Below are 132435 nucleotides of genomic sequence, written 5' to 3' on the forward strand. Positions count from 1 at the left end.
ATAGAAATAAGAGTGATGAAAAATCAACTATTAACAAATCAACTTTTTTAATTTTTTCTTCAAGTTGTGTATTTTTCTCTAGTAGTAAAGATGACTACTGATAAAAATATTTTGTATCAAAGTAAAATTTTAAGTGTTTTGTCTGATAATATTAATTGTGTCTTTTGTAACACTAAAATTGCTTTTAAATTATGAGAAGCACTTGAATATAAATATGGTATATAAAAAATATATGTTAAAAGGTATTCAGTTGAAAAATGGTTTGATTTTCAAATGGTTGATGGAAAAATGTATTTTTGATAAAATCCATAAGTTTGAAATTGAAAATATTATTTATGAACAAAGTGAAGGGAATGAACTTAATCAAATGATTCTTGTTTCTTCTTTTATTAAAAAAAATATTATATATACCATATTCTTTGTTTGATTTTGCTTAGAGGTTTAAAATAAAAACATGGAAACTTTTTTTTTTTTTGATAAATTGCTTGTTGCTTTAAGAATTGAAGAAAAACATCGTGCCTCGTAACAATAAAAAACATGATCTTCAAGCTAAGGCATATGTTGTTAATAGTTCTTTCAAACCAATGACTAAGAATTTTAATAAAAAAAAAGGTCTGATAAAGTTCAACAACAACAATAATATTATTAATAAGCCTAAAAGTAATAATACGAGTCATAAAAAAGGTGTGCAATGTAGGGTTTGTGGCAAATACAATCATGTTGCTAAGAATTGCAACAATTAACTTGGTCAAGTATCTATAGCTTAAGTATCTCAAGAGTCTTTTAAACCACAAGCTAATATAATAACCGTAAAGGTTAGGTTTTCTTCCTCAAATCACAAATACTTTATTTCTAGCCTCGATATAACTTTTAACTCAAATGATTGGTGGTTGGATCCTGGGGTTAATATTCATATATGTGTTGATAAAAGATTATTTTTATCTTATTATCAGGTATCAAGTACACGAACTGTGAGTATAGAGAATGAGAGTGTAGTTTCAAGTCCTAAGAGAAGGTCAAGTCTAGTAAAGTTCTTACTTTGGATTAAGTTTTTCATGTTCCTAACGTTAGAAAAAAATTAGTTGGCTTGTTTTTGTTGGATCAAAATGGTTTTACTCTTGTTCCAGGATTTAATAAAATAGTTGTTATTGTATTTAAATTTTACGTTGGAAAATATTATTTGTTGAATGATCTTTATAAATTAAGTATAATGCCTTCTTCTAATGCTACTTTGCATTTTTCATCTTTATTTAATGCAAATGTTGAATGTTGCTAGGGTATGTTAACTTTAATACTATTAAAAAAATAATAGATTCAAATTTAATTCCCAAGTCACATATTAATAATAAAAAAATAAAAATATGAAATATGTGTACAAGCTAAATAGCCTAGAAATGTTTTTAATCCAGTAGAGAAGAAAAAGAATACGTTGGAGTTAATACATAATGATTTTTGTGATAGCAATAATGTTTTGACTTGTAATAGTAAGAGATACTTTATAACTTTTATTGATGACTTTTCAATATATTCTTACATTTATTTGAAAAACTCTAAAAATGAATTGTTTGATAAGTTTCAAATTTCTAAAGGACAAATAGAAAATCAATTAAAAAAAATAAAATTTTTATGATATGATAGAGATGGTGGGTATACTTCTAATGAAATGAATGAATTTTTAGAATTACACAGTATTATACATCATGTAACACCTCCTTATTCACCACAATATAGAGGTGGTGAGTATACTTCTAATCTAAAACTTTACTATAAATTTCACAAAAACTTGATGGTTCAATGCAAAAACTTCCATCAAGTACACAAACCATGATGACAGCAATTCATTCCTTCTTCATCCCATTTTCTTTATTTTAACTGTTAAAGACCTTTAATGATCAAACAAATTAGGAAGCTTGATGACTTCATTACAAGAACCCATTTTTTTTCACTAAAAGTAACAGCCAAAATAGGAAGAAAAAGCCAGCCATTGACTCAGCTTGACTTTAACATCTCAATTCAACAAAACAGAAAAACAATATAAAATTACAACTTCCCGTTTTAATCACTGGCAAAGCAATCAGCCGATACAAAATAAGAAGAAGAAGAAGAAGAAAAGGTCAACGAAAAGGAAAAAATACAGCATGAAGCATATATAGAAAACATATCTGTGTCATAAAACGAAAACATAACCATAATAAGACGAAGAAAAACAAAAACAAAAAGGAAGTGAAAGGAGAAAGAAACCTGAATGAGCTCCATGAGAAAGTGAACATCTTTGGCGTAAAGCTCAGCGGAGAGATACTTGACAGCCTGATCAAGCATGGGAGCCAAGGGGTTCTTTTCTCTTCCTATTGAGAATATTGTTTCTCTTATGTGCTCTATGTGTTCTTTCGGAGTTTCCATGTTTGCTCTTGAAAACAGAAAGAAAAAACGAGAAGCTGAGTAGTTACAGAGGGAAGAAAGTGGAGGTTTTGAAGGAAACAAAAGGAAAGAGAGGTTTGCTAGTAGTGGTTGTAGTGACTTAGTGAAGTGAAGAGAGGAAGACTAAAAAGAATCCTTCATGGTTTTGAAGGATGACTAAAAGGACTTGTAGTAGTGACTGGTGAAGTGAAGTGAAGTTGAGTAGTTACAGAGGGAAGAAAGTAGAGGTTTTGAAGGAAACAAAAGGAAAGAGTTTGCTTGTAGTGGTAGTAGTGACCAGTGAAGTGAAGAGATGAAGGCTATAAAAAAAGACTCCTTCGCGGGGAAGGCACTTGTTTAGAAAATTAAAAACAAAACGAAAAAAGAGAGAAAAGAGAGAGTGAAAACCGACCCGGTTTTTAAATCGTTCAAGTGTTGATTTAATTAATTCATTTTGTTTTTAAAAATAAAATTTTTAAAACAGCGTTGTTTTTTTTGAAAACAAATATCAAGATTTTTCATTGATTCCATATTAAACTCTATAGCAGTTATCTTAATATAATATGATATAATTAATTTGATAAATATATCAATAACAATATAATTAGATTTTAAAAAAATAGGATAATATATTTTATTTTATTTTTAATATTAAAATAAATATTTTAGATTGATTCAGGTTTTATAAATTAATTTATTAAATTTATGAGTCAAGTTATAAATTCTACTAGATTTAATAATTTTATTTTTTAAATTATTTTTTACCAAATTATTCTAGGCTTCATTTAAAAAAAAAATAAAAAATTAAAATGTAAAATATATTTTTTATTGCAAGTAAATTTTTTATTATGAACATTTAATATATATGAAGTGATTTTTCTTAAATATCGAGAAAAAAATATCTTTAATCAATTTTAGGCCCCTCCACGCTAACACATGTCAAACAGGCAACTATATCATGGACCTGAATAGACTTTATAACATCATCCTTCTAAAAAACCATTTTATTTAATAATAAAATAAAACCAAATCTAAAGATTGAGGACCAACCATCATGCCAATTACCTCCATATTTCATTACTAGTGAACCAAATTTAACTAGTGTTTTGTCTATATATATATATATATATATATGAAATAACTTGATATTCTTTGTTTTATGTTTTGAAGGTACTTTTGGATGAAAGATGCAAAAAGGAGTAAATTGGAGGTAATTGGCAGATTTGACGTTCAGTTGATGTTTTGTGTAGAGCGTGAGTTCTAGAGGTCGAAATGAAGTGATTCCAGTGGCACTAAAAAGCTAACATCCATACCTTTCTGTAAATTTAATGCAAGAAAAATAAAAAGAGAAAGATCATGAAAATCATATCCTTCAAAGTCAAATCTCGCAGTTTGTTAATGTTGACCTTTGCCCATTCACCATTTAATATCTGGAGCTGCAGAAGTCCAATTATGCAAACTCAATTTTTTTGGATTCCTGACTTAAAGACCTATAAAAAATTCAAATTTTAGAAAAAAAATATGTCATATGAGAGAGATATTAATTTTCAAAGATGACATCTGAATTCTGCCAGCAAACAGGTTTCATGAAGGAGCATGTCCAAATTATATTTTGAAGCATCTAAACCGGTGTCCAAGTTGTTATTTTAGCAATTTAGCTCCTCTAAGTCAAAGCTTGAAGATTTAATGCAAATGTATTTCTCTTTTTTAGAAAAATAGTTATTGAATTACTTAAATGTAAATTGTCAACTTAAGGGAGGGATATTTTGTAAAATAGGGACTAGAGTTTTTTAGCATATAAAAAGAAAGAGAGAAGGGGAAAATGGTAGAAAAGGGGTAGCAGCTAGAAGTGAAGAAACACAAACTCTCCTCTCTACAAACAAAAAATAATGCTTTCTTCTATCTTTAGGGATAGTTGTTACATAGATATGCAAGGCTAAGCTCGTTTTCTTGGTTACAAGGACACAATAAACCTTCGGATTTCAAAAATCATTAGATTTATTCTTCCTTTTATTTTCAGTTTATATTATGAATGAGTATGATTATTTTTCTATGCATATTTTCTATGATTGTTGTTGATAATTGCTAAAGTGAACTTTAAGTTATTATTGTGAACAATCTATTGCTAAGTTTGATATCAAAACCGGAGTTGTGATATATGAACTTGTGAAGCAACTAAGCTTGATAATTATGGCTGAACTATGTTATTAAAATTAGGGAGAACACTCAAACAAACGAACATAAGTTGCGGACAACTTGGTTGTCAAGTGATCAATCAATTTATCTAGTTTTTAGGGCTGCCATTAAACTAAATTATTAATGCGAACATTGTGATTGTTGTTGGTCAAGGTTAATTATATGAAAGATCTGTTAATTAACCAATGTTAAGAAAAGATAAAAATTCAGAATATAAATTGAAGTTTTGTTTCAAGGATCGATTCTAATTTCAATTGGTGGATGTGTGTTTGTGACTAAGGTTTGTTTTCTTGATAAATTTCAGTTTCAATTGATTTTATTTGCTAGTTTAATTTCTTTCATAGTTTAGATCATCACAAATCAAAACCCCCCAATTGAATAACGTATAACATAAAAATCTAAACTAAATCTTCCTCGTGGGATCGATCCCTTGCTTGCTTTATACTATCTTGTGTGTTGTGTTTTAAGCCAGGGTAATTAATTTGTGCGATCGCGACATCGCAACACATGGCTTTAAGGAGAGATTTAGGATTCAATCTATGATTTATGGCTCTTATTTGATCATACAGAGAACCAGATTTGTTGCATAAATGCTGAAGAAAAAAATGAGTAGTAATGTAGTAATAATTACTATTCTACCACACTTGCATAATAAATTTTATGAAGGGTGAAAATTAGTTTAGTGGACTTATAGCCGACATAATTTTTAGATTTATCGACATAATTTATTGTTGGTATTTATACTTATAGTCCATCGACAAGAAACTTACTAGCGAGCTCATAGACAAAAATAACACATCGAAAAAACTCTCATTGGTAATTTATGATTTATTAGTGATAATTTTACAGATAGATTTGCTAACAGACAAAGCACATAAAAAAAAAATTTACCCACTTCATTTCGTCGATATTTTCATCGCTAAATATAACTTATTATTGACAGAAAGCTATATGCCATGCCATTGATGAATTTAACATATAATTTTCAGACAAATCATTTGTTATTCTATCTGTGAGTGAAACAATGGAGGTGAAATTTGCTGTAATTTTTTTTTTCAACTCTCTGAAATATATCGGTGGACTGTGTCCAGCGGTAAACCTTGTTAGTAATAATTTAAAAATATATATTTTTAAAAAATCTATTAAAAAAAAACAATTAAAAAATTAAATTAATATAAAATTAAAATATTTATTAAAACTCTAAACATTTATACGTTCATATACAATAAATATATAATATAGGCGTTAGAGGAGAAGGAGGTGGGTCTTCACTTAGATCGTGCGGCGAATAAAAGGTAGCACATGTACCACCTATCTATGACCTCTGTTCCATTATCAATCAGCAAAGTTCGACCGTCTTGGCATTGAGTCTTTCATAATCAACATCGAGATGAGATGTACGATCTTTAGCTCGTTGAGCTAAAATTGCCTCGAACTTTGAAGTTTGAGTGTTTGGAATCGATTGCAAGCATCTAACGATTGAAACACTACGGGTCATCCGCAAGTTCTTGGCCATAGTGTTAGAGAGACTGTATACCTGATTTCTATTAGGTCTACCAAATGATCATACCTCCAACTACTAATCCTGATCGAGATCCAGATGGGTCAAATGATCATTACTGTATCTCTCCTTCAAGTGAGTGCTATATGTATATTGGAAAAAAAGTTAGCAAATTCAAAAATAATAATAACTTAAGAAAAAATAGTTGAAAACAACATACAACAAAGTGCTTAGCTTTGCTATTCACTAGCTATTGCATTCTTTTTTGGCAGTCATCAATCTGCATGCATGTTTTAACAAAAGGCTCCATCAGGCTTGGTTCACGTCCAATAACTGTAGCCTGCAAGAAAAAAATGTTGTTAGCTATATATATATATTATATATATATATATATATATATAAAAGGATGTAATTAAAAAAGAATCTTATCATCCACTTTGCATGCAAAATGAATGGAATAGAGCCGTTAGTGTACGTGATAATGGAACCGTGAACACGTTGGTTCCGGTTCTTCACATCGGAGTGTGATCATCGCACAAAATGACCGGACATCTCGTGCTGAATATATTCCACCCATATGGCCTCCAAGATGTATTGAGGTCTAAAATCCTTCCAAACAACCACCTTAGTCCAATCTGGAAGATCTCTTTCTTACGCATATTGTTTAGCTTTCTTTTGCACTTCGTACAAAAAAATCACGTAGTCTATATGGTACAAATGAGTTATCTGTTAGTAAATGAATAATAAAATTGAATAAAAGGATTATAAAATTTATCTTGATTTCAATCTTACCTAGTTATAGCGTGATTCTCTCAAACCCTTACTGCAATAACATTGTTAGCTTTATCCCATTCAAAATTTTCCTTCCAGTTAATTTTTCTTACAAGAAAAATTTCATTAATGTTAATAAACTAATTGCATTAGCATAATAATAAAATAATTAAACTAATACTAACCTTAAACCCTTCGAACCATGTATCAACCATCGATTTCTATTTAGGATGTTTACAAACCTGACTCCATTGAAGCAATGAAATTTACATTGATGATTTCATTGTAGATGTTATGATTCTAGTAGCCTTAGTATTTATAAACCTAAAATTGATGATGTTGCTTGAAATGATTTTTTCAAAAATTATTAATATATCGATATGAAGGGAAAACAAACTTATATTGAAACGTCATTCTTCTACTGAGCCTGGTACTTCCGGGTAAATGGATCCCGCTGTGAAGGGAACCCTCTTTGATGTGGCGACATTGCACTTAATGAACCCGCATCAAGCTTGGCTGTCAGTGTCTCAAGTGCATGTTCTTGGTTGGAACCTAATGAACCCGCATCAAGCTTGGCTGTCAGTGTCTCAAGTGCATGTTCTTGGTTGGAACCTAACAACTCATGGTCATTAGAAGCGCTACTAGAAGAACTAGCAACAATCATATTCGTATGGCGTGCTATTAACTTTTCCCTAGGTATCTATATAAATTAAATTATTAAGATACTGTAAACCATTCCATTTAAAAAAAATTCAGCAACACCTTCTCTATATGGAGGATTACCTAAAATTTTAAAACCTACAAATACACAACAATTTAAATTGAATTGCTACAAATCAATTGATTTTATTTCAATCTATATCAATGAATAATTTCAATTATGTTAATTTAATCAGATTTTCAATTAACTTTGCAATAACCATTTGCTAAATGATTATAAGAGGTTAATATAAAACACATTAAAGAATTTATGGTATCAACATTTAATTTTAAAAACTATTCATTTATGGTAACTATTATTATCTCATCTCTTCTTATCACAATAAAATAATTCATAATTAAATAATTTAATATAGTTAATCCTACAATATAGCCCAAGAAAGCAACGTCAACACAACAATCATATTGGGACAAAAAATGTTCTAAGGCCGAAAGGAAAATGAATTTTAAAATTCATAATGGTTATGATAAAAAAAAAACCCAGCAACAACAAATAAATATACATAAAAAAATGAAACGGAAATTAGGAGAAATAACATAATATCTTATACCTATTTTAAAAATATCGATGTATATTTAGTCATATTAATTAAATGGATAACTTATATTCTTAGAAATGAAATGTTATGATAAAAATAACAACATTTATACATATACGAGATGACATGCCCGCGCGCTACTGCAGGCTCATAAAAAAAATATACTTGATAATGTTATAATTATGAAGCAATGCTAGATAAGTAATAGAAACTAAAGATATGAAGGAGCCAATATTTCATGAAGGAAAACAAAGTTGTGTTAATGATAAAAAAAAGCTTAAAGAATGAACAAAATAATTTGTAGGAATCCACAATGTTTTATGAAGAAAGATATAGTTCTTTCGTCATATGATTTAGCTTTTTTGGTAATAAAAAGCAAAAAAAATTAAAAAGCTAAATTCTCCACCAATTAATGTTAAAAACAATAGACAAAGATAATTTTTGGAAGGAAAAGAACCCATAAGAAAAAACGTTGTAGCAATTGACAATATTTTGTGAGGAAAACTACAGTGTTTTCCCTAATACAATCAACAACAATAATTTTAGAAAGAATTATAAAAAAAAAAACGATTTAGAGAAATACTGTAACAATCTAAAAATGTTTTGTGAGGAAAATAATAATTTTTTCCTTATATGATTTAGTTTTATTGTAATTATAATTTCTAACTAATTCAATATTAAAAAAAATTAATAAAGATAATTTTGGAAAAAATCATAAAAAAAATCAATGTGGGAAAACACTGCAGCAATTCACAATGTTTTAAAGAAAAACATTACAAAGAAAAATTCTTAATTAGCTCAATGTTAAAAAAAAATAAAATTGACAGAGCTAATTTTTTTTTTATAAAAAAAAAATAGAGATAAAAAAACCATACTGGAAACACTGTAGTAATTCATAAAAAAAAAAATAGTAAATTCTAATAGTGAAAGGTACAGTACTTCCCCACATAATTTATCCTTATTTATAATGACTTATAATAGTAATTCTCAATCAGCTTAATATTAAAAAAATAAAATTGACAAAGATAATTAAAAAAAATCATAAGAAAATAAATTATGTGCAGAGACACTGTAGCAATCCTCAGTGTTTTGTGAGAAAAGCTACAATGCTTTCCCCACATGATTAAGCTTTATTACAAAGTTAAATTCTAACTAGCTCAATATTAAAAAAATAACATCGACAAAGATAATTTAAAAAAATATAAAAAAAAACACAAAAGAAACTAGAAAAAAACCCTGTGAGGAAAAACTGTATCAATCCATACAATGTTGTTAAACTCGCGAGTTGACTCGTAAAATCGTACAATTTTATAAGTCAACTTATGTATAACGTGTAAACTCGGGTTAAAAACTCGAAACTTAGCAAACTCGGTTTAAATCGGTCAAACTCGGACCGAGTTTACGAGTTTGATGAAATTTACAAAATTTATTAACTCATAGTCCCGACTTTGCTTTTTGCCCAAACCTTACATTCTCAAGTTTCAACCTTAGCACCGCTAGCATCAGCAACACTAATTTGGGTCTGGGATTTTTGTTAGGGACTATAGACAGGGCAGGTGAGAGAAGGGGGGGGGGGGGGAGGAAGAGGGGAGCACCAGCTACGCTAATTGGGGTATGGGATTTTGTCGAGGATGTAGACAGGCAGGCGAGAGAGGGGGAGGAGAGAAAGAGGGGGATTTGAGAGACATAATTTTAGGGCGATGAAAATGAAAGCCATGGAAGGAGGAGTAAAGTAAAGAAAGGCAAGAGAGGAGGAGAAGGACGGTGTGGTTTTTGAAAGGAGGTTGGTGCAGTCACAGTGGTAAGAAGAATTTTATGTGGTGCATAGTTGAGGTGAATATTTTATTTGTGTGGTCCACAATTGATGTGAATAATTTATTTATAGTTTAATTAAATTGTTTTGGTTTTAATTTACTTTTATATAATTTAATATTTTAAAAATAAATTGACATATTTTTACAACTTGTGAAGCTAAAGCAGCAAATTGGGTTATAATTTTTTTATTTTTTTTATTTTTATAATTTCAATACCCAGAAAGGATTTTATTGATGTACTTGAAATATTGCATGCAAATAACTTGTACATTGAAAAAAAAACAAAATGAACAAAAAAAATGTTCTTAAAATGATGGCTAATCTTGAAATATTTGTATTGTTTAAAATATTTTAATTGCGATTTTACGATTTTAGTTAAAATATTTTACCTCCGATTTTATGATTTTTAGTTTAAAATTTTTTACTTCCGATTTTTATGATTCGAGTTTACGAGTCGAGTTTAAATTGTATGTTCCGTGTCGTGTCAAAAAAGCGTTTTTTGACAACCTTGAATCCATAGTGTTTTTGTGAGGAAAGTTATAATATTTTCCTCACATGATTTAGCCTTACTTGTATGTATTTGTAATTGTAATTCTTGATCAACTTAATATTAAAAGTAAAATTGACAAAGATAGTTTTAGAAAAAAAAACAGATAAAAAAACTTTGGAAAAAAACATTATAGCAATCCACAATAATTTACGAGGAAATCTATAGTGCTTCCCTCACATATTGTAACTATAATTCTCAATATTAAAAAATAAAATAAAAAAGGATAATTTTGAAGGAAAAAAAAATATAGAGAAACACTATAACAATCAATAATGTTTTAAAGAAAAAAAATTATAAAACTAAATTCTCAATCAACTCAATATTAAAAAAATAAAATTGATAAATATAATTTTAAAAAATAAAATAAAAAACTATGTGAAAAAATATTGTATCAATCTACAATATTTTAAAGAAAAACAATTACAAAGTGAACTTTTTAAGTAGCTCAATATTAAAAAAAATAAAATTAATAATAAATATAATTTTGAGAAAAAAAAATCAATAAAAAAAAAAGTGAAAAAATAAAAAAACATTAAAAAAATAAATAGAAATGCATTGTGCATTACTATTTCGTAGTACATTGGGTGTGGGTGATATATATATATATATATATTTGGGGGACAATTATGTCATTTGCTCATAAAGGAAACCCACCTGATTCGTTTGGAAGTCTTGGACGGGCAGAGAACGACGTCGTTTATCACAGAGGCGATCAAAACGAACTAGAGAGAATCAATCTCATTGATCAAGAACAGGACCAGAGAGAGAGAGAGAGAGAGAGAGGGTTTTGCGAAAATAGGAAGGTCTTTGTGTGTGTGGGAAAAAAGTTGGTGGTTAAATCTGTGTGTTAGAGATGGTGTTGGTATTGGCGCTGGGGGATCTACACATACCCCACAGAGCACCTGATCTCCCTGCAAAGTTCAAGTCCATGCTTGTTCCTGGCAAGATCCAGCACATCATTTGCACTGGCAATCTTTCTATCAAAGTATCTCTACTTTTTCATTTAATTAACCTTGTTTAATTCTACTATTTTATTATAAATAATGAGTTTCCTTCGCCTCTATCTCAGTTTACTTCTAATTGGATTCTTATTATTTGGTCAAATCAAAACCTCTTTTTTTTTTCTTTTTTTCTTTTTATAATCACTGTATCCTTGCATCATTGAGTTTGCAAACATTAATGCTCATGGCCTTTTCACTTGGACTAAGCCTCTGTAGGATATTTCTCATTTGGCAAACTTTCTAGGAGCTGGGTTTAACCTAACAGCTTGATGTTTGACTAGAGTAATTTTGGTTCCTAATGTATTAAAATACTATCCTGCTCTCATGTTAGGCTCTTAGATGCATCTCAATGGTCAACCTTGTGATTGCAGAGATGCCCATGTTGACTCTTCAGCATTGTCTCTGGTTTTTGAATCCCAGGAGCCTTGGTTTTTATAGTCCAAGTGTTCTTTCGGAAATTAAAAGAACCCCATCAACTTGTGTGCCGATAGCAGTTTGAATGTCTTTTGAGATAGTGCATATCCACAAGAAACATTTAAGCACCAGTTCTGTTCAACTCTTTTTTTACTTGTGAGATTTTCAGGAAGTTCATGACTACTTGAAGACTCTTTGCCCTGACTTACATATCACTCGAGGTGAATATGATGAAGATACTCGATATCCAGAGACCAAAACATTAACTATTGGTCAATTCAAGTTGGGACTGTGCCATGGTCATCAGGTTTGATTTCCTATTTCTCCTACTTTATTTTTAGTTCTTTTTTTCCTAAACATAGTTCATTTGTCTATTTTACTAGCATACGATGCCTGTTGCATCATTCCCAGCATAAACAGGATGTTAAACTAGATCCTCATGCTATTCTAAATTTGTGGCCTTTTGTACAACACTCGAATATAACAACCTCTTTTGCAGTTGTTGTGGTTCATTAGAAATATGTAATTTTTTCCGCGGTGCAATTTTTCTTTCCATGTCAGCTAAGATGTCTCTTCGTCAAACCTTATTCTTGTTTTCATTTGTCCTTGATTTGTCAAACTTTCTTCGATAAAATTAACATGATTTTTTAATTAGTGCTGCCGCTATCGTCATATTCATATAATTTGCCATTGGTTCATTGCTCATAGCTTCAGGACTTCAACTGATATTTTTTGGGAATACCTCACCTTTCATTGTTAAGCATTTATTACCTTTTTGGTGTGAAACTTTCTTGAGTAGACATCAAGTGTGATGTATGTCCATTTCCCCTAGTTACTACTTCCTCTGTTTGTTTGATTTGTCATTTTATGAAGTAAGAAAGAACAAAGATAGTTGCAAAGATGAGATGAAGTCCTCTCCATTCTTTCCTGTGTTCTTGTAAATCCCATTGACACCCATCTTACTTATTCTTGATCGGAACATCCGCTAGCCTTGTGGTCAATAATTTGTATTCTTGAAAAACCATATTGTGCTGGCAAAGGCCAAAGCTTTTGTAGATTAAAGTTAATGATTTGTTTGTCATGAGTGCTGTGCAGATTTTGTGATGAGTTTCATCCTGTAATTACTAGTTTTGTTTTGATGTTTTAAAGGTTGTTCCGTGGGGGGATTTGGACTCACTAGCAATGCTCCAGAGGCAGCTGGATGTGGACATACTTGTGACCGGTCATACCCATCAATTCACAGCTTACAAACACGAGGGAGGTGTTGTTATAAACCCAGGGTCTGCCACCGGTGCCTACAGCAACATTACCTATGATGTGAACCCAAGCTTTGTCCTCATGGACATTGATGGCCTACGTGTTGTGGTGTATGTTTACGAGCTCATTGATGGCGAGGTTAAAGTCGACAAGATTGATTTTAAGAAGACGACTGCCGCCACTCACTCCGCTCATTGAATCTGCAGCCTGCAGGTTTTTTTTTTTTTTTTTTGTTCCTTTTCTTTTCCCGGTATTGTATTTGGATTCCTTGAAATGAAATGTGATCCACTATTTGTGCATATTTGAGTGGAGAAAGCCTTTGGTTCATTTATGAGTTATGACAATTTAGAACCATCAATGAAACTTATAGTTTATGAATAATGATTTATTGAGAAAGAAGAAAGCTGATGACCAGCCATGGTCCTGCATTTGAATTCAACACTATTTTTCTCAGTCAAGTTGTCATGGTCTCTTCTGGTTAATTTGCAATGTATGTCGTGTAATATTCCTTTGGTTTCTTGTGTGCTGCAAAGCCTACACTGGCAAGAATTCCTAATCGATCTCGCTGCGTCTTCCATTATTTAGTTCGTCCATGTAAGCTTGTACCTGCGAACTTTCTAAGAAATATGATAAGCAAGAGCCGGCACGGATATTGATGGGATGGAATAAAAACAAACCGATCGAGTTTGTGGGAGAGAGGAGGCGGTTTTTAATTATTTTTTTTGTTTAAATGTATTAATATAATATTTTTTTATATGATTTTTAAAAATAATTTTTGATATTAGTGTATCAAAACAATTAAAAAAATAAAAGAAAAAACCTAATTTTAAAAAAATAATTTAAATTTTAAAAAACGTGAAGTGGGCAATGATTTTCTAACCAATAATCCTCCAACAATATAATCTTATATCTATAAAGCATGATAATATAATTTAATCAAACATTATTTAGCTATTTTTAAACATTTATAAGCAAAATACATTAACCTTTCAAATAACACCATCCAACACATCAATAGCAAACATGCCCAAATTCATTAAATTGCCTTATTCAAATCTTCTACCATGATATATATATATAATTTAAAATTTTAAAAAAAACGTGAAGTGGGCAATGATTTTCTAACCAATAATCCTCCAACAATATAATCTTATATCTATAAAGCATGATAATATAATTTAATCAAACATTATTTAGCTATTTTTAAACATTTATAAGCAAAATACATTAACCTTTCAAATAACACCATCCAACACATCAATAGCAAACATGCCCAAATTCATTAAATTGCCTTATTCAAATCTTCTACCATGATATATATATATAATTTAAAATTTTAAAAAACGTGAAGTGGGCAATGATTTTCTAACCAATAATCCTCCAACAATATAATCTTATATCTATAAAGCATGATAATATAATTTAATCAAACATTATTTAGCTATTTTTAAACATTTATAAGCAAAATACATTAACCTTTCAAATAACACCATCCAACACATCAATAGCAAACATGCCCAAATTCATTAAATTGCCTTATTCAAATCTTCTACCATGATATATATATATATGTCTGATTCTGCTTGCTTCGGTGTTGGATCACTTGAAAAAAATATGATATTTTTTTTAATGGTTCTTGATAGATGTATGGATCTCAATTTAGTAAAATTAGGTTTTGATTTATTAGAACCCTAAGGGGTTAGCTGGGTGGTAAGAAAATAAAAATATATTTTTTCATTTTTTATGTTTGGATCTTGGGGCCAGCATCTAAACAAAATTTATTAAATTTCTTTGAATGCTTGAGGTGCACTTTTAAGATCATGTATAAAAGAGATTTAACTAGCGAGTAAGTTGGTCTGAAAATATCCCTGATAAAAAAAAAAAAAAACGATTTATTGCTGCTCAAATTGCTTCATTAATGGAGGCAAATTGTAAATTAGAACAATTAATTGAATGTTGCATAGATCTCAATTTGCAACTTTTATACACCGTTTAGAAATATAGTTAAAATCATATTATTCAAAAATTAAAAAAAATATTTATTTATTTATTTATGTTTTTGGTTCGTTTTAATATGCTAATATAAAAAATAATATTTTTAAAAATAAAAAATATATATTATTTTGATATATTTTCAAATAAAAATACTTAAAAAAATAACTGTTATCAAACTCTAAAATATCCAATTAACAATTAAAATATTATGTACGATATCTAGATCTAAACATTGTACCAACATTTGAATTTTCTTTATTAAATTCTTTTTAGTGTAAGGCGTGTTCATAAGATTACTCAAAGAATGATTTAGTTTCAATTGATATAAAAACAACAATAAGGTATCTAATTTAGTCTTGAAGTAAATAAATATTAAAAAAAATTATTAATACCAACTAAAATCTTAGTCTTGATAAACATACTAAAAATAAGATACCTAATTTTTTTTGTGCTCTGGTTAGCCTTTGAATATTTTATTTAATTATACAATAGTAATTTATTTTATATAAAGAGTAATAGTTTAAATTTTATTGAATCAAACTAATTTACTACCAAAGTTCTTTCTTTCTTTAATAATATTTTTAATTTCATAAAAAAAAATCTAACTTTTTGTTATATATGCCATTCATCTAATAAAAATAAAAAGTAATCAAAACCCATACTAAAAAAAAAAATTAGACCACTTATCGTAATTAAAAAAAAAACAAGTTTTAATTAAAAAATAAAAAGTAATCAAATATGATTAAAATTACTTTGTGGTCTCATTAACATGCTAAATTATCTTGAAAATTTTTCACTATATATATATATATATATATATTTTAAGAACATCTTATCGTAATTAAAAAAAAAAACAAGTTTTAATTAAAAAATAATATTACAATAATTTTGACACAAATGTATTAAAAAACATAAAAGTAACACAACATCTAGATGTTATTGTGGGGAACTCTTAGGCAAAAGTTATTAAACCCTTCTTGACATGTAAATCTGAAGACCTCTCAATTCAATATCTTGCCTCGTTAATTCAGGTTTCAAATTAAACCTTGTAGGGGTTAATCATATTTGATTTTGTCAAAGAACTATCTCAACCTAATAACTTAAATTTTTAGGTAAGATCTCAATTTTGGACTTAAAACTTGCACATATCTATATTACATTGTACTTAATTTTTATTAAATAAATGGGGATAGTGAGATTCGAACTCGTAACCGCTATTAGTCATCAAGACTCTGATATCATGTCAAGGAATTATCTCAACCCAATAACTTAAGCTTTTTGATGAGATCTCAAAATATGATTTATATTATTCATTAACAAATCTGATTAACTCGACTAGCCCAAAGATGACTTGCACAACTCAATCAAAACTCTAATTGACTTTAAAAAGAATTTCAAGACACAAATATTTTTGTTTTTTAAATATTAAAACAACAAAATCTTAATTAGGTTGACCAGATCAAGTAACTAATTACACATCCCAAGTCACCTTAAATTGGTCATCAAATTTTATTTTTTAATCCATGTCATTTTTTTCTTGTAATTGCAATTCCAATTTAATAAAAACCATTCAATTCAAAACTTACAATTTCTATAATCCAATTCCTCAATTATGAATTCAAGATTGTTACAAATATTGAGTAAAAAATTTTAGAAAATGAAAATAATTGCACCTTTAATTATTTTAATAAATTTAATTTTCATGGAAAAAAAAAACAAGAAGATAGAATTCACATTCCCACTTGCTCCTAATTTCTTGTGTGCAAGAAGTCAATGCAGTCTCCAGTTAGCCAAACCAATACAGGTTAGGAGTGACGTAAGAAATTTATTTTGTATTATTTAAAGTTCTATATAATGTATAATATACACTAGATAGGGGGGTTAGTACGCTGCTGTATTCGACCTAAATGTTTTTCAATGAGGAAAAAAAATGTTAATGGGATGCAAGCATTCCTAAAAATAACGAAAAAAAAATCCAGCACTCATACTGTTACTGATGCAATTGAATTTAATAAGATTATCTAATTTAAATAATTTAAATAAAAAATACAACAATAATAAAAAAATTAATAAAAAAATTATTTTTTTTTTAAAAAAACCCTGAAAACTAACTGTTAGATCTGTGATCTTATCAACGACTTCATATATCTATTAGCTTACATGCATGCACGTACGTAATCTTATTCTGATTTTAGTTTTCGTCTGCTAACAGCCAGTAGTAATTTTCTTCATTATTTTTGGAGCATTCTAACACCGATCTCTCTCCAATATCTATTCAAATTGTTCGTATACCATCTGAGGATAGATGACCTGTTAGGAAGCCTGTCGACAGCAACAGCATAATTTACCTGAAGAAGAGCTTCGGTCATGTGTAATGATCACACAGCAAAATATAATCATTTGTAAAGAGAAAATCTGAAGACTAAATTTGATTGAGATTACAAGGAAATATTGAGAAGCACTGAATTTGAAAATGAATTCCTGCAAACAAAACCTACTTTCATGACAAAGAAGCCCTCTACAAGAAACAACTTAGCTGAAAATTGACATCTAGAAAGAAGAAAAAAAACCCTAATCTCCTTCTCCTAGGAGAAACATCAACCTGCTAGTGGTTGAAGCTCACTCTGACGAAAAACAAAAGGCCACCATATCCCACCGTGATTTTATGCACATCAGATGGAAAAACCTTGTAACCTGTAGTATCTACAATTGCCAGGCTCTTGCAAGCATTAAAAGAAAATCTCACCTTGTTGCTCTTGCCTGCTGCCGCAAACACCCTCTCAAATCCAATGACTTGCTTGGCATGAGCCCCGCTAACACCATCTGGAGGTTTTGAGTAAACCATGACCACTTCGCTGCCGTCCTTATCCCCTACGTTTTGGACTGTCACCTCATAAATCATCAACAAAAACAGCAGGACAACTTTGGCTGTAGCCTTCGCTGGTGTGGTTCAAGTCATGGCATTGCTGATGCTTGTTCAATTTGATTTCAAGATAGGCTTCAGCTGGGGATGCTAGCTCGTTCCCGAACTCTGTGTAGCTGAGTCCATATCCAAATGGATAAACTGCTGCGCCATTGTAGAATTTATACGTTCTTCCAGGATAACTGAAGCTGTCAACAGGTCGCAGTGGCATTGATGTCATAGGTAACATATCAACATAGCTACTCTCATACCATGTGAGTGGCAGTCTCCCTTCTATAATAATAGAAAAATAGAATTTCGGTTAATTAATTACTCGCAGGATATTAACAGATTAATATAGAATGCTTACTGGGATTATATTTTCCAAAAACAACATCGGCAATGCCTCGACCTCCTTCTTGTCCAGGATGTCCAACCCATCAGATAGCTTGAATCTTATCATTATCCCATGCAAAAGAGATATCAACCCCACCTGCTGACATGATTATCAGAATCACTGGACCTCTATAGACTTGAGCAACTTGGTTTATCAATTGAGTCTGGTATCCTGGGAGAAGGAGATCCTCCCTATCCAAACTCTCAGCCTCAATCGATAAATCCAAGCCAACCAATAACAAAGTGGCATCAGCTTTCTTCGCAGCTTCCATGGCAGGAAAGAACAAACTATCATTCCTGCATGCCATTTCACCGCATCCCATTTCATATATCACTTCTCCAAATGAAGAGATGCCATCAAGTGGCGTAACATATCGGCAAGGGACACCTGTATAAAATTCGCAGTGTGAATTAAATTTCTAAACAAAAGTGCCAGCCATAAATTGATGCTGTACTGAGTTGTAAATTTAGTTAAAAACCTGCACAATTTCCAACCATGGCTGCTGTAGAATTGGCATGTGGTCCAATCACTGCAATGTTTTTAAACTTGGCAGAGTCCAAAGGCAAACTTTCATTGATATTTTTAAGAAGAACAGCCCCTTCTCTCGCTGCTTCAGCTGCTAATTCAAATATGTTCATCGGAGCAAACATGATCCTTGCCAAGTGATTTGAAAGGAGGACTCCCATCAAAGAATCCAAGTCTCATTAGCACAACATATAGGTATTTTAGTGACTTGTCGATCTCTGTCTCAGCTACTTCTCCTTGCATCACTGCATTTTGGAGAGAGTCGGGATAATAGGCTCCACAATCAAGATCCAAGCCTGCATTTACATTGACCAAAAAACAAAAAGTTATACAAATTATTCTAACCAAATATACACTCCCAAATATTAAAAAAGCTAGCATGCATTTCAAGATCTCAGCTTTAAGTTACGCGTATATATCTAAATAAAGGTTCTTTCTGACTTGTAAGAGCTTCAAAAAGTTACGCATATCTATCTCAGAGACAGATAGTGCAACAGTAACATGCTTTATGACATAAAAATCAACAGAGATATCCTCATAACATTAACAAAAATGCCTGCATTACACGTATGGTATGCTTGCCTGCCTTTAAAACTTGGGCAACAACATCCTCCTTTGTGTCACCAAGCCATTTGTGGTTGTCTACCATCACCTGAATGGAGTCACAATCCGAAACAATGTATCTGTAAAAGAGACAAATACATATAAATTAGTGATTAGAATTCAAACTAAGATTCATTAACTAACTGGGTAATTGATGTAACATATATATACCCATGTAGATCCCATTCTCCTCTGATGGTGCCTTTTAGGAGTCTTGGATCAGCACAAGTAGCTAGGAATGCCATTAACACGGTTGTAGGAGCACATAACACTACTAACATCACCATCTTTAAAACACATTTCAAAGGGAACTTGAAAAGTCTCCAACATAGATATCTTGCTCAGTCATCTTGAGAACATTAAAAATTGAAACTCCTTAGAATTAGAATTAAATGATGTAAGAAATTGAAGGTTTTATACATACAATGAAGTCACGTACCCTTGCATCATAATGGTATCGGTCGATTCCCAACCATGCATCAACATCGTAAGCAGTATAATGCTTACAGCATGCAGAAACCTTGAGAGGTCTAGAATCCAAATCTTTGGTCTCTCCGGCTCCTTCAACATCTTGCAATCCTCTTACACCACAAAAGGGTCTTCTCCTGGTGTCTCTGCAATCTTCCCCGCCTAGGATCTCTAACCACGTTTATGTTAGGGCTCCAATATGTTAACCCTGCTCGCCCTAAATTGTACATTGCCCTTGCTTCAGTTGAAACAGCCCAGACATAACAGAAATAAAATCATTTATAAGCACATAGTATTCAAACATATATAAATAGCTATGAAAATTCTATTTATATAGATATATACATACCTGACCAATGGTTTTCCATAGTGACTTGTTGAAGGATGCAGTTGTATGGATGACAGTGGGGAAACTTGTTGTGCCAGGTATCAATTCATCAAAGAAGATACCAGGACCGACATTGGAGACACAATGTAGTGCCTCGTAAAGATTTTTAAAGAAACTGTTGATGATATAAAATCGCTCATACTATTTGTCACGACCCGAATCCCGGATCCATGACCGGCACATAGGCAAGGTTCCCCTCCAAGGTTCCAAACCTATGCGAACCCAAACTTACATACAAACTTATCCTTCAAAACTCAATCAGAGTTGTTCAACGCAGCATAAACAACAAACTAACTTCATAATATAATTAATTGTCTGAATACAAGAGTTAATATAATTTCATAGTTTTGGAGCACTAACTTGACATAAAAAGAAAGATACAAATTACAACCAAAAGCAGGTTCGGAAGGTTCAACAAAAGTAACCCGCTATCAAGCTATAAGCCTGAAAAGAATAAATAATGAGAGGGTGAGTTCAACAACTCAGTGAGTAGATAACGTTCAATATACACACACGAGGTAATATAGTAATGAGAAATATATATACAAATATGGCTTTAGTTCTTATACGAAGGTTTATCAAATAGGCCATAACAAGAATATCATATGGTAGAACTCGTCAGAAAATCAAAATGCAATGAGCATGAGGCTCCGTACTGTTGGATGATCAGTCCACACAGGTTGGTGTCTCCCCCGACCAACTAGGGTTCAGATACGATGTGCACAAAGACTAACACTACCCTGTTAGCATGGGTATTCTGACTGACATACCATAGGTTCATAATCATAATCAAACAAACATATTCATATCTCAAAGCTCAACTCATGACATCAATCAAATGAGGAGCATCAATTCAGAATTCACTTCAAAATACATACTGGTTCATATCAAGAATTCAGATTCAATAATTGATCATGCTTTATCATAACAAGGATAATAATCAATATATATTATCAAGAAGCATGATCCAATTCATATTAACAAATCAAATATTTATAGTATTTCTCATGCATATGGAAAATTATCCACTCACCTGACTCAAAAGCAAACAACACTCACAAGCTGAAACTGAAGGAAATTCTACTGACGTCCTGCCGGTAGAATATCAGGATTATCTGAATACAAAGGAGACATATTCAAAAACGACTCGAAAGAACATTTAATCTATTTAATACACTTAACTAAGGGTGTGTTCCGTAACCCTATATATTATAGTCAATTTTCTTAAAAACCCAAAATCTAACGGTTTTTCCCAAAATCTAATCCATAATAAAAACAACTAATAAAATTGATAATAATTCACTAAGTAACCCTTAATTATTCATCAAACTAATCTGCAAAAGCTAATATTACAGCTAGGGTCTAATTTGGAATTTTTCCATAGTTTAAGGCCAAATTGTAACTTTTATCAAATGGAGGACCAAACTGAAATTTGTCATAAATCCATGAATATACTGAAATTCTGACCTTAATTAATCCTCAATTCTGTCCAGGATGTATCATTATGCTTCAGGGATCATTCTGGAATTTTACTAAATTTTTAGGGTCAAATCGTACTTTTTGTTAAATTGGAGGACTAAATTGAAAGTGTTAAATTATCTTATCTACACAGTAATTCTGTCCATAATTCATATGTTATTCTGTTCAGAATCTCGGAATATGCTCCAGGGACCAATTTGTAATTTTCCAAAGTTCGGGGACTAAACTGTAATTTTCGGAAATTGAGGGACCAAATTGAATTTTCGTCATCTTCAACCTCCAGTCCAGATTTTAACAGAAACCCCACTGTTCTCCCCTGATTTCTAACTCAAATTTCACCATTTACACAATTCTATAACTCAAAATCATCATAATCTTCCATAATCAACTAAATCATCAATTAAACACAACAATCAACCCTTAACCTTCAATTTAATTCATCAATTTAAACCAAAACACAAATTCTCAAAACCCTAACATTCATCAAAACTGAAATTAAAGCTTAATTAACATATTATACATATTAAACAACCTAAATCTTACCTTTTCCACTTATTTCCTCCAAATCTCTTCCTTTTTCCCTTATTTTCCCTTCTTTTCTCTTCTTCTTCTTTCTCTCTTCTCTCTCACGGTTCTGCTCTCTAATTTCAGATCACTTTCCCTTCTTTTTTTTTTCTTTTTTTTTTTTTTACTTCCTATTTATATTTATCAACTATTGGTCAATTACCACACTACCCTTCAATCATTTATACCCTCTCTTTAAGCCTCCAAGGGCTTTGTTGTAATATCCTATCTTATAAATTTCAAAACATTACACTATTCATTTACATTTTGCATGTATATATACAGAATTGAGGAGCTTATTAAGCCTGAAGGTTTGCTATTCTATAACTGATTACAAGCTGTCCATAATTCAAATTCAAACATGAGGATTTGGTGAGTGAGGATTTTGTGGAAGAGTGATTAATTTCCTTATATGCCCCCGCAAGATGGAGGTACCATCAGTAACGCCAATCTTGGATCTTAAGGTTTGAAAGCGTTGACGGGGAAGAGGTTTTGTAAGCAAGTCTGCAAGTTGATCTAAGGTGTGAACATGGTTGACAACAATGCAACCTTTCTGGACAAGATCACGAACAAAGAGAAGATCAATGTCGATGTGTTTCATACGAGTGTGTTGCACTGGATTGAGGCTGAAATGAGTTGCATCAATGTTATCATAGAAAACCTGACGAGGGTTTGTAAGATGTAAACCAAGTTCCTTGATTAAGGAGTGAAGCCAAACTGTTTCAGAGGTTGCAGCTGCTAATGCTTGAAATTCAGCCTCTGTAGAAGACCGTGAGACAGCTCATTGTTTGCGTGCAGACCAAGAAATAGGATTAGAGCCTAGAAAAGTGATGAAAGCAGTGGTAGAGATTCGTGTATCAGTGTTGGCAGCCCAGTCTGCATCAACAAAAGTGTGGAGATTGAAGGGACTGCTATGTTGAATAAGAATTCCATGAAACATTGTTTGCTTGAGATACCAGAGAATTCATTTGGCTGCAGTCCAGTGGCATGCTGTTGGTTTGTGCATGAACTGGGAAAGTCGATTTACTGCAAATGCAATGTCAAGTCTAGTTAGACCAAGATATTGCAGTCCCCCAATAACTTTGCGATATTCTGTGTTGTCTGTAGGAGCTGAGCCATCCGATAAGGTTAATGGAGTGCTGGTGGACAGTGGAGTGTGAACGTCTTTTACCATGTCCATTGATGTCTTAGAGAGTAAATCACTGATGTATTTGTGCCGCGACAGGAAAAGCCCCTTTGCTGTAGAAATGACCTCAATGCCAAGAAAGAAATGAAGATGTCCCATGTCTTTTATAGAGAACGATTGACTGAGTTTGGCGATAATAACATCTACAAATGTGGAGACGTTTCCTGTGACAATAATGTCATCAACATATACAAGACAATAGCAGAGAACACTGTTAGAGACATATATGAATAGAGATGTGTCCGTAGTTGAGTGAACAAAACCAAATTGCAGAAGAGCATCCCGAAGAGCTTTGTACTACTGGTGAGGTGCCTGTTTCAGGCCATAAATACTTTTTTTAATCTGCAAACATAGTCAGGTTTAGAAGCATCCCTAAAGTCAGGAGGTTGATGCAAAACACTGTTTCTTTAAGATTGCCATGAAGAAAGGCATTATTTATGTCAAGCTGCCTAAGAGACCAACCATTAGTGACAGCAAGGGAGAGAATCAAGCGAATGGTAGCTGGTTTGACAACTGGACTAAATGTCTGGGAATAATCAATGCCTGGCCGTTGGTGGAAGCCTTTAGCAACCAGGCGAGCTTTGTACCTGTTGATGGTGCCATCAGGATTGCGTTTTGTTCTGAAAATAAATTTGCATCCGATAAGATTCTGATTAGCTGTAGGAGGAACAAGATCCCAGGTGGCATAATTAAGTAATGCAGTAATTTCTTCTGACATGGCATTGCGCCAAAGTGGATTTTTAAGTGCTTGATTAACACACGTGGGCTTAGGGGAGTCAGGTAATAGGTGTGTTGTGGTGTTGTGAAGCTGTTTTGGTACAAAGATGTTATTCATAGACCGAGTGGTCATATTATGGCGTCTTTGAGAATTAACAGGAGCCTGAGGATTTACCTGAACTATGGAGATGGTAGTGTTTAAATTTGATGTAGGGGGGGAGGTTTTCTTGAAGGACAGTAGAGACTGATGCAGGGAGGGCTTGGCTGGTTAGAGGAATAAGCTGCAGCAGAGGAGCAGAGACAAGAGGAGCAACAGGCGTAGAGGTGGATGGTATTCTATAGGGGAAATGTTTTTTCATCAAAAGTAACATGCCGTGAGATATATAATCATTGAGTAGGCAAATGAAGGCAAAGATATGCACTTTGTGTATTAGAGTAGCCAAGGAACAGACAGGGAACAAACTTGGGTTGAAGTTTGTTTGGGTGATATGGTTTCAGCCAAGGAAAACATAAGCAACCAAACGTTCTGAGTTTGAGATAATTGGGAGTGGTCGCGAACAAGGTTTGAAAGGGAGATTTGTGATGAAGGATAGGAGAGGGTAATCGATTGATTAGGTAGGTGGCTGCTGCAAAGGCATAGGACAAAAAATGAGAAGGAAGATGTGCATGACTAAGAAGCATGGTGCCTGTTCGACAATGTGGCGATGACGACGCTCTGAGACTCCATTTTGCTGAGTGTGTGGGGTTGTGGTGTAATGATTGATGTCGTGGAGGGTAAGAAATGGCTGTAGAGAAACAAATTCTCCACCATTGTCAGAGTAGAGTCCCTTGATATTAGCATTGAACCGATTATGTATCATTTTATGAAACTGAGGAAAAATGATTTTAACATCAGATTTGTTACGAAGGGGAAAGAACCAGACATATTTTGTGAAGTGATCAATGAAGATCACATAGTATTTATGACCTTGAATGCTGATATGTGGTGGTGGTCCCCAAACATCTGTATATATTAAATCAAAAGGAGCTGAGCTAGTGAGACCATGTTTATGAAAAGGCAGGCGATGAGATTTATTGATAGAACAGGAATCACAAAAATGAGACTTAGAAGAAGTGCTGGAAACAGGAAGAGAGAAGGAGGAGATCATTCGGTCTACAACTTTTGAGGAAGGGTGACTTAGACGTTGATGCCAACCAGGAATGGATGTGCGTTCATGAACCAGTGCAATGAGAGTGGAGGCGTGGGGATGAGGCAGAGGATAAACACCATTCTCACAGGGTCCTTGAAGAAGAGTTTCTCTCGTTTGGGGATCCTTGACAAAAAAACAAGAAGGATGAAATTCAAGGAACACATTGTTGTGTTTAGTAAAATGATGGACTGAAATCAAATTTTGATTTATGGTGGGAACACAAAGAGTGTCTTGAATTTGGAATGTTCGGTTAGGAAATGGAAGAGAAAGAGAACTTGAGTGAGTGATTTTCAAACCTGAGCCGTCTCCAATAAGCACTTCATCTGTGACATCATATTCAGAGTGCAAGTGCAGATTAGATACTTGAGAGGTGATGTTATGTGATGCAGCAGAATCAATGAGCCAACGTTGATCTGGACTTTGAGAAGCAGTTGTCTGTAGGTTTTCTGGTATGTAACTTAGGACATTGTTTGGCAACATGGCCAAATTGATCACAGTACTGGCATTTGGGAGTATACCTTTGCTGCCTGAAATAACGAGATTGAGGCTTGGAGTCATATCTGTGTGGGGCTGCATGAGAAGACCACGGTTGTTTTTGTGAAAAATTGTGATGCCTGCGCTGAGTATTATGTGCTGTAACAACCAGGGAGGGAGAAGTGATGTCCAGGCGTTTGAGGTAAGACTTATGGCCAATGAGAAGATCATGAAGTTCTTCAAATGAGAGGGCAGATTCTCGTGTACAAATAGGAGCTACCATTTCTCTATATTCAGGCCCTAAGCCATTGAGAGCATAAAGAGTAATATCATCAGCAGAGAGAGGAGCATCAATGAGTGCAAGCTCATCGGCAATAGATTTAATAGAATAGAGAAAGTCTGTGACAGTGTGTGTGCCACGCTGAATGAGTGTAAGATCCTCTTTGAGTTGCATGACTCGTGTTCTGGAATGACTGGCATAAAGCTTGGTCAGTTTGTTCCAGGCTTGAGAAGATGTTTTGGAAGCTGCTATGAAGGGTATCACAGAATTAGACACTGAAGTGAGTATAGCATTCAAAATGAGTTTGTCCTGTCGAAACCAAAAAATGGAGGCAGCAGTAGGTGCTACATCAGGACTCGTGGATGAAGGACATGGGAGTGTGTCATCAATATAACCAAACAGGTTATAACCAAGAAGGAGGGACTCAAACTGTGCATGCCAAGAGGGATAATTTGTTGGGGTGAGTTTGGTTGTAATTTGTTGGATGACATTGATAGCAACAGGAGAAGGGACTGAGGAAGCCATTGCAGAATCGAAGGAGAAAAAAAAAGAAAGGATCAGAATAGAACTCGTTGGAGAAGATGCTATGATACCATAAAGATTTTTAAAGAAACTGTTGATGAAATAAAATCGCTCATACTATTCATTTACATTTTGCATGTATATATACAGAATTGAGGAGCTTATTAAACCTGAAGGTTTGCTATTCTATAACTGATTACAAGCTATCCATAATTCAAATTCAAACGTGAGGATTTGATGCTGGTGAGTGAGGATTTTGTGGAAGAGTGATTGCTTTCCTTATACCTCGGACCACCACTCATAATGAGGCAGGCCTATTCTTGGCACACCAATGGCTTTGTTTCCCAGCTGCTGCACCATCTCATCTAGTGTCATTCGATCCACCAGATCTTTTGCCCTATCCTCAAAGGATAGAGAGGAGTCACAGTGGCCAAATTCTTTCATTTCCAAACCTTGGTTTGCAAACCGTGTAGGCTCACAAACATGAGTGTAGTTCTTAGGACATCAGCAAGGCTAGGAGTAGCTAGTACTTAATAGGGATCTGTGGTGGTTAAGCATAGAGAGTAAAGGAACATCCCTAGCTGTGCAAACAGCTAAGAAAGCAAGAACAAGAAGGAGAATGGCTTTAGCCATTGCATGTGTTTGTTTTTTTTCTCTCTCAAGTAAAGGCACGGTGGATTAAAAAGAAATCTTCACTCCATGCATATTGATATGCATGTATTTCAAACGGTGTATGAGAAAGAGACAGGATAGGATAAAATCAAGTCAAACACAGATTCGAGGGATTTCATGCATTTTTAGAAATTGCAATATCTAAACTGTTTAAAATCTTTACTGTTATATGGTGGTTAGAATTCTTAATTGAAAATCTTAGTCTAAGCTTGTTTTCCTATCTGTTAACTAGAAAGCCATAAAATCTTACGGTAAAATCTTATGATTTCTTTGTTTTTATAGTTAAATTTAATTTATTGGTTAGTTTTTTATTATAAAATCTGATGAGGGTTTTTTTTTTTGTTAATATTTTGGAATTATATGAATGTTTATTAAATTTGGTCATAAGCTCGCTGCTAGAAAGCCATTTTGGTCTTTGGAGCAATAGTACATCTGTTTGCTTGACAGTGAACGTTAATCAAGCCTACAGCAGCTACCAAAGAGTATTTTTCAATTCATCGAATTCATCCCAAGCTTGACACTTGATGATAGCCGCAACAGGAACTTGCCAGAATGGATATTTAAACAAATCTGGAATGTGCTAAAAGCATGAAAACTAAGAAGAAAACATGATTGCTAGCAATTCCTCAAACACATAATCTTATCTCTGTACGAAGTGAATTGTATTGATTTTAATTTCTCTCCTCCACAATTCCTCAAGCAACTGAGATTGCAACCACAACCAAAACACTACCATTTGATTAATTTCTAGTAGATTTTCCTGACAGCTAAAACAACAGAGAAAAAACAGACCACACCCATTCCTATTGCCCAGTATCCATCTCCTCGACTTTCATTTGAGCTTTGCCCTTGCATTTCCAAGGAAAAACAATGCAGTTGTTGCAGCAGCCACATTTCTAAAACACAGCACAAACCCCAATTGCCTCCTTTCTTCTCCATCTTCCTTAATTTCCTCCATCTTGCAACATCCTAAAAAAATAAATAGAAAAGGGCTACATTATCCTTTGATGAGTAATTGTAGGTGACAATGGTTGATTGGCAATTGAGACATTTCACACAATTTGGCGTGTGTGTGTGTGTATTTTTTTAAAAAATAGAAATAATAAATAAAATAATTTAATTAATTAGGTTTTCTATTATGCCCTTTATATATATATATATATTATGATCATGGCATGGTCATAAAATTACTAAAACCATTTATGAACAGTGCAATTATGTACTTCAATCAATACAAAGGAAGAGAAAAAAATCGATTACTTGTCCAGAAAACTTCCAGTGCCACAATTAATTACCTGTCACTTGCGAGAGCTGATGAGCCGCAAACAATCATATGGATGAGCGTTAACCTTCATGAAACTACCATTATGTTAAAATCAAAGTCTCATGCTTTGACAGCTCCTCCAGCAAACTACTCCTCGGGTAGACAAGCTTGTTAGCCATGACAGATGCAATACAGCTTTGTGCCTATCTGGATTAACCTGCTCTGTTTCCATCAAGGCTTCAGTTTCACTGCCTTTTACCTATCAACAAGTCCCACCGTCATATTATGAGCTTTATCAAAGCTTCCAAAAACATCCTCTTACCGTCCCATGTTATCCACAAAACAATTTATTCACACATCTCCTTCCAGACATGGTTGTAGCTTTTCCTTTTCTTCACTGGGTCAAAAAGGTTGTTATCACTGCAATACCCAGAAATGATACTAACATCAAGTTGAGACGATTCTTTGGTTGTTTCTGTCCAATGGATGCCAGGAACTCAGACAAAGGTTTTGATCCCCAACCTACAAACTCCTTAGCTTTGACTTACCTTTATTCTCATCATGTATTGTTTTTTATTGTTTCTCTTCCTTCCTTTCATTAGTCCATGTTCTTTCATTCATTCAAATTATCAGACATGAGAAGTTTATCTGCAAAATCACAAATCCCTCGTCCTTCTTCAGAATCATCATTTAAGCCACAGCCATAGTTCTATTCAAACTCAAAATTTATCTGCATAATTCTATTCTCTTCTTCTTCAAAATATTTGTTTTGGTCATCATAAAGATGCTTTAATGTGCCTGTAGGCATCCCAAATCAGCACTTTGATCCAGCAGATTTAACAAGGAAAAAACCCTAATAGTGCTACCAATAATCACTGCAAGAACAAATGCCATTCTTGAAGTGGTGAAAGCGGCCAGAATCTCTAACAACAATCTTGCGTCCTACAATCTTTGAAATAAGCTTAATAACAGAGTGACAATCCCCACATACACGAAGATTCTTCATGACTGTTATTGTGCTACCCTCCACGGTGCTAACTAGCCCAAACGCAATGGCAAGCCTCTCACTGTGAAAAGACAACATCTCTTCCTTCTGCTCATCCTCGACATCATGTAGAGCAAATTTTTTATCAGGAACATGACCAAATTCCTTCAACTTTTTTCCCAACCAGTCCAGCTTTTCATATATTCTCTCACTTAGAGGATGGGATCTGTCTGCAGAAAGAAACTCATGTTTCTTTCCCCTCAAAACTACCCAACTGGATCCTGGTTGTTTCACAAGTCCTCCCTGTTTCATCTTCACTCTCATTCTAGAGACATCAGCCCATTTACCAGCAGATGCATATATATTAGACAACAAGACATAGGCAGAACTACAATTTGGCTCTAGATCAAGAATGTGTTTTGCAGCTCTTTCAGCAACCTCCAAATTAGAATGCACCCTACAAGCACTTAGCAAAGCAAGCCATATCATTGAATTCGCTTTCACAGGCATATATCTAACTAAGTCCTCTGCTTCATCCAACTTCCCACATCTTCCCAAGATGTCCACCATACAAGCATAGTGCTGGACCCTCAATACATTGGATTTATATCGACTGATATACTCAAAAAAGCACCTCCCCTTCAGTAACATCCCAGAACGGCTACAAGCAGAAAGCAAACCAGTGAATGTGATCTCATCTGGATCTACCCCTCTACGTATCATTTGGTTAAAGAAAATCAACGCCCACAGGCCAAAACCATGTTGTGCGCTTCCAACAATAATTGAGTTCCACGAGACAATATCCTTCTCATTAATGTTCCTAAAGACAGCAACAGCAGAATTTACATTTCCACACTCTGTGTACATGACTACAAGAGAATTACCAACGAAGACATCAGTTTCCAACCCTAGTTTAATAGCCATAGTGTGGATCTCTTTACCCTTATCAAGAGCCTCTAATCCACAACATGCATTCAAAGTAATAGAGAAAGTAGATTGATTTGGAAGAACACCCATCTTAGTCATGTCACCAAAAACCCTCAATGCATCCCGATGCTTATTATTCCATACATATCCCGTCAAAAGCGCCGTCCATTTTACAACATTTTTAATCAGTGTCTCATTAAAAATCTTGTGAGCATGCTCTATTTTCATGCAATTTGCATAAAACGTTATAAGTGATACTGATATAAACTCATGAAAAAAACATCCTAACTTAACAACATGACCATGAACTTGAACACCCAAATTAAACTCCGCTGAATGGGCACAAGCTGACAAAACACAAGCAAACGTGCTCCAAGTTGGCTCAACACCAGAACGCAACATCTTCTTAAAAACAAACAAGGCTTCTTCACTCTTCCCATTTAGGTCAAGCCCTCCAATCATCGAAGTCCATGAAATGACATCTCTAACAGGCATTTCTTCAAACAACCTGACACCCTCTTCAACTCTCCCATTCTCAAAATACCCATGAACCATAGCATTCCACGCCGCAACATCCTTCACTTGCATATCCAGAAACAACCTCTGGGCAAGCTCGACTCTCCCAAACTTCAAGTAGCCATGTACCATCGTCGTCCAAGAGATAACATTCTTCTCAGGCATTTCATCAAATAACCTTGTAGCCATACCTAAATTCCCACAATCTAAACACCCTTTTATCATCGAATTCCAAGAAACCACATCTCTAACAGACATCCTATCAAACAGTTTCAAAGCATCACATAGCCTGTCATTTCTCGTATACCCAGCAATCATCTTGGTGTACAGATGAAGACCTGGAGATGGGATTTTATCAAAAATGAGGCGAGCTTGGTCCAGTCTCTGGTTCTTAAGGTGATTAGCGAGCGAGGCAGTGTGAGAGAGAGTGATTGTTCTAGTGTAACGCGTAACATGAGCCATGAAAATGAAGAAGGGTTTGCACTTCGCAGGCTTTGGTGTGAATAATGGGAAGTATAAGGAGTGAAGTTGAAAATCGGAAAAGCTGGGGTGAGGATTTGAAGTTTTGAAATATGGCGCCAGTCTGGAAGACGAAGGCCAACTGTCATTAATAATCAACACAGCAGGAAAACAAAGCCATACCAGGAAACCTCGAGATAACGAATTTATAAGGTTAACAGTGGCTTAATTAAATAGAAAGAAGCAGGAAAACATGAAACGGAGCGTTTTTTAATTAGTTGTTCATTTACATAGCCGAAAGGCAGTGTCCAAACTAATAAAAGGTAAATATATTTAAATAAAAAAATAATCGTCAATAACAAATAATAAAATTATATTTTTAAAAAAATTTAAGAGACATAAAAGGCTTTAAACAAGAAAAAAAATAATAGCATGGATGTTATGAAGGTTAACCAGTTAAATATGTGACCTACTAATAAACTCAATTGGATTTAATAATTTATTTTATAATTTTTTTAAAAAATCAAATATAATATAGTAAAATACAAAACAAAAAAACAAAACCAACTCTTTTTTTTTTTTTAAAAAAAGAAAGATAATAGACAGCATGTTGTCTGCTTTTTGCAGAATTCAACAACTAGAGGTTGCTAAAAAATAAAATAAAAATTAGTTTTTTCAATTAAAAACTTGTTTTTAAACATATTTTTACTCAAAGCATCTAGAATGTGCCCTGAAAATCTTGATAAACCTATACATGGTCTAAAAAACAAAAAAATAACTCAAAAAACCCAAAATCTACTCACCTGAAATTCTTTCCACAATCAAATATGTCTCTCAAGCAAGTTGAAAGGGAAAAGACATCTAGATAGAATTTCCCTTATAAAATAAAATTTATTGACACCAATATTTACTATTTTTGAGGCTCAAATAGTAAAAAAACAACTACTTTATCTTTTCACGTTAGAATCCGGCAAGCTTTTCTCATCTTGTAATATAAAGACTTAAAAAAAAAAAATTTAGTATTAAAATTGAATTTGAAACAACTAAAAAACCGACCATCCAAAAAAAATTAAAAGTGATCATTTACTTTATCCGTCCTTTTCACTTTAATTTTCAATCATTCAATTCAATCCTTTTCTAAAAAAGTAGAAAATTGGGCTCAATTGAAAAAAAAAATTGGGGAATTGGCGGAGGATGAACAGTGAAAATGCTATAAGGGTTTAACTTCTGTTAATTAATTTGCCTTTGTAAAAGAAATATGTAAATCTCTAATTAACCTTCCCATCCCACCCTTACGGGGCACACAAATTAATTGATATTTGCTTAAAAAGATATTTGACTTTTATTCATATGAGTAATTCATACAAACAAAACAGAGCGAGGTGTAGAGGTAATTGGACACACCAGCTCCTCACCAACTGGCACAGAATATCACTTTTCCTCCCAGGATCAACTAAAGCCTGATGGAGGAATGTCCCTTCCGCAAACAACTAGAAAACAAGAATCAAAAAAAAAAAAAAAGGAAAAAAAAAAGAGTAAGAATCATGTATTTTGGAGGATTGCCTTGAAGATGAAGCATGCATGCCCTTTACAACCCTACATGATAATAATAACAATGCCATGCATCATCTTTCGGATCAATTAAGCAGCCTTGACGACGACAAGCAAGGAACCTAAACCCTCCCTCCGTTCACTGCCATTTATATAAGACTCCATCTTCTTGCACAAAACACATGTACTTGTGAACTAGTGTTGCCTGCATTGAGCTGTTAGAGTCCTCGAAATATTAACTCCAAAATCCTTCCATCCTTCTACAAATCTTAGTTTACTGCGCAACAATGGCCTCGCAGCAGATTATAAAACATGTTGCCTCGCTACTTCTGGTCTTAAACTTCTGCATGTATGTCATTGTTTTGGGGATTGGAGGTTGGGCTATGAATAGAGCCATTGATCATGGCTTCATCATTGGTAAATCACCCTCTCTCTCGCCTTCTTTACTCTCTTTTTCTTTATTACCTCTGATGCACTACTTGTCTTCGGCTAGCATGGTCTGTGTTCTGATTATGTTATCTGCAAGTTAATTTCAGGACCTGGGTTTGACCTTCCAGCACATTTCTCACCTATTTACTTCCCTATGGGAAACGCTGCCACTGGATTCTTTGTGATGTTTGCTTTGATCGCCGGAGTTGTTGGTGTTGCCTCGGCAATTGCTGGTCTTAATCACATCCGGACTTGGACGGGCGACAGCTTGCCATCTGCAGCCTCCGCTGCTGCCGTTTCTTGGACCCTCACTCTTCTAGCCACGGGGTAAGCAACCACCATCCACCACCTTTCGCCCTAGCTCTCTCTCAGCAACTCTTTAAGCAATCAACTATAAGTATTAGACAAGGTTCCATGTTTGGGGTAAAAGAAAAGTGATTTTCGATCTCAAGCCAGGTTAAAATGCTCAATTTACGTTCAAAAACAAAACAAAAGAAAGAAACTGAGAGATACATATGCTTCTTTCGTGCAGCTTCGCCTGCAAAGAAATCGAGCTCTCTATCAGGAACGCCCGTCTGGTAAGAATAACCAGAGATTCTTCACTTGTCATGTATAATTCAATGGCCAAGATTTCAACCTTGCGCAAAACCATGCACCAGAAACTGATCACAAGTATTTTTCTTTCTGCAGAGAACCATGGAGGCGTTTCTGATAATCCTTTCTGCTACACAGCTTCTATACATGGCAGCCATCCACGGTGCCTCCTCGTTTAGGAGACCTTAAGAGAGAGTTCCTTTACGTATGCTTGGCGTGTTTTCATTTTCATTTTCCGGCTCTCTCTGGAGCATGAAATTAACTAGGAGATTGATGTTTTTTCTGTGTGATTGGTGTGGATCTGTATGAACAGGTAATTAACAAGGAAATGGTGTGAGCATCATTTATAATTTCATTATGAGGTCTCTTGCTTCTCTGAGACATCAATTGTTTATTCTTACAGAATAAATAAATTAGACTGTATTAATCAATTACTATTGCTTATTTAATGCACGTTGTTTTGGATCATCATTTGAATAAATTGGAATTCTATTTTTATTATTTGTTCTTGGGGTAACCCCTAAACTAGATAATGGCATATATATATATAATGGATGTGGGTTTAATTATAATTTCAACAATAAAATGTATATTAAAATATATGATCTTGTTACATAAATTTTTTTTTTAATTTTTTAATTTAATTACACAACAATAAAATTATTTCTTGTAAAAAAAAGTAATTATTTTGAACTTCATTGAAAAAAAAAAATTATAGCAGGGTTCTTAATACACAAAAATGTGTATTAATACATTCACATGAAAACAAATAATAATAAAATCATTGAGGAAATTTATTTATTTTTCAAAACTTTCTTCTATGATTCATGTAATGCTCTCTTTTAAAAAAAAAAACAATTATAAAAATCATAATTCATTCCCAAAATGGATCCTCTTAAATATTTCACATTTTCTATTAAAATAAATTAAAAGAAAAATAGTTGGATCTTAAATTTATTTTTATAAAATATTCATGACAACAAACATAAAAAATATGCATAATAGGTTCACATTAAATAATTAACGAAATGATTACAACAACAATAGGAGTCATTTGAGAATATATATTAAATTGCTTAATATCTAATGAAATAATATCTCAAATATAATATTATTTTTTTAATTGTAATTAATTTTGATTATATTCTAAGAAAAAAACATGAAGGGTATAAAAAAAATAAACCTGATAATACCATAAAAAAATCATTATCTCATCCAAAAATAATTTTAGTTATTTTATATTTACATAAAAGTTAAGCAGAAATTGTTTTTTTTTAAAAAAAAAAAAAACAAGGGTTTTCAAAGAGAGCTCAAGAGTCTTATATATAGAAAACGACATGTTATTTACATTCTTTTTTTATTATTATTAAGATTGAAGGATGATACATCGTAAACCTAACTTTTTTATATATAGAAAACGACATGTTATTTTCACTGATAATGTATTTTTCAGCAGTAAGAAAAAAATTTTAATCATTAACTAAAAACCCGGCTTAGCTGATGAATCTTGAAACCTCCAACTTAAATTATTTCCTAACTTGGATTTCATATTAAGCAAGTCAGGGGTTGATATAACACGGTAGATGATATTTAAAAAAAATAATATTAAAACAATAATATATTTAATTAATGAGATCGAGTTACCAAACTTATTAGTTTGATCTTAGTTTCAAGTGAATTTAATAAGTTTGGTTTTTTAAACTAGTTATTATTTAATTACATAGGGGAAATAAGTAATCACAGTTAAATAACCAAATAAAATAAAATAAAAAATGATTATAATGGATTGCATTAAAAGTAAGTTTGTTAATATTACAAAAATATTTATATTATCTCACTCAAGAATAAAGAGAAAATTAAGGCTCCGTTTGTTTGCAGGAAAGTGAATTCCTTTTGGAAAATGAATTCCGGAAAAATATTTTCCGATGTTTGGTAGTGTTATGGAAAATGAACTGGAAAACACTTTCCAGTGTTTGGTTATGTCATGGAAAATGAGCTGGAAAATAACTTATTAATATTTTATTTTTCTCAAGTTTATTAAAATAATGAGGAACAAATCTAACAAATTAAAAATTTGAATGAGAATGAAATTGAAAAAAAATATATAATTTCATAAATTATCTCAAATAAAACAAATAATAATCAAAATAATAGGGATCAAATCTAAAATTAAAAAAAAATGAAAAATGAAGAAATTAAAATAATAATAATCAACATTTCATAAAATTATTTCAAATAAAATAAGTAACAATCAAAAGAATGAGGATCAAATTGATAAATAAAAAATTTCAATAAAAAATGATAAGAAAAAAACAAATAGCAATTATAAAAATAAGGACCAAAGTTAATATAAAAATAAAATTTTAAGAGATGAAATTGAAAAATAAATATTCAAAACAAAATATATATAGCAATCAAAAGTTTGAGGATCAAATTTGATATAATCAGCAAATAATGACATTTCTAAATTTTTCACAACTTACAGAAAGTATTTTCCCCTCAAATTTTTCAGAAAAACACTTTCCTGAAAACCAAGCCAAATTTTCCTTTTACTGGAAAGTGTTTTCCATTGATCAACTTTTCTACTGGCAAACAAACACAAGAAAGTTTGGAAAGTGCTTTCCCGGAAATCACTTTCCGGAAAACAAACACAGCTAAAAGGAAAACACTTTCCTGAAAATCAAGTCAATTTTTTTTTTTTGACTAAAATTGACTGGAAAGTGTTTTCCATTGACCGGAAAGTGTTTTCCGCTGACCGGAAATTGTTCTCCGTTGACCAACTTTCCTAATAATAAACAAACACAAGAAAGTTTGGAAAATGATTTCCCGGAAACTACTTTGGAAACAAACAATGCCTAAATGGAATTTGATAAGATAATATCTAAAAAATATATTTTAATTAATTTAATATTTTTCTATATATATATATATATATATATATAGACACTTTAAATTAATTAATTCTTAAGAAGGTAAATTAATTTTTTTAATAAAAAAAATCAGACATGGAGGTCTGAACAACTCACCATGTTTGGGCCATGTAAACGAACCCTAGGCCTAGACATGTAGTTCACTCAATGTTTTTAATAAAAGTAAAAAACAACGCCTTGTAGGCAAACCTAGTTTCCTATTGAATGAAAAATTAAGCTGGTTTTTTTAAACAAAAAAAAAAAACTCATTTTTAACATATTTTTATCTAAAACAACTTTTATAACCTATATAAAAAAAAATTCTCAACTAAAAAACTCAAAATTAATTTAAAACACAATTAAATGAGAAAAATACTTCTCAACCCCAATAATCTAATTTTTTTCCAACAAATCTCCATTGACTATTTTTTTTTCTCTCATCAAAATCATACCAACTAACATTGTTCTCTCTCATCCATCATTTTTCAATAATTATCTCTTATTTTTTGCTAAATCATTAATAAATGAGTTTTTTAACTAAATCAAATCATTAATTGCAAAACTAAATCCTAAGCTAAAAAGACAAGGAAAATTAAGCAACTGACATCATTTTTTTTGTTTATTTAGCTTTTTCTTTGTCATAATTTTGATATTCATTTTTTATATTTTTCAAACAATAAAATCAAAATCTTTTTCATAAAATAAAACACCAGCCAAATGTCGAGTGACTTTTTCAAAATCAAGATAACTATATAAAAACTAGATTAAAATAAATGATCAACCCTAAATTCAAATGACACAACATTGAAATATAAAATTAAAAATAATAAAAATATCAATAAAATAAAGCAAAAAAAAAAAAATAGAGTTGACACCGGAGCTTTCTAGAAACAAAAGGGATATCATTTTTTTTTTATTTCAATTTTAATCCTTTCATTTTCAATTTGCCAATAATATTTTTTATGATATTAAACACCAACCCGACATCTAAATATTTTTTAAAAAATCATCATGATAATAATAAAATTAAAAAGAAAAATTTGATGATCAAAGCAAAATAAGTACCAAAAAAATAAAGAAAAAAAAAGAAAAGAAAACACTACTATAATCCATAATGTTGTGAGGACGAAAGCAGTGTTTTCTTCGCAACCTTTAATGCTTTTTTATTTTATTAATTTTAATTTTAATTTTAGACCTCGAATGCCCATTATAAAACTACAAAACGAAAAGCAGTCATATGGCATCCATTCATACCAAAGTGCACAATTGAAGCAGAATCTAATAGAAGGTAAATTAACTAAATTACAAAAAGAAAAGGAAAATTACTACATCAATAATCCAGCTAGTAGCAATAATAGGAGAAGAAAGGGGAGGAGAAATGATGGGAACACCGAACCGGAAACATTATTTATGCACGCGTACGATCATAGACGATGGAGGATAGTCCAAACCATTGAGAAATAACTTATGTTTTTTGGTTTAATTTATATGGACTTTCAGTTGAGTTTTATTAATTTGGCTTTATTTGTTGGGCTTGATTTAATTAATGTTGGATATTTTATTTAATGGGCCATAAGCCCAATTGCTTATTCAAGTTAGGGTTTTAGTATAAATACCCTACTTCTCTAAATGTTAAGGACTTTTGATGATTAATGAAAATTTGCAAGTTTTGCATCCCTCCAAAGCTTCTTTCTTTCTCTCAAGCTTCTTTCTTTTCTTGCTTTAATTCTTTTTACGTGTTGTCCCGCGTCAAGAAAACACCAATCTGCCCATGCTAATCAAAAATGGAAGGAAAAAAACACATACAACATGCGGTCTCTACTAACACCATAAAAAATCAACAAGGAAATCAGGCTCAGGCTTGGTCAGCTAAGCTAGGCACCATTGATGAAACTCAATAATTGCCAAGTTTATATAGTTGTTTTATCTATATAGGTTTTCTGCCATTTATTGTTTTGGAAAATTTTCTAAGAGATTCTAACTCTCGTATCTCAAACTTGTACAAACCAGATCCTTCTCAGATTCCCCATCCACGATAGCTTCCTCGCGCTAACTTCTGCAACAGATGTATGGGGTATCACAAAACAAAACGACAAGACAACAGCCATATGAAATGTGCAGAAATCTCATCTTTAGAGGGTAGTTGAACAAAGCAAGAAAACCAAAATATCATCTCCACTTAAACCATAGTTGAACCAAATCAAGATAATAAGAAACAAGACCCCAGTAAAAAGAATCTGCAGATGGTGCCAATCTGAAAAACTTTAAAAATGGAAACCACCTCACAATTGGTTTTTTGAGTCAAGAATCTCTCCAGATTTATTTTCTCAAAAAACAAAAAGAAAAGGTGAGGGTACAACTCAAAATGAGGAAGCACCAAAGAATACGTGAGCAAAACTAGCAAACTGGACAAATTAGTATTTTCAACTACTAAAGACGTTTTATTGAAAATTAAAAACAAAATATGATGTTCTGAAAGAAAAATCCCTAGATTTTCTATAGCAGAGAATTTATACAATTCCTAGGTTGTCTGTCAAAGGTGATACTAGCACCAGGTTAACAACCCCATTAAAAGCAACTCGTCAAATAATTATCTTAATAATGACTCATACTTCTCGAGAGTTATGAGCAACCATAATGTTGAAAAAGAAGAGCACGTATGTTGACTATAAGGCCTAAAAAGCAATAGGAATCCCAAGATCAGTAAAATTTAGATGCACTTTTTTTTTTTCAATACATGACAAATCTACAGAACACTTCAAAAGGCACATTTTGCACAACAGGGCATCAAAACAGATCACAACAAAATGGTACCTGAAAGACATCAGATCACATATATACATGCAGTGTATGTACAGGATCTCAATATCCAACCAAATCACGTTCTGATTAACTTGAGGGAATACTACTAACCTGAAATTATCTATTTGGAGCCTGTAAGAGCATCAAATATACCACAGCAACTCATCCACGATGTTCTTTCTGCTAGTCGTGGACCACAAGCAAGAAGAGGCTGCAGATGAATTAAGCAAAGCAGAACATATTCACTTGTTAATGCAACAAATTCAAGAAAAAGAATGACAGGCCAATCTCATCAACATGAAGAGACAAACCTTATTTTCAGTACTTTGACGAGCATCAGTGTATATAGTTTTTTCTTCACCATTACCAGTTTCGGCAGAATGACTGGCTGATGATACCAATGTTTTCCCTACATTTCCATATGCAGAAGAACCAGCCACATTTGCAGATGCCCTAACATTCTCATCTGAGATAGGAAAAACTTTATCTTCATTTTTCTTTGGCACTACAATAGCCGGTGAAACTTCAGCAATCTCATTGGATACAGGCAACAATTTGTCCTCATCTTCCTCAAAACCAGATTCCACCACTTCCAGAACCTCTGGATTTTCAACTTGAGCAATCTCAATAACAACTTTTGCTGTCTCAGATATAGGCACCACAGGATTAACCAAATCAGCAGAAGCAGTTTCCAAAACTGAATTACTATCAGCTTCCTTGACTGGTTTCTCATTTTCAGGGATCTGCTTCACGTCTTCAGAAAAAGAACCATTTTCCTTTTCTTCATCATTGGCTTCCTTTGATTTCTTCTCCAAAGCTTGAGACTCATTGCTGAAACTACAACTGCTAGAGCTCCCGTCATCTTCATCATGAGATTCCTTGGAAGAATCAACATGCTCAATAAAAACATTTTTACTCTCCACATTTTGCTTAGAGTTCACTTCTCTCTCAATATTTACAGCAATGTTGTCCTCTGATTCAACTTTTAGGCTTCCTTCTGCATCCCCAGTGACTACCTCCATGGGCTTGTTCTGGTCGGCTAATGAATTAGAAGGCTTTGGGCCTCCCTTCTCAGATTCTCCATTCCCCTCATTAAATGGATGCTGGTGGTTGTGTTGGTCCTGTGATACAGGGGTACCAACCTCACCACCATCACTCTCTCTTTCATCATGGCTTTTTGGGTCATCATTTCCTGAAACCATTGATAAAACCACAAGAACTTACAGTTAGAAAAATGGTTAAAGAAAACGATTCCAATCAAATTTAAGGACAACAAAATGAACTAAGAAATGCTCATCAAACCAATATGTTTCTGTAATGAAAGGTAGGTGGGAACCCAATGATGGATTCAATACATCAATTCAATAAAAAAAAAAATGGCATCACTTCTACACTAGTGATAAGAGATCAACTAACGCTGTAACTCATATCCAATCAATTTCATTATATAAAAAAAAAAAACTGTTGCGAACAGAATGGCATGATGATTAAGCTGCAATCAGGCATTTCAACTATACTCCAACAATATTCAAGCGAAGCAAGGAACCTCCATTAACAAATATACAATACAATGAATTGATCGCTAAACTTAACCTAATTTAGAAAAAAGTTAAACATCAGGGCAACAGTGCTGTAGGTTAAAGTATCACAATCAAAATGTCAAAGAAATTCTTAAGCATAAAACACTAGGAAAAAAAAAACACATCCACGCAATTCCAATCAAATCAAGCAAAACATGAAACATAAACAAATACATCTAATCCAAATGCTAAAAAACAAAAACAAGAATTCAATCAAAACCAAGCTAAAAGAAGGGCGTGAAAAGATACCTATTAAACAGATTGCCAGAAAAACACCAAAACCAGTAGATAAAAAAAAAAAAAACAAAAAAAAAACCTATCAAACTCGATCAACAGGTGATGATATCTACACTCATTAACCCAAAATCCGTAAAAACAACAACACTACGACAAGAGACCCAATCAAAACCAAAGGGTCATTGGTAAGTACCCATCACAAATTGCATGGAGAAATGAACCAATCCAATCAAACGCAATCAAAACAAGACTTATCAACAAAACCCATTACTCGGATTCAAATAACACACCTAACAGGCTCAGTAAGTGAGTGCATGATCGAGAGACAGATTGGCAAGTGAAGGGTTATTGTAGTAAAAAAGCGAAAACCCCTTGGACAAATTTGAAAAAAGAAAATACCTTGAGGATTGTTGGTACTGATTGAAGAGTTGTTGTTGTTGGCCTCCTGTTCCCTCTTTTTCTTGGCTGCTTTCCTCTTCTTAGCACCGGATGGCATGATTGATTTTAGCTTTAACCCTTAATAACTCAATAATCTCTTTCTTGTGGGGCTGTCGAACCCAAAAAAAAAAAAGAATATGCACAGATCCTGGGCTGTCTCCCTCTCTCCCTCTCTCTCACTGTGGGCTTTGTATGTACAATAAACTGCAACGCAACAAAGAAAGGAGCACCTGGTAGTAGTTAGCAGAGATATGGTGTGAGAAGCAGAAGAGGATCGTGAAGACGATCTACTAACAGTAGTTATTTGTGATTTTTTTTTTCCAAATGCCTTCATTTCAAGCGTCATATACGGCAGAGAGTGTCCTTCTCACTCACTCCCTGTACAATACGTGTGCGCGTCTGCATTTTCTTTGTTTTTTTTTTTTTTTTTCTTGTTAATATTTTTGGAGCAACCTTGTATGGTAAATTGTAAAATTAAATTTCTACGTTGAAAATTATCTTAATTCAATAATGCTTTTTATTATTGAAGTAAGGGTATATATTTCTGAGAAGTACTATTGTCAGAACTTGAACTGGGGTTTAAACTTTAATTACTGGAGATATACACGTTCCTTAAATTTAAAAGCAAATCTATAGGGTGAACAGGATTATTAATGGAGGGGATTTTAGAAATACGGTTGTTTTTTTTTTTAAAATTAATATTTTTTAATTTTTAAGATATTTTGATGTTAAAAATAATTTTTAAAAAAAATAAAAAATATATTTTTATATGTTTTAAAATGAAAAATATTTTAAATTAAAAAAAAAAAAAAAGGGTAGAACCGTGTTATTAGAAAAGATATTTATATTTAAGAAAATGGATGGTGGCTTTAAGCATTTATTACGGAGGGACAGGCAGGCATGTCGGCTGCAGAATTTGGCTTTTAGTGGAAGGGATTTGGCTGTAGTTGGTTATTAAATATTTTGTTTTGTGTTATAATATAGATTAATAATTTATTTTATTTTTAAAAATTTATTTTTAATATATCTTAAAATGATTTAAAAACAATAAAAATATATTAATTTGAAATTAATAAAAATTTAAAAAAATTTAAATTTTTTTTAAAATACTTTTAAAAAAAAAAAAGCTCCGTAACTGTAGGATTTGGCGGATGATGTTTGTTTTTTGGAATGGGTGGCGACTTTTCTAGATTTGATGAGGTTGGATTTGGGAAACAAAAGGTGACATGAGGGTTTTTTTTGGCACTATGTCACCTCTGGGCCCCTTTCTGTTTTTTTTTTTTTTTTTTTTTTTTTTTTTTTTTTTTAGAAAAAAGCTGCTAATTTTTACTAGATAAAGTTTCTCGAGTGGGAATTTTGGTGGGATCTGGTTTTGAATTTGAGATGAAAAAGTACTGCTCCAAAAAGTTACATTGACCTCAAATGTAATCTCTGCTTTAAATTTGAAAACCATATTGGCACACGGTTTGCTGTTGCTACCAAACCTAAAAGACTAGATAGTGTAGGTATTTTATATAGCTCAATTCACGGTAAAATGTATCTTAGGTTACGGTAAAATTATTTTTATGTTTTTTGGTCTAAAAAAAAATTAATCTTCTTCTGTAGTGATGTTGATGTATTTTTCTTTCAAATTAAAAATACTTTCTTACCTTTAAAATCAATAAAATATAAAATTGTTGATCAAGGATTTTCTTCACTTTGCAAAAGTTCTTAAGAGTAAAAATACAAATTTATCCCCAAAGTAAAAAGAAAAAAATTATTGTGTTGCTAAATAAGGGTGTTTTGGGGTTTTTATATTTTACTATATTGTACAAATATATCTAGAAGAGACAAAACATAAGCTTAGTATTTGAAGGTATTTCTATACTTTCATATGTGTATTTTGTTTAATTGTCAGGGTCACGAAGGCATTTTGATATCTTGTTATTTTTGAATTTGTTAATGTTTAAAACTATTGGAGAGTACTCGGCACGCTCCAGCACTTGGTGGCATTCGCGCCATTCAAGCGACACATGTTACACATGGTGGACGTAATTGTTCGTCTGTCATCTTCTTAAATGCGTCACCTTGTTTTATTTCATTTAGAGTGGCGCGTAGCAATTTACAGTAGTCGGATTATCATTGGTGGTCATTTGATTATAAATTTTTTCAATCTTCATTCTCTTAATTTTTTATTTCGTTCCTTTTCCATTTATATAATTTTTATTTTTTTCAATTTAGTTCTTCAAATGCAATTTCTCATATCTTTGATTTTTCATTTATGTCCTCATCTTTATAAATTTATAATTTTATCCTCGTCACTTTTGTTGAATTTTTTTCTTTCAATTTTATCATTCAATTAAATTTTATGTTGTCTTATTTTTTATAATTTGACTTTTATTCTTTTAATTTTTTTTTTATTATAGCTATTTTTCAATTCAATTAAATCCTCCTATTGATAATTTTTATCCCTCTAATTCATGTTTTTTCTCACCCTCAATTTTTTGGATCCTTTTGTGTAATTACTTTTTTCCTTGATTTTATCTTTCGACATTTAATTTTTTGAAGAATTCAGCTTTGTACAATTTATTGTTCTGCATTAGTTTTTTTTAAAATATTGTTTTGTGATTATTTTGAAGTTTTTTCCATGGACATATCCTAGTTTTATGACCTAAGCTACAATTTTGTATGTTTTTTTTTAATATAAGTTTTTTTTAGTTGTTGTGTTTCTATTTTATTTTTCAAGGTACTATTTTAATTCATTTATAATTTTTTTTATACAAATAAAATTTATTTTTTAAAATAAAAAAACATTTATTTTTAAATTATATTGCTGATGAAACGTAGATTAAATGGCTAGAATAAACTACAAGTGACTACTAACTCCATCTTTAATATCTTCAAGTATAGATTTTTGACGGTTTACAAGATTATTTATGTAGAAAATCCAAAAAACATGAATAAAAATATTTTTCAAGTTGAATAGACAAATTATGCTTTAATTGCATAAGATAATTGATCCAAAGATATAACTGAACTAAAATCAATAATAATTAAAAAAAAAATTAAGGATAAAATTTGTTAAATTAGTAAGATTTGTGAGGTCCTATTAATATGCACATGATACATATTTGAGATTGTCTTCATAAAAAACTTAATTTGAATTAATATTTAAGTGTATATTTAAGAATGTGATTGAAATCATGATTTTTAAAAATATATTTTTTTTATTTAAAATTATATATATTTTTTATTTTAATATAATAATATGAAAAATAATTTTTTAAAATAAAAAATATTATTTCAATATATTTTTAAATAAAAATATTTTAAAAAATAATCTTATCATTCTTTCATAAATTTTTTAAATTCACAACCTAAAAAAAAAATATATACTCAATTTTACACTTAAAATAGGAAACACAATCATTATCAATCGATTGGTCTCAATTAAATAAATTAAATAGTAAATCCTGTAATCATTACATAATATTCTAATATAAATGCCCTTTTATTTTCTAATGTCTTTCGGTGGTAGCATTAACTATAAATTTAACTAAAGGGTCAGCCGTTCACTGTCCGCATTCACGGTGAAGGGCTGATTTTGCCCTCAACTTGATTTTAGAAGCATATTGGTTTTTTTTTTTTCATGAAACTTATAAATACTTGTTTTTTTATTTATTAATATGATTATTCAAATTAGTTTATGCATATCTCAACTAATCTTATAGGCTCTAAAGTTAATGACTATATAAACATTCAATAGTTATCAAATTAGTAATCATAGAGTTCGAATATGAGATCACAAGAAAAACAAATCTTTTAGTCTCAAGTTCTTATTACTAGACCATTACTAAATAGTTAATTTACTAATAATTACATTAACGAATGATGTTAATTGATAATTTTATATTGTTGTACAATATAATTATTAAATAACTTTTTTTAAAAAAATTTCTTCTAGTTCGTAGACTTTTTAGGTTTTTTACAAGTAAATTCTATAAATATTCCTAAAATATATATATATATATATATATATATATTTTACGTGTTTTTTGTTATGATTTTTTTTATAATTCTGGCATGGGTTATTAATAATTTGATATTTTAATACATATAAATTTATTTTATATTTAAAAAACTACCAAAATATGTATAGCACACGCATGCATGTAGTAGCCACTTGCACGATTTGAGTGGCATATGCAATGCCCACATAAACACCAATACTACCTACCATGCAGAGCAGCATTCAATGCGCTTCACCACCCTAGTTATGGTACATGCATACAAAAATATCTTGTGAAGAACTTGAATGGTGCATAAGAACTTGAATGGCAAAGAAGGCAAGTTAACTGGACAATGAGATGAAAAAAATTCCAGAAAAAACACTAGAAACTTGTCAGAGCAAACATTTGATACCGAGATTGAAATATGATAATTTAATAACCTAATCATCGTTTTCATATTCGGGTTTTGGATTTTAATTGGGTTGTCTGGGTTAATTTTTTTTTTAAAATAAAAATAATATCGTTTTAGTAAAAAATACACAAAAATTAACGAATTGCCAAGTCTTACCAGATCACATCGAGTTTTTTTTTTTATCTATTTTTTTTCAATCAGGACCCAGTTTTAGCCCCGATCAGCCCACCAAGTCCTACTATATTTCAAAACTATAAACCTAATATAAATTACTTGGGAATGAGAAATCACAAAGAGCTACATCTTAGCCTGGGCATACAAAAATATCTATATACATTGTGTGAATAAATCTATACTTTATTAATTAACTAATCACACGCAAAAATACAAAAAATGGGTCATAACAGAGGAGACAACCAGCCTTCTTTTTTTTTTGGATCAAGTTATGTTTCTTGAGCAAGCATATCAGCACTGTGGTTGCGGAAAAACATGAATTCACGCTCACCTTCAGCTCCCAGCTTCACGAATGCCAGAGTTGTCAACACTTTCAAAACTCAAAAATAAAAAGAAGATTGAGAGGAAAATATATTTTTATTAAATATGTCTCTAAACTCTTATAACTACTCTCTTTCCTTTTGTATTATTTAATAATGTTGAATTACAAATGTTATAGGCATAAAATTCTAAATAATCAAGAAATTAAACTAATAGAAGAAAATTCTAATCTGAACAAAAATTAAAAAGCTATCTGAAGGAGTCTTTTGAAGTTTTTTATATTGTATAAAAATTAAGTGAAGATAATTTTTTTTATTTGATGTTGTGTTGAATTTTTTTATTAAAGTATATTGCTTTTTGAAACACAAAAATGTGTTTCAAAAAAATCTGAATTTTTTATTTTATTTTTTTCTTTACATCAAGTTAATATTTTTATTTTTTTTCCTTTTCTCTTATGTAATTTTTCTTTATACAGTAAAGAAAAAATAAATTGATGTGATTTTATTTTATATTATACAAAAATTGGGTGATAATATTTTTTTCATTTGAAGTTGCATTGAATTTTTTTATTAAAACATATTTGTTTTTGTATTTCAAAAATGCTAGCGCATTAACAATTGCAGCGAATGTAGTGTATGCATAATCTATTTCAACAAAAAAAAATTAAATAAGAAAAAAAATAAAAAGGAAAGTTGTCCCACCTATTGAAAGATTATGTTATCTGGACATAAAAAAAAATTCATTTAGTAATATTATTTTTAAAAAACAAATCTTGGTAATTGTAGTGTGTTATCTTTGATTGTTTCAGATTAGACTAAATGATTTATATATTTTAACAAAATTTATTAATATTAAAAAAATAGTTAAATAGTAACATAAAAATTTTATATGTACATATTTTTAATTCATGTCTCATATATAATCGCAATGAACTCTTTAAAATAAAAGCATTCAGAAAAATTATAATTCTAATATTATTATATTAAAGTTGATTGAACTCTTAATAAATTTTTAATTAACATCATATATTTTATATATTTTTTATTATATAAGAGCATTACAAAAACACAAGAATCGGCACTTAATTTCTAGTTATTGATCATATAATGGAGATATATGAAAAATGCCATTGACTGGAATAAAGCAATATGACAGTGGAGGAATATACTAATGAACTTAATAACCTCTCAGTTCGAGTAAGGTTTTGAAACTAATAAATTTCTCGTTATCTTGTAGGTTTGAACCAATGTATTAGGGATAAGATGAGAGTTGCTTAATTGTTTATACATAGAAATATGGCTTGATAGTTAAATAATAATAATAAAAAAAAAGTGATAGAAGTGATCTAGAAGCCCTTACAAGTAGTCATGACATGCCTATTTCTAATTGTGATTAAGTAGACTAGTTTTATATAAAATTTTAGAATAAGAGATTGTTTATGATTAAAAAAGATATTAATATTTATAATATATATTATCTGAGATAAATTATATTATATGATGTAAATGTAATTTAAAAATATTGAAGGGTTTTTAATCGATGGTCTATCCATCTATAACTTAAAACAAGGATTTATGTTTATAAATAAATTTATTATTTTGAATTTTTTATGAGCTTGTATATTTAAATAAATTTATATGAAAAAAAATATATGTAGATGCCCTGATAAGATTTATTTATCTTAGAAAATGAAATAATTTACTATAATTCATATATCATGATAAAAAATACTTTTAATTAAAATTAATAAGTATTTTTATAAGAATATTTAAAATAATTGGAGTCAACTCTTATATTTAAACGTTTCTTGAATAATAGAGTGTTTGGGAGTGTGGTTACTGTTGCTTTTCAAAATGCTTTTCACTCAGAAAAGCATGTCAATAATATTTTTTTATTTTTTAAAAATTATTTTTGAGATCAACACATCAAAATGATTTAAAAACATCAAAAACATATTAATTTAAAAAAAAAACAAAATTTTGATTTTTAAAAAATATTTTTCCATCACAATGCCAAACACCCTCTAATTTTGAGTAATAGTTAAATAGTTGTCAGTAAATTACAAGGACTACATTATAATTATTGTTTTTTAAAAAAACAATGATAAGTGAAAAACAAAAACAATAGAGGGGGAGAAGGGGGTCAAAAATAAAATTCTAGAGATGAATTGAGAGGAAGTACAGTAGCATCTTCCAGCTAGAGGCAGTGAGAAAGAGAGAGTAATAGGGATTCTTAGTTCTCTCAGATCTAAAGTTTTTGTAATTGAATCGAAATCCAAAGAAAAAGCCATTCTCTGTTTTGACTTTTGTTATCGGTATCCAAAGACTACAAAATGGACGCCTTGAGGAAGCAGGCCAGCAAGTTGAGGGAACAAGTAGCCAAGCAACAACAAGTAAATAATGATTCTATCTATCTATCAAACTTGCCCTTCTTTATTTTTTTCACTCTTTGATCTTCTCAATTCTGGTCTTTAACATCTTAGTCTCTGATTGTTTGTTTACTGAAAAAATGTGCAAAAGTAAAGGATTGAAACATTTGTTGGATTTGTTTTGTTTTTTTTTATCATCTAGGTTTTAGTAAACGTTCAAAATAAGTGGATTTAGCTTAAATTGCTAAGTGGGTGCATGCTTGTTAATGGGATTTAAGCGTGTTGCTTTTGTGCAATATCTGGTTTTTATCGAGTAAACTGTGGAGTTCAATTATTTTCAAACAACTTGAGCACGCATAATGATGTGGATGAGGGGAGTTCATATCCATCTAAACTTTGTGATTAGAGAAAATGATTGAAGTTAGCAATGTCAAATTTATGACTAAGGCAAATCCTTTTGTTGTTGTCAAATTTAAGCCCATATAGTGAACTAAGTTTGAGGTTTCAAATGTGTGTTGCCATTAATAGCAACCTTTTAAACAGGAAGCAAATGTAGCTAGAAAGTTTTTGTGCTTCATATGTCCAAATATGTATGCCAGTTCATCTTTGTGCATTTGAGCCGTTAGATTTTTTAAACCACTCAAATGATTTGTATATAGGAAAAAACACTAATTTTACTGGATTACACCTGCTTATGAGTTTTATTTAGAGTGAATTAGATTTGCCACAGACATTTCATTCTTAGCAGTAGCATGCTGCATAGTGCAAATAGAAAGGTTTAAGATGCGGAAGACCTGGTTTTCTTTTGAAGTTCTAACTAGAATGATTTGGACCATTTTAAACTTCTATTTAAGAATGTTTTTCTTCTTACTACCAGCTTCTTTTATGACCTTCATGCTGGCTTTTTTTTTTTTTTTTGGATTAATAAAGGAAGGATAATATTCAAAAGAAAGGAATCTATGAGTACGTCTTTGAGATTAAGCCATTGTTCAACAACAGAAAAAGAAGAGATAAACCTCATTATATAAGAGAGCTACAGTATCCTTGAATATCAGTTAGGTAAACGCCTGAAAAGCCCCCCAAGTGTTGCCACCGTAAAGCAGCAACACTACCCTATAATACAGAAATTGTCTCAACGTTAAATATCCTTGAAGATTCTAGCATTCCCCTATATCCAAAATACTAAATATCTGGAAAGACAGAACATATCTATAATATCTTGCAATCCACTCCAAAAACCCACAGAGGATAGACCATCCATGATTCCCCGCCAAAGGGAACCATTTTGAGTCAAACTTCATTACCTTTTTCATTCTTTTAATGTTGCCTTGCTCATGGTTCTTATGCATGAGGTGTGTACACATAATTTTTTTTTCTCAATTTGGTGAAATCTACGTGAAATTATATATTTGCTTAATACACTCTGATCAGCCATAATCTGAAGCTGGTTGGGTTTCACATTCAGCATACAAATTTAGAAATCATGATAAATATACATTCTTGAACATTCAACATTTATAAGCTTCATGTATTGTCTTCTAATGTTCTGTGTTAGATTGTGTTCATTGTATTGAGAAACCTCAGACCAATCAACTTTGACTGTCTTCATGTATTCTTTAGAAAAATTGCTTATTAACACCTACTGATGTTTTTTTTTAGGCTGTCATAAAGCAGTTTAGTGGCACAGGTTATGAAAGCTCAGATGTAATGGTAATTGATGAACTCGAGATGCACAGACATCAGCAGCTAGAAAAGCTGTACAGGTCGACACGTTCAGGGAAGGTGGGTTCATTTTGCTGCCTTGAGATGAAAATTAATATTAAACTAGTTCACATACTCCAATAATGTGCTATACCCTTTTAAGAGAAGTAATTATTTTGTTAATGAAATTATGTTTAGGGAAGTGCTTATCCTTTAATGAATTTGTGTGAGAAAGGGTTTGCGGATGATGAAAGGTTGATCCCACATTTCAGTAGATGACATGCTAAATGAATTTATTCATATGACAGCAAGGAATTCGACACTAACATTCTTTTTAAACATTTTTTTCTGACTCAACTGGGAATCTGATGGTTATCATGCTACAAGAACTGCCTTTATGGTACAGTCAAATTCCTGGTTAGGTGTACAAAATCTGGTTATCTATTTCTTTTTCTAGGTGCATTGCAAATGTCAATAACCTCAAATCTTCTCAATAGCTTTCAAATGTCTTATACCTGAGTACCTGTAAAAGAAAGTCTTATACCAGAGTCCATTTCCACCACTCTATATTATTTGTAGATACGTTGTGTGCACATGTGACTTTGCTTGCTGTTAAGCTGCTTGAGTATGGTTTGAAGTCTCATATATGTGGTAATTGAGCTCTTGGCGAGGGGAAATTAGTATGATATATGAAATGGAGGCTGGCTGCAAGTTCTGGTGAACTTGAAACACAATTTGCATAATCGTTTGAGTCCTTTTTGGTTGGTCATGCCTTCTTGAAATGACATGTGTGTAATGCTTGGTCAGTAATTTCTTTTTATTGTCAGCTTTTGCAAAAATTGATGCTGACTGTTTGAGTCTTTTTTTTGTTGGTCATGCCTTCTTGAAATGACATGCATGCAATGCTTGTTCAGTAATTTCTTTTTATTTTTCAGCTTTTGCAAAAATTGATGATTGGTGACACAATTCATCTATGTTAAATTCAGTATGTCTTATCTCACTTTATTATATAATCAGCGAGGTTTAATAGGGACAGCATAACTACTAAAATAAAGGCACTGCATCAATAATCTGGTTGTAGTTTCAAGAAAACAGTATTGCAAAGAAAGGGGCTTTGGTTTATATTTACACAGCTACTTTATATAGAACTTTATTTTTCATGTTGTCCTTAGTTCACTAGCTTTGGGAGAGTTCTCATGACTCTGATAGGCATCAAATAGGCTGTAATCACTATTTTATTATTCTTGCAAATTTCTTATATTTAAATTGCCATTTTCTTATCTGTATGATGCCTTCTGTTTCAGGATTTTCAGAAGGATGTTGTTAAAGCAGCGGAAGCCTTCACCACCATAGGGTACCGACATATTGAGGCAGGTGAAAAAAACAATTAATACTCCATCCAACCACATTCTATTGATATTGGGGAATGTAAAAGTGGATTGAATGAACGTGATAGCGGGTTCCTATATACATATATATATATATATATTTATATATTTTTAAATGTTATAGTGACATGTAGATGCTTTCATACTTTCTTTTTATATAATACAAACTTTGTGGTGGTTAGGAACCAAGTTGTCAGAGGATTGCTGCAGATATGGAACTGAGAACATCAATGAGAACATGTTAGCTAAGGCTGCAGCCATATATGGTGATGCTCGTAAACATGTGGAACAGGAGCAGGATGACTTGAATCGCCTGTTATCTTCACAGGTTGACTATTTACCCTGTACAGATGGAAATAATTTCTTTATATTTTATGATGGAAACTTAGGCGCATTTAATTTATTGTTTCATAGTAGCTATCCTTAGTACATTTTGGAACTCCCAAATTTGTTTTATTAAGTTGTAGTTTTACGGGTTAGTATTTCTGCTTGTGTTGGTTGAGGCAAAATGAGAGCTATGTGCTTTTACCTTGCTGACAGTACTGCATCATGGATATCATGCAGAGGATGATACTTGTGGACTTTTTGTGAGTCACAGTAGTTTTCTTCTGCAGTTGAATTTCAAGCTTTTCCACATTGCGACAAGAAAAGCAAATAATTACAATTGAAAAACTTTTGATATAAATAACCAATTTTGATGATAACCACAAAATAAGATTTGAGCTGTTGAATTATCAGAGGCCAATTATTGCTGCAACTATTCATGAATTGACCTAGAGATGAACATTATAATTCTTCTTCTTCTTCTTCTTTTTTCATCTTTCCAGGTTTTGGAACCCTTGAGAGCAATGATTAATGGTGCTCCTTTAGAAGATGCCCGCCATCTTGCTCAACGATATAGCCGGATGAGACAGGAAGCAGAGACCCAGGTAATTAGAAAGCTGCTCATCTGCTGCATTAGTGTTACATAATATTGTATGATCATCATGCTTGGACTGTCGCTTCTTGTTACAAACTTTTGATATTTGCTATAATCTCATCATTCGTGATTTCATATTGACCATTAAAAGCAAACAGGCAGTTGAGGTTTCCAGAAGACAAGCACGAGTACGGGAATCTCCAATTCCTGAAAATGTTTCAAAGCTGCATGCAGCAGAAGCCAAGATGCAAGAAATAAAGGCTAACATGGCAGTTCTTGGTAAAGAAGCTGCAGCTGCATTAGCTGCCGTTGAAGCACAACAGCACAGATTGACTTTCCAACGGCTTGTTGCCATGGTATGTTTGATTTTTCAGTATAGAATTTTCTACTTTGAAGCCTAAACAATTCGTGGAGTTTCATATTTATGATTAGCTTACATTATTGAAGGTTGAAGGAGAAAAAAATTATCATCTTAGAATTGCTGCTATTCTTAGTGAGGTCGAAGCTGAGGTCAGTTCAATCTCCGGTTTTTTTCATTAAGAAATTTCTGTCGATCTGAGCAATGCAACTTACAGTCTGAAACTTGTGTCAGATGGTCTCAGAGAAACAGCAAAAAGAGTCTGCTCCTCCAGTGATTCTGCCTCCTGTTATTCCATCAGAAAATGGCTTGGAGAAAAGCACATACTTTTTGGCTGAAGTAAGTATTCTACATTAGACACTGAAACTTTAGAGGTTGGGTTTGCAAGTCTCTTCAGAAAGAATATGTTATTTTTTTTTATTATTCTGATAATTGCATGCTATACTTTACATAAGTTTCGAGATTATGCTGATGCCCCTATCTAGTACATTGAAGGGGCTTGTTGTTGACTTGTTAGAGTTCTTGTAAACAGTTCACCTGTATAAATATTTCCATAAAGAATTTATCAAGAGACAAAGATGGTGTGATTGAATTGTATATCATGTTGATTTCTGTCATGTGGATGAATGGCCCCGGTTGGCAAATGTTGCTAGCCATGTCATTCCGATTATTATTTCCCATGCACGGGGGTAATTCTTCAAATCCTCCCTGATACCTCTCCAAAGGTGTGCATGAATATTGAGACTTCATTTTAAGGGATACTTGCCATTTGCAGACCTGACTTTTTGCTGTTGACTCCTGTTGGCAAACCATACATGGCCAATCCTGCCTTTTTTATGCACAGGAGCTCAATAAAAAAAAAAACTATCTGTGGGAACAAGTCCTCAATCCCTTTATCCTGCATAGAGCTTGTCTTGTCAGAGGAGAGAGATTATCTTCTAAAAGAAAATAAAAGGGAGATTAATCGTTGAAAACATGGAATTTCATGGATGGTTCCAGCTGAAAATTTTCATCATTTACTTTAATCTTTATGCAAACCAGGCGTTACAATTAATCTAGTTCCTGTTGCATGCTTTCTTTATCAAATATATTGTGTTTTAGACAGAGCTCAAGTTGTAAAATTTTGGTTACATCTTGCAGGCAACACATCCTTTTTTCGCAGAGACAGAGAAGGAGCTGAGCTTGGCTGTGGGTGACTACATTGTTGTGAGAAAGGTTATCTGGATTTTCCTTGTTACTTTGTTACCGTTGCAATTGCATTTGGAAGCATCCTCATAACAGATAGATCATCCATGTGCATTTAGAAGTTCTTAACCGCTCTTCTGCTTGGAGCATAGAAAAAGAGCTGGCATGTTTCTCTATTTGATTTTCAGGGACACAAACCTTACGGTACCTGTAGTTCCACAACTTGCATGTTGCATCTAATCTCTGAAATGCTCATTACATTCTCTCGCTCAAGGGAGATACTCATCCAAGCACTAACCTCTTTGTCTAGCAGTATCCAGAATCAATTGAGTTCTTCTTAAGAGTAACAGGAAACCTGTATGAACATTTTTCATGGAATAAACGTGTTGGATCCATATCGAATGCAACTTCCAAGGCTTGAGTGTTTGCTTTCCTTTTTGGACCTCTTACAAATAGTTTCTTTTTTCTTCTACTTTGGCACAACATCTTCCAACAGGTACAAAAGATCCCATTGTCGGTGTCAACGCAAAATTCCCATTACAAACTTTTTAAAAAATGATTTTAAGATTTGTCTGACATCAAGAGACGCATGTCTGCATTATTCTAATTTACCTTGCTGTACAATCAATCATATCAAGGAACTCGTCTCCCCTTGTGAAACCGGCCTTTATATTTTGTTTGTAATTCAATTAGGATAAGATAAATACTTAATCGCATTTTCTGCACCTTTAATTTGCTTGTACATTATAGGTAAGTCCAACTGGGTGGTCAGAAGGAGAATGTAAAGGTAGAGCTGGGTGGTTCCCATCAGCATACGTGGAGAAGCGCCAGAGGATTCCCACCAGTTCGTCTGCTTAAGTTTTCCAAGTCCTACTGTGCTAGTGTTTGTTCAACTTGTTCCTCCAAATTCTAGACTTGCTGCTAGGCGTCAATGAGTGAATGCCAAAGGGGGAAAGAAGAAGAAAGAAAAAGTTGGTGTTCCTTTTCTTTCTTTTTGATTTTTTCAATTCCTGTGTGTTATCATGGCAACGCACTTTGATTGTATATTCTTTCATTGAATCTTGAAAAAACGAATGTATTTGATGAAGAGGTAAAGCTATTCTTGTTATGGGAGAGCTCATCAATCTATCTCAACCAATACCGGGTAAAAAGAATCATTAATGGATGTTAGTGGACGTGTGAGGTTGAGCTACCTCAACAATTTACGTCATGAATGTTATAAATATAATCCAGGTAAAAAAGGATTATTATTAAACCGGGGCTTGGTTTTTTTTTTTTTTTTTTAAATATTAAGGGATCTAACATTTAGCATGAAAAAGTTAAAAATAATTCACGTGAATTTGGATATATATGTGGTAAATAATAAAGTTTAAAAAATTATTTAAACAAATTGTTTATATTAGAAAGATATTTTTTTTTATAAGTTGAATTATTTAAATCAATGTTTTTTTAAATTTTAATTTGAAAAACATAATTTAAATATAATATATATATATATTAATAGATTTTCAATTTTATTTTTGTCTTTCATAATAATTTGTTTGTGGTCTACTATTTTAGCTCCCATCCAAAAAGATTGTTCTAGCTCTATAAAAATATGTGAGTCTATGTGTTTGTAGATTAATTTTTTGGTTTGTTAGTAAATTAATTGTTGTGATGTCGCGGTCGCACAAATTAATTACCCTAGCTTCAAACACAACACACAAGATAGTGTAGAGTAAGTAAGGAGTCGATCTCACGAGGAAGGTTTCAAGTCAGATTTTTATGTTAGATGATATGCAATTAGGGGGGTTTGGACGTTATCTAGGCTAAAGCAAAAGAAAACAAAAAATTATCAAACGAAATTTAATAAAATCAGAAAATTATCAAGAGAACAAACCTTGATTGCAATCACAAATCCACCTATAGAAATCAGAACTGATATTTGAAACGAAATTCCAGTTTATATTCTGAATTTTTATCTTTTCTTAACGTTGGTTAATTAACGGATCTGCCGTATAAGTAACCCTAACCAACAAATAATCACAGTGTCCGCACTAATGATTTATTCCAATGACAGCCTTAAGATCTAGATAAATTCATTAATCTTAACAACTAAGTTGTCTGCTTATGTTGCTTTGATCGAATGTTCTCCCTAAGTTTAATAACGTAGTTCCGCTACAATTATCAAGTTTAGTTGCTTCACAAGTTTATATACCACAACTCCAGTTTTGATATCAAACTTAGCAATAGATTGTTCACAATAATAACTTAGAGTCCGCTCTAGCAAATTAAGATAAACAATCATAGAAAATATGCATAGGAAAACAAACATACTCATTCATAATACAAATTGAAAATAAATGGAAGAATAAATCTCACAGTTCTTGAAATCTGAAGATTTTCGTGTCCTTGTAACCAAGAAAATAAGTTTAGTCTTGCATGTTTGTTGAACAACTAATCAAAAAGATGGAAGAATGCATGATTTAGGGTTTCTTAGAGTAAGGGGGCGTTTTTCTCCTTTTGGGTGGCTGCCCCCCCTTCTCTTCTCTCATTCTTTTTATATGCTAGGAAACCCTAATCTCTATTTTACAAAATAGTCCTCCCTTAAGTAGACAATTTACATTTAAGTAGTTTAATAACTATTTTCTTAAAAAAGGAGAAATAGCTTTGCATGAAATCTTCAAGCTTTGACTTAGAGGAGCTACATTACTGAAATAAAAACTTGGATATCGGTTTAGATGCTTCGGAACATAATTTGGACTCGTTTCTTCACGAAACCTGTTTGCTGGCAGAATTCAGTTGTCATCTTTGAAAAATCATATCTCCCTTATATGACATCGTTTTTGGCTGAAATTTGGAGCGTTTATAGGTCTTTGAGTCAGGAATCCAAAAAAATTGAGTTTGCATCAATTGGACTCTATAGCTCTAGATATTCAAGTCGGAATGACCGAAGGTCAACACTGACAGATTATGAGATTTGACTTTGAAAGCTGTGATTTCTATGCTCTTCTTTATTTTATTGTCTTGCCTTAGATGTCCAGAAATGTATGTATGTTAGCTTTTTAATGCCACTGGAATCACTTCATTTCAACCTTTAGAGCTCACGCTCTGCACAAAACATCGACTGAACGTCAAATCTGCCAATTACCTTCAATTTACTCCTTTTTGCATCTTTCATCCAAAAGTGCCTTCAAAACATAAAACAAAGAATATCAAGACATTTTATATATAAAACATAGGCAAAACACTAGTTAAATGTGGGTGAAACTATCGAATAATATGGTTGCATCAAATACCCCCACACTTAGCTCTTACTTGTCCTCGAGAAAGGATAGGTAAAATTAAATTGAAGTTAAATTAAATCAAATCACTATGACTAATCTCCTAATCTCCCATCAATATCCAAGAATATATGCATTATAAACAAGAATAAAATCAAGAAGGATAAATAGTATAAATTTTCATGAATTTATTTACATGGAAACTTCAAAACTCAATTAATTGTCGGGATTTAAACGAAATCTATGTCATGCCAAAGTGATAGGTCCTCTCATTGATATACACTCCAACACTCATGTGTTCAGGGCTTATGTGTTTAAATCTCTCAAATTCAATCAATGAATATGTTCTACCATAAACTTGCTCTTCAATCTAATCTCCATTATTAACATATTACAAGCAATGCATGAATTAAAAGGTCTTATTTCCGGTTGTAATGGGGCTAAGGTTAAGGTGAGGTAAAAGAGAGTAAAAAAGAAGGTTCAAACCAAAGAAAGTAGAGCATTCTAAAAAATGATATTTCAAACAAGATATTCCATTAAAGCACATAAATTTTCGATCTTTAATCACCAATGCTTAACTTCTTTTGATTTTAAGCTCTTTCAACATAAAATCTTAAGAACATAAAGGAACACTTTTTTCTTTCTTTTCTTTTTTTTTTTCTTTTCTTTTTTTTTTGTTTTTCACCTTTGACAACTTGCCCATATTTTCATCAAGCATCACTTCTTCTTTCTTTTCACATAATTTCCAACCATAATTCCATAAGATATCACAAGTATATGCTCTACTAATCCTTGGCCAGGGGAAAAGGAAAACATATAAAAAGTTAAGGCTTATACATGGATAAAGCAAAGAAAAGATAAACAAGCTCAAAAAGGGCTTACTAAGGATAATATGCTTTAGGTTGGCTTTTTGGCTCAAATGGTTAAAATTCCTAATGCCTTTATCATCTTCATGTATATATGTAATGCGAATGTAATCTCAACAAGATATGAAGCAAGTTCTAGAGATACATATCATTGAAAGAATGCACACTCAAAGAATATAATGTTGAAGGCTCAAAAGCTTGCATTAGTATTACACTATAAAGTCAACATGACATATTCTCAAAGTCAATCCCTAAACCAATTAAACCTTAAAATTTGCATGCATACTCCTTCATTTGATTTATATCTTCATCTATCTCAATTAATTCTCATACATAATACTCATATTCTCAAAAACCAATGGGAGTTAAAAAGATCAAACACAATTTTTTTTTTAAAGAACAACAAAGAAAACTAAAATAAGAAAACCAAAATTCTCCCAATACCCCCACACTTAAAACACAACATTGTCCTCAATGTTGAAATAAAAGCAAAGGAACATTAAAAGCAAAGGAACATAAGAGAATGACAGAAAATAAATTAAAATGCGAAAAAATAAAAGATAACAAAAAAGAAAGCAAATCTGATTTTTTTTCTTTTTGTGCTGGGTTGCCTCCCAGTAAGCGCTTTTGTTTTATGTCATTGGCTTGACATGTGGCATGCTCATTCTTCATAGATTGGTTTAGCTAACTCTACAGAAGCGGTGAGTTCCGCCGTCCAACCTTCATAGAAAGATTTCAAACGATGCCCATTGACCTTGAGTACTTTGTTGGTTTCTAAACTTGTAATTTCAACTGCACCATAAGGAAAAACATTAGAAACAACAAAGGGTCCAATCCAACGGGAGCGCAACTTTCCAGGAAAAAGTTTCAAACGCGAATGATAAAGAAGGACTTTGTCTCCAACAATAAATTCTTTTCTTATAATTATTTGGTCATGGAGACTCTTAGTCTTTTCTTTGTAAATCCTTGCATTCTCATAAGCATCATTTCGAATCTCTTCCAACTTTTGCAATTGCAACTTTCTTGCAATCCCGGCAACATTATAATCCATGCTACATTTTTTAATGGCCCAAAAAGCTTTGTGTTCAAGCTCCACCAGTAGATGACATGCTTTTCCATAAATCATACTATAAGGTGACATTCCTATAAGTGATTTGTAAGCAGTCCGATAAGCCCAAAGTGCATCACCAAGTCGTAGACTCCAATCTCACTGGTTGGGTTGCACTGTCTTCTCCAAAATAGACTTGATTTCTCGATTTGAAATTTCAGCTTGGCCATTTGTTTGAGGATGGTATGCTGTGGAAGTCCGATGAGTCACATGATATTTGCATAACAATGCTTCCATTGAACAATTGTAAAAATGAGTACCACGATCACTAATGATAGCTTTAGGGATTCCAAACCTGTCAATATATGAGTCTTGATAAAATCTAAAACAACCTTAGCATCGTTAGTTCGTGTGGCTTTTGCCTCAATCTATTTGGACACATAATCAACAACAAGAAGGATATAAAGATTGCCAAAAGAAGAAGGAAATAGACCCATAAAATCAATACCCCAAACATCAAAAATTTCACTTAGAAGAATATTCATTAAAGGCATTTGATTCTTATGAGTGATATTACCTGTTTTTTTGGCATTTTTCACATGATTTGCAAAAATGATATGCATCTTTAAAAATAAAAGGCCAATAAAAACCACTTTCAAGTACCTTGTGGGTTGTTCTTTTTGCTCCAAAATGCCCACCACAAGAATGAGAATGACAAAAGGTAAGAATGGAATGAAATTCATCTTGTAGTACACATCTCCTAACTACTTGATCCACACAAAATTTCCACAGATAAGGAGTATCCCAAAAATAATATTTAGCATCAGCTCGTAACTTGTCTTTTTGGGATGTAGACAAACCTGGAGGGAATTCTTTGGTGACTAAATAGTTCACGAAATCAGCATACCATGGTCTTGTAGAGGAATGTAACACATACAACTGCTCATCAAGGAATGTCTCTTGTATTTCTTTCGGTTTGTATATCCTTAGTCCTCAGTCGGCTCAAGTGATCAACCACATGGTTTTCGACACCTTTTTTGTCTTTAATCTCAAGATCAAATTCTTGTAAAAGCAAGATCCACCTAATCAATCTTGGTTTGGACTCCTTTTTCTTCAAAAGATACCTTAAAGCTGCATGGTCAGTAAAAACAATGACTTTTGTACCAAGTAGATATGACCTGAATTTTTCAAGAGCAAACACTACTGTAAAAAGTTCCTTTTCAGTTGTATGGTAATTGTATTGTGCTCCGTCCAACATGCGGGAAGCATAATCGATAACATGCAAATTCTTCCCTATTCTTTGCCCAAGGACAGCCCCTATCGCATAGTCACTCGCATCACACATTATCTCAAAAGGCTCATCCCAATTTGGTGGTTAGATGATAGGTGCAGATGTGACACGCTTTTTAAGCTCATCATAGACATCTTTACATGCTTGATCAAACAGAAAATCCACTTCTTTGGTAATAGTTTTCACAAGGGTGCTGTAATCTTCGAGAAATCTTTGATAAAACGTCGATAGAAACCTGCATGGCCAAGAAAAGAACGAATTTCCCTCACACGGGAGGAGTAAGGCAATAATGAAATAACGTCTATTTTAGCTTTATCAACCTCTAATCCACGTGAAGACACAACATGCCCAAGAACTATTCCTTGTTCTACCATAAAATAACACTTTTCATAGTTTAAGACAAGGTTGGTTTCAATGCACCTTTTCAAGATCAAAGACAAATTTTCTAGACATTTATCAAAAGAATCACCATACACTGTGAAATCATCCATGAAAACCTCAATTATTCTTTCAACATAATAAAAAAAAAATACTCATCATGCATCTTTGAAAAGTTGCAGGTGCATTACAGAGACCAAAGGGCATTCTCCTATATGCATATGTACCAAATGGACATGTAAATGTAGTCTTTTCTTGATCCTCAGGATTAATAACAATCTGATTGTATCCACTATATCCATCAAGAAAGCAATAAAAAGACTTACCTGCTAGGCGTTCAAGCATTTGATCCATGAATGGTAATGGAAAATGATCTTTGCGTGTAGCAAGATTTAGCTTTCTATAATCAACACATATTCTCCATCCACTCGAGATGCGAGCAGGAATGAGCTCATCCTTTTTGTTTTTCACCAACGTGATTCCGGTCTTTTTGGGCACCACATGGATTAACGCTACCCATTTACTATCCGTGATGGGATAAATGACTCCTGCATCTAACAGTTTCAAAATTTCAGCTTTCACTACCTCCATCATAGACGGGTTTAACCTTCTTTGCATTTCCCTTGTTGGTTTCGCATGGTCCTCCAATAGTATGTGATGCATACACATTGAGGGACTAATGCCCTTGATGTCAGCTAAAGTCCATCCAATGGCCGTCTTGTGATCACACAACAACTTCACAAGTTTTTCCTCTTGCGTATTTGTCAAACCTGTTGCTATAATAACAGGAAGTGTATTGTTTTCACCAATGAATACATACTTCAAATTATCAGGCAAAGGTTTCAATTCTAACTCGGGGGCCTGTAAAATAGATGACAAAAGCTTTTTATGTGAAAGTATTAAATCAACAAAGACATTACTATGGGGAACAGTTTGCAAAGATTGCAAAGCTAATGCTGATTCGTGCGCATTTTGGGGAACACATATGTGCCTCTCCATCTTTTCTATCTTGGTAAAATCATAGCCATAGCTCAAGGCTACACTTAATCCATCCTCACACTCAAAATCAAAAACTTGCTGCACATACTTATCAACTTGGTGATAGCATGAGATAGAATAAACATTGCTATAAGGATATTTTATTACATCATGAAAATTAAATTCAATCTTTTCATCCCCTACTTCCATAGACAAAGTATTCTTACCACAATCAATCTTTGTATTGGCAGTTTTCAAGAATGGTCTCCCAAACAATATAGGAGTGCTATTTGATGAATCACAAGAATTATGTTCCATATTAAGAATATAAAAGTTGCATGAAATGATTAAACTATCAATCTTGACTAGAACATCTTCTATCACACCAAGTGGGTAAACAAAACTACGATCCACAAGTTGTATTACAATGCTAGTTTTATTCAAAGGCTCAAGACTAAGAGAATCATAAACATGTTTGGGCATAACACTAATGGATGCACCTAAATCACACAAGGTCCTTTTGAAACTAGCATTACCAATAACACATGGGATAGTAAACGCACCTGGGTCCTTTTGCTTCAAAGGCATATTCTTTTGAACAACAGCAGATACAACTTCACCCATACTTACCATTTCATGACCTTTCAGTTTGAAAGCTCTCTTGGTAGTACACAACTCCTTCAAAAATTTGACATACTTGGGAATTTGCTTGATATCATCAAGCAAAGGAATGTTGAGTTCTACTTTCTTGAAAACCTCTAAAATCTCTTTTTCTTTGTCCTCTTTCTTTGACCTAGAAGAACTCACATGAAAGGGTAGAATTGTTTTAAAACTGGAATTCAGTAAATGAGGAGTTACCTTTGAAGTGTTGGTCTTTGTTTCAGTTTGTGGAGAAGAAGGAAGTTCCTTCTTTGTACTCAATTCAGTTTCTATCTCTTCTTCTTCCTCCATCTCAATTTGTTTTAACCTTTTCTCTTCAAGTTCTTTCCCACTTCGCAACATGATCGCACTAACATTCTCTTTTGGATTCAATGCTTGGGAGGGCAATTTTCCATTCATTTGTGCTTCTAATTTCCCTACACTTAAAGCTACTTGCCCCATTTGCTTCTCCAAGTTGTGAATACTTGACCTTGTTTCCTGTTGAAAAGACATGATATTTTGTTGCAAAGTCACAGTGTTAGAAGCCAAAGTTTTCATCATCTCACAAAGATCATCACTGGATGACGACCCCATAACATTGGAGTTTGTGAATGGAGGGGGTTGTCTTGTTTGATAATTCTGTTAGGATTGAAATCCATAGGGATGGAACAGTTGGCCTTGATTGCCTTGTTGAGGTGGGTTCCCATAGCATAAGTTTGGATGATCTCTCCATCTGGGATTGTACGTGTTGGAAAATGAATCATATTTACGTTGGGGCTGTCCATTAAATCCTCCATTAACAGCATGAACCTGTTCAATGTAATCTTCTTGCATTGTTGGACACATATCTGAGGTATGTCTTTGTAAGGAGCATATACTACAAGCTTTCACTTGTTATACATTGCCACAAGCCAAAGAACGCACAAGAGAAGTAAGATCATTAACTTTATTCTCAAGGTTAGAAATACTTACCTCATTTACTTGTTTGTTTACGAAGTCTCCACGAGTGCCAAAATGTTTCGAGTTGGCTGCCATGTTTGAGATTAATTAGCGTGCAGGCTCGGGTGTTTTATCTACTAATGCCCCTCCACTTGCATCATCAATGATACTACGGTTAGTAGGCATCAATCTTTCATAGAAATATTGAATGAGCAGCTGATCGGGTATTTGATGATGAGGGCATTGAATACACAGTTGCTCAAATCTTTCCTAATACTCGGAAATTGTCTCTCCATGAGATTGTCGAATCCCACATATTTCTTTCCTTATGTTGGCAACTCGAGATACTGAGAAATACTTCTCAAGAAAGATCTTCTTCATGCCATTCCAAGTTCCAATTGAACCTGAGAGAATGGAGAAAAGCCATGCTTTTGCTGCCCCTTTTAAAGAGAAAGGGAAAGCTTTCAACTTAATTTGTTCTTCATCAACTCCATTCAGTTTCATGCCAACACAAACCATATGGAACTCCTTGAGATGTGTATGAGGATCTTCTCTTGCAAGACCATTAAATGTTGGTAGCAAATGTATAAAACCAGATTTGAGCTCAAAGTTTACATTATTGTCGATGTTTATGCAAAATGGCTGATATTCCATGTTAGGAGCAGCAAGCTCCTTGAGTGTTTATTGTCATGCAACAACCATAGTGTTGAGGCGAGCTTCCTTTTGTAACCTGCGTAAAGTTTTTTCTATTTCGAGGTCTAACTGCACTTGACTTTGATTAGTAGAATGGGTTACTGGCATAAATCATCAAGAAAACTTAAAAGAAACCAACCACACAAGAGATAAAAAACAATGCAAATTATACGAAAATCCTATGCTAAAAAACTAAACCTGCCTAAAAACCCTAAAAAACAGTGGAATTTGGCCTCGATAGGGTGGGGCTAGTGGATGATCACTAGTCCTGTTTAGAACGTCGTTTCCTCTCAGGAAACAAAAGGCCGAAATCTAATTCCACCAAAAAATATATTTTGAACAGTACCGTTGTCGTAATGAACAGTACCGCAACAAGTAAAAATTCTGTTTTTTTTTTTAGAAATTTAAATAACAATCACAGCAACTAAAAATAACAGTACAAGCACAAGAATCAACTAAAATTACTTCCCCAACAATGGCGCCAAAATTTGTTGCGATGTCGCAGTCACATAAATTAATTACCCTAGCTTCAAACACAACATACAAGATAGTATAGAGCAAGCAAGGGGTCAATCCCACGAGCAAGGTTTCAAGTCAGATTTTTATGCTAGATGATATGCAATTAGGGGGGGTTTGGATGTTATCTAGGCTAAAGCAAAAAAAGACAGAAAACTATCAAACGAAATTTAATAAAATGAGAAAATTATCAAGAAAACAAACCTTGGTTGCAATCACAAATCCACCTATAGAAATCAGAGCTGATCCTTGAAACAAAACTCCAATTTATATTCTGAATTTTTATCTTTTCTTAACGTTGGTTAATTAACGGATCCGTTGTATAACTAACCCTAACCAATAAATAATCACAGTGTTCGCACTAATGATTTATTCCAATGACAGCCTTAAGATCTAGATAAATTCATTAATCTTAACAACTAAGTTGTCTGCTTATGTTGCTTTGATCGAATGTTCTCCCTAAGTTTAATAACGTAGTTCCGCTACAATTATCAAGCTTAGTTGCTTCACAAGTTTATATACCACAACTCCGGTTTTGATATCAAACTTAGCAATAGATTGTTCACAATAATAACTTAGATTCCGCTCTAGCAAATTAAGATAAACAATCATAGGAATTATGCATAGGAAAACAAACATACTCATTCATAATACAAACTGAAAATAAATGGAAGAATAAATCTCACAGTTCTTGAAATATAAGGTTTTTATGTCCTTGCAACCAAGAAAATAAGTTTAGCCTTGCATGTTTGTTGAACAACTAATTAAAAAGATGGAAGAATGCATGATTTAGGGTTTCTTAGAGTAGGGGGGCATTTTTCTCCTCTTGGGTGGCTGCCCCTCTTCTCTTCTCTCATTCTTTTTATATGCTAGGAAACCCTAATCTCTATTTTACAAAATAGTCCTCCCTTAAGTAGACAATTTACATTTAAGTAGTTCAATAACTATTTTCCTAAAAAAGAAAAAATAGATTTGCATGAAATCTTCAAGCTTTGCCTTAGAGGAGCTACATTGCTGAAATAAAAACTTGGATATCGGTTTAGATGCTTCGAAACGTAATTTGGACTCGTTTCTTCGTGAAACCTGTTTGTTGGCAGAATTCAGTTGTCATCTTTGAAAAATCATATCTCCCTCATATGACATCGTTTTTGGCTGAAATTTGGAGCGTTTATAGGTCTTTGAGTTAGGAATCCAAAAAAATTGATTTTGCATCAATTGGACTCTATAGCTCTAGATATTCAAGTCGGAATGACCGAAGGTCAACACTGGTAGATTGTGAGATTTGACTTTGAAAGCTGCGATTTCCATGTTCTTCCTTATTTTATTGTCTTGCCTGAGATGTCCAGAAAGGTATGGATGTTAGCTTTTGAATGCCACTAGAATCACTTCATTTCAACCTTTAGAGCTCACGCTCTGCACAAAACATCGACTGAACGTCAAATCTGCCAATTACATTCAATTTACTCCTTTTTGCATCTTTCATTGAAAAGTGCCTTCAAAACATAAAACAAAGAATATCAAGGCATTTCATATATAAAACATAGGCAAAACACTAGTTAAATATGGGTGAAACTATCGAATAATATGGTTGCATCATTAATACTTTAGGTGATTTTTTTATGGTATAATTAGTCTATTATCATAGAATCTCTATAAAATTAATTTTTGATTTTCTAGTTGTATATATATAATTAGATATCAACTTTTTTTTTATTATTTTTTTCACCTAAAGTGAAAAACATATAAAAAAAAATGGTTTGCATAAATTAACAAAAGAAAATCCTCTTATAAATTGCTATTGTTTCTATTTCCTACCATAGACAATAATCTTTGTCGGAATTCTAAAAGACATCCTTCCCTTATAAATTTAGGTTATTATATTTTTAGGTTAATAATCTTTGTCAGAATTCTAAAAGATATACTTGTACTTTTAGGTTATTATATTTTTATTCTCAATTTTATTTTTGTCATATTTCATTTTTTTAAATTTAAGAGAGCAAAGAGAAAATCATTGAAAAAGTTAAAGAGAGAGAACTATTAAGAGTGCGTTTGATATTTTGGTGGCTGTTGTGGTTGTGGTTTGAAGAAAGTACTTTCATAAAAAGTGTTTTTAGTTGAGGTTTGTTTGTAAAATTATATGTTTGGTTAAAACTGTGGTTGAAATTGAGGTTGAAGAAAAAGTTGTTTAATATGTTTGGTTAAAACTGTGGTTGAAATTGAGGTTGAGGAAAAAGTCGTTTAATGTCTTTGGTTAAAAATTGTGGTTCAATTTTATTTTATTGTATAATTACCTAAAAAGACGTAATTCATAATACTAATGAACAATCTCATAAAATTAACATTACAACCAATAAATTTTTGCAAATAGACCTAAACATATTAGAACAATAATTTATAATTGTGTCATTAAACTTGCAACAATCCCATCACGTATGTAATCCATTCGCGAAGGCCTTTAGTGTCCTTGACTTTGTGAATGTGGAGCCACATTAGTTCGAAAATCATCGGGCACAAAATCAGGATGGCGATCGAACTCCATAAATGCCACATCTCGCATTGAAGTTCTTCTAATGTAATTATGAATTGCCATAGATGCGACCACAATTTGAACTTGTGTCTTGTAATTAAAGGATCGCATATTCTATAGGATTCACCATCTTTTTTTTCAAATTCCAAATGTTTGTTCTATCACACAACATAATGAAGAGTGCATATGGTTGAAAATTTCTTCACGAGTTTGTGGTTGTCCTCGCCTCCTAAATTCTTGCAAATGATATCTCTGATCTCTATATGGACCTAAAAATCCATATTCATTAGGATATCCTGAATCAACCAAGTAGTATTTCCCTGGAAAAACATATAATTGTTTTAAATTGAAAAAACAAAATAACAAAATAACATTACTTATCATATATACAGACACACACAAACACGTATTACTATCTTTTTGGTGGCTTAAGAAATTTTATACGTGGATTGTTAATTGCCTCGAGAAAAATTCATGTGTCATGTGCACTACCTTCCCAACCCGCCCAAACAAATGTGAATTGCATGTCAAAGCTACATGCAGCTATAACATTCTGGGTTAGCACACATTTTCGACCAATAAATGGAATTTGATTTTCAAAAGGAACACATGCACGCACATGTGTACCATCGATAGCTCCTACACAATTCTAATATATGATAAACCAACAAAATAACATTAATTTCAGCTGACAAAAAAAAATTAAATTTCACAAATTCATGAAATACGAATCACTATTAACAAATACGATTAATGACATTACCTTGAAATGTGGCATGTACCTCGGATTGTTCACAATTTCCCTCGGTGTGTTTATGAACCCGAGATCTGCAGGTTGAATTAAATCTGTAGCAAGCGAACAAACTGATCTAAAAACTTCTTTAAAGTACCTACTAATTGTTTCTCCTGAATGTTGGAATCTCTCTTGAACTTCCCTGTTGGAAGCACCTAAAGCTATTGTATAAAGAAATATTCCAACTTTTTTAAAAACACACATTCTTCTAGATACCTTTAACCTATATTGGTTTTCAAGTTTAAAGCATAGAGTCTGAAATGTCGGCGCATCTATCCTAAACATGTTTACACACCGCGTCCAATGTCTATGTAGTATTTCTGTCAACCATTACATTCCAGTGTCGTACGAATCACAAGGCTCCTTATATATATAAGTATTATAATATAAAGCTATGACACCTGCCGTGCATAAAATCAATTTCTGATTATCAAACTCCCTTTCCCAAAACAACTCACCTTCTTCATCTGAATTGTCATCGTCGTTGTTGTTAGTATCAGAACTGTTACTACCACTGTAATCTCCATCGTTTACAGAAGAATTCCTATAATTAACGTAATCGGCAACGTTATTCATTACGTCATCATAATCTCTGTCAAAAAGTGTTGAAAACCAGTGCGAATCCATATCTATCATGCCATACAAATTTTTTTGTGAATAATTGAAAATTGTATGACTTTTTTACAAAAAAAAACAAAATGGATAATGCAAACTGAAATAAGTGTTATTGTTCAATTTCTCCATGTTTTATGAAATTTTGCTTGGCATGTAAATTTTATAACACTATATTTATTTGCAATTCAGTCCTTTACCTTATTTGAAAGTGAAATTGAATTTATTTTTCTAAAATGCCTATTATCTCTAATAAAAATTTATAATTCCACTTGCTATAAACAACCTAAAAAATAAAAGTTTAAGAGCTCAAAAAAGTCCAATTCCAGAAACAATCGGCACTTCACACACAAATTGTTTTTACCATACAACATTGAAAATTTCATTCCCAAAACTGATTTGTGTGTGTGGAGCTAAATGGAAACTAGCTGACTTTGGAAAAACCATAAACATCAAGAGATCAAAAAATAGAAGTTCAAGAGATCAAAAAAGTCTAATTCCAGAAACAGCCATGAACAACTCACACACAAATTGTTTTTACCATACAACGTTGAAAATTTCATTCCCATAATTGATTTGTGCGTGTGGAGCTAAATGAAAACCAACCCGACTTTGGAAAAACCATAAACATCAAGAGATGAAAAAATTTCATTCCCAAAATTGGCGATTTTCTACTCTTTATTATCCCAATGAACTCCATAAATAAACATTTGAAAACCTAAGAAACTAACCTATTACAGATGGAACTAAATGGAATTAGATGGAACTTACCTATTACAGATGTATAAATAGCAGCAATCAGCAACACTAGCAATTAGAAACAACCACTCTTGATTCAAACGTACTAACACATTCGGTTTCTACCCAGAAATTGTTAATATGCAAGTGAATAACTTCCCATACTACTGCTATTTATATACAAATACATAAGAATTGATGTGATATTTCAAAAATTGTTACCTAACTTTCAAAAGCTACCATTCAAGAGTAAGTTACCAAACATTCAAATATGGCATACACCAACTAAAAATTTTGAAATTAGCAACCTAAACCTTCAATTCTAGAGCAACTAACCAAACATTCAAAGTATGATACCAACAAGCAATAGTCTCAGTTTCATAAAATATTATCACTAATCATTCAACTTCAAGTAACCGAACTGAAAAGGAGTACTTTAACAAGCTAAACATAACATTCAAAGTTAAGCATCCATATATTTAAGGTAACATTCAAAGTTAAGCATCCACATATTTAAGGTCTACAATTCAGAAATTAACATCATGAAATCCCAACCCAAAACACTATTCAATCATACATATATAGCAAAACATACATGGTTGTGGTGCTCTAAAACCTTAGCTACAGAAATACACCAAAACATGGGCAACTCCTTCTAATTCCAGTAACAATTGCAGCATAGGAAGTCTACAAAACCAGTGGAAAATATTTCAGACAAATTAATATATTACCTGTCTACAAAATTCAACAGAAATGCAAAGACAATGATAGGGTTAAAAGCTAAAAACTAACCTTGTCCATTTAAGTTTTTCTGTGTTGGTCAAACATAATTTTCAGCCATGATATTTTTCTATCAATACAACCCATTGCAGCCCATATCTTCCTCTTTCTCCTTGCACAGAAGAATTTAGTTGCAAAGGTATGCAATGCACTACCAAATGCAACTCCATCAATAGAGTGCAGTTCTTCCATTACCTCTTCAATGCTATAACCTTTTTTTATCTCTACAAGGAGCTATGATCCCTCTAGGCATGGAGATAGTCTCAATAAGTTTATCCAGATGTGCAACTAGTACTGCTCCCATTCTAGTTCCCCCCTTTTTTTTCGCAATTGAGGTGTAGGCTAATGTGCACCCTTTCTCTTTGAACTGCTGGGGTTACTACTACTATTTGCGACATTGCTTCCACCAACCATATTGCTAACATCATGTGTGAAATTAGGGATTGCATCCTCTTTAGAGTTGCCACTTCCTTCTTCCAGATTAGTATCCTTATTGGTTGTATTCCTCATTCTAGCAGCCATATTATCTTCATCTGATAAGAGTCCTTGCGAGGGAGTCCAAGCATATTCTCCCGTGGCCACTATGTTAGTAAACATGATATCGTACTTGGCACACAACGAGGGCTCTATACCGACATGCCTAAACTTCTTTGCTCCTCTCATTTCTTGTGCAATGACAACTAGATGTAATTAGGAATGATACTAGGTGAATAAATAATACAACATGACAAAAACAATTATAAGGCTATTGCAAATCAGTAAACTAACCTGGATTTTTGATTGCTACCATTCATCAGTTGCTGAGATGGTCCCAAGTTCAGTAGACCAACCAACTCCAATTTCAACTATTAATTTCTTCCATACCCTCTAATCCTTTTTAATCCCATCCCATTTGTTTTTAAGCTGAGATTTTGATAATGAAAGGCTTGTCTGATCTTTGAATGACTGTACGATAAATTTTCAGCCAGGTTTGTCAAAATATGTGTTTGGTCTCATGCCTCTATCAATAGCTGTAATGTAAATGTCGCAAAACGTGTGCAACATTGCCTTGCTCTAAGAAGCTTTATCATATATGTAAGACTCATCCATTGCTTATAGTTGACAATGCAATGAAAAATTAAACAAATAATTAACCAAATGAACAAGAGATTGAATGCTGATAAGGCCATAATACAATAGTAACATAACAAGAAATTACATGTGCAGCAAAAGGTCAACCAAAGAATAACAAAAGGTTGAATGTTGACAAGGAATGAAAACATAAATAAAGAAATTATGTATAGCAGAATGGTTGACAATGCAAGATGGAATTCAAAACACAATTCAATATAGATTAATAAAGCTTTAATGCTGATAAGGGATGGAAAAAAAAACTAAGAAACTACTTCAAAAAAAATTGCATGTTGTGAAGTGTGAACTAAGAAACTTGACAGAAGGTTTGTCATCAACCTAAAAACCTAGCCACTGTGCCATAATCCCATATTGTTTGTCATCAATTAGTAGGGGATGTTCTAATTAGCAACAGAAAAATTATTTGTTTAAATTACTATGTTTGTAGTTGTTAGTAATCAGCAGCACACAATACCAGTTTAACATAGCAAGCAGGGGATGTTATATAACTATTGTTATATATATATATATATATATATATATATATATATATATATATATATATATATATATATTATTTTAATGTACATTTATTAACTTGTTAGTAATATGCAGAATGCCACAAAATGATTTTAACATAGAAAGTAGGGGATATTCTGCTGTAGCTACTGAAATTAATTGTCCCCTAATTACATTTATTTGGTAACAATCAGCATAATACAACAAACAAACAAATAACTGTAGATACATGGAGGGAATAAAGATAATGAGAAATTAACAGTAATGGCTGTCGAAAGTAAAATACTAGTGAATTAAAAAGGGTATAAACAGGTCAATTTCACTGTAATGAAAAAAAAATCTTAAAATTACTAGAGGACCAGTGAAGTAAGCACAGTACCCGTTGGAAATTGCAGCTGAGGTGTTTGAATGAAGCACAATGTTGATATCTGTGGTGGGGTTGTTGAAGGCAGGAAGATAGGTTGATCGGCGTCTTCTTTTTGTGTTGATGCTTTAGAAACGAAGGAAAAATTAACATATATAACTATCGAGAACAATAAGTGATTAAACAAAAGAGGATAAATAGATCTTCACTAAAATAAGCAACAATTAACTTAAATTTTCACTAAGAACAGAGCAGTGAATTAACCCGATGTAAATTTGACCTCTAGTGCTTGAATCAAGCTCGATCTATATATATGTTTCGGGGTTGTTGCAAAGGGTTGTTGTTGTTCTTCATTTCCTTTTGTTAAAGAGAAATGAATGACAATTGAATGTGTAGAGAGAGACGGAGCCATTAGTTTATTAGGTTATGCATCAGTAATGGTTTACTGTGGAGTTGTTGTGCGCAATTAGGGCTGATGGGAAGGGAAATGAATGCAAATGGAAGAACAAGAATGAGAAGGAGAAGAGCAAATGAGAACCGAACGAGAACAATGTGTGTTTTGGTAAATTAGCCAAATAATCATCTCTAGAAAGTTCAACCATAGGTTGAAACTTGTAAAAAAGCAGTATTTTACTGCTTCCAAAAAATTGTGGTCCTGCTGCATATAAATGGTGGGAACCTTTTATTTATTTATTTTTTAGCAATTTGTAATCAAACGGCTGTTTAGTGCATTTTTGAAGAAACGTGAACGCTAATACGTAGCCAAACGGAGTCTAAATGGGACGATTCCAACATGATAACTTTGATTTTAATATTTATAGATTCGTCTTAAATAAAAAAAGAAACTGTGGATTATTTTCACCTTTAATAAAAATGAGAAAAATAAATTTGGGTTAGAAAAGCTTTTTTTTTTTATTTTGAGTTTTTTTATTATATTGAAAGGTGTTTTGGAGTTGTACTTGGGTTAATGAGCTTTCTAGTATAGTTTTTAGGTTGTTTTAGATGAAAATAGATGAAAATTAAGTTCTTAGATCTAAATACACTAGAACTTGATTTTCAACTATCTCCCATCGCTAGAGTTTACACAAGATAATATAGATTGTCCGCCTAGATATATTACGTATCGTTTCCTAAATTTAAGAAGCACAAAGGTATGCTTGCTTTGTATAAAAAAAAATCATGTTACCCGTGAAAACCAATACATATTTTCTCATCATTTGAATTCTAAAAACAAAAAATTATTTTGATTTATGCGTAGCATCCCCAAAAGGATATACAAGGTGTAAAACAATATGAATGCCCTACACACTTTATGAAAAAAATAGTTATACGATGCATACAAGCTAAAAACAAGTACTCAGTATGATATTTGCTTTCCCAGACCTTGCTGAGCCAGAAGAATTGCAAAGTTCTGGACATAAGCTATCCGAATCACATGAAATCACCAGCTAAAACATTCTTGCAACTTTGAAGATTCAAATTATTTTTGTAAATCCGAGACGCAGAAGATTGACAGCTTTCCATCGAGAAAAGGATACAATTTAATGTATCATTGAGTTTCACTCAGCCCTGTGTTCTCATATCCATAAAACTAATACTATTATATATATGTATGAGTGTTTCAAAATCTTCAATAGCAACTCTCACCTGCAGGTGCAAATGCAGCAGCAGCGGCAGCGGCAGATGAAACTTTTCCATTTGTCCTCATGTTGCACTCATATGAAGGGCGACCAAGGATGCATAAGCCCCGTCAGTGATCTTCATGAGCACATCATGCTTTCCCTTCTCAGCAATCACACCATTCTTCACTACAGCAATGACATCAGCACCTTTAATTGTGGCGAGGCGATGAGCAACAACAACTGTTGTTCTGTTCACCATAACTCTATCTAATGCTTCTTGTACTACACGCTCTGACTCTGCATCCAGCGCGCTCGTTGCCTCGTCGAGTAAGAGAATTTTTGGATTCTTTAGGATTGCCCTGGCGATGGCTATTCTCTGCTTCTGTCCTCCCGACAGTTGAATCCCTCGTTCGCCTACTTTGGTGTCGTAGCCTTGTGGCAGTGTGCTAATGAAGTTGTGCGCATTTGATGCTCTTGTAGCTTCGATGATCTCTTCCTCCGTAATCTCTCCATGCTTTCCATAAGCTATGTTCGAGCGGATAGTTTCGTTGAACAGTATTGGTTCTTGGCTGACCAAACCCATCTGTTGTCTCAGCCAGTTTAGTTTGAACTTCTTGATCTCCACACTGTCCAGATATACATGACCGGAATCAGGATCATAAAACCTCTCTATGAGGCTGACAACTGTTGACTTCCCGCTACCACTCTCCCCAACTAGAGCAACAGTCTGCAGATAGAATTTCAAGGTGAGTAATTGAAGAGCTTGCAGAAGAACAATGTTGAGCTAGTCAGTTTTCTCTTTGGATTATAATGAAGCAGATGCTCGCATTTATAGCAACTCTTAAAAAGAAGTTTCAAGATTACAGTAATGATGAATACCTTTCCAGAGGGAATACTAAGGGACATGTCTCTGAAGATTTGAACGTGCGGTCTCATCGGGTATTTAAAGCTAACATGTTCAATCTCAATATCACCATTAACATGTGGTAGAGTGAGCCCTTCATCGCTACTCGAGTCGATTTTAGGCTTTCTATCAAGAATTGCAAATATTGAAGCTGCTGAATCTTTGGCCTTGGCAGTGTCTGGAGCCAGGCCACTAGATTGGGAAACCCCCAGTGCTCCAATAGTCAACGCGAAGAAAACCTGCAGAAAATGAGCTCAGAACCTGATAAAATCAACTTTGAATCACATGAAAATAATAATATTAATAATAATAAAAAAAGAAGTCTCTGTACCCTGAAAACATCTCCAAATGTTGTTTTCCCATTTTGGACAAAGATAGCTCCAATATAGAAACAAAATGCATTGGTGCAATAGAGTATAAAGAATGATAGGCCATAACCAATGCCACTGACAAACCCAAGTCGAACACCTTGCTTCGTGGGACCTTCACATTTCTTTTGATACAACTCCATTACCTTCTTCTCAGCACAAAAAGAAGCAACAGTTCTAATGCTGCCAACCGCATCATTAGCCACTTGACTAGCTTGTTCATACATCATCTGCAAAAAAAAAAAAGAAAAAAAATCATCACTAGTGTACCTAACACAAATTCCTTGAGAGAACAATAGCCACTGAATAACACTAACCTTTGAATCTGCACTGAATCCCTTCATAAACTTTGCTTGCATGTACCCTTGGATAAATAGCAAGGGAGATATAGCAATAATTATCAAGGTCAAAATCCAGTTGGCTGAAAATGCTATAACAAGAGCTGACAAGATTGTTGATATATTTTGGACAATTAAGGACAGGGAATCGCCAACAAGCCTCCTAACTGTAGAAGCATCCGTTGACAACCTTGCACCAATTGCACCACTGAAAAAGGCGAAAGCATTCATATTTACGAGTAATAATATCGTTTCTTAATTTCTTTATAAATTTCTAAAGCTGTAACATGAATTTGGAGCATAAGAATGTCCTCAACACACCTTGTATTTGTAGGGTCATCAAACCAGCTAATCTCTTGGTGCACTACCTTTTCAAATGTTTTGGAACGAATTCGTTCAATCAACTTACCACCAGCAATTCCAAAGAGGTAATATTGCAGTGGAAGGGCTGCAAAGGTAACAAAACCCAATCCCAAATACAGCAGTGCCCAGAACTTGGAATCTTTTCGAATCTCCTTTGGAGTTTCATAGAACATGTTAATGGCTTTTGATAGTAAAAGGCCAAACACTGGGAAAATCACACCATGTATAGCTGCAGCAACGGTGCCCATAAATAAAACAGGAAGCTCGGGCTTGTTGAGGTAGGCAAGTCGTTTAATAGAAACTTCTTTAGGTTTTACATTTCTTTCATTGTTCTGTTCGAATTCATCATCATGAACACTGGTAGGACCAGGCATGCCAAAGCCAACAGTGTTGAGTGTGAAGGAGCGCCGACTTCCTGATGAAACTCTACTTATGGATCCCTGAACAGAATGTTTCAGGCTCCTAGGACTGGAAATGGACCTGTCTCTGTCCAAACTTGATCTCGACATATCTGCATCAATGTCCTGAGATTCTTCAGAATCCATAGCTCCTCCTTGGAGGCGAATTAACTGGGAGTAAGCCCCGTCCGGATCTTTTGTCAGCTCCTCGTGACTTCCTTTAATATTGTTTGAAATTAGATTGGGGAACAATATAGAAATTTATAGATGAAGCAGCAAGTCTAGCAATACCTTTCTCTACAATTTTTCCCAAATGAACCACAGCAATCATGTCCGCATTCCTGATAGTTGTCAAACGATGTGCAACAACCAAAGTTGTTCGGTTGCACATAATTTTCTCCAACGCATCTTGGACAATGCGTTCAGACTCCGCATCAAGTGCACTTGTTGCTTCATCAAGAAGAAGAATCTTTGGATTCTTCAATATGGCCCTTGCAATTGCAATTCTTTGCTTTTGGCCACCAGACAACTGAGTACCATGCTCACCAACCATGGTGTCAAGTCCCTGCGAAACACAAATGAACCCATCCTACTTACTTGTTTGAAGCATAAAGATAGAACAACATAAATAGAAAATGAACTTGGTTGCTTATGATGGGAATTATAGTGGTCAAAATTCATTGTAAACATTGCTCTTACGACTAAAAACAAATACTAGAGATCATGCATTCCTTAAAAGAAAGTGGTTTACCTCAGGCATTTTGTCAATGAATTTTGCAGCGTTGGCTAGTTGGATTGCTGTTCTAATCTCCTGATCAGTTGCATTTTCTTTCCCATAAGCTATATTTTCCTTTATGCTGGTTGCAAATAAAATAGGTTCCTGGCTAACTAGTCCAATCTTCTCCCTTATCCAGCTAAGCTTCAGCTTCTTTAAGTCAACACCATCGATAAGTACTTCACCTGAATCAGGATCATAAAATCTCTCAACAAGGCTAATAACAGTTGACTTGCCACTTCCACTTTGCCCGACCAAAGCTGTAGTTGTGCCACTTGGAACTTGCAGTGAAAATCCAGAGAAGATTTGAACCTCAGGCCTAGCTGGGTATCTGAAATACACATCTCTGAGTTCAATTTCTCCATCCAGATCTTCCACTACCATCCCACTAGTGTCATAGGGATCGATTTTTGGCTTCCGTTTAATGGTCTCAAACATCTTATATGCCGCAGCTTGCCCTGATGCAAAAGCATTCAAACATGGAGAAGTCTGACCCAATGACCTAGACCAAGGGACCACAAAACACTTGAGGGTGTGGATTCTAACAGATTATATTACTAGATAGCATATCAAGGGTAATATCAGTGTTGAAACAAGTACTTACATTCCTCCAGTCATAATTGATATAATTACAGTCATAACTTGTCCACCGTTATAACCTTTCTCGACGATCAATTTGGATCCATACCATATGGCAAGTGCATAAGTGCCAAATACAATGAACAACATTGTACCGAGACCCAAGCCTGAGGCCAACCCTTGTTGGGCGGCAGAGTTATACGCAATTTTCAGCTTACTGTTATATTTTTCAATTGCATGCTTCTCCCCCGTGAAAGATGCAACCTCGTAGAAGCACAAAATGGATAATTTAGGAAGCGATTCATGGAAATGTATGATATACTAAGTTACGGATATGTATGTCTTACTGTTCGTATGGCTCCAACTGTTTGCTCTACAATGTTTCCAGCCTCTGCATAAGCAACCTGTCCACGGCTTGACATTTTTGTCATTATCAAAGCCATGACTCCACCAGCAATTACAAGAGGAGGAATACTGGAAAGCAGAACTAATGCAAGAAGCCAGCCTTTTATGAAGCCAATCACAAAGCCACCGAAAAATGTTGCTAGTAGTTGTATAAACTTCCCGACCTGGCATGATGCATTTCTTAAGTACCAGCAGCAGCATATTCGAGCTCAAACAAAAAACATTCATGTTTGATAGGAGAGTCGATGAATGAGAGATAAAAACAACAACAACAATAAATAAATAAATCTTGAAAGCCTGACATACAGCCCTCAGACACGTAGATGTAGAAAGCTCGATTTATCATGGTTATAGTTCCTTGTGCTCTACTGCATAGAAGGAGAAAAGCACACTACCTTTTCACCCATGGCATCTTGAATGAGAATAGTGTCACCAGACATTCTTCCAATGACTTCACCAGTGGATGTTTCAGAGTCGAAGAAGCCAATGTCCTGTCTCAATATTGTTTTCAAGTACAGACTTCGAATGCGGGTAGACTGTCTTTCTCCAGTAACCATCCAACTGGACACCTCTGCAACACAGCAAGAGAATATCTAAAACTTAATTACCATGCCACATCTGAACTTCTGAAATTTCACCTGATCATATGCAATGCATGAAAATGCACACATTAAAGAAGGCCAACAACAATTACAAGCAAAATCAAGTAGTAGTTCAGAGTCGAGGGATTCTTCTTTATAGTAAGCTTTCAAATATGTAGAAACCATAAAAAAGAAAGAAAGAAAGAAAAAAATCCCCATTCCATCGTCAAAACACTAACCCCATTAATTCTTCTTAGATGATTGTATCGTAGTTTTACCTTGGAGCACTTGTTGAGCAGGCCTCATTAAGTGCAAGGATGATTTACACAATTCTTAAGCAAAATACTAAGATTGGATAATGCTGCTATATTTTAACAGAAGAGAATTAAGTCAAGGTAAATCAATCCTTACGTAAAAGAGAAGCGATGCCCGATCCAATTGCCAAGTACACAAAATTTAGTGCTACCTGAAGTGGAATTCAAACGAAGGTAAGTTTGTCTTCCCTCAAAAAGGAACTAAATTTCCAACAAAAAATATTCAGCAGTTGAAATGTAACAGCATTGATTAATACTGAACTCTTGTTCTCTCATAAGGGACAATATATTGTATTAATATAATGTATTACATAATTTATAAAAAAATGCTTCGAGTAGCATTATATACATACATACATATATATACTCAACTCCTGCTTAGTTAGAGTTGCTGAGTGTAAACACAACCAATGCATGGATATATAGGAAAGCTAATAAAGTTGAATTAGGATGGACCTGCACCTATCTGTATAGCCTCCAAAAACTGGAATTTTGATTTTTTAGCTACATTAAATCCATGGAGACCACTCTGGTTATTAAGTTATAGGTGGTTCCGAAATCCATGACAACATTGATGCAATGCTATTGCCACATAAGAGGGAGAAAAACCGAAATCAAGTAAACATTACAGAATTTGGAAAGATTCTGTAATGGGTACTGGGTAAAATGTCAATGCATCTCTTCTCATTAGCTCTGATACGCTTAATTTCAAACACATTCATTACTCTTTGAATCTACTTTTAATCAAAGAAAGACTAATGGGGAACTTAAACGCTAAGCAAACATCCTTTTCCCACCAAATTATCATCTACAAAAGCAGCAAAAGAAAAGGAAAATAACAAGTGCAAAATAAGATCGTCAAATGTCATTAATTCATGAGAATAGAATAAAACTAAAACAAAGATTGAAAGAACTAAAATAAAGCAAGATTGATAAAACAACCACTTTTTTTTAATTATTCTATAAATCAAGATCCAAAAAATAGGATTGATAAGGAGAGAAAAAGAGGAACATTAATTGAAAGAATCTATAATGAAATTACCTTGGAAACTTCCTTAACAATGTTGGAACGATCACTGGAGCCGAAGGAGTTTATAAGCTGGCCAAAAATGAGTGTCATCAGAGGCTGGGCAAGGCCATTAGCAATGGCACTTAACGTGCCAACGATCATCAAAACCACGTCAAGCCTATCTGCAAACGTGAACAGCTTGTGGAATGCAACCTTCTGGTCTTCTCCATTCGTGGTTTTCTGGCCATTAGCAATACTGTTTGTTGATGCACCTTCTGTATCTTCCCTCATGATCTCCTTTATTTTTTCAAAGAATCAATCCCCCCTCCCGGTTTGATCGATCCTGGGCTCTAACAAAAACACATTACCAAAAAGAAAAAAAAAACATACCAAGCTATGCGAACAGCTGACTACATAAATATACGTCTAAATTCTTGGTGGCATCAAGAAAGTTTATTTTTTTGTAATTTACTTTCAAAAGATTAATAAAACATAGAACAACATACGTACCAGGGAGAAGAGAAAGAGTGATGGAGAGATTAGAGGAGAGGAGTTGGCTTAAGAAATCAGGAATGGCAAATAAAAGAGAGCGTTATGGAGACGTATAAATAGGATGCAGAAACTGTAGCAGCATACCAAGCAAGTTTTGTTTGCTGTACAGCCTGTTTAAACCTTCTCGATTAAATTCAATTCAAATATCTTCTATATTTAAACTGATTTTTAGGGTTGATAATCGAATATTTTAATATCTGAAAATAGTATGAAAATCAATTAAATTTAAATTCAACATTATAATTAAATTAATTATAAATATATTAAGGAAGGTCATATTCATTACAAGAAGCAGATATTTATTTTTATATATATTTCGTGAGCATTTAAGAATTATCACTTGTAGAAATCATAATATAGAAAAATAAAATGAAATTAAAATCAAGTATAGAAGAAATCTTTACGCAACTAATAACTAAAAGATAGGGAGAGAAGTCCGACTTCTAGAATGTATGTTTTAGTAAAAGTCCATCTCGTCCTCAACAAGACCGAAAAAGACAATCTTTGACTTTCTATTTTAACACGTATATAAAATACCCCTGCTCTTTTCTCGGGTGTTTGACTGTTTTTCAGCTGAGTTTTGTAAAGAAAAATATTTATTATTTTTAAATTGTTTTTATATGTTAATGTTAAAAATAAATTTTAAAAAATAAAAAATAAAATATTATTTTATTTTAAATAAAAAATATTTGAAAAAACAAGTTACGTAAAGAAACCCTCACAATTCCTTTATAAGAAGTGTTAATGCTGATGGTGTGATTAGTTGGGTCATAAAAAAGGGGTATCTTTGAACATACTTTTCTCATCTAATCTATTTTTTATTTAAATCAACACCATTTCAATTGCAAAAAATAATAATAAAAAAAACACAAAATCTTTGCATCTCTTGTTTTTTTTTAAAATATTAATAATGTGATTTTTTAAATTTTATTATAATTTTTTTAATAATCCTATAAATATTTAATAGAATTGAATGAGCATGTATAAAATAAATTTGAGCTAAGAAGAAAATAACTGAAATTGTGATAAGTTTAAAATCTTGGTTTTTGAATATATTAACGATTTATATTATACATCTTTTACCAGGATCATAATTAATTAATATTATTCATGTTTTAATATGATGAAAATAGTAGAGATTAGTAATGATAATTAATAAAATGCGAAGACAATAATGACCCTCGTTTTCTTGATATTTTTAGGTATCTTACATGAAGAAATTAAAAAGAGTAAAGAGTTATACCACAAAAAACTAAAACAATATATGTAGTTTTACTGTTTTTTAAAACAATTGTTCATGTTTCATAATAACATTATGATAATTTTAATTGCTATTATATTAAAAAAAAACATGTAAAAATAATAAATTGATCTCACGAAGTTGCGAGGAGCTCTTTGAAAGTGTCATTAAACCTATTTTAGTTGGTCTACTTTAAAATCTCCGGACTTGACTAATTGCCTAACTTGGAGATCAAATTAAATTATATGGAGGTTGATATGATATGATCTAATCGAATAAGCATGTTAAAAGACGACATGGGCAAGAATTAAAAATTTATATGACCATAAAAATAGTCTAAAGATGATGTAATATTTTTTTAATATCCAAATGATGATATGGTGGATCCATCAGGATCAACTTAGGTTAACTCATCAAATCATTAACTAGGTCATGTATGCGATTAGATTTAATAATTTTATCATCTAGAAATATTTTTTGTTTAATTATATGATAATAAAATAGATACTTGCATGAAAGCAACCATTTAAATTTAAAGAAAAAATAATAATGATCGGTTACACAAGAATAAAGCCTTTTAATATCATAAAAAAAAAAAAAAAAAAAAAAAACTTCACTACTTTTATCCTGTAAAAATAGATACTTGCACGAAAGGAATCATTTGAATTAAAAAAAAAAAGAAGAAAAACAATAATGATGGGTTGCACAAAATAAATGCTTCTAATATTATAAAAAGACTTCTCTACTTTTATCCTATAACAAAGTAAAAATTAAATAATAAATTAACAATAAACTAAAAAGATAAGAAAGTTTTACTATATCTCTTCTCATAAAGCATTATTTATTTGAATAGTACTTTGCTTTTTTTTTTCTTTAATTTTTTTAAATTAATTTTTTTCCTTTTAATATTAATTTTTTTTATTAAGTTATTATATGCTCATGACATAGATTACAGGCTTGGCGGGTTATGTTTTTTTCTTTATAATTAACTTTTTTTTTTAATTCATCATTTAATATTGGATTAATTAAAAATCAGACTTCATGATTTTTTTGTTTTTTTTTTCTATTATGTTATCTTTTTTTAATTATTTTTTTAATTTTATTATTTAATATCGGATCAGTTATAAAATGACCTTCATAATAATTTTATTTGTTTTCTATGAGGATATCTTGGTCTCACAATCAAGGTCACGGGTTTTGACATTTTAATCCCGGTTAAATCAAGTTCTTTTTTGTTTTCTTTCTAAAATGTTATCTCGGTCTCATGACCTGAGTTACGGGTCCTTCAAAATTGATTTTTTTTATTGGATTGTCCTCGTCTTATCACTTAGGTTATGGGTTTGGTGGGTTAATCCAATTGACTCAATTATTTTACTTTTTTATTGAATTTTTTTTTTAATTTTATCATTTAATATCGTGTTTGATTGAGAATCAGACTTCATGATTTATTTCAGTTTTTTTTATTAGGTTATCTTGACCGTATGATCTAATAATAATACTTAACAAGTTAACTTGAATTAACTTGAATCATTTTTTTTCTCATTTTTTTAATTAGAATTTAACTTCACCGTCCAACATTGGCTCCAATAAGGGTAATTGAAAATTGAGCTTTATAATTTATTTTGATTTGCTCTCTATAGAGTTATCTCAATCTCATTATCAAAGTTGTGGATTTAGCAAGTTAACCCGAGTTAAATCAGATTATTTTTTAATTTCATTTCTATGAGGTTATCTCAGTTTAATAATCAAGGTAATGAGTTTGGTTGATTGACTCGAGTTGTTATTTATGTTCTTTTGTTTATTGATTTATTTTTTAGTCATTTTTTCTTATTCACATCCTTCAATATGGGGTTGATTGGGGATTGAAATTAATATTTTGTTTTTATTTTCTTTCCATGAGATATTTCGGTCTTATGACTCGAGTCGCGGGTTTGATATGTTAACTCAAATTATTTTTTTTATCCTTTTTAATTTTTTTTTTTTAATATCATCATTTAACATTGAGTCGATTAAGAATTAGGCTTCATAATTTATTTTGATATGCTTTTTATGGAGTTATTATAGTCGCATAACTTGAGTTGTAGATTTAACATGTTAATCCGGGTTGACCGAAGTCAATCCATATATATATATATATATATATATATATATATATATATATATATTCTTGAAGTTTTTTTAGTCAAACTATGTTTTTACTGGTATTATGGATTGTTTTTAGACTCACAAAGTCAATCTGATTGTATCGGGTTAGCCCTCATACAATTAAATTTTCCATTAGAAAAAAAATACAAAATATCTAAATAACTTTTTTATATTCAAGAAAAATTTGATTTGACCCACAGTGTAGTGCAGGTCGCAGGTCAATGATTTAGTTAATATCTAAAATATATTCTCAATTAATTTTTAAGTATTTAATTAAATAATATGCTAATATATTTTAAATTCATTAATTTTAAAGAAATTATATTTAAATTAAAGGAAAAACAAAAAAAAAAGGCAAAAAAGGTCGGATGTGTGTCTCTAGATGGCCCATTACGTCTAATCTATCGCATTAAAAAAAAGTCAGGCAAGTAAGCCGGCAAGGCTAAGCTTGCATCTTTCTAAAAAGTAAAAACCCGAATGTGAAATTTGGTTCCCAATAAAACTAAATTTAATTTTTATAAAATTGAGTATCAAACAGAAATGCACTGTTAAATGAAAAGAAAAAGTTAGATGCGAAAAAGAAAAGGCCAAAAGTTAAAAAAGAAAATAAGGAAAAACACTGCAGCAGTGAACAGTAATATATTTTCCTATGCCGTATTTCGTAATTGTAATGTAATTACGAAATACGTGGAAGGAAGCTGCATCGGCTTCCTTAATGCAAAATCCATTTTCTCCAAAACCCTTCATTCTGGCGCCACTTTCATCCAGCTCAGGCGGTCTGCAAAAGTTGAAGCTGACTCCTCGAAGAAGAAAACACTTGAACAGATATAGATATATAATTTTTTTTAAAAAAATTTAGTTTTATTTTTTAATATTTAATTTATTAAAATTGAGTTTCATAATTTTAATTTTTTTATATTAGATTATCCTAATATCATGATTAAAGTCGTGAATTTGGTGAATTAACCTAGTTATTTTTGATTTTTTTTTAATCTTTTTTTAATCAAGATTTTTTCATATTTCATCCTTCAACAATTGAATAAGAATAAGTTTTATAATTTATTTTGGTTTGTTTTTTTTTATAAATTTATTTCAATTTTATAACCTGGTTGCTGATTTGATGGGTTAATTTCCGGTTAACTCGTTTTTTTTTTTTATCTTTTTTTAATTTTGTTCCTTCAACATTGAATTGATTAGGAATTAAGGCTTTATAATTTATTCTGGTTTCCTTTCTATGAGGTTATCATGATCTAATAACTTAGGTCACAAATTTGGTCAATTAATCCGAATATACTTTTTTTTTTTCTAATATTTTTTATTTAAATTTTTAAAATTTTATCATTCAATATTGATTTGAGAATTAAAATTCATAATTTTATTTGATTTATTTTTTGTAAGTTTATCCAAGTCTCATAACCAAATTGCAAATTTGACAGATTATCCCATGTATACTTGGATTAATTCAATATGTTATTTTTTTAATATTAAAAAAAAATAGTATCTTGAATTTATTTAGTTAAACTATGTTTTTATTGGTCAACAATATTGTATTTGAATCTATAAAATCGATCAAGTTACATCAAATCGATTCCTTATAATTTAAAATTTTAATTAGGCTAGAAAATATGTTAATAATATTTGAATATTTTTTTATATATTTTAAAAAATAATCTAACCCACGGAAAAAAAAAAATCTAACCAACCCCTTTGATATATATATATATATAATAAAACTCCACTTGGCAGCATAGCATTAAAAGTGCCATCAACTTGGCAAAGGAAAACAAAAGCTTTTTCCACTTTATGATTTTGACTCACCTCCTCCAAAATCGAAATTCGGCAATCACTTTTGACATAATAATAATAATTTATTTCAAAAGTCCTGGTCCAATTAATTCTAAATACAGAGTAGCTTTTTTCTACCACAATTATTTATTAGTAAGAACTAAGATTAAAAATAAAACATAACATAACGGTGAATTTTCAATAGTGGAAATCACTATTCATATACTAACAATATACTATTCACTACAATAATAAAATTATTATCTTACCCCTTGACATGAAAAACTAATTGCATTTGAATTGTGGATAAAATTGTCTTCTTTTCTTTTTAAATGCACAATAAAATTATTAATTTACCCTTGAAAGCATAAAATTTTAAATTACCATATAAGGCTTTTTTTGCCTTTTCCATATTTTTTAGCAAAGTAAAATAATTTAATTACTCTTAAAAACAAAAAATTTTAAGCTTCCATTCAAGGGTTTTTTAATTTTTTTCAACCTAGATTTTTTTATATTATCAAGTTGGTCAAGGGTAATTTTGTCTTTTAAGCTTACGCGTGCGACACCTTTCAATAACAAAAAAAAAATACCCTTTCATCATGTTGATGGTAGTTACAAGGGCTGATTCTCACCAACAAGGCTTTCTTTTTTTTTTCTTTTCTATCTCATATCCTAGAAAATTGCACAGGCCATTTAAAATTTTAGAGTTATCCTCTTAGTTGTAGATATTTCAAATCTGGTCCTTAATCTTTTAATTTTCAAGTTTTGTTACTGGCTCTTTTGTAAAAAATTTATTTGTTTTTAATTTCACACTTCAATTCCAATTTGTGATATATATTTTTTTATTTGGTCCTCATTCTTTTGATTTTTTTATTATTTTTTTAAATTAATTTTTCTTTTCAAATTCATCATTCAATCAAAAATTCATAGTCATCCTCCAATTTATTTTTTATTTCAATTTTAATCTTCATTCTTTTAATTGCTATTTTTTTTTTTTTTTTGGATCCTTTTATGTAATTGAATTCTTTTTACCAATTTTATCCCTTAGCATTTGATTGGTTAGAGTTTATGCTTTGTGTTTTTTTTAATGTATGGGGTTTCTAGTCTACTAATCTGGGTTATTGGTTTGAAAAGTTAACTCGAGTTGACATATATTTTTTTTGTTTTTTCTACTTATTTTCTTTTCTAGTTTCATTGTTCAACATTATTATTATTTTTTTTAAATGGGCTTTGTGTTTTTTTTTTTAATTTTTTTTCTATCAAGTTATTTCGATCTTATGGCTTGAACTATGAGATTGGTAGGCTAACCGTATTGGCTCACCTCTTATTATCTATGTTACATATTTGTCATGCTATCTCGGGTTGACTTGAGCTGATTTTTTATCATCTTTTTATCCAATTTCATCATTTCATATTTAATTAATTTAAAATTTAATTAAGTTGTTCCTTTATGGAAAAATGTTTTTTTTTTCTAAGTTATCGTAATCATTTTTTTAAAAAAAGTTGATCTATGTACCCTTATTGTCTTTTTTATCATCAAATCAAAATCAAAATCAAACCAAAATATTTGATCCACTAAAGTTTATAACAATTGTTATTTTTTTTTTATAAAAAAAATATATTTACTTATTTTTTAAAGAAAAAACATATGTGGCCTCGCGTAGCATATCACAAGTAACATCTAGTGTTCGTTTGGTAACGTGACTGTGGATGAAGTTCACCTACAGCCACACTAATGACATTTGGTAACGTAGAAAAAACTGCTTCTAGCTAGTAGGACCAGCTATGTTACCGCATGTTTTGAAGAATCAACATTTTGCTACTTCTCATGGGGGACGAACCCCAACAGTGGAGCATGCCTCCACTATTACACTGTTCACTAAACTTAAATCAGATATATATATATATATATATATATATATATTTCAAAAAACCAGTGCCAGTGAATTAATTCACTTGCACTTTTCACGTGAAAAGTTTAGTTTTAGTTTTTTTTTTCCTCTGAAAAACCAGTGCAGTTAATTGATTTCATTTGCACTGTTCACGTGAATAATAATTTTTTTTAAAAAAAAAAATTAGTTTAAGGTGAATTAAATTTATTCGTATTGTAATCTCAATTTTATTCCTAATAATATTATACCTAATTTTATTGCACACTCAAAAAATCATGGAAACTATAGTTCTTGTCGAATGACTTTTGTACGTAATGAAATTGTAAATTTTTTTTTTAAATTGAGTTTTACTCAAAAAACTAATATTTAATATTATTTAATAACACTACATAAATTAGAAGGATATCGCATGATGACATAACATTTATGAAATTTGATCGCAATTCCAATTATGTTCTTGCCGGGTCCGACCCAGTTAAAAAAAAATCAATTTTTATTTTTTTTAATTGTGTTTTATTTGACAAATTAGAAGGAGATTGTTTGATGACGTAACAAAAAATTCAGTTTTTGTTGTTGCACGCTTAAAAAAATCCATGGAAAATATAGTCCTTGTTGGATAGATTTCATATGTGATGACATTGCATATATTGTTTAATGGAATAATAAAAAATATTTAATATCAATATTATTTATTTCATGATGTAATAATAGTAGTTAAATCTATAATATTTAATTAAAAATCATTAATATATATATATATATATATATATATTAATTATTTTATAACCTCAATTTGAAAAACATTTTTTTTAACCAAACATATTAAACTATTTTTTGTTCAACCTCAATTTCAACCATAGTTTTAACCAAAACATATATTTTTTTCAAACTAACTTCAACTAAAAATAATTTTTTTAAAACCACAACCACAACCACAACAACAACTTTAATACCAAACACACTCCAGGCTAACTTATGTTCCACACAATTAGCATTTCTGCTAATAATGGAAACTGTGACAGGCAAACGTGTAAGCATATTCTTAAAGGAATTAATATGCTTTATTTTTCTTTTTGATTGGTTGATTTTTAAATAATTTTGTATTGTTGCGTGCTTTTTCATGATGATATATTTGTGTCTTTAATATCTATTTTAATATTTTTTTAATAAGATTATGTTACATTGACCTATAATTGTTTTGGGAAAATTCTCAATTATATGTATATATCCAAATTTATTACCATTTTTTTTTAATCTTTTTTAGTAAGATAATATTATTTTGACATTATTATTATTATTTGAATTTATTATTTCTTATCCATTTTGGAATTCTTAATCATGTTTCTAATTGTTATATATAAATATTTTTGAAAACTTTAGATTATATGTTTTTATATATTTTAGCAGGTTAAATTGTTTTAATAATTATTATTTGATAGATCATTATATTTAAGTATTCCACGTGTATATATAAATAGAAGTTTACTAGCCATTTAACTCGTGCTTTGCTGCTGGTTATACATTTTTTTTCCAAAAAATACTGGGTATGCAAATTGCTTCAATGTGTTTTTTTACACAAAAAAATTTAAAATATAAATTGAGAAGTTTATGCAAGCATTTAATTAAATAAATCGATCACCATTTATGTAAATAAAAAATGTTGGTAACAATAACTAAGAAAAATTTGAAAAAATTAAGAAATGAATGCAAACCAAGATAATCAATCATATAAAATGAGACATTCATCCTATTGTGTTTAAGAAATTTATTTATTTAAATTAATAAAAGATAAATCTACATCCTAAAAAACTCAAGACTTAAAAGATAAATACAAATAAAATTGAATGAATAAACTCACGCTATAAAAAATATTACGTAAGGCTGAACACATCAACAGTATTATTTAAAAACGAGTATTTTTTATTTTAAACTTCATTTGCATAAAAAACTTTATATTCAAAAAATGCATCTGAAATTCATGATATAGGTCATGATACCAGGATAAATTTATAGAAAAAACTTGAAGATAATCATGAAATCAATATTAAAAAAAGTCTAATTCAGAAAGATAAGATCATACAAAGTCAAACCCCCAATAAATTAAATGTCAAAAGATGAAACTAAAAAAAAAAATCAATTACACAAGAAGATCTAAAAAGAATGAGGGTGAAAAAAAACATTAATTAGAGGGATACAAATTTTCAGTTGGAGAGTTAAATAGCTTTAATTAAAGAAAAAATAAATTAAAAGAATAAGAGTCAAATTGAAAAAAAATATAATAAGAAAAAGTTTGATTGAAGGTTGAAATTGAAAGCTAGAAAAACTTTAACAAAAATGCCAAGGAAATTTCTTTTTTTAAAAAGGAACGAAATGAAAAATAAAACATATGAGAAATTGCAATTAAAGAACTAAATTGAAAAAAAAAACTTATATAAAAGAAATAAGAATGAATAAGAAATTAAAATAATAAGGACTTGAAGTAAAAAAAAAAAAATGTATGAGAAATTATAATTGAAGAACTAAATTGAATAGAAAAAAATTTTTATAAATGAAAAAAAATGAAATAAGAAATTAAGAGAATGAAGATTGGAATTAAAATGTAAGAAACAAAGAGGACGATGATGAACATTACCTTTTGGAGAGAGAAAAGAAGGAGGGAAATCAAACGATCACTAATGACAATCTAACCACTATAACCTATGATGTGCCACTCCACATGAAAGAGGACCCAGTGGCGCATCTAGGGAGATGACGAAATGCTAATTTTGGCTACCTGGTGGTGTCACACGTGCTGCCTGAATGGCGCGGATGCTATCTACTCACTAGTATTTGTTGAACATGGGCCAACATTTTTCATTTAAATATTAAAAAATAATGTGAAAATAAATTCTCTATGACCCTGGCAATTACACAAAATACTCGTGTGAAAGACAAAAATAGTCTCAAATACAAAGCTTATTTTTTGTCTTTTTCAAGGTTAAAGATATATTTTCACTGAACATGAATATTTGAATACCAAAAAAATACCCTTATCTATTAGCCCCACAAATTTTTGACCCTAGGGGCAAATAAGTATTTTTATTGCTAAGAAACTTACAAAAAGTCAAGAAAACTATAGTCAATAATTCTAAGTTTTCTTGATTTTGAAGGTAAAAAAATACTTTTACTATGTTAAAAAAATTAAAAAGACTTAAAACACTTGAATAGAATCTTTTAATGACCAATGAGTCAATGACAACAACCAAAACACCCCACCCTCAAGGCTTTATCTTTTTTCATTCAAGAGCAACATGATAATTTCACTATAGCAATCCGCTATAAAATTGTGTCGTGAGCTATAGTTAAACTCCCATAAGTTTTAGAGGTTTTTGTTAATAATAGTTTTTTGGGGCTAATCTAAGGTTCTTTAACCTATTTATTTTTGTATTGAAAAGCTTATTTGAAAAAAATTGAAATTTTTTTTTTTTATTTAAAATTAATTTTTTTGAGTGTTTTTTCATATTGTTTTAATATGCTGGTATAAAAAATATATTTTTTTATATATATATATATATTATTTTAATATATTTTCAAATAAAAAATACTTTAAAAAATAATCATTACACTACAATATAAAATAAAATATGCTCTCAAATGCATGCATTCGTAAAAAGTACAATCTTTATTGTAGGGTGGATGATTAATTTGTCTGTACACTCATATTTAGTGCATAATAATAATAATAATAATAATAATAACCCAATTATATCTACCCTTAAAGCATACAGGAAGGTGAGCTGTCTAATAATAACTTTGTTAATTTATTGAGAAATATATTATTTGATGACTTAAGGTATGAGAAAACTGGACGTAGTTGTTGAACATTTAAGTAGAAATTACGTCTACATTCCTTAAGGTCTAATGGTGGAAATTAATGGAAATAGGTACAGTTTCTTTTTTGCCATAAATTATCAGTTAAATGGTTGCTGCGAAGGTATTTTTTTTTCTTTTTTATGTTTTTAAAAAATTTAATTTTTTTTAGTTTTTATTTTAAATTAATATTTTTTTCATGTGTTGATGTTAAAAATAATTTTTAAAAAAAATAAATAAAATTTTATTTTAATATATTTTTAAATAAAAAACACTTTAAAAAATTATTGTTATTATATTTCACCCCTGGAATGTTTGAATTGCTAAGCTTATAAAAATCATATAAAACATGTTTGGACCATTTATGTAGGAATGACGTCTACATTCCTTAAGGTCTACCGGTGGAAATTAATGGAAATAGGTGCAGTTTCTTTTTTGCCATAAATTATTAGTTAGATGGTTGTTATTATTTGTTTTTGTGTTTTAAAAATATTTTTGAAAATAATTAGTTTATTTTTTATTTTTTTACTTTAAATTAATATATTTTTTGGTATTTTTAGATTTTTTTTTGATGTGCTGATATCAAAAATAATTTTAAAAAATAATAAAAAATTTTATTTTGATGTATTTTCGAATAAAAAACACTTTAAAAAGTAATTATTACTACATTTCTAAACACCAAAAAATCTTTGAGTGTGTAACTTATAAAAAATCATATAAAACATGTTTGCGTGGTACCTTCTTATTAAATTTATCTTGTCTTGTTCTTCACTAAATAAGTGCTTATATATATATATATATATATATATATCACGTCCTTGGAAATATAGCCATTGAATTAGGTTTTGACAAAGTATAAGTATAGAATTATTTATTGAATATGCTAATTGATTTAAAATAAAACTGGCCAAATAGGGTAATTCATATTTAATGACCGTTTAAAATGTATCGTGATTATTTATAATTTTTTAAATATAAAAAAAATATATCTATCTATTTAATATATTGAGTAAGCCATGAATCGTATAAGAAACATTACATTTAAGTTACTTTTAACAAATAAAAACTGAATTTCATGTTATTGTCGACCAAGCCCTAAGACCCTACTGCTTTAAGAGAGAAAAGAAAAAATAAAAAAAAAGGAACCTTATAAAGCCCAATTAAGGCTTCTTATTAATCTTTGGAAAAAGAAGGTTAGAGGTTGGGAGAGAAAAACTGACATATAAATAGTGAGCCATTAAAGTGTAATCGTGAATCCACTGGAAGTATTTCCTCGCAACACGCGTCAGACATTTTTTGTTCTCTTCTTTGCAATTTAGCAAATAAAATAAATAAAACTAAAAAAATAAGAATTAAATTTAATAAATAATTTTTTTTAATAAAAAATAATAAAAAATAAATAATAATTATAAAAATAAAGACTAAAATTAATATAAAAATTAAATTTTAAAAATGAAATTAAAAAATAATTCAAAACAAAATATATACAACAATCAAAAGTTTGAGGATAAAATTTGATATAATCATCAAATAATATGATATTTTTAAATTTTTCACAACTTTCAGAAAGTGAAATTTGTAAGGAAAACACTTTCCTGAAAACCAAGCCAAATTTTCTTTTGACTAGAAAGTATTTTCCGTTTATCAACTTTTCTAATAACAAACAAACACAAGAAAGTTTGGAAAGTAATTTCTTCGAAAATATTTTCCAGAAAACAAACATGTAGCCTTTTATTTTTCAAATTTGAATTTCAATCCAACCAAGCCTAATTAAGGCCTAACTAAGAGGAGAGAAAAAAAAAAAAGAAAACGAATATAAGGGAAAGGAAAAGAGACAAATTGATCTAACTAGCATCAAATGTAGCCCAATCAAGCCCAACAAGGGAGAGAGAAAATATTATCACAACCTATGCTTGCATCAACCTAACTATCTACAATTTTTATACGAAATTCATTCGCTGTATATTTTGTGGGCCCAATAATTATTAATACATACCTTTTTTTTTCATAGCTGGTATAAAACCTACCTTTTCCAAAACTATATTTGAATGTTTGAGGCTCCACTTTTCACGAGATAATTTTATATGACCTAAGATATATAAATTTCTGAAGTTACTAACTAACAATACATAGATCATTATACAACACCACACATAACAATTACAACACACACACTCTTTATTTTCTTTATTAAACATTATTTTTCTATTATGATTTGCTAACTTAGAAATTAGAGGGTTTTTTATACTGATAAAAAACTTGTTTTGCATGTGTTCATAAGCAACAAACCCAACCCCAAAAAAAAGAGATCACAAGCATGGTACTTATTCCTTGCTTCACGCTGATAACAAGCATATATAGCTGGAAACCAGGAGGTTTTCCAATTTGATTGGAACTAAGAGGTTCACTTTGTGATCAGCATACACTGCATATCCGTGGAAATATGAAGTCCTAACCGACAGGAGGGATATGCTGCTGCTCGCCGTGAACTCAGCAATGGCTTTTCGATTTATTAATTTCTCTTCGTGTTTGACTTTTTATTCACCTAACGCAAGAAAAACAGAAAGAAAGAAGAAAAAGAACATTAAAAAAAAAAAAAAAAGGAAAGAAGGAAAATACTCGAGTCTTTTTCCAGGGTTTGAAGTGTTATAGAGGTGTTCAGTTGAAAAATACTTAAAATGATTAATGGCACCATGGAATGATATATATATTTTTCTCAATCATGAGAAAAAAAAAAAAAAACTTACAAATGTGTGATTGATATTGCAAAGATACTAAATTTGTGTTATTTAATTGCCAGATTGTAAAAGTGATTAATATTGCAAAAGTTTTGCCAGATTGTTCTTACCCCTTTTCCTTTTCCTTTTCTCTTTCAATCTTCTATTTCTCTTTCTCGTTTTCTCTTTCCATCTATGTTCTCCCTTATTAATTCCTGGAGCTTTTTTTATCGTCCTTTTTATACAGTTACACACAAATATATAAGAATACTAGACGTGTAGTGCAGGTCTTTGAATTTCTCATTTTTTTTTCTATGTTCATTTCGTCCCGTTTGTTTGGCTAGAAATTAGTTTTCTTTTAGAAAATGATTTTTTTTAAAAAGTAAATTCCTGAAAAATAAATTATTTTTCGATGTTTAGTGATGTCATGAAAAATAAGTTGGAAAACACTTTTCAGTATTTTGTTATGTCATAAAAAGTGAGCTGAAAAATAACTTATTAATATTTCTTTTCAAGTTTATTAAAATAATAAGGAATAAAACTTATAAATTAAAAAGTTGAACGAGAATGAAATTAAAAAAAAAATTAATTTCATAAATTATCTCAAATAAAATAAAAAATAATCAAAATAATGGAGATCAAATCTAATAGATAAACAAATTAAAAGATGGTGAAATTAAAATAATAATAATAATTACAATTTCATAAATTATTTCAAATAAAACAAGTAACAATAAAAAGAATGATGACCAAATTTGATAGATAAAAAATTTTAATTAAAAAAATAATAAGAGAAAAGCAAATAACAATCATAAAAATAAGGATCAAAGTTAATATAAAAATCAAATTAAATTAAATTCTAAGAGGTGAAATTAAAAAAAAAATAAAACAAAATATATAGCAATCAAAAGTTTGAGGACTAAATTTGTTATAATCAACAAATAATATGATATTTCTAAAATTTTCATAATTTTCTGGAAAGTGTTTTTCGTCCAAAATAAAAGGAAAACATTTTCCTGGAAATCAAAGCAAATTTTTCTTTAACTGGAAAATGTTTTTTATTGATCAATTTTTCTAATGACAATCAGACACAAGAAAGTTTGGAAAGTGGTTTTCAGGAAAACCACTTTCCGCTAAACAAATGAGGCTTTCATTTTTTTTTAGTTATATATATATATAGATATAGACACACACACACACACAAAAGAAATTTGAATTCATGGATTTTGTTTTTAATAAATGCATATTTTATGCATATACACATCATGCACAAATATATATAAAAAAAACATTTAAGTTATATTGAGATATTTTATACATTTTCAAAACAAATTAAATTTACACATTTTTTATGTTATTATTCATAACAAAAATGAAGGGAAAGCACATAAACTTTAAAGGGATAAACTAAAATTCATCCTAAATTCTTGAAATAAATTTTAGTGCTTCCTCAATTTAGCCATTAATTTCATAACATGTTGACACATACTTTTTTCTTTACTTGATTGGATTGACTGATAAGTATCATTTTCTATGTTTATGATTGATATTGTTGCGATTTTATTCTTGTTTGAGGGTAGAGATATGGGTGTAAAAAGCCACTCATACCAATTAACACAATTAAAAATACAGCCCACAAAATGTTTTTTAACTAATATTATTTTGATCCTTCAAAATTTTTTAAGATTTTAATTTTGTCCCTATATTTTTTCTTACGAATACTTTTTTACTTGAAAAATTATTGTCCTAGTCCTTTATAATAGATATAATTTATTTATTATATTAGAAAGCTTTAATAAGTTCCTAGACGTCAACTTTTTTTAAACTTGGTCAAAATTACTCAATAAATCCAAATTAATTTTTTTGTTTTCTATAATATCTTATATCTATTATAATGATTTATTTATTTATTTTCATAACTTGAACCTTAACAAATAGAAACAGAGAAAGAAAATTCTCATAATAGATATATGATATTATAAAAAATAATAATTTTATTGAAAAATAATATATCAAGAAAATAAAATAAAAATAAAAGAAAAAACACTTCAACAATCCAACAACAATAATTCAATCCTCATAAAACTAAATTTGATAATTTAACTTTTTCAATATAAAGTCAACCAATCAACAATCCTAAAACAACAAAATCAAAATAATATCAACGATAATCATAAAATGCAATCACATCCATAATTAATCAATTTAACCAAAAAAAATATTTAAATAAAAAATTTTTAAGAGTTAACTACCAAAAACAAGAAAAAGTAGGGATTGGGTTGTTATTTTGAGATAAAATTCATTTATTGAGTTTAACAACATGTTCTGAAGTTTATTGCACCTGACAAACATAAATGAGACCTTTGAAATTAAAGGGAAATAATAAAAATAGAGTCATCACTTAGATCTTTAAGGAGACTAAAAGTCCTAAAATATATATTGGTTCAAAAGATTTGAGAAAGTGGTTGGTTATGTTTAAGAGAAATGAAAATCATTCTTATTGCATCATTTATAAGAAAGATTACTTCATATATGTGTTTCTTTCAAATCTATTTAATGTATGCCATTAATAGTATATATTATTTTCTAAAACTTATTCGCAAGTCATTTATTATTAATGAATGTTCGTTTAGTTAGCATCATACTCTGAATCAAGAGTCTCGCAATTCAATGATTTTTTTTAGTTTCAAATTTTTTATGTATCTTGACCTTTATCATCATCATCACCACCGCCACCATCATCACCATTGTTATTATTATTATTATTATATTTTTAAAAAGTAGAAGTTGAACATAATGCTACTTCTACCAATGTCGGTTCATACTTTGAGAAGACTTGTTGACTTATTATTAACTTCAATTTTTTTTTAATCAAAATCATTGTGCTAGGCCTAAATAAGTCTCTAAGAACTAGGAGACACATTGACGCTAAACATGGAATTTATGAAAATTCATCGATGTTGTTTTTTTTTTAATAAATATTTAAAAAATGGTTTTTCTCTCTCAGGTCTCATTTGTTTTCTTTATTTTTGTTTTTCTTTTCTTCCTCTTTCTCTTCCCCTCTCTCTTGTTATGAGAACCATCAAGCAACACCACTTGATCCATTACATGTGCCAATTGGATTTATTACAAAGTCAAGAGCTAAAAACGATTAAAGAGACATTAAATTGGATAATTCAAGATATTGAGGTCTTATTTTATTTGTAGCTTTTAGACCTTATTGCAAGGCCTTCTCGATCTCTGATCACTATAAAATTTTAACCATTTATAAAACAAGGCCTCTGAAATCCTCTAGTAAAATTTTAGCCTAATCTAATATTCAAATTAAAAATTATTTTTGATAGAGTAAATTATGTATTTTAAAAAATAAGCCAAAAACCGCTTCTAGTGTCTTTGAATGATAAGAAAACCTTACCAATAAGCAATTCCATAAAATAAAATAAAACACAAGTTGTTGACATGGAAACCCTTACAAAATATAATTTTAATTTCTGCCATCTATACTTTCCTTGTAGAAAAGAAATCCATGTTAAATAGAAAGTCCACAAATCATAAGGAAACAAATAGCAAAACTCGTACAACAACTTTTGGCTTGACTTTAAACATGTTGTTCTCTTTCGTCTTGATGAATTAATGGGCTTACTATATATGGATGGAAAATTTGAGATGTTTAGTTTCCAACTCAACTACAATCACAATAAAAATCCACATGTAGATCTAGATATGACCAAATAATACACAAAGATCTAGTCCAATAAATTTGTAACTTATTAACTCAAATATCTAGAATCAGCCCAATCAATTTCTCTTGGATCATTTTATTTACGGACCTTGTAATAGGACCAACTTCTACCTTTAATGGATCCTATAATGATGCTCACTGATTCACATCATCCCCCCTCTCTTAAAAAAGATTTCACCTTGAATCGTCACTTTGCTGGATGTTGACTCACTTTTGAAAAACATATTAACCTAATTTTGTGATTTTGATTTTAATTAATTTATTTAAACTGTAAAAAACCATATCGCAAAAAATCTTTTTAATTTTTTTTTTTATTGCAACTAGGTTCGAGATGTGACAACAATGAAATAACATGGAAAATAAAAGATAAAAGAATATAACCTAAAACTTTGTTATGATACCAACTTTTAGAAACTCTATGGATATAAAGATCTAGAAACCCATAGTGAAATTAAACCTTACCAATAAAGCTAAATCCAGGCTTGTGATTGAATTTGCAATAATAATAACAAAGTTGGGCCAGACCCACCCAAAATAAATAAATAAATATAATAAAAAATATTTTTTTTATCTAGATTTTTTTGGGTTTATTCACTGGTGCTAGAGTCAGGAATTATAGCGTATTTTATGGATTGCGTAATATTTAGGGGTGAGCAAAAAAACCGAACAACCGATTAAACCGAGAAAACAAAAAAAAATAACAAAAAAAACTGAACCGAAAAAAAAAAAACGAATTAACCGATTAAAAATTTACAAAAAAATTCCGGTTCGGTTCGGTTTCGGTTTGTAAAGTCTAAAACTGATTAAACCGAACCGAACCGGTTCAACCAAGCCACCACTTAAAAAAAAAAAACGGGTATAAATAACATGTTTTCCTAACCCTAAACCTAAATTAGCTTTCCTTTAAAAACAAAACCAGCCGCCCCCTCCTTTGCTCTCTGCATCTCTCCAGCTGTCCTTTCCATTTGCTCCCTGCATCTTTACTTTTTGATTCTCCTTCATGCTCCTTCATTTGTTAAGCTCTGCTCCATTCTCCTTCATGCTCCTTTATTTGTTAAGCTCTGCTCCATGCTCCTCCTATTTGAAAGGCACGCCACCCTCTTCACTTTTGTAATTTTACTTTTAATTGTTTTATTCATTCTATAGGAGACATATCCCTCTTTATTTTTGCTTTTAATTTTTTTTTTATCCTTCTTTCTATTTTTCATGTAATCCTGTAATTATTGTATAATTTTTTATGCACATGTAACCAAAGAAAATTATCATGTTGAACCAGTAAAACGCTTCCCTGTGCTCTCCTTGATGTTGGTATTGTGAGAACAAAAATTCAAAATCAAGTTTGGCACTCGATGGATGATGAGCAGATGAGGATCTATGTAAACTATCTTTTGATCTTCCCTTTGTGTTTTTTTTTCTACTCAAATGATTTCTGTTCTTTCCTTTTGTTTGTCATACATGCCCAACCATTTTAAGAAAAAGCCATGTTGAGAAAGCCAAGATTTCTCAAAAAATAGCACAGATTTGTGAAATTAAGAGCAAGACGAAGATAAAATTCTTGAAAAAATATGGTTAGTGAAAAAACTCAGAATAAAAACTTAATTAAAATAATTTCAGTTTAAATTGGTTTGGAAGGGAAAAAAACCGAACCGAACCGAACCGAACCTGGTCAGTTCGAACCGGTTTTTGGTTCGGTTCGGTTCAAAAACTTGAAGAAAAAAAATTTCGATTTGGTTAATTATTTTGGCCCAAAACCGGACCGAACCGGAAATTCTTACCCCTAGTAATATTTACCAACGTCAAGGTTGTAAATATTCATAGGTGAATATTCACTAACGCTAGAGTCAGGAATATTATAGGATGACCATAAGAAAAAAACACAAACAAACCTTTAGCAATTTTAGACAAAATTAGCAATACAGTCCACTTCAGGTAGGACGCTTAAGAGGTGATAACATCTTCCCTTTCGCGTAACCAGTCCCGGACCATAGAATCTCTGTTGACCAGTTAGGGTTTCTAGTAACCATAATACTAGGTGGCGACTACTAAAACAAGACAATATTCCCCTAAAAGAACAAGATGTTAGATATCTGTTATTGTTTCCAATCGAGCAATAATTTTTTAATCGATCGTCGCGATGTCCGGGTGTGACAGAATTGACCATTCCTAAGAAAGCTAAATTTAGGATTGTGATTATGTTTAGCACATTGATAATTTGTACTGGGATACCAAGACTATAAGTAATCAAACCCTAACCCAATGCCTATAAAGAGACACAAACGAGAAGTATAGAAGATACCACAAATCTTGGTTAATTTTTTTGATAAGTCAACGAAGTTCTGTTATGAACCAAGAGTAAGAGCAAACTCTAACATACGATTTTTTTTCTTTTGAATAACCAATCAATCTCTTATTAATGTTTTTTTCATATATAAAAAACTCAAATACAAGCTAAATAACCTTATTTATACTAGGTAAAACATCCGAAACAATGCTTGAAAAACAATAAAAATAGTTCTAAATAAAATAGATAATATAATCCTATATCAATAAGAAAACTAATATAATAACCGCATACTAACATCTAAACCTTATCACAAGGCCATCTCGATCTTTGATCTTTATGAAATTTTATTCATATATAAAATAAGGCCTCTAGAAGCTCATGGTAAAATTTAGACAAATACAATAATCGAATTGAAAATTATGCTTGATAGTTTAAAACTATACATTAGAAAAAATAAGCCTAAAATCATCTCTAGTGTCATTGAATGATAAAGAAACCTTACCAATGAAAAAATCCACAATGACATGAAAACCTTGCCAAAATAATTGCAATTGCTAAGCTTTTCCTAGTAGAAAATGAATTTTTTCTAAATAAAAAATGTATAATTCATAAGAAAACAAGTAAAAAACTCACATAATAATTTTCAGTCTGACTTTAAACAAGTCATTCTCTCTTATTTAAATGAATTATTAGGCATACCATGTATGGATAAAAATCTTGAGATACCTAGTTTTCAGTCCAGTTTGAATAGAAGCAAAACTCTAACTCCAGATATGGACCAAACATTACATAAAAGTCTAGTCCAATAGATTTGCAATTTTTTAATCCAAATATCTACAATCAGCCCAATCAATTTCTCTTGGATGTTGTTAGTTTCTAACGTCATAATAGACCCAATTGGTACCTCTAATAAATTATTTGGTGATGCTCGGTCATTAACATAAGTAAATTTGCAAAAAATATCTTTTTCAAGTATATATAAAATTTCTCTCTCTCTCTCTCTCTCTCTCTTTTTTTTTTTGTAAATATACAATTACATGCAATAAATATAATAGTTTTAATATATATCAAATATAACTCTTGTTTCTAATGATCGTATTAATGTATATGAATTTATTTTATTAGTATGAGGAAGTACTTTTATTAATTTATATTGCAATCAACAACATGCTATACACAAACGATTGTTAAAATTAATAAAAGTTAATTTGGCATAGAGATATATTAGAGAATATTTATTATTATTTTTATTGAAAGGTTTGATTGATAAATAATGTAAAATATAAAGATATATTGATAGATATTCTAAGAATATATGGACTCTTGTTTCCAGTCAAATCAATAAATGAGGTTTCGATAAATACACAAAAATCCAACCATTAAATTACTTTGGTCTAATAGAAAAATGTTTGAATTCAACAATTATTTAAAACAAAAATGATTGAAAGTCATTACAATTAAACTAAGTTGCTGTTTGTTTTTGCGTTTTAAAAATATTTTTTAAAAAAAATTAAATATTTTTTATTTTTTTATTTACTTTCAAATTAATTTTTTTTTATGTTTTTAATTATTTTTAATATATTGATGTCAAAATTAATTTTTTTTTTAAAATATTATTTTAGTATATTTTTAAATAAAAAAACCTTTAAAAAATAACTGAGAATGATTGTTGGGCAATCAAGAGGAAAAGGCGAGAAAAATTACAAGTATTGAAAATAATTGAAAATGTTCTTAATATCGAAAGACTCTAAACAATAGGACCAAAGTAGAAAGTAATATGAATAGAGGATAAAAATACCAATCATTCTAATTGGTCCGTGTAATTCACAGTCAAAGCAACGTGTCAAGAAGAATAAAAATCAGGGCGGGGGCGGGAGGCAGGGACAGGGCGTTTCATTTTCAAACCGACAACAAAAAAAATGAAGAAAAGGTTCCTTTCGTGTATCTTGGATTTCGTGCACAAACCATTTTTCTCTCTCCAAAAAAAGCAAAAACACTTTTTTTTTTTGTTTGAAGTTCCAAGGCCGTGCCTTTCATGGTGTCTCTCTCATGCTGCATCAGTTCCCAGAGAGCTGGTTACTTACCCCACTAAGTAATTCCCTTTTCATTTGCAGGTAAAAGAAATATATTGTTCGTTTCTTCCTTTAGTCAGGTTTTTATTTTTTTTATGGAGGCTCAGAGTGTTAAAAGGTGAGATTTTGTGACCTTGTTTTTTGCCCTTCTGTGTTTGACCCCTTTTGAGTTCCTTCTGGGTTTATCGTTAAATCTTGCATTTTTTTGAGGTTAGTTTTCTGTATTTTTTTCTTTACATGTTTATGTTGAATTGTGGTTCTTTAATGAGGGGGGTGAGTGAGTTACTATTTAAAAAAAAGAGGAGGGGTGAGTTTGAGGTTTCTATGCTTTGAATGAGCATTTGTTTTTAATCTTATGGGTTTTTTGGTAGTGTTGGAAATTCCTTAGGGTTCTCTAAATTGTGTTTTTGCTGTGCCATCTAGTGCTGATTCCTAACATTTTTTGGTAACAGAATTAAATACCTGCTTGTTCCTAAAATTTTAGTCCCAGCTTTAGATGAATCAAGTGGAATTGGGGAGGCCACTTTCCCTTTGCTATATAGCACACATGCAAAGGGGAGGGGAGTTTTTTTTTAGTGTGTGTGTGTGTGTTTTATGAAATTTGCTCTATGGGTTCCATAGTCATGGATTTCAGAACTTTAGGGCTCATATATATTGTGGCTCTGCAGAGAAGAAGGTCGTGTCTGACTAAAATATAAGTTTTTTTTTTATCTTCACTGTTAGCACCGCTCACAATCAGGATGGCGATTTTAGTAGATTTCCTTTGCTTCTGGTTTTCAATGGTAATTTGCTAATCAAAGATTCATATTGAGTAAACATGAGTTTAAAACCTTTTCCGCACAATATTTGATATTTTCAACATCTAGGCGCTACAGTGGGCTATGATTGTGGAGTCATTTAACTCTAAATTAATAATGAAGGTGAATTGTACACATCTATATATTCATCCAAATAACATATGTGGTGTATAAGACTTGTTGCCCTGTGTATTTCCTGCTGATTTTTTGAATGTTAAGGTTTTCATTTTTTTTTTGTCATGCAAATATTAGGGAAAGTGAAATGCAGGTATTGATTTCTGGAATTCATTAAGGCTTTAGTCTTGCAGGGAACTTGGTATGGTTTTTGTGAGGATTTATGTGCATTAGAGATTAGGCCTTCTTGGATATATTTGCATGTTTTATTTACTTCCCACGTGGGGATTTACTCTTGTAGTTGTTGGCATGGACATTTGATTTTGGTGTTTTTCTACTCAGTTTCATATGGTGTTTTGCAATTGTAAATTCTGTTTGTTAAGTGCTCAAAAGTGAAATCTCTTGTTTTCCAAACTCATTTTAGGCTTTGTTCAATTAACGGGGAAATATGCGAGTCAAAAAGCATGACAAAACACCACTTTTAACTCTTTCTTCATCAATGATCTGCCTTCTAGTGTCCTGTTTATCACCCTCCCTTTAATCTTCCATCAAATTCTTTGGTATGTTCAGTTTTGTGTACCACCAAAATGTCTTTTTGGGATTCTAATCAAATACAAGAAATGTTCCCTCAGATGCTTATATTGGTATCTGTAGTTGTAGATGGGGGCAAATGACATCTGCAAGTTCTAATTTTCCTAACATTCTACTTTTGAGATAACTGCTTTCAGATATGTTAATCGTATTTGCCTGCTGATTTCCTCAATTTTTTTTGGGTTGTCAAAAGGTTCTTGTATCTTGTTATGTTGTTCATTGCTCTCTTTGTTAATCCCTTTTGTTTTATTCTTTTAGGTTCGAAGACAATAGTGATCTAGTTGATGCCAGCTGTAAGGATTATGATCTCTTCGAGCATTGAACATGAAAGATTACTTGCTACAAGGCACTGGAGAAATAATGGATTAATATAAAATAGATTTGGAGTGGGGAATGAAGCCATCGGTCCGTGTATCACAGGGTAGATGTATTATATTTGACAGGTTCTGTAAATTGTTAATGGATTCTGAAAGTCTTTAGCTGATAGAGATGATATAAAATTTCTATTTTTTCTCTCTTTTCACTCCTGTGCCATTATCTATTAATACTCTCTCTCTCTCTCTCTCTCTCTCTCACACACAGGCACAGGGAGTTTCTTTATATTATTCTCTCTCTAATAGCATGATTCTTAGGTCTGATAGATAAATTTTGTTGCAGGGCTAATGTTAGTTGGCTTCTGATTTGGCAGAACAGAGCATATTACTATTTTTTATTACCTGTTTTGTGACAAATTCCATTGAGCCCATTGCTTGATGCGATGATGATAATCTCCTGCTTGCAAGTACTAGGTGCATTTTCAAATTTCAATAGCTGTCAGCTTATGTAAAGATATACTGAAGGATGAGACTGTCGGTTCTTTTTGGAAGATCCTATTTTAGTTTTTAGCTGTAGCCGAATTAGATAATGACTTGTATTTTGTCAATGGTCGGGTTCATGTATTAGCTGGTGGGATGGAGAATAATGCATGGAGAGAAATAGGCTCTCAGTTTCCGCCTTTATGGAAATTAGAGGCTTGCTGAGCTACAAAAGGGAGACGAGAAATTCTAGAGTAGGTGTCACGTTAGTCTATGGCCTCCTCATCTTGCTGAAGTGTCTGGTTGGATGAGATTAATACATCTAAAGCTAAGATTGTTCAGCCTTTGGAGTGAAGGAAAGTGTATTGTCTCTTCCAGTTGAAGATTTTTGGTCAATTCAGGAGGCTTGCACTTTATTCTGCTGTGGCCTCTCGCAACTTGAATGAAATGCAGATGCATCTACATCAGAGCGAGAAATGTCTTACAAAATTCAAGCCATTGTCTTCCACTGCTGTCAACTCGAGTCACAAGTGGAGCAAATTACGGAGGTGTTTCAAGCTTTTGGTCCGGTAATAATAGGCGGCGTTTGCCGTTCACTGTATCAGAAGTAGTGCGCAATGATACAAGTATGCGCATCACATTAGACATGGAGATAGACTCAACTTATTTAATCATCTGGTTTCTTGAAATCGGACAAGGTGAAGTGGGAAGAGATCAATTGTCTTTGTCACCTCCATTTTGAATCCGCATGCCATCAACATATGATTTTCCAACGAGTTCACGTGATAAATATCCCTTTAGGAAATCCGCCACTATCATTCTCCTATATGCTGCTGGAGTCTCTGGAGTAACAAGGCTTGGCGCAGGACCCAGTTCTCCATCTAGATTGGGGCTATAAAAGGTGGCCATGGAAATTCGCTCTTTCACTGAGTTAACAGTTGCTCGATGCTCAGTGCTACGGTAAATCCCATTAGTCACAATCTGCCCAAAAAAAAAAAAAAAAATTGTTTTTCTTAACAACTATCTACAGAGCAATTTTTTTTTTTTTTTTGACTAACGCTAGAAGGAGATGATATGGATCAGCTAAGCACAAGCATGCATTATTACCTCCAACATGTCTCCAATGTTGATCACGAACGCATTGGGAAGTGGTTGAACAGGAATCCACTTCCCAGATTTCCTTATCTGTAACCCTTCCACCTCACTGACTTGGAGGAGGATTGTGAGGCCAACAGCATCAGAGTGAGAGTTCAGGCCCATGACAAGCTCTGGTTGTGGGCATGGTGGGTAATAGTTCATCCTCATCATCTGGCATCCTTCTTCGAACATGTCTTTTATCTCGTCGGGTTTCATTCCTAGAGCTTTAGCCATGAGATAGAGGATTTTCATGGCAAGATTTTTCAATTCCGCCGAGTATGCTTCCAAAGTATCTCTGCATGTATGCGAAAGAGGATAATATAAAGTACACATTGCCTTAGTTATTAAAAAAATATAACTCAGCTTAAAAAATTGGTGAAGTAGTGCGCATATATATATAGAAAGGTGATATTTTAAAGAAATTATGAAATGAATGGTACAAATTATGATGTGAAGAAAGGAGAGAGGATAGAAAAAAGAATAATAAAAATAATAAAAATAAAAATACTAGATGCACATTGAAACTCTAATTATGACAAAGAGTATCATAAAAAAAATCTTGATGAAATGAATTCAACGACATTATTAAAAGTTATTAACGATGACTGAAGTATGTCATTCTCGCTGCAAAGAGGTGACAGGTGTCTCACTTACCTTTGGCAGCAAGTGTGGTCCACTCCAATCATCGTGAGTGATTTTCTTAGTGTTGTTAGATTTGTCAAGTTGAGATTTTTATGATGATATTAATATTGTTATAATTGAAGCTTTAATATGGGTTCAATGCTGTTTTTTCTTTCCTTTTCTCTCTCTTATCTCTTCACAAATTACAATGAGAAGTGAAGAGAGAGAGAGAAAAAGGGAAAAGGTTTTGAAGACACAACAAAGCTTTGATTATGAAAACATCAATGCCATAAAAAAAATCTTGACTAGACAAAATCAATGACCAATAATGATTAGAGTGGGTTATAATTGCTGCCAAAGGCAGGTGAGACTTCTATAACTTTTGGATGACAAGTGAGGCACACTTGGTCATCATCGGTGATCTTCTTTTGTATCGTTGAATTAATCTTGTCGAAATCTTTTTAATGATACTAGTGGTATCATAATTGAAACTTTGATGTACATCCTGTTAGCGATAAACTTTCTTTTAGTAACATATAATATAATGTTTATCTCTATTAAAAGTTGTACATATCACTTCTTATCTCATTGTATCTCTTTTTTAAAATTCAAATGGATGTATACTACCAATAAATATAATGAATAGTAAGCTGGTAAACCATTCAGTATTTTCGCATTCATATAAGTTTCTTAACTTGGTATCAAAGCTATAAAGCTTACGCTCTTTTTCTCTATCGATCCATTATGGCCTCTTCCTCTGCATGACCTTTATTTATCATCCCAAATATCACCTCTATAGTGTCTATCAAACTTGAAGGACATAATTATCTGAATTGGACAACTCAGTTCATACCAGCCTTGAAAAGTCACGACCTTCTAAGCATTGTTGATGGCTCTAAGGCATCTCCTTCTCAATTCCTTGTTGATTTAACCAGCAAAACAACCTTTGATGTTAATCAAACATATCTAGTTTGGTAGAAGAAGGGTCAATTTATTTTGGCATGGTTAAATGCCACCCTGGATGAGAAAGTTCTTTCCACTATGCATGGACTCACTATATCTATATAGGTTTGAAATGCTCTAGCTACCAAATTTGCTCCTTTATCTCGTTCAAGAATCAGTCATCTCAAAAGACAACTTCAAACTTTACAACAAGGTTACAAATATTATTATAATCATTTGCTCACAATAAAAAATTTATCTGATCAACTCTTAGCAGTAACAAAATTAGTTGACAATGAAGACCTTATCTCATATATTGTTAGTGGATTAAATCTCATCTTCACCTCTTTTATCACATCCCTTAGCTTTGTTACCCTAGACCAACCAATCACCTTTAATGCCTTTCAAGCTGAACTACTTAACTACAAACAACTATTTGAAGAAAAAAAAAAAAACAAATCGCAATCATCTAATATTACTTAGCTGGCTTTCCTTACTCTTAAGCAAAAACTAGTAAATAAGAAACCAAGATTTCTTACTCAAAAAAATCATTAATTATCAAGATCCAATCCTAATTCAACCTTTTTCGCTCCCGACTCAAAACCACAGTCCACTATATTTCCAAACAAATTTTCTTCTTATCGAATTTGTGGAAAGACAAATCATCAGACTCTTGATTGTTATCACCACATGGATTTTTCTTATCAATGCAGGCATCCCCCTACTCAATTAGCAACAATGGCAACTTATACTCATGAGGAGCAGGAACCTGAATAGCCATGGTATCTTGACAGTGGTGCAAATAATCATATCACTTTTAAACTTCAAAATTTAATTTTGCACCAGCAACCATATCATGGAAATGACAAAGTAACAATTGGCAATGAAAAAGGTGAAAATAATCATATCACTTTTAAACTTCAAAATTTAGTCTTGCACCAGCAACCATATCATGAAAATGACAAAGTAACAATTAGTAATGAAGAAGGTTTATATATATCACCAATACTGGTTCCTCTATGCTTGATGTACCTAAATTAATATTTCTTTTAACTAATATTCTTCATTGTGCATTTACCTCATCAAACCTATTATCTATTCAACATTTTTGCATTGATAACAACTGTTATTTTATATTCATAGTAACTCATTTCTTTATGAAGGATTTGCAGACCATGAAAATTCTCCTCCAAGGGCCGAGTAAAGCTAGTTTATATCCGGTGTTCCTGTAGTAGCTATAATTTAGCAAGTCATCTTCTAAGACTGCCATGTGAAATTCTTTTATTGCACTCCTAGGTGTTTGCATTTATGGTTAGGTCATCCATCAAACACCATTGTTTCTAGTCTAGTCAAGAACTTGTTATCACCCGTTTTTGGATCAAAAAAATCTCAGACCTTGTATAAGTCATGTCAGGTAGCTAAGAGTCATAAACTTCATTTCTTTTAGTTCAATAATAAGTCTAGTCATCCCCTTGAATTGATTCATTCAAATATATGGACTTCTTCTATTACGTCAGTTGATGGTTGTAAATTTTATGTTTTATTTATTGATGACTTTTCCAGATTTACATGGTTGTTCCCATTGAAACAAAAATTAGAGTTGTTTAGCAATTTTGTTTGTTTCAAAAGCTTAGTTGAAAATCAAATTTTAAATACTATCAAATAACTGTTAACTGAAAATGGTGGTGGGTATTTGTTTATTGTTTTTCAGGAATACCTCTCATAAAATGAAATTCTTCATAAACTCATATGTCCTTACACTTCAGAACAAAATAAAATCTTTGAAAAATAGCAAAGACATATCACCAATACTGGTCTTACTCTTTAGGCTCAGTCACACCCGTCTTTTAATTATTGGGCAAATGCATTCTTCACAGCTACTTACCTCATACACATACTCCTTACACCTATTATGTCCAACAAATCTCTAAATTTCACTTTATTAAACAAACAACCAGATTATTCACTACTTAAAACATTTAAGTGTTTATGTTTCTCCTTACTTAGGTTTTATAATGCATATAAACTTGCTTTTAGAAGTAAAAAATAATTATTTTCTGGATATAGTTCTAATCATTAAGGTTATCGATAACTGGGTCAATAATCTAACAAAGTTTATATATCTAGACATGTTGTCTTTAATGAGTTGAGTTTCATAAGGGTGCTAAGATATCTTAAAGGTACTCTACAATTTGGACTTTAATTTAACAAGGGATCACTTCATCTCAATGGTTTATGTGATTCTAATTAGGTTGATAATCTAGATGATCGAAAATCTACCTCGGGATATTGTATTTATTTAGACTTGGGTTTGATTTCTTGGACTGCCAAGATCAAGCACTGAAGTTGAATATCGATCAATGGCACATGTAGTAGTTGAACTTTACTGGTTGAGAATGTTACTCAAAGAACTTCATTTATCTTTACTTACAACTCCTTATATTTGGGTTGATAATATTAGTGCTTTAACACTATCTTCTAACCCTATTTTCCATGCTAGAACAAAATATATAGAGATAAATTCCTATTTTATTTGTGAGAAGATCTTTATCAGAGATATACAAAATAAATACATCTCCATCTTAGCAAAATTTTCAAACATCTTCACTAAAAAACTCTCTTCATAACGTTCCCTTTCTCTTAAAGATAAACTAATGGTTTATTATCTTCCCAGTAGCTTGAAGGAGGCTATTATTGATAAACTTTCTGTAAGCTATATTAGTAACACATAATTTAATGTTTATCTCTATTTAAAGTTGTACATATCACTTCTTATCTTATTGTATTTTTCTTTTAAAATTTAAATGGTTGTAAACTACATGTAAATATAATAAATACAAAGTTGATAAACCATTCAAAATTTCTGCCTTCATATCAATTTCTTAACTCATCTTATGTCTCTCTCTTTTTTTTTTTTTTTTTTATCTCATCGTAATTTGTATAGTCTATTTCATATATATATATATATATATATATATATATTAAAATGTCATGTTTTTAAATAGCAACAAGTTTTAATGTTGCGTTTTCAAATCATGAAATATATAAATTATACTATTTTAATAAAAAAATTTCCATGTTATTTTACTAATTAAAAAAAACATGCTTATTTTTTTTTAAAAATAAAAAAAAAATTAATCATTTCTATTGAAAAAACAAAAAACCACGTCAAAAGCATTAATTAAGTATGTCTTTTAGTAAAAAGGTAATTTAAATAATTGAATATAGACTGCGGCGAGGAGCACAAACTCAATAATCGAATATATGTTCTTATATTAGCAATTATGCAGCAGAGGCCACGTTAGAAAAATAAAATAAATTGTCTTTATGAAAATAAACCCAATGCTTCTTATATTTGGATGAAGATTCAACCCTTTTTTTTTAAACCTGGATAGTCTAGATCTCAGATGAATCAAGTCTCATCTAATATTTATTAAATATAAAATAAAATAAAATACATTATTAAATTTAATTTAAAACATACCAAATATAAAAAACAATTATTTATATAGTTCAGACTAATCAATACTATCTAATATACCAAACATTTTCTTATTGAATATATATTGTTATATTAGCAATTAAGCTGCAGAGGCCAAGTTAGAAAAAAAAATACTAAATCGTTGTTTTGTTGTGGGAGTCCACCAGCATGTCTTAGATAGAGGCCAAGCTAGAGTTTGTTTGTTTTGGATGTAATTTTTATAGTTGTGATTTAAAAAAAAAAATTTAAAAAAATATAATTAGTTGGATTTAGATATGTATTTGGTAAAAATTATAATTGAAATTTATGTGTAGTAAAAAATATGTATAAAATGTTTGGTACCAATTGTGTTTGGAAAATGTGATTGCGGTTGTTTTTTAAAGTGTTTTTTTTACTTGAAAATGCATCAAAATAATATTTTATTATTTCTTAAAAAATTATTTCTGATATCAGTGCATCAAAATGATATGAAAACACAAAAAAATATTAATTTGAAGTAAAGAAAAAAAAAAAAAATTTTAATTTTTTTCAAAAATGCTTGTGAAATGTAAAAATAAACAGAGTTTTACGAAACTCGGTTAAAAAAACATATAAAAACTGTTGTATAAAAACTGCATTTCAAACTCAATTTTTTAATGGGTCCCGCAGTACAAAACATAATTTAATTTGTTAAAAAAAATTTAGTGCATTTGTTTTACCACAAACACAAAAGACAATGGAAAATAAACACTACCTAAATATTTTAGGAAGATTCAATCCGTATTTTGCACCTATAATCTTTATTTTTTAGTTTATATTTAGGTCTTGTTTGTTTTTTTTTTGTTTTAAAAATGCTTTTGAAAAAAATAAATTTTTTTCATTTAAATTAATTTTTTTATGTTTTCAAATTAGAAAATAAGTTAATATAAAAAATATTTTTTTAAAAAATAAAAATTATTATTTTAATATATTTTTTAATAAAAATATTTTAAAAAACAATTATAATTACACACGTGAAAGTTGCTGTCAGTTTGATTTTTCTATTGTGAAGCCCAACCAAACTCATTTGCCCTACCCCCAACTATTACATTTTTAATCAAGAATATATGGTAACGTACCGACAGAGGTTGGGGTCAGTCCTCCCATGAAAGCGAACACAATTCAATGTTATTCAAATTCATAATTTGTATGTTATATTTAAATTGTATGAAACACATGAAAACATAATAGTATTTGATTTGGAGGTGGTGATTTTTTTTAAAAAAATAATTATTTTAAAACATGAAACGCTCCTCACAAAAGTAAAAATTACATGTTTTATATGTGTATTAAAAAAAAAAAATCATGCACATCTTCAAGCCAAACAATTCAACCTTTATTTAATATATTTTTAAATAAAAAAAACATTCATAATCACTATTCTAAAAATACCCTCAACAATACTTTTTTAAACAAACCTCGTAAATTTCTTCAACCTTTTAATATTCAACTTCACAGTTAGCTAGGTCACTATTTTTTATTTTTTTTTGGTATTTAATTAACTTATCAATGTATCAGTGTATAATTGTATTCTTTCGCATCATTTCATTTCATGAAAAGTTTATTTTTTTTAATATTTTTGAATTGTTCTTAAGCATAAATATAAAAAATAATTTTTTAAAATAAAAAATATTATTTTAATATCTTTCTAAACTAAAAAATATTTTTTTAAAAAAATCATTAATAAACTATCAAAATATCCCTTAATCAATTATTTAGTTCATCTGTTAATTAAATAATTTTTTTTTTAAAGAAAAACCATCAAATTTCCTAAACTTTTAATTCTCACTTCGAATCACACAGAACTCACATGATAAGAAGATTTTAGTAAAATTTATAGGTTTTTAATAGAGAGAGAGAGAGAGAGAGAGAGAGAGAGAGAGAGAGAGAGAGAGAGAGAGATTGTGTTTTTTTTTTTTTTAATTTCCCTTAGGCAAGGAATTGTGAAAACGAGAAAGAGCTAGAGAGGACCTGAGTGGCTGAGGAAGCATGGGGAATAAATAGGGTTTCCTCGCATGCTTTGGAAGAGTGATCATGTAGAAGATATCTCCCCAATCAAGCTTCTGCTCCTCAGACACAACAAAAGCTTGTCCAAATCCCTCCATTTCTTCTGGTCTTTGCCAATACTTGCTCTTCTCCTCCATTGGTAGGTTGAACAGCTCTTGAATCCCTTCCTTCACTTTGTTAACCAATGAATCATCCACTCCATGATTTATCAGCTGAAACACAAGGGATCGAGCAGAATTTATCGATTTGAAAGAACACCTTAATGATCTTGAGTTGTGGCTAACATGTTGGTTAATTACAGAAACAAACACAAATACAGTTAATAACCTGGAAGAAACCCCATTCCTTGCATGCATGGTCCATTTTATCCAGCTCTAAATCCATTTGTTCTTCAGAAACTAATCTTCGCATGTCAATTACTGGGATTTGTGGCAAGGAAACCACCTCAGTGTTGTTTTTTATTGGCGGGTCTTGATCAAGACGCAAGTATCTTGTTGGGACAGTGGCCGGCGACTCCTTCGCCAGCTCCTGAACGCAGGGCACCGCCAGAGACTTCCCAAGTGTTGCTGGTTCCATGGCTCCTCTCTCTGCAATTTGTTTCCTTCGCTTGTTGCCTAGATATATAGGAATGCAGCCCGTCCCGTCTTATAGAAGCACAAATTGATCTGCCCTGCCTAGAGAGAGAGGAAAAAGAAGAACACGAACACGTTTCTCACCCGCGGTTTTGGACCATAGGATGCTATTTCAAGTTTTTCTTCTCTCTCGGTAGGAAGTAGATTAGATATACAAAACCATAGGATGAAAAAAAAAAAAAAGTTATTTTAATATATTTTTAAAATAAAAAAATATTAATTTAATATATTTTCAAATAAAATATACTTTACAAATCAACTATCAACCGATCAAATCTCACCTAAGTATTGTAGGATGTGCTAGTTCTTCTTATCCTATGAAACATAGCTTCATGGACTTGGAAGATATATTTTTTTGTTATTAATGTAAATATTTAAGTTAGTTTTTATTTATTTGGATTAATTTTATGGATTTTAAAATAAATAATTATATGAATTTTTAGTAGTTTTGAGATTTATAAAAATAACTTTTAAAAAATAAATTCAAAATCTAACTAGTTAAATTATACCATTTAAAATTAGACTAAAAAAATTATGGTAGGTATTGATAGTGACCCAAGGAAAGAGAAGAGACATATACACCTTTCAATTCCAACATTCAAGCTAGGAAAACAGAAAGGATATGTTTTAATAAAAAATCCATTATTTTCTTAAAATTAATTTATTTAAAAAATATATTAAAATAAAGTCCTATATATTGTATATGATCAGAGAAAAAAAAAAGATAAAATTATATATATATAAATATTATAAAACATAATTAATTGAATATTCATGAGTTTTTTTTAATAATCGAAAAAAAGATAACATTTCCATAAAATAATTGAGGTTCAAATAAAATGTATTAAGAACTTGTCGGTTCAAATTAAATGAGTTTTCTTCTTAGAGATACATTGAAGGCAGCTGTTTACCATTCAAATCCCCCTTCTGTTCTCATCATGCGATGGGTCGACGAGATGCAACGCAACCCCACTGACACTTTCCGTATTCCTCGTGTTTCAATCATGCGGCCTTCACCAGCATGTATGGTTTTTAATTTTTTTTTTGGAAATATAATAAATTAATATATTTATTTTTAAAAAAATATTTTGATGTTAAAAAAATTACATTTTAAAAATAATATTTTTAATATTTAAAAAATACACAGTTATAAATTGATGTTGTTATTAATTATTGATGGCCCAACCTCATCTTTTATGCTTGAAAAATAGTTTATAAGAAACCTGCGCCCATTTGGACACACCTAACACTTAGGTCATGCCTATGAATCCAAGGGGAATAGGTTCACCGTCACGGTCTAAGATTAATGGGTTGTTAGTAAGGATTCAATTTTAAATATTATTTTTTATTTTAGAAATATTATTATTTTATTGTAATTAATATTATTAATAAAATAATTAATAAATTTTAAAGAAAATATTACTATTAATATTGAAAACATATTATTATTTATATTATAAATTTTATGTTGTTTTTTATAAAAATAAAAAGTGAGCCCGCGGTGTATAGTTATTAAAAATATTCAACAATTCTAGGTATTAATATAAAAATTATTATAATTTGCATTGTAAATAATATTATTTTTCTTAAAATACAAAGTATTCATCTAAAACATATTATTATTTTAAGTATTCATCTCAAAATATTGTTATTTTTCTTACAATTCAACATATTCATATAAAATATATTATTATTTGTGTTATAATATTATTATTTGTATAACAATTCAAATTTTTAATATAAAAAAAATATTATTATTTGTGCTCATAATATTCTTGAAATTAAAAATAGTATTATTTGTGTTCTGAATATTATTAATTTCACTATAATCAAAAGTATTAATATTAAAAATATTATCTTTCATGTTATAAATATTATTATTTTTATAATAATTAATATTATTAATAAAATAATTAATAAATTAGAAAAAGTTATTCTTAATATTAAAAAACACTCATATATTTGATTTGAAAGGTCACGCAGTGACACATGGCGCTCGGGTTGTTGCCCGGGAGTTGGACATGCCTCCATGCGCCATGTGGCGCTTGGGCTCCTGCCTGTAGCGCACACGTGGCACTTGGGTCCTATCTTAGTACTGGGACATCTCTGCGTATATGTGACACTTAGGCTGCCTATCTTGGGGCTTGGCACACTCAACGCACACATGGGCTTGGGCACGCCACAACCCATCTATCCTTAGGCCCCACATTTGTAGAACAAAAAATAACATTGGGTCATTGCCTGTGCAGCACCCAAAATAGACTTGGGTCTTGTCCATGCACGACCCAAATAACTTTGAGTCTTGCTAGTATCAGGACCCAACTTTTTTTAAAAATAAAAGGTAAGCTCGCGGTGCTTGGGTGCTTGCATAGGGCTTGGGCACACCCCACGCTCATGTGGCGCTTGGGCTGCATTAAGCGTGTCTAAACCCGTGCAACACTTGGGCACACCTGACACTTGGGTCATGCTGCTGAACCCAATTGGAATGGGTCCAATGTCATGATCCAAGATTAATGGGTCATGCATAAGGATCTAATTTTAAATATTATTATTTGTTTTAGAAATAATATTATTTTTATTGTAATTAATATTATTTATAAATTAACTAATAAATTTCAAAGAAAATATTACTATTGAAAACATATTATTATTTATATTATAAATGTTTATGGTGTTTTTTATATATAAAAAAAGTGAGCCTTCGACATAGTGTTATTAAAAATATTCAACAATTTTAGGTATTATCATTCATCTAAAACATATTATTATTTTAAGTATTCATCTCAAAATCTATATATTTTTTTATAATTCAACATATTCATATCAAAATATTATTATTTGTATAACAATTCAAATTTTTAGTATAAAAAATAGTATTATTTGTGTTTTGAATATTATTATTTTTACTAGAATCAAAAGTATTAATATTAAAAATATTATCTTTTGTGTTATAAATATTATTATTTTTATAGGAATTAACATTATTAATAAAATAATTAGTAAATTAGAAAACAATTATTCTTAATATTGAAAAACACCCATATATTTGATTTGAAAGGTAAAATTAAAAATTACTATTATTATTATTATTATTATTATTATTATCATCATTAATAAATTTAAAAACTGTTATTACTATAGAAGAAAAACCACGTGAGGACACGTGGCGCTTAGTTGTTGCCTTAAGGCTAGGCACACCCCTCCACCCACGTGGCGCTTAGGTCCCGCCTCAATTTTGGGCACACCCCTGCGCATATGTGGAGCTTGGGTTGGGCGTCCCCAATGCACACGTGGTGCTTGGGCACACTCAGACCCAACTATCCTTGTGCTCTGCATTATGCAGAACCCAAAATACCATTAGGTCATTAGTTGTGCAGGACCTAAAATAGATTTGGGTCCTGCTAGTGTAGAAATCACTTAGTCTGCTTCCTCTGCATTGTAGTCCAACCGCCAGGTGTCGCTTTGGCTTCGGTCCTGCCAAGCATAGCTCAAGGCTAGCCTTGGGCCTAGCAAGACAGGACCCAAAATAGCATTGGGTGCTGGCCGCGGGCAAACCAAGCACCATGTGGAGTTTGGACAGCAACACCCGAGGCCGGCAACACAACGTCACCTGGTGCTTGATCTGCTTCCTGTTGAGTGTAGCCTAAGTGCCACATAGTGCTTGGATTGCCTACATTGTTAGTATAATTACAAGTATTAATATTAAAAATATTATTATTAGTTTTCTTAATATTTTTTTTTTAGTATAATTATTTTTTATAGTATTAATAGGAAAATATTATTGTTTGTTTTGTTGATGTTATTTGTTTTAGTATAATTAATATTAAAAGAATTATTATATTTTTTCTTAATATATTGTTTTGGTATAATTGATAGTATTGGTGTTAAAAATATTATTATTTTTTTAGTCTAATTAATAGTGTTGATCTCAAAACTATTATTATTTATTCTCTTAATATTATTTTTATGGTATAATTTTATTATATTTTTTATTAATATATATTTTTAGTATAATTAATAGTATTAATATCAAAAATATTATTATTTTTGGAGTTATAAATAGTATTATTTTTATAATAATTAATAATATTAATACTAAAAATATTATGATTTGTATTATAAATATTATTATTTTCAGTAAAATTTATAAGAGTATATTTTATTGTAATCAATATTATTAATAAAATAATTGATGAATTTAAAAAACAATGTTATATTATTTACTAATTTTATCAAATTATACTTAATTTTACATTTACAAATTATTAGTTGCAAGATCCAAAAATAAACTTGGATCCTACAATGTACACGACCCAAATAACCTTAGATTTTGCACGACCTAGCCCAAAACTAACTCCAGGCTGGACTTGGGCTAGGTTGGGCAATACCTAAAATAGTCTTGGATTCTAGTTGCAGTAGGAACCAACTATGCTTAGGTTCTGCTCCTAATTTTTTTTGAAAGTTAAAGGTGAGCCCGTGGTGGAGCGCGGGTCACCTAACCAGTACTTTTTTAAAATTAGTGTCATTTGTAATGGCTTGAAATTTCACATTATTTCCTGATCCCATGTTTATTTATAACGACGTGACATGAAAATGGATGGTAATTTTTTTTTATATCATCACACCTATAGATACTTTTCATAATAATATTTATAGATCTATCATATAATTATCATTAATTGATATATTACAATACTCGTATAATCATATAATTCAACATCTTAATAGAAGAGAACATATAATACAATGCATTCATGTCATTATATCTACATACTTATAAGTCCACATCCTTGTTTTCATTGTAGTTATCATTAGAAGTCTTTACAAAAGTACCGATTGGCAAATTCATGACTAATACATTTGTTTATATCAAAACATGTGGAACCGTGGAACGAGGTTCTTATGTACTTGGCTGTGTGACATCTCTATTACAATTCAAAAGTAATTATAAGAATTAAGAATAATCTCCAACATTACAATAATGAATAGAAGAATGTTATCGAAATGTTCATCATTAACTTAGACAAGTAAAGTCTTTTCATTACTTCATATATATAATTCAATCCCTATAATTTCATCAACTATGTTAATCTTATTCGCATGTCTCATTCACTCTATTTGAGTTATAGAGACCGAAGTTAACTCCCAGTCTCTCTTGGTTCGTAACCCGAGTGTCATTACCTAAATGTAATTGTATAAGTTAACCCTAATAATCCAATAAATGCATCATTAGTCGAGGTTAATTACTTTATTTAATCTTGATCATCCCTTACGAATACTATTAGTCATAGCTAATCACAATACTCAATCCTGGTTATCTATTAAAGACACCATTAGCCGAGTCTAATCACAATAGTTAAACCTGATCATCCATTACGGATACCATTAGTCAAAGCTAATCATAATATTCAATCAACTATTTCATGAACGACTTTTAGTAATCATAACCAAGTAGCAACAATTTTATAAAGAAATTATTTTAAGGATCCAATATAATTATAGAAGATGGTGGAGGCCACCTACCTACTCCTCTCGTGGGGTGTCCTTGTCAGGTCAAAGGTTCAATCCTGGTTGCACACCGCCTGATACATTAGATGATAACCAATTAGTATATTCATATTCAGTAATCGCATACACTAATATCATACATATTTTAAGAATACACATGGTCATATTCAAATGTTCTTCATAACATATAATCATATAATAAAAGTCATCATATCCAAACATAAGTTACTAATGGAAATCCTAGGGTTTAATTATTGAGTCTCATAATGGGGTTAAGCCAAGCTGACGCTGGAATCATCAACGAGAACTAGATCATTTTTGGTATAAGAAAATGATCAACGAAAACTAAGTCATTACTGACACAGAAAATTCATAAGTAAAAAATAAGTCATTGTTAACACAAAAAATTATTAGTGAAATTAAGTCACTGCAGACATAGAAAATCGTCAACGAAAATTAAGTCATTTCTAGCATAGAAAATCATCAGCAATAACTAAGTCATTGCTGACCTATAAATCATCAACAAAAACTAAGTCATTTCAAACACCACCTTTCCCTATATCACGTATAATTTATCTGCCAAACTTTTCCCTTATAACATACTTCAACCAAGTTTGGACATAGACCATAACCAAGCCACATCTAAATTTATAAAGTAAAAGTGATAAGTAATGTTTCTATTCCATGACGATGGCTTGTATTCATCAACAGTAATAAAGACAACTTATTAACCATCACCACTTTATAAAATGGTCTTAACCCATATTATCAATTCCCATTCATCATAGCATGGTAAAATGTGTTCTAGGTACTTTAGTTTACTATGTACTACCTAACTAAACAAGAGCAAGAACCATATACATTCCACAATCTCATCAAGTTCATCACAAGGTTGTCAAACAATACATAATCAAGTCTTAAGATGTACATTTTCTAAAGGTTCTCCTAAGCATTATTCCATGACCGAACATAGTGTTTTCAACAATAATTCATTCCATGTTCTCAATTGTATTATCTCAATTCATCAACGTCAATTAATAGCAAATTCATACTACACAAGAGTTCCATTTACGTCCAATATCTTGTTTCTCTATGGATGTTCATCATGTAAAGTTTCCTTCATGGTTTTCTCTTTTTTGGCCAGACATTGCTGTCCATTTTCTTTCTAATTTATGCATACAATTCATCATTTATATCACAAGTATGTTCACAATAACATGCTATAATAACACATCCATTCACTTGGTTCATAATCATGTAAGTTCATCAATCACATAAACGAAATCAAAGTATTAACATAAAATTGGTTTCTATTTTAGCTCAAAACATGTCTCTAAAGGCTTAACAAGATCATAATCTACACTTTCCATCCCTTCATTTCACTTTCTTTTCATCCTTTCAATCTGGCCGAACCTTGTTTAGGGTTTATACATTTATAATCATCCATATTCATCAATGTTTTTAGTAAAGATTCTGCACTTGTGTCTTTTATAAATCCATACTCTTTTTAAATCTTCTCATTTAGTTGTTGTTTTTTTTTTTTTAATTAGCAAGTGTAAGAACCCTAAAACTTTCATTTGAGTTTTCTCCCTCTACCTTGTCCTGAAATCATGAAGTAACAAACAAGGAAGTGATATTACTCTTACCACACAATTTTAATCAACTTTAGGAAAGGTTTTGGTGATTTTTTTGCTCTTTTCCTTTTAGTTTTTCTCTCCTTCTTCTGCTATTCTAGCAAGCCCTCTAGGCTCCTTCTTCTTCTTCCATGTTTTTGGTCATCACTCATTTCTCTAACTCTTCATTCACTTAAAATGATAACATGCAAGTTGATTTAGGTAGGTTTTTCTTAGAAAGAAAGGGGTTGTTACAGCTAAGGTTGTTGTTGGTTTTAGGGAAGAGAAAAAGTCATCTATTTTTCCTTCCCTTGTATTTATACCCCTTTTAAATGGGATAAAGGTGTTTAGGTGTTGGTCATCCTTATTCTTATTCCTCTTTTTGGTTATTTTAAGGCCGATTTTCCCCTTACAATTACCACCTAGAATAGATCGGCCTATACAATTTACTTATTTTGGTTTTTACATCATTAATTTGAGATCCTGAAGCTTTAATGACCCAACAAACTAAAAATATCTACCATCAAACTAGAATTAGGGTGTTTATAAAGCCCAATGAGACAATACTCTTGAATGACTAACTCATTGAAATCCTATCCATGTCATCCTTGAACAGGACAAGTACTTTCAATCCAACTACTACATCCGAATGTACCACCCCATGGTCAAATTTAGCAAACTTACAATCAACCTTTAGGATAAAATTTAGATGTATTTAGTGAAGGCACGACTCTTGACAATGTGTCTTATAGAGATTAATCATATTATTGTCATCAACATCACACAACACATAAAATCCAAAACAATAACAATTTTTGTAATGGTTGGTTATCACTTTGGGTTTTTGTCTCCATGTAGTTTAAAATTGTAAAGGGAAAGTACTTTGACCATCCCATTCTTGTATGGACACACTCACCTAGGTTTAAGGCTATATAAACAGCTTTGAACCCCAAGGTAAGTAATTAACTCCTTAATAATAATAATAATAATAATAATAATAATAATAATAATAATAATAAAACTCCATTTTTTTCTCTTTAAGTGTAACAACCTGGCCTAACTTGCCATTTATTGTCTGCTTTAGGCCTTACCGCCCTCACAGTTTTGCTCTTGATGACGCGAGCCCACTTCTGAGCCTGACGCCCCAAAACGTGTATGACAAGTCAGCAACCAGCACTACTAATAAGGTCCTGGCTCTGAACGCTCGCTTACAATGTGGGATATCACGATCCCCCCATCTTAAGATGAGCCATCCTCAGCTCTGATACCAATGTAGCAGCCTGACTCAACTTGCCATATATTGTTCTCTTTGGGCCTTACTGCCCTCACGATTTTGTTCCTGATGACGCGAGCCCACTTCTGAGCCCGATGCCCAAAACTTGTATGACAAGTCAGCAACTAGCACTACTAATAAGGCCCTGGCTCTAGATGCTCGCTTCCGATGTGGGATATCACATTAAGCTTTACTTCACAAACACATACAACATGACCTCTTAAGTCTCATTTTCTTCATCATGTGCTAACTTAAGCATGTGAAGGTCTTTTAAATCCATAAAAGAGACTTGTTTTACGATTGTTGTAGTTGCTCGAACCCAATCTTAATTCTATGCTTAACCTTGATTTACTTTTTCCAGTAAGATTAAGGATAAAAAACATTTCAATACAACTTTTCTTGTTGAATGAAACTCATTGACACTATAAACATATTTTTTTGTTGCCATAATGTGAACAACCAATGAATTTCTCTCTTCTTTCTCATTTTTCGATGACTACCTCGGTCTTTTCTCAAAACAAGGACTTAAACATGAATAGAATGAAGTTTTGGACTAGTTTGTATGATTGTCAAACTAAAAGAACCAGGTTAAAATTTAACAAAAATGTCAAGGCATATTATTTTCTAAAAAGTGTTGGATGAATGTATTTGGACATCAAAGGCCTGCATTTTTTATTTACTTTCAATTTTAGTTCTTTATTTTTAATTTTTTTAAAAATAATAAAACCAAAAGCTTTTTAACAGAATTGAGCATCAATTCAATATCGGTATGTTTTTTTTTTAACATAATAATAAGCCAAATAGAAAGAAAATGGAAAACAAATCACAAAATCCAATTCTAAAAAAATAAATCATGAAAAGACAAAATTGAAAAAGTCTGTCAAGATGAAAAAAAGAAGAAGTTACAATTACAATCTACTATGTTTTCACTTATAATACAAATAATTGTACAGTGAAAACACCACACATTTTAGTTTAATGTTAATGTTAATGTTAATATACACCTTTCTATGTATTACCTAATCTGCTCATAGGATGAAACATGGTTAATTTATGTGCTCTTACACGAGGGCATTTCTGTGGGTTGTAAAAAAAACTGATGAATCTTCGCTGGGGAAATTAAACCTGGTAGCTCTGTGATTGAAGGTGTTCATAGGAGCACGAGGATCCCTCTCTTCGCTGCTTCTGGGCTCCTACATGTACTAATGAGTCGAACGAAGTTGAAGTGTTAGCAATCAAGCGAGCTCTCGACATTACTTCCAAGTACTCTTTCGCAAATCAATTCAGTTGGATCATCGATTCCAAGAAAAAAAGAAAAAAGAAAAACCGTGAGCTGGTTGCAGTGCAGCCCTTGTAGCAGGCCATGGCGATGACACAGCGTGCTCTCAGCTGTATTGCTAGTCAGATAAAAAGAACTGGTGGCTTGGCTGTAATTTTTTCTAGCCCTTAGAGTCACTAACTTTATGGCTCTATGGGCTTATCATAAAAGCTTTCTATTCTCATAAAAAAACAAAAATATTCATATTCATGCATAAATTAGATATGAAAGGAAAGAGAGACACCCCTACAGCACTCTTTACATTTATTACACTGGACATAGCTAGGCAGTCTTTTATTGCTTCAACATACACTACAACATATTGTACAAGCTAGCAGCCTCTCAACATGCGGAGAGATGTCACTTGCCATCAAGCAGAGTAGCCTCTCCAGCTCCTTCAATTTTCATGTGCTCCAAGAATGATTTCCCATGGAGCTTGCGGGAGAAGAAGTCTTGGACATATTTTTCCATCCCTATTCTTCGAAATAATGGTGGATTTTGTGGGCTGATCAAACTAGTCAAAGGACCAACCTCAGCCTCGAACTTGGGGCAGACAAAAAAAGCCATGGAGAGCCTTTCTTCCTTAGAATTTGTCGTGGCCCTGTGCTCAACGCTTTTATAGACACCGTTGCTCAGAATCTACCAAAACCGAGAAAAAACAAATCTTTGAAAATGGCTAGGGTTTAAAATAAATAAATTGAAGACTAAGACTCAATATATCACGTGCTAGATTTCTTCTTATCTTATTATTTTTTTTTTAGATGAGAGAGAGGTAGTGGAGATAAGCATTGCAAACCTCAAGAATGTCTCCCACGTTCACTACAAGAGCATCTGGGATGAATTTCACCGGAATCCAAACCCCATCTCTTTTTATCTGAAGACCATCTACACCATTGACTTGATTAAGTATGGTGATGCCAGTGGCGTCTGAGTGAGGTCTGAAGCCTACAGCAAGTTCTGGCTGTGGGCATGGGGGATAGCATGTCATTCTCACTGATTGTAACCCATCATCAAAAATCTCCCCAATCTCCTTCAAGTCCACTTTCAGAGCTTCTGCTATAAACCCAAGCAGTTTCATGGCAAGTCTTTGCACTTCCAGCAGATAACATTCCAAGGGATTCCTGCATGCAGAAATAAAAAAAATATGAGCACACACACACACACACTCCATAAGAGAAAGGAGGGGAGATAGAGGGGATCAAAGGAGGACCTGAATGATGGTTGGAGCTCTGGGAAAAGATGTGGCTTCCTGTGATGAATAGGATTGGTAATCATATAGAATCTATCACCCCAGTCAAGTCTTTCATCTAATTTGGTATGGCCATACCCTTGAAAATCATCTGGCCTTACCATGTATTTCCTTTTCTCTTCCAATGGAAGATTATAAAATTCTTCAATCTCATGTTTCAGCTGCTCCAGCAGTGATGAGCTGACACCATGGTTCACCAGCTGTATAAACAATCTCTTGACTGTCAGTGTATGTTTGTTTTTTGTTGTTGTCTTATATATATATATATGCATCAGAATGAGCAGGTGATCTATAATTATGTTAACTATCTATAAAAGCTGAAAGAAACATAAAAGATAGCGCGGAACGTCAAAACCTGAAAGAAACCCCATTCTTTACAAGAGGAGTGCAACTTTTCAAGCTCCAAATCCATGGTATCCACCGAGACCAAGAGCTTGAAATCAATGGTGGGAAGAGTTGGAAGGGGATGATCAGTGAAGGTTGGGTTTTGTTGATCGATGTGAACATATTCTTGGGGGACTGAGATTATGGGCTCTTTGACGAGCTCCACAACACTAATTACAGAACGAACATCTAAGCTATCTGACTTCGAGGATGCCATTGCTTCGGAAAACTGCGCTATACCACTATCTAAACTTTGTGGATCCTGCTTTCATATACAGCCTCAAAAGTGTAAGCACTTACGTTTGCAATTATGCGGGTTGGACATCATGAGCACTGTTTTTTTTTTTTTTAATTAAAATAATAATATCAAAATATCTTTTTAATTATGTTGATATTTTTCATCTAAAAATAAAGTTAATTAATTGAACGAGAACTAATCTAAAAAAAAAAAAACCAATGTCAATATATATATACACGCGTGGGCGTGCATTTGTGTGTTGTATTGATGGAAGTAACAACACTAAAATGTAATAATTTAGAAATTTATTCTTATAAAATGTAATTGTATTTTTTAAAATTCTTTTTATATTTGAACTCTAAAAAATCAAGCATTACTAATTAAAGAAAAAATATAGAAATATTGTAAGTAAAACTTTATTATACACCATTGATGATGTATTGTTTTTTGGTTTTTATTATAACCCTTTTAAAATATGAAAATCACATAGCAACCTAAAGAAAATTCAAAAGATTTGAGCCCTACGTACAAAACTTATCATTTTTTATATTTTTTCTAGGGTTTTTAATTAAGTTTTTAAATATATATTTGATATTTCCATTAACGGGTTTCATGTCCAAACCTACTGTGAGAATTTAAGGATGATGGAATACGTAACCTCTCCTAATATATAGTCTTATGCTCATTGAATCAATCAATGAACTGAAATAATATATTAGGTTTAGTTCGACAAAGATATTATACATATATATATATATATATATATATATATATATATATATATATATTCAAACCGCATATAAAACATGGTCCCTTACCAAAGTCCTTTGTACGAAAAGACACGTCTCTGTATAAGTTAAAACAACGCTTTATTCTTTTATTTTAAAGATATATTTTTAAATTAATATTTTTAAATTATTTTGATGTATTGATGTTAAAAATAATTTTTTAAAAATAATAATAATATTATTATTTTAATATATTTTTAAATAAAAAATACTTTGAAAAATAACTACTACCATATCTTCAAATCTTCTTTAAAACAAATATACTTATTTAATATATTTTTAAAATTTAACCAACAACTTTTCTTTGCCATCTTATTCTAGCAATGTAAACTAAGATAATAATAATAATATATATATATATATATATATATATTAAAAGATCTAAATATTTTATGAATATATTTATATAATATAAATATATATTTTAGGTTAAATTCAAGTAAATTATGATCGATTTTGATAATATTTATAAATTATTTATTATTCATTAAATTTTAAAAAATACTTATTTGTTTAGGTCGGTAGTACTATTTAGATTCAAATTAAATTGTCATCCCCGTACTACTTAATGATTAATTCATCATGTCTCAATAATCATATAACCAATTATCAATGCATAAAATGTTTAATTATCTTTTATTAATGAACAAAAACAAAACCCTTATCCCTACATGGGATAAAAGGGTTAAATAAAAAATTGTCATTTCACCTGTTTGGATAGTTACAGTTACATTTCATCAAAGTATTTTTTTTATTTAAAAATATATTAAAATAATTTTTTTTATTTTTTAAATCAACGTATTAAACTAATCTAAAAACACAAAAAAAAATATTAATTTAAAATACAAATAAAAATAGAAATAATTTAATTTTTTTAAAATATTTTTAAAATATAAAAACAAATAAGTCAAGTCCTTACCTTTAATACTTCCACTATCTTTAGAATATGGAACATTTTTTTTTTTTTATTCTGCGTAATATTTTATTAAAACATACTTTAAAAGTTAGTGCGTCGTATGCTACAAATATACTTATTCTACTTAAATATACATTTTCCCGTGTAATTGAAAATTTCTTTTATTTATTAATCACAAATCTATAGAACAGTATGCACAATAATTTATTGAGAATCGCGTAAAAACTCCCACACGAAGTAAAATATTGTTAATATTCCAATAAAAAAGTGGACTACCTAGTTCATCGGAACTCCACTGCCTGTCAGATTAATTTCTTTTTAATAATATATGTGTGTGTGTGTGTGTGTTGTAGGATGTTTTTTAGGTTAAAAACTCTTTTTAATTATGAACTAAAAATTTAATGCATGTGCTTAATAAAAATTTTAAAACATTATATATTCACCAATAAATATTATAAAAAGTTGATAATATTAACTAAAATCTAAGTCTAGAAGTTAAGAGATAAATACAAATTAACATATTTGATCTTGTTTAGTGTAAGGGCCTTCAACTTTTTTTACACAATTATATTACAATTATTTTTGTAATAACATTAATATTTAAATTATATTGAAACATAATAAATCACTAAAATGATTTCTCCTTTTCTTGTTTATACGCTTTTCCAAAAAAAAATATAATGTTTTTGTTTTATGTTATTTATTTAATAAAAATCAAAAGTAATTAAAATAAATAAATAAATAAATAAAATCTAGATGATATAAAATAAAGATAAAATCAATAGTAATTAAAATATGTCTTCCTAATTTAAAGCCCTTTTATGCGCTCTTTTTTTGGGTATTTTCTACAAGAATATTCACCTGTAAGATAACATCTTATCATAATATATATATATATATAAAAGTTTTAATTAAAGAAAAAGCAACATTTTAATAATTTTGAGTTGAATGTATTAAGAAAATATAAGAATAATGCTTCAATCGTGCGTCCAACGAAGAACTTTTTAGAAATATTATTAAACTTGACTTGGTATGATGAGTTAATTTGGAGACCTCCGGCTAATCCTTTTCCTAGCTTGGTTTAAAACTAAATCAATTTAAAGTTGTTTCGATGAGACCATGTTGACCTAATGGGTCCAAATACAAACAAGTTAAAATATAATTTGATTTTAAAAAAAATAATAATTAAGAAGACATCATTCTGATTTAAAAAATATATATATATATTGAGATGATGAGATCCTAAATCTGACACAGGTCAATCCAAGCTAACATACTAAACTCACAATCCAGGTCATTGACTTGATTATGTTTAATACATTTGTTTTCTAGATCTATTTTTTTATTTAACTATACAATAATAAAAATAGACAAGTGTAGAAAGCTGCAAAATAAAATTTTAAAAAAAATCAACATTAAAGAACCCAAAAAAAGGTGTGTGTGCGCGCATGCGTGTTTTCTAGCAAGGTAAGGGGTCAAAAAAACAAGCTAAAATGAACTTCTCTCTTAAAATGAAACTCATTGACACTCAGATCAAATTCTTTTGGTTGTTAAAATATGGATGACTATCAGTTTTCTGTCTCTTCTTCTAATTTTTTTAGCAATTCACTCTCATCACCCAATGTCATGGAGAAAATATGAACAAAACAAATTTTCAAACTAAAAAGACTAATAATATAAAACAAAAAAAAATGTGGGCCAAAATCTTAAAATTCACTCATTTTGTATTATAAAAAAAGAATAAAATATGCTAACTTTTTATTTAAGTGTCAAATTTGATCCTCTCAATCTCAATTCATTTTAGCAGTAAAATTGAATTTTATTTTACTAAATCAAACATTGACTTAATATCAGGGTGTTTTTGTACACCACAAGGATCCTATAGTAAGCTAATTAAAATAAATTACCAGGCTCAATTTCTACTAAACACAATGTAAAATAATAAAATAAAAAAATTCAGTAATTAGAATAAAAAACGTTGCAAGGGAAAAAAAAAAATTAATTTAAAAAATAAAAACTTGACGCATATGTTTAATAAGAAAAAAATCAACAATTATATATGCCTGAAAGACAATCAATGTTAATGATTTATATTAAGATATTTGATCGCATTACACAAAAAACTCTTTAATTTTTTATTTAATTATATAAAAATAAAATTATTTATATTAAAAAAATAATAATTTCATCTCCATTGAAAAAGAAGATTATCCCGTAGTATAAACCCTTATCGCATTAGTATATTTTTTAATAAAAAAAATATCTTTTTTTTTCATGTGTTCTTAATACTATAGAAATAAAAAATGATCAGAATAAATATTTAAAAATCAAGATAATTTGAAATAAGGATAAAACAATCTATCATATGGTTATCTCATTAATGTGTTTCCTTTTTTTTACCATTTTTCAACTAGAATATTTGTTTTTTAGACAATAGCTCATCAAAAACATAAAAAGAGTTTAGTTTAAAAAAAAAAAACCATATATAGATAATCTTGACTCGAATGTATTAAAATAATATAAGAACAACACATTGTGCATTTGTTATCGAGGGAACCAAACTATCTTTCAATTTTTTTTAAATCTAAAAATATGTAACAAACACCATTAGAGTATCAATAAACTACTTTTTTAATTCAAAACAACCATAAAATTGGGAAACAATCACAAAATCACACCAGCTTAAGAATTTCTTTCTCAAACTCGATCTATTTTTCTAGAAAGATGAATGCTAAAACTATCTCAATAGAACTCCTTTTAAGAATAGAACTTGTTAACATGAAAATCAACTTTTTTTTGTTACAAGAATGTGGTCAATTGTAACAAAACAACCATAAACTTTCTCTCTTTTTTTTTTTTTTTTTTTTTATGAGTCTCACTACTCATCTCTCAAATTTAGGGACCAAAATATGGACAAATAAAATTTTTGATCAAAACATATAATTCCAAACTAAAGAGAGAAAAAAAGGAATTAATTGATGAAGTATTTTTTTTTTCTTTTCAAAAAGGTTTTGAATGAGCATTATAAAAAAGACCTTTTTTTCGCTGTAGATTTTTGTCCCCTCATTTTTATTTATTTACAAAGAATAAAACCAAATTCTTTTTTGTAAAATTGAACATCAATCCATTGTCGAGGTTTTTTTTACATTACAATAACCCTATAGAAAACATATCATTAAGCACAATACCCAATAAACATAGTGTGAAGGGGTGATATTAAAAACAAAAATTGATAATAGAAGGGAAAAAAATTAAAGGACCAAAATAAAGAAAAAAAAACCGTAGAAATCAATAGTATTTTATAAAATAGTGAACAATTAAATCACCATCTATTTTAGATATTTTTGTAATATTGAAATTTTGTGACTTTATCTTCCTATTTGTTAAAGTATTTAAAAGATACTAACTTTATACTTGTGTATGGTTTTAATACACACATACAATAAAAAATACCATAAATAATAATTACAAAAAAAAAAAAAACTAAAAGCCAAGGTGATTTGACTATGGAATAATGCATTTTAGTTTTTATTTAAATAACACATGTAAAAGATATTAACTTTTATACTTGTATGTTGTTTTAATACACACACACAATAGAAAATACCATAAATAATAATTAAACAAAAAACTAAAAGCCAAGGTGATTTCACTATGGAATAATGCATTTTAGTTTTTATTGCTCCTTTGAGCAGTTTTTATTTTGATCCTCATTTGTTTTCTAAGGTTTTCCTTACAAATTATATTAAATGGTATTTTGATTCAAAATTTATTTTGAATAACTTTCTATAAGATTCTTTTTGATGTCAAAATGATATTTCAGTATTAGATTAATGTTCAATTTGGTAAAATAGAATTTGGTTTTGTTGATTAAAAAAATAAAGTTTTTAGAACAAAGTTTGATAATAAAACAAACATGTAGCCTTTTTTTTATAAATTACTAGGCATATTTTCTAAATTAAATGATTTAAAATTTTTACAATTTCATTTGTGGTCCTTTTAGTTTTCCAATTATGCACTTTAGTCTAAAATTTTATTTTATTTACATATCAATCCTTATGTAAGGGGGGGGGGGAGGATTGCTTGAAAACAATATAGAAGATGAGAAATGTTCGGTTGATGAGATTTCATTAACAAAAAACCATGATTTTGGCGAGTTATTATTCTTGATGAGAGGAGTGTCGCAGATATGTTTTTTAGACTACTTGAGAGGTTTTTTTTTTAAAATAAAAAAAAAAAACTTATCTAGAGAATATTTGAGTTGAGGTATCATTTTATTGCTGTTATAAGAGTGTTTTAAGATATTTCTAGGTGAGATGGGTTAAAAACAAATTGTTCTAAAAAACCCCAACTTAGTTTTTCATGTCATTTCTCTAATGACCAAAAACTTGGCAAACATATGATGTATTGTCTGCTTCTTTTGTTTTAAAAAGAAATTGGGTGGAGCAAGTGTCATCCGTCCAATTTAGAAAGAGAAAAAAATATCTAGGTGCATATGCATGGGCTACTAGGCACACCCATCAAATCTTATTTTCCGTTTGGGAGTGCTTTTCAAAAGCGTTTTCGAAAAAAATTAAATTTTTTTTTTGCTTTGAATTAATATATTTTTGATATTTTCAAATCATTTTGATGTGCTGATCTCAAAAATAATTTTTAAAAAAATAAAAATAAAATTATTAGCATGCTTTTCTGAGTGAAAAACACTTTGAAAAGTAACAACAACTACACTCTCAAATACGCACTAATGTGGCTAGCTTGTTATGCCACCTAGGCTCATGCGTTTGGCCTGTATTTTTTTAAATTAAAATTTAATTTTTTAAAAATAATTAATTTAAAATCTATTGCATATATTATTTTGTTAAATTCTTAAATTAATTAATAGATTTTAGATATTGTATTATATTATATTATTAAATGCCATTCAAATGATTACTTTTTCTAGGATAAAATTATAGTATTATTTTAACAATATTAACAATCATTCTTTTCTTATAGCCT

At 31.1% G+C, this 132435-nt stretch overlaps 8 protein-coding genes, 2 long non-coding RNA genes and 1 pseudogene across 12 annotated transcripts; 4 read left to right on the forward strand and 7 right to left on the reverse strand.

Annotated features, from left to right (window-relative positions):
- Positions 1–11228: 11228 nt before the first annotated feature.
- Positions 11229–13541, forward strand: LOC118057973 (vacuolar protein sorting-associated protein 29). Its single transcript, XM_035070707.2, has 3 exons — positions 11229–11473; positions 12073–12210; positions 13053–13541. Exons 1-3 carry the CDS (start codon positions 11342–11344, stop codon positions 13356–13358), a joined length of 576 nt encoding a protein of 191 aa, XP_034926598.1. The 5' UTR covers positions 11229–11341; the 3' UTR covers positions 13359–13541.
- Positions 13542–17750: 4209 nt separating this feature from the next.
- On the reverse strand, positions 17751–27309 carry LOC118057958 (probable beta-D-xylosidase 5; annotated as a pseudogene).
- Positions 20718–22730, reverse strand: LOC140955923 (uncharacterized). The gene is made up of 3 exons (XR_012170689.1): positions 22461–22730; positions 21472–21553; positions 20718–20882 (listed from the first exon to the last, which is right to left on the reverse strand). It is a non-coding gene; the product is annotated as an uncharacterized lncRNA (long non-coding RNA).
- Positions 27310–27355: 46 nt separating the features above from the next.
- On the reverse strand, positions 27356–31957 carry LOC118057972 (pentatricopeptide repeat-containing protein At5g46460, mitochondrial). Its single transcript, XM_035070706.2, has 2 exons — positions 28818–31957; positions 27356–28491 (listed from the first exon to the last, which is right to left on the reverse strand). Exon 1 carries the CDS (start codon positions 31674–31676, stop codon positions 29649–29651), a length of 2028 nt encoding a protein of 675 aa, XP_034926597.1. The 5' UTR covers positions 31677–31957; the 3' UTR covers positions 27356–28491; positions 28818–29648.
- Positions 31958–33273: 1316 nt separating this feature from the next.
- On the forward strand, positions 33274–34681 carry LOC118057971 (membrane protein PM19L). The gene is made up of 4 exons (XM_035070705.2): positions 33274–33641; positions 33761–33980; positions 34186–34231; positions 34344–34681. Exons 1-4 carry the CDS (start codon positions 33512–33514, stop codon positions 34434–34436), a joined length of 489 nt encoding a protein of 162 aa, XP_034926596.1. The 5' UTR covers positions 33274–33511; the 3' UTR covers positions 34437–34681.
- Positions 34682–38922: 4241 nt separating this feature from the next.
- On the reverse strand, positions 38923–42594 carry LOC118057969 (uncharacterized). 2 transcript variants are annotated; one of them, XM_073407210.1, is made up of 4 exons: positions 42175–42594; positions 40270–41150; positions 40070–40169; positions 38923–39209 (listed from the first exon to the last, which is right to left on the reverse strand). In XM_073407210.1, exons 1-3 carry the CDS (start codon positions 42269–42271, stop codon positions 40080–40082), a joined length of 1068 nt encoding a protein of 355 aa, XP_073263311.1. In that variant the 5' UTR covers positions 42272–42594; the 3' UTR covers positions 38923–39209; positions 40070–40079. The 2 variants fall into 2 exon arrangements, with proteins under 2 accessions (XP_073263311.1, XP_034926595.1); XM_035070704.2 differs by having other exon boundaries at positions 38923–39212; positions 42175–42593.
- A 6633-nt stretch (positions 42595–49227) lies between these two features.
- Positions 49228–56123, forward strand: LOC118057968 (SH3 domain-containing protein 3). Its single transcript, XM_035070703.2, has 10 exons — positions 49228–49501; positions 51137–51259; positions 52483–52552; positions 52749–52894; positions 53394–53495; positions 53644–53841; positions 53933–53995; positions 54078–54182; positions 54984–55058; positions 55779–56123. Exons 1-10 carry the CDS (start codon positions 49442–49444, stop codon positions 55884–55886), a joined length of 1050 nt encoding a protein of 349 aa, XP_034926594.1. The 5' UTR covers positions 49228–49441; the 3' UTR covers positions 55887–56123.
- Positions 56124–74307: 18184 nt separating this feature from the next.
- LOC118057967 (ABC transporter B family member 9) lies at positions 74308–81398 on the reverse strand. Of its 2 annotated transcripts, none has more exons than XM_035070702.2 (13): positions 81249–81398; positions 80772–81088; positions 79827–79881; positions 79230–79405; positions 78777–78998; positions 78455–78693; positions 77827–78352; positions 77367–77640; positions 76636–77293; positions 76294–76522; positions 75940–76206; positions 75584–75847; positions 74308–75431 (listed from the first exon to the last, which is right to left on the reverse strand). In XM_035070702.2, the coding sequence occupies exons 2-13, from the start codon at positions 81027–81029 to the stop codon at positions 74787–74789; spliced, it is 3813 nt and encodes a 1270-aa protein (XP_034926593.1). In that variant the 5' UTR covers positions 81030–81088; positions 81249–81398; the 3' UTR covers positions 74308–74786. The 2 variants fall into 2 exon arrangements, with proteins under 2 accessions (XP_034926593.1, XP_034926592.1); XM_035070701.2 differs by having other exon boundaries at positions 80772–81081; positions 81249–81388.
- Positions 81399–102822: 21424 nt separating this feature from the next.
- Positions 102823–105041, forward strand: LOC118057966 (uncharacterized). Its single transcript, XR_004689063.1, has 2 exons — positions 102823–103058; positions 104777–105041. It is a non-coding gene; the product is annotated as an uncharacterized lncRNA (long non-coding RNA).
- Positions 105042–105697: 656 nt separating this feature from the next.
- Positions 105698–114292, reverse strand: LOC118057965 (protein SRG1). The gene is made up of 4 exons (XM_035070700.2): positions 113846–114292; positions 113483–113730; positions 106420–106744; positions 105698–106293 (listed from the first exon to the last, which is right to left on the reverse strand). Exons 1-4 carry the CDS (start codon positions 114092–114094, stop codon positions 106027–106029), a joined length of 1089 nt encoding a protein of 362 aa, XP_034926591.1. The 5' UTR covers positions 114095–114292; the 3' UTR covers positions 105698–106026.
- A 9754-nt stretch (positions 114293–124046) lies between these two features.
- On the reverse strand, positions 124047–125784 carry LOC118057964 (protein SRG1). The gene is made up of 4 exons (XM_035070699.2): positions 125467–125784; positions 125073–125311; positions 124659–124983; positions 124047–124501 (listed from the first exon to the last, which is right to left on the reverse strand). The coding sequence occupies exons 1-4, from the start codon at positions 125710–125712 to the stop codon at positions 124223–124225; spliced, it is 1089 nt and encodes a 362-aa protein (XP_034926590.1). The 5' UTR covers positions 125713–125784; the 3' UTR covers positions 124047–124222.
- Positions 125785–132435: the final 6651 nt, after the last annotated feature.

Source organism: Populus alba, chromosome 1 (genome assembly GCF_005239225.2).
Source record: "Populus alba chromosome 1, ASM523922v2, whole genome shotgun sequence".
NCBI lineage: Eukaryota > Viridiplantae > Streptophyta > Magnoliopsida > Malpighiales > Salicaceae > Populus > Populus alba.

Coding starts and splice junctions, on each gene's coding strand:
- LOC118057967 (XM_035070702.2), bottom strand. CDS start 81,029: ATGAGGGAAGATACAGAAGGTGCATCAACAAACAGTATTGCTAATGGC. Junction 79,882..80,771: donor TTGTTAAGGAAGTTTCCAAG/GTAATTTCATTA, acceptor ATTCCACTTCAG/GTAGCACTAAATTTTGTGTA. Junction 76,207..76,293: donor GATTCAGTGCAGATTCAAAG/GTTAGTGTTATT, acceptor TTTTTTTTGCAG/ATGATGTATGAACAAGCTAG.
- LOC118057969 (XM_073407210.1), bottom strand. CDS start 42,271: ATGCCATCCGGTGCTAAGAAGAGGAAAGCAGCCAAGAAAAAGAGGGAA. Junction 41,151..42,174: donor CAGTACCAACAATCCTCAAG/GTATTTTCTTTT, acceptor CAATGGTTTCAG/GAAATGATGACCCAAAAAGC. Junction 40,170..40,269: donor GTCAAAGTACTGAAAATAAG/GTTTGTCTCTTC, acceptor ATTCATCTGCAG/CCTCTTCTTGCTTGTGGTCC.
- LOC118057964 (XM_035070699.2), bottom strand. CDS start 125,712: ATGGCATCCTCGAAGTCAGATAGCTTAGATGTTCGTTCTGTAATTAGT. Junction 125,312..125,466: donor AAGAATGGGGTTTCTTTCAG/GTTTTGACGTTC, acceptor TTGTTTATACAG/CTGGTGAACCATGGTGTCAG. Junction 124,502..124,658: donor ACGTGGGAGACATTCTTGAG/GTTTGCAATGCT, acceptor CGGTTTTGGTAG/ATTCTGAGCAACGGTGTCTA.
- LOC118057968 (XM_035070703.2), top strand. CDS start 49,442: ATGGACGCCTTGAGGAAGCAGGCCAGCAAGTTGAGGGAACAAGTAGCC. Junction 49,502..51,136: donor AAGTAGCCAAGCAACAACAA/GTAAATAATGAT, acceptor GTTTTTTTTTAG/GCTGTCATAAAGCAGTTTAG. Junction 53,996..54,077: donor TTAGTGAGGTCGAAGCTGAG/GTCAGTTCAATC, acceptor AACTTGTGTCAG/ATGGTCTCAGAGAAACAGCA.
- LOC118057973 (XM_035070707.2), top strand. CDS start 11,342: ATGGTGTTGGTATTGGCGCTGGGGGATCTACACATACCCCACAGAGCA. Junction 11,474..12,072: donor CTGGCAATCTTTCTATCAAA/GTATCTCTACTT, acceptor TGAGATTTTCAG/GAAGTTCATGACTACTTGAA. Junction 12,211..13,052: donor GACTGTGCCATGGTCATCAG/GTTTGATTTCCT, acceptor GATGTTTTAAAG/GTTGTTCCGTGGGGGGATTT.
- LOC118057971 (XM_035070705.2), top strand. CDS start 33,512: ATGGCCTCGCAGCAGATTATAAAACATGTTGCCTCGCTACTTCTGGTC. Junction 33,981..34,185: donor CTCACTCTTCTAGCCACGGG/GTAAGCAACCAC, acceptor TCTTTCGTGCAG/CTTCGCCTGCAAAGAAATCG. Junction 34,232..34,343: donor CTATCAGGAACGCCCGTCTG/GTAAGAATAACC, acceptor TTCTTTCTGCAG/AGAACCATGGAGGCGTTTCT.
- LOC118057972 (XM_035070706.2), bottom strand. CDS start 31,676: ATGGCTCATGTTACGCGTTACACTAGAACAATCACTCTCTCTCACACT.
- LOC118057965 (XM_035070700.2), bottom strand. CDS start 114,094: ATGGAACCAGCAACACTTGGGAAGTCTCTGGCGGTGCCCTGCGTTCAG. Junction 113,731..113,845: donor AGGAATGGGGTTTCTTCCAG/GTTATTAACTGT, acceptor CTTGTGTTTCAG/CTGATAAATCATGGAGTGGA. Junction 106,294..106,419: donor ACATTGGAGACATGTTGGAG/GTAATAATGCAT, acceptor TTTTTTGGGCAG/ATTGTGACTAATGGGATTTA.